The sequence below is a fragment of the Urtica dioica genome, chromosome 2 (genome assembly GCF_054948205.1).
Source record: "Urtica dioica subsp. dioica isolate 48M chromosome 2, U.dioica_male_clone48M_v1_H2, whole genome shotgun sequence".
Taxonomy (NCBI): Eukaryota; Viridiplantae; Streptophyta; class Magnoliopsida; order Rosales; family Urticaceae; genus Urtica; species Urtica dioica.
This window is the reverse complement of record NC_142757.1, coordinates 31,792,038-31,917,638: the sequence shown is the minus strand read 5'-3', so window position 1 is coordinate 31,917,638 and position 125,601 is coordinate 31,792,038. Positions and strand designations below refer to the sequence as shown.

At 39.0% G+C, this 125,601-nt stretch overlaps 7 protein-coding genes and 2 pseudogenes across 8 annotated transcripts; 4 read left to right on the top strand and 5 right to left on the bottom strand.

Annotated features, from left to right (window-relative positions):
• Nucleotides 1–6,635: 6,635 nt before the first annotated feature.
• Nucleotides 6,636–13,685, top strand: LOC149404371 (protein RETICULATA, chloroplastic-like; annotated as a pseudogene). Its single transcript, XR_016295542.1, has 5 exons — nucleotides 6,636–6,985; nucleotides 7,081–7,149; nucleotides 7,231–7,310; nucleotides 13,079–13,143; nucleotides 13,269–13,685. The product of XR_016295542.1 is annotated as a protein RETICULATA, chloroplastic-like (transcript).
• A 128-nt stretch (nucleotides 13,686–13,813) lies between these two features.
• Nucleotides 13,814–16,432, bottom strand: LOC149404370 (putative receptor protein kinase ZmPK1). The gene has a single exon (XM_089606941.1). The coding sequence runs from the start codon at nucleotides 16,249–16,251 to the stop codon at nucleotides 13,831–13,833; it is 2,421 nt and encodes an 806-aa protein (XP_089463067.1). The 5' UTR covers nucleotides 16,252–16,432; the 3' UTR covers nucleotides 13,814–13,830.
• A 13,273-nt stretch (nucleotides 16,433–29,705) lies between these two features.
• Nucleotides 29,706–30,484, top strand: LOC149404369 (protein MIZU-KUSSEI 1-like). Its single transcript, XM_089607144.1, has one exon. It carries the CDS (start codon nucleotides 29,729–29,731, stop codon nucleotides 30,353–30,355), a length of 627 nt encoding a protein of 208 aa, XP_089463270.1. The 5' UTR covers nucleotides 29,706–29,728; the 3' UTR covers nucleotides 30,356–30,484.
• A 615-nt stretch (nucleotides 30,485–31,099) lies between these two features.
• LOC149404368 (uncharacterized) lies at nucleotides 31,100–31,499 on the top strand (annotated as a pseudogene).
• Nucleotides 31,500–45,681: 14,182 nt separating this feature from the next.
• On the bottom strand, nucleotides 45,682–49,516 carry LOC149404367 (uncharacterized). Its single transcript, XM_089606993.1, has 7 exons — nucleotides 49,033–49,516; nucleotides 48,427–48,603; nucleotides 48,152–48,298; nucleotides 47,743–47,844; nucleotides 47,558–47,628; nucleotides 47,355–47,422; nucleotides 45,682–46,228 (listed from the first exon to the last, which is right to left on the bottom strand). The coding sequence occupies exons 1-7, from the start codon at nucleotides 49,219–49,221 to the stop codon at nucleotides 45,987–45,989; spliced, it is 996 nt and encodes a 331-aa protein (XP_089463119.1). The 5' UTR covers nucleotides 49,222–49,516; the 3' UTR covers nucleotides 45,682–45,986.
• An 18,605-nt stretch (nucleotides 49,517–68,121) lies between these two features.
• On the bottom strand, nucleotides 68,122–70,092 carry LOC149404366 (uncharacterized). The gene is made up of 4 exons (XM_089607501.1): nucleotides 69,987–70,092; nucleotides 68,923–69,402; nucleotides 68,322–68,408; nucleotides 68,122–68,225 (listed from the first exon to the last, which is right to left on the bottom strand). Exons 1-4 carry the CDS (start codon nucleotides 70,090–70,092, stop codon nucleotides 68,122–68,124), a joined length of 777 nt encoding a protein of 258 aa, XP_089463627.1.
• Nucleotides 70,093–74,399: 4,307 nt separating this feature from the next.
• On the top strand, nucleotides 74,400–77,055 carry FLN1 (fructokinase-like 1). The gene is made up of 2 exons (XM_089607069.1): nucleotides 74,400–75,282; nucleotides 76,104–77,055. The coding sequence occupies exons 1-2, from the start codon at nucleotides 74,506–74,508 to the stop codon at nucleotides 76,794–76,796; spliced, it is 1,470 nt and encodes a 489-aa protein (XP_089463195.1). The 5' UTR covers nucleotides 74,400–74,505; the 3' UTR covers nucleotides 76,797–77,055.
• Nucleotides 77,056–78,651: 1,596 nt separating this feature from the next.
• Nucleotides 78,652–82,230, bottom strand: LOC149404364 (O-fucosyltransferase family protein). Its single transcript, XM_089605571.1, has 8 exons — nucleotides 81,293–82,230; nucleotides 80,790–80,862; nucleotides 80,601–80,674; nucleotides 80,410–80,498; nucleotides 80,169–80,301; nucleotides 79,839–80,071; nucleotides 79,302–79,778; nucleotides 78,652–79,211 (listed from the first exon to the last, which is right to left on the bottom strand). The coding sequence occupies exons 1-8, from the start codon at nucleotides 81,821–81,823 to the stop codon at nucleotides 78,956–78,958; spliced, it is 1,866 nt and encodes a 621-aa protein (XP_089461697.1). The 5' UTR covers nucleotides 81,824–82,230; the 3' UTR covers nucleotides 78,652–78,955.
• A 20,011-nt stretch (nucleotides 82,231–102,241) lies between these two features.
• On the bottom strand, nucleotides 102,242–105,381 carry LOC149404363 (chaperone protein dnaJ-like protein). The gene is made up of 7 exons (XM_089607070.1): nucleotides 105,135–105,381; nucleotides 104,840–105,046; nucleotides 104,350–104,422; nucleotides 103,642–103,973; nucleotides 103,423–103,564; nucleotides 102,997–103,122; nucleotides 102,242–102,734 (listed from the first exon to the last, which is right to left on the bottom strand). The coding sequence occupies exons 1-7, from the start codon at nucleotides 105,160–105,162 to the stop codon at nucleotides 102,350–102,352; spliced, it is 1,293 nt and encodes a 430-aa protein (XP_089463196.1). The 5' UTR covers nucleotides 105,163–105,381; the 3' UTR covers nucleotides 102,242–102,349.
• Nucleotides 105,382–125,601: the final 20,220 nt, after the last annotated feature.

Genomic DNA, 125,601 nt, shown 5'->3' with positions numbered 1-125,601 from the left:
CTAACGAGGATGGACTATGCAGACGCGCGATGAGGGAACTGTGAAATTCTGATTAGTCACAAGGACAAGATGTCGCACACAATGTATTGACAATGTGTCCAACAACTTGCTTGCACACAAATAATGGATAAACAACAAACAGTGTGATAAAGAAAATACACACGATATGGTTACCCAGTTCGGTGCAATACACCTACGTCTGGGGGCACTCTGCCAGTGGAAAAGATTTCACTATCTTGTAGTCAATAGTACACACAAGGTTTATATATATTACAATCACCAAATCAATAAAACCTAGAGACTATTACCACAAGTGAATACCTAGCCAGGGACTCCCCTGGATTTGAGCTCCGTCTCAATTCCACCCTTCGAGCCACCGCCTGTGCTCGGATGACTTTCAGTCTTCAACCGTTCGTGAGCCTTCAATCACGAGAACACAAAACCCAACTCTCACAGACACTCAATTTTTGTGGAATAGTGTTTGAGAGAATACACCGCGATTAACAAAACACAAAGCCTCCCAGTCCGCCGGTCTTGCACGTCTAAGAGCTCTAAGTATTTTATCAAAAAGCGTCGAGGCTACTAAGGGGGAGAGCATGGCTTTTATAGCAGCTGTACAGGCCTGGAAGTGTATCTAGGGTTTCCTTACCCAGCCTCATACGAATATCTCATAATGAAGTCACCAGCGAGGCAATATCTCATAATGAAGTCACCAGCGAGGCAATCTGTCAATACTGGAAACTTGCCTGAAATAAAGTCAGCACACATGAGGAAAGATGTCTCACCAGAAGTAGAAACATGACGACCGACATCTTTCCAAACAACTTGCACTAAAAAATAAAGCCAACAAATAACGTAACAACAATCTCCCCCTTTGGCTATTTTTTAGGCAAGCACTTCCAGGAACGACTCTCATACAAGCGTCATGACCAGAAGAAAATAGTCAAAATAAATGACCTCATGACGCCTCTCCCCCTGATTTCCTCAAAAGAATACCAAAGGCATGGATCGACCAAGAGAGAGGGAGGAACAAATACAGCCTGAAAAGGATGAGAACTCAAGCAAACAGCAGTACATTAACCATCAAGAGTATGAGAAAGAGGTTTTACATACCAACAAAATAACTCATTCTGAAACACAAGATAAACTGTAGCACAAACCAAGCAGAAAGATGTCTGAAAATGAGTTTGATTATACAGACCAGTTCTTAAAAAAAAAGAGTAGAACTAAGAAGAGCCACCATCGTCCTTATCACCAGCATCATCCCGGGCACTGTTATTATTTCCTTCATCGTTCTCAGACTCCTCAGCATCTTCAGAATCAGCAGCATTAGCTTGGCCTGGCTGAGAAGAGGTAGCATCACTAGGAGGAGCAGAAAGATCTCGAACAAGGGCTTCACACTTGGACTTCCTGTTGGAGAGAGTCTCAATAGTCCTTTTGAGAACTTCAATCTCCTCAAGAAGTTCTTTCAGCACATTCCTCTGAACCTCATCAGTCATTGAACTCAAATTCAGTTTGCTCCCAGAGATGTCAGATGTCGCGACTGAAGGTCTGACAAGGTCACAAGCATGTTTCCCCTCAAATAGTTTGTGACTAAAGTTGAGAACACCAGGTCTTTTGCCCGCCACATCTGTACTTCGCAAAATATTCTTGTTTTGCTTGAGCAAAATACCAGTGATGAGGGAAGGGAAACCTATGGGGAGCTTCACTGCAAACGACTTGGCATGTTTTGCTAAGTGATCAAGCAAAAATTCACCAAAATCAAAGGAGGAACGGGTACCTATCTGGTAGATTAGGCGTGCCAGATCCGCCTTGATACTCGACCCATGAGAAGAGGGGGCCCAGTTGGCGATGCCGATGCGATACAGAATGAAGTATTTGGCAGTGAGATCAGAGGATGGCAGCGTTCCCTTGGATGGCCAGACTTTGGTTTCGTCACCTATAATCTCTTGAGCAATGATGTCCAGAGAGGGTACACGATCAGCCGTAATGATTTTCCCTCAACCAAGGAACTCGTTGATAACACCAGGAGAGATCTCAAAACAGTGTCCTCTGACGAAGACCTTTCTGAATTCTGCATCATCTGGAACATCGAAGGATGATGAGAGGTTGACAATGAATTCCTTCACCAAGGCCAGGTAGTATACCCCTATGCTGGTAACAGTCCTGAGAATCTCAGCATTGTGCAAGAGCTCTATGACAACATCGATCTTCAGAGCCTCAGCAGACAGTTCCTTTTCAGGAAAGATGGCCCTGTGATACACATACCTCCATTTCAAGACACCGTCTTCCTAATGGAACGAGACATTGTCTAGGGGAGCAGCATGAACATTCTTTGGGAGCTTTTGCCCTCCCACAGATCTCTTGTTCCTTATTCCAAGAGAGATCACCGGTTCCTCTTCTTCAACATCAGGGACCTCGTCGATAGGAGACATATGAGTCTCAGCAGACTTCTTTCCACGCTTCTTTATCATGCCCACCTTTTCTTTCTTCTTCTTCTTCTTCTTCTTCGCTGGGATGGGAGCAACATGAGCACTTTCTTCCAACAGTTTTCTCTTCTTCTTTCTCTTCTCCGACAGAAGAGTGGCAATACAGACGTCGTCATCTTTCTGGACTTTCTCTTTGAGAGAGGCAAGAATATCTTCCCCAGCATCCTGACCTTGATCAGTCTCCTTCTCATGCCTCATAGAAGAAGATGTTGGAACATCTTTCGAGGCATCTCCACTTAATCCCAGAATACCACCAATCGCATCAACGGGATGAGGATCTTGTTCATCGAGGAGAGAGTTCAAAGTTTCACTGTCCCTAGTATTTTCATCAGAGGGAAAAGAGGTTTCAGGGTTACCTTGCACAACCTCGTGAGGGCTTTCAATGGGAGACCCACCGGTGAGGGTTTCTTCTTCGGGAGCAGCGTCATTCTTTCTTCTTTCTTCAGAAGAACTACTGGAGCTTACTTCTCCAGTAATATCATTGATCGAGAGAGAGGCTTTCTTGAGCATGGCATTTCTTGCGGCAGAGAGTGAGGGGTTCTCAGGAGGAATTGACGACCCAGTGATTGCACCTCCGGCCTGACCATCGGCGCGTTCATTGGATCGCAAACCTCGTACCCGGACACCGTGCTTGTTACTCTCCTGCCCAGGTTTCTTTGTCTTGACATTTTTCCCCCTCATTGTGGTTTTCTCTTTCTTAGAAGGAATGGTTGTGTTGATGCCGCTTCTGGTACCAACCATTTTGAAGAGAATCTCAAGAAAACTGCCACACAAATAACTGTCGAGAGGGGTGAAAGCGCAAATTAGAGAAATAATGCACAAGAAAAGCGAAGAAATGCGAGAAATTTCAAAGATTGAACAAAGAGATAACTTCCCAATCTTTCTCGAGAATGGAACCGTCTACATGTATGAGAAACTGGCAAGGATCAATACGACGTCGTGACATGGAATGGGCCTCTATCCTTCTCAAGCCCAAAGAAATAACAAGTGGCATTTTAGCCCAGCAATACAGTCGAATGGGCCAACCAGAAAAATGGGCCCATGAGAAAACTTTCACCAAACACACACGAACAAAAATCAGAGAAGTACTAGCTTTGACAACACAGAGGATAAAACCAAAATTCCCTCTGAAACTCAGTAATTGCTATTGTTCAATCACACACAATCCTAGGGAGGATCTGAGATTTTCAAACCGGTTAGCATCCAAAGCCTTCGTGAAAATGTCTGCGAGCTATTTTTCGGTGTGAATATATTCGAGTTTGATCTTTTTATCTTCCACAAGATCTCGAATGAAATGATGTCTGATCTCAATATGCTTGGTCTTACTGTGTTGAACTGGATTCTTGAGATGTTGATGGCACTAATATTGTCGCAGAATAATGTCATGACATCTTGTCCAACATCATATTCAACAAGCATCTGTTTCATCCAGAGGAGCTGAGTGCAACTGCTCCCTGCAGCGATGTATTCAACCTCAGCTGTGGACACGGAAATGCAGTTTTGCTTCTTGCTGAACCAGGAGATGAGATTGTTTCCAAGGTAGTAACATCCACCAGAGGTACTTCTTCTATCAACCGTGTTACCTGCCCAATCAGCATCACAGTATCCCACAAGCGTAGATGAGGTATCATAAGTATATAAAAAGGCCAAAATCAGCAGTTCATGAGATGTACCTTATAATTCGCTTGGCTTGAGCCAGATGGCTAGCTTTGGGATTAGCTTGATATCGTGCACACACACCTACAGAGTGGACTATGTTAGGTCGGCTGGCAGTGAGGTAGAGGAGACTACCAATGATACTTCTGTAGAGGCTTTGATCAACAAATTCACCATGCTCATCTGCAGTAAGTTTCACATGAGTAGCGGCGGGGGTCCGCTTGTGAGAAGATTTTTCCAAGACAAACTTCTTCACTAAGTTTTTAGCATACTTACTTTGGGAGATAAAGATACCATCATTAGCCTGATCTGAAAGCCCAGAAAATAATTAAGTTCACCAACCATACTCATTTCAAATTCAGACTGCATTTGTCGTACAAAAAGGTCCACCATCTTGTTCGACATTCCTCCAAAGACGATATCATCAACATAGATTTGGGCTATCATGAGGTTGCCATCCTCCTTCTTTATGAACAAGGTTTTATCAATTCCACCTCTGGTATAACCATTCTGCACAAGGAGCTGAGTTAGTCATTCATACCATGCCCGAGGAGCCTGCTTAAGGCCGTAGAGAGATTTTATGAGTTTGTAGACATGTTGTGGTAAGCTGGGATCTACAAAGCCTTTAGGTTGAGCCACATAAACTTCCTCATTCAAGTACCTATTGAGGAAAGCACTTTTAACATCCATCTGGAAAAGTTTGAAGTGCAGATGACAGGAGATGCCAAGAAGGAGTGATGAGAACCTCGCCGCCTTTGCGATGAACGAAGCTCAAATCGTTGCGGAATTACGTGGGTTGCCTCAATAAGTCTTTGCTTCAATTTGGATGAAGGTTTGCTGTTTTGTTGTTGTAGGGAATTTTTTGGTGGTTTTTGGATAGGTTGAAAGGAAGGGTCGGTTTGGTGTTTTGGGTGGAGTGATAATCGCCACAATAGTTTGTAATTTGAACTATTGATAAGATTGAGGGGGGAATGAAAGACGCCACAATAGTCTATGGAATGAAACTATTGATATGTCTAGAACTCGAAGAACGCCACAAAGTTATTTGCCTTGATAAGTTCGACGATTTAGAACCTAAGAATTTAGAGAGTATTTTCTCACAAAAGTGTTTTCAGAAATGTTCATTGATTTTCATTCAGATCGAGTTGCCTATAAATACAACTTCAAATGATGGTTACAAGTATACCAAAAGACATAATTAAAACTCTAAACACTAACATAAATTCAAATGAAAACGAAAAGACTTAGGAAAAGAAAAGTCTTTTGGAAATGAAAAGTTTTGTAAATGAAAAGTCTTTGAAAATGAAAGGAGTTGTGGAAAATGAAAAGTCTTCTATAGTGGACGTCCAAATGAAGAAGTGGGCTGATTGTGTTGATTTGTGGACCTGGATGAACTTCAAATTGGGCTATCAAAGACTTCATTTTGGGCCGAAATGATGTTGAGTATTTTCGGCTCATCAAAGTCAATGTCTTGGGCTTGGAACTTGCTGAGTAGAATGGATACGTCCTCTTTGACTCTCTTGGCTCGGGCTCGCGTCAATGGGCCATCCGAAGTATCAATGTTTGTTCGAGGCTGATTGTTATTGGTGATGTCCTCATCAAGGAGTCTGATGGCTTCAAGTCTCGCAACAGGGGCAAAGGTTTCATCAAAGTCTACACCTTCCACCTGTGTATAACCCTGCACCACAAGTCTAGCTTTTCGAGTTATATTGCCATGCTCATCAGATTTATTTTTAAAAATCCACTTAGTTCCAATGACATTCACATTGTCAAGTCTAGGAACTAGCTCCCAGACTTTATTTCTTTCGAGCTGAACAAGTTCCTCTTGCATAGCATTAACCCAGTATTCATCATCAATAGCCTCATTCACATTCTTAGGTTCAATCTTAGAAACAAAGCAGAAATTACCAATCATCTCCCGATAGTTTACAGAAGGTTTTGGGCGAGTCCTCATTCCTTCACTAATCTCGCCAATCACCTCATGAACAGGATGATTTTTCTGAATTCTTCTGGAAGAGATTCTTCGTTCAGTCACAGGAAGAGACTCCTTATCCGGAACAATGTCATCCACTTTGTCATCAGCATCAGTCCTGACATTAGGGCTCCCAGGGGAGATGTCGTCCAAAGAGTTCTCAGTAATATCTGTCCTGACATCTGTGTTACTAGGTAAAACTTCATCTTCATCATTAGTACTGTTAGAAATAGCATGATCATCATTAACCACCACATTTATGGATTCCATCATGGACTTAGTGCATTTGTTAAAAACACGATAGACCCGACTATTTCTAGAGTACCCAAGAAAGATACCTTCATCACTTTTAGGATCAAATTTTCGTCGAGGATCCCTGTCAGCAAGGATATAACAAACAGAACCAAAGACATGGAAGTATTTCACATTTGGCTTTCTCCCCCTCCATATTTCATAGTGAGTGATAGAAGTACCTGGACGAATAGTAACTCTATTATTTCTTTAGTCCAATTATGGAAATGAAGCTCATCAATAACTACTTACTATTTGCATGCTTTGCTAACACAAATGCAAGGGAAATAAGGAATTTTTTCCTTTACCGTTCTTGTGACGGACTAATTTTTATCATCGGCTTCAATCTATTCCCGATAGTCATTGACACATGTTGTGCGACATTTGCGGAAGTACAAAAGAGAGGTGAGGATTTCTGGTCAGAATTCGAGCTGTACGTGGCTGATATGTTGGTGGGACTAGTGGTCAACGTTGCTCTGGTTGGTATGTTGGCACCGTATGTTCGTATTGGACAACCATCTGTATCAAAAAGCTTTCTCGGACGATTGCAACATGCTTATGGAGCTCTACCGAGCAGGTATCATCTATCAGCTCTTGTTGAGGCCCATAAATGTATCTATTAGCTAAGAGATCTTGTGATTCGACTTTGAGTTTCATGATGTTCTTATGCAGCGTTTTTGAAGCGGAAAGACAGGATGTAGATTTTCAGTGCAACAGAGACTCGCTACGTATTTCTACAAGGTATAAAGTCAGTGAAGACGGCCTTCTTTGGCTGTAATTCTCGTTTTGTTCTTGATGACTAGTGTGTGCTTCTCTTAATAGGGTATCTTGTATGGCGGCGTTGGATTTGGTTGCGGTATCATTGGCCAAGGCATTGCCAATTTGATTATGACTGCCAAGCGGTATACCCATATTTTAATCTTTAGCCGGAGATGTTATATAAAGGATAAATTACAGTATTGCCCCCTCAACTCTATGGTGAGTAACGATTTGCCCCCTGATAAATGAAAACGTACATCAGTGGACTTGAAATCCTACAATGTAACGATTAGATCCTTCTGTTAACTCTTATCGACGGAACTCGTCTCTTGAAAAATATGTCATGGGTAGTTTTGTAATTTTACTGAATAATGAGTAATTAAGGATATAATAATGAATGAAATAATACCCCCAAAAACTTCTTAATTTTATCAGAACAAAAATTCAAATCGTGGAGATGAAATCCCCGGCGAAGAAGAAAACCCGAGCCCCGAAATCCAAGGCGAAAACGAAGCTTAAAACAGCGGTGAAGAAAAAAGTGCAGAGCGCGTCGGCTGAAGAGAATGAAAGGAGAAGAATCGATTATGGTAAGGTTTTATATGTAATGGTGGTCCCATGCTTATTGCTTTTGCCGATTTTGTATTTTATAATAGTTGTTGGTGGTCCCAAACTTTATGTTTTGTCTGGGTTTTGTCTGGGTTTTGTCTGGGTTATGTGGTGGTTGTGGTCCCGAGTTAGGGTTTTTTTGGTGGTGGTAGTGGTCCCCGGTCGTAATCAATCTCTGAATGGAACATTAAATTATTATTCTCGAGACTATTAAATGGTTGTTCTTAAATGATTCTTGGAATCTTTGTCTTTCAGATCCTTCCTCGACCCTATTTACTTTTAAAGTTCATCACGGTGGCACTATGGATTCAGAGATGGTATATGTTGATGGGGAAGTCTCGTACTTTGAATATTGTGACTTGGATAGGATGTCAATTGTGATAATAAATGGTATGTTGAAGAAATACTTAGGATACGATGCTGAAGCATTTTATTTCTTACCTGCAGAAGGTGAAAAAAAGATGGAGTACGTTGACACAGATGATGATTTGCTTAGAAGTATTGGGGTGTTAATGGAGACAACAAGAGTAATTGACCTCTACTGCGAGCACCCGGTACCAAACCTATAGAAAATGAGGATGTTCAAGCAATCCAGGGTGAAAATGAGCATGTAACTTCTCAAGAAGACCGTGAAGAGCAGGCCCATGCTCAAGAAGCCCGTGAAGAGCAGGCCCATGCTCAAGAAGCCCGTGAAGAGCAGGCCCATGCTCAAGAAGACCGTGTAGAGCTGGCCCATGCTCAAGAAGATCGTGAAGAGCAAGTGAATGCTCAAGAAGACGATGAAGAGCAGGTTGATTCTCAAGAAGACGATGAAGAGCAAGTTGATTCTCAAGAAGATGATGAAGACCAGGTTGATGATGATGAAGGCCGTGAGCAAGAAAGTGGATACGAACGGAGTGACGATGATGTTGTTGTAGATGCTATTGACCTTGGCCTTGATGTATTGAAGCAGAATAAAGGGAAAGCTAAAGAAGTTGAGGACGATGAAGACAGTGAGTATGAAGACGAGTTTGGTGGGGGTAACGTTTCATCAAGTGACGACGACGAACAAAAGATGCCACGTGACTTTGTGAAGAAGAAGTTGCCAAAATTTCCTGAATTCAGACCCGACACTGACATGCAAAAACCATAATTCAAGCTTGGTTTAGTGTTCCCGAATGGTAAGGTATTTAAGGAAGCAATTAAAGAGTACTCAATTAGGAGTGGGAAAGAAGTGTTCTTCAAAAAGAATGACCCTAACAGAGTACGTGCAGAGTGTAGGGACCCTAAATGTAAGTGGGTTTGTTTTGCATATGTGGTTGGGAAGTCATCAACATGGATGATCAAGACGTACCAAGGTGAGCATACATGTGCCCGGACAAATAAGAACAGGTTTGCAACATCGGCTTGGTTGGCGAAGAAATACTGTCAAGAGTTTCAAGATAATGAGACCTGGTCAGCCGCTAATTTCATGAGTCGCGTACAAAAAGATTTTGTATTGGAGTGCTCGAGAATGAAGGCGTATAGAACAAGAAAAGCTGCTGAGCTAGCTATTCAAGGGACTTACGAGTAGCAATACGCGGTTTTGTGGGATTATGGTGCAGAGATTAAGAGGTCAAACCCCGGATCCACAGTTGAATTGAGACAGAAGTTGACTCTGAAGGTAAATTCTTGTTCAAGAGATTGTATATATGCTATGAGGCGTGCAAAGCTGGTTTAAGATCGTGTAGACCTATCATTGGTCTGGATGGGTGCCACATCAAAGGGCATCATACAGGCCAACTACTGAATGCCTTAAGGGTTGATGCTAATAATGGCATGTTCCTAATTGCATTCGCAGTTGTGGAATCCGAAGGGAAGGCAACATGGAATTGGTTTTTAAACTGGCTACAGATTGACCTGAGCATAGAAAATGGGTACCACTGGACTTTTATTACCGACAAGCAGAAAGGTCTAAAAGAGGCTTTGACTGGAATGTGAGAAGAAGGTTCAGTAATGGCAGAACATCGACATTGTGCCAGACATCTCCAAAGTAACTTCACCAAGGTATACTAAATAATTTCATCTGATTTAAAGACTTTATATTGTGTTTATGTGATACTAAAATGCCGGTTGTATATTCTATTTGTCATAGGTGTTCAAGGGTCAGTATTTGAAGACAAAGATGATGGCAGCGGCTATGGCTTACTCAGTAGACAGATTTAATGCCGAGATGGAGTTCATAAAAGCCGAGGATGTCAAGGCTTTTGAGTGGCTGGTTGATAAAGGTACAAGTCACTGGGCCAGAAGCGGGTTCAGAACAACACTCATATGTGACATGTTACTGAATAACATGTGTGAATGCTTCAATGGGACAAGGTAAGATTGAATTTTATACCTTGAATTTATTACCAATACATAAGAATGATTGACCAAGTCTCTGTTAATTATTGACATTTATGTGATTTAGGGCTATTTTGATGGCAAGACAAAAACCAATACTATCAATGCTTGAAATCATAAGAATGTATCTCCTACAACGATTCACAAAGCAAAGACTGGCTGTGGCAAATTGGCATGGTTGTATAGGTCCCAAAATTTCTAAAATATTGGAAAAAAAATAAAGAGAATTCATCTTCATACATTGCACAATGGTCCGGTGGACATGACTACCAAGTTAAAAACATGTATGGTGGGATGCACGCGGTTAACTTGAGAAACAAGACTTGTTCTTGTAAACGGTGGGATCTATCAGGTATTTGATCATTTACTTGTTCTTGTTGAGACTTCACGTATATGTTCATGTTTTTGTTCATGTGTGTACTATGTCATACAGGTATACCTTGCGGCCATGCAATTGCTTGCATATGGCATAAGCACGATGACCCTGTTGACTATGTCACAGAATGTTACAAGAAGGAGACATTTGTGGCCACCTACAAGTACCAAATATTTCCAATGAATCCAATAGAGCAATGGCCAAAGACATGTAAAACACCCTTGTCAAGACCACCTGACAGAGCCGAGCCAGGAAGGCCAAAAAAGTTGAGGCGTGTGGAACATGATGAGGTTATCCCACGTGGTGCAACTAGAATTTCCAGAAAATACGTGACAACAACATGTTCACAGTGCGGCAAGGGGGGGCATAATACCTTAACTTGTTTCAGAAGAAAACAGGAAGAACTGGTGAGATTTATACCGTAACTTGTTTAATAAATGGTCCCTAATCCAAATGTTTATTACATGTTTTCACAGAGACGTCAAAAGAGTCAATCAAACAACCCAAGCCAAAGTCAGAGTCAACCACACCACCCTAGCCAAAGTCAAAGTCAACCCACACAGGCTCCAAGTCAACCGAGTCAGCCCTCCCAAACCCTTAGGGTAAGTTAACATTATGTTTGTGCAGAGGAGCCCGAGAATTCGCATGACAATGGGGCCAAGACAAGGATCAGGACTGCTGCCAAGAGTCTTATTCTAAAAGTCTGTTTTGGTGTGTTAATTTTGTGGTCTAGTACACTGTTGATGACTATTTTGTGGTCTAGTACACTTTTGATGAGTATTTTATGTATGGTATATTTTGATACTTAATAGACCTTTTGAATATGTGTGAAAGGCTATTATGTTAATTTAATTAGGTACACTTAATGTCAATGTTTTCTCTAATTTGATCTTGTACTTCCCGTTTCAAATTGACTGACTGATATCTTAATTACTTGCCATTTCAGTATATTACACTTCAACAAACAAACCTATTACGTATGTAAACATATCTGCTTCAAATTGCCATTTCTGATTCATTCAGCACCAAAAAAAAAAAAAAAAAAAAACCATACAATATAAAACAGTTGTACAATTCCTAGGGGCAACATAGCCTTACTTAAACAGAATGACATACACCAGTAGTGCAACTATGATGAGTAACATAACTTTCATGTTCTTGACTTCAGCTTCTATTTTGCCCCAATTCACTATTGATTCCCTCACATTGTTAAGTCCATCAGCAACATCAAATTCTTTCCCATTCCCGAGTTCCTGCTCTAATTTGTTTCTCTTCCTCAGTAATCCGGGAATCACTTGAACTGATCTCTTACACATCCGGGGATCGATCCACTCGAAAAACCCACACCCATTACATATCCCTTTCTGCGAAATTTAAAACTCCATGAATTGAGAAGATAAACACACACCAATCCATGAATTGAGAAGATAAACACATTCATTCAACATAAATAACATACCTTATATCGAGAACACCCAAAAAATCGACGCTCGGGATTCTCATCGGTCCACGAAGTGCGTTGGATGCTTGGCAGTCCGCACTGACAACTAGGTCGTCGACGATCTTCGCCAGAGGACTGAGCTTCATCGTTTGTACCGGGCTGAGAACGATTCAACGTTTCGCTGCTCCAAGACTGACTCCCATCCATTTTCCTCGATTGCAATCGCGCCTCTTGATTGATTTTGGGAACCCTAGCACGCGAATTTATTTTGTCTGTTCTTTCCCTAATTTTGTTTCCCCAATTTTATATAAATCATTCGAATAAGGGTATTCTAATAAATTCACACGTCACGTGCTTAAAACACGAGAAAAGTAACGATTTCCGTCGATAAGAGTTAACAGAAGTAGCTAATCGTTACATTGTAGGATTTCAAGTCCACTGATGTACGTTTTCATTTATCAGGTGGTCAATCGTTACTCACCATAGAGTTGAGGGGGCAATATTGTAATTTATCCTTATATAAATTAATCTCATGATTGCATTTTAGCGAGTCATGGTAGTAAGACAATAGGATCCGCATCCTTTTTGTATCTGACTGTGAGAGATCTTCCTTATGATACATTTTTAGCATGTCATGATTTGTAAAGAACGGATACCCAATTTATATCATGTTTGGTATTCATCTCAAAAACAGTTTTTTAGTGGAAAAAATTGAAAACAAAAAGTGAAAGTTATGTTTGGTTTAAGTTTTTGGAAAAAATTTTCAAAAAATTTTGAAATTGTTTTGTAAAAGACTAAAAAAAACTGAAAACAAATAAAATGGGTTTTTGGAAAAAAAAATTCTTCTCTTCTCTCCTCCTTCTCCTCATCTTCTCTTTTCATTTTTTCAAAAACAAAAATGAAAGCTGTACCAAACACTTTTTTCAGTTTTTTCAATTTCTCAAAACCAAAAATGAAAACTGTACCAAACAGCTTTTTGAAAACAACTGCAAAATAATTTTTCAGTACAACTACAAAAGTTAGAAAATAGAAAACAAAATTTTTTTGAGTTAACTACTTCTTTGCTGTGTATTTTTTTTTTTTTTTTTTTTTATAAACATTGTTTTTTTTTTTTTTTTTTTCATCAGGAGCATAAAGAAATCAGAAAAGGATGTACCTGTGCCGCCACTACTTAAGAGTGCTGCTTTGTGGGGTATGTCAAGTTTTGTTCTTAGCTCTACTTCTCTGAAATTTTTATTTTTATTTATTTTTTTATTTCCGAGTTCATTATTACAGATGGTATTAGTGTTTTCAATGGGCTTTCTTTGTTCCTTTCAGGTTTTTTCCTGGCAGTGTCTTCGAACACCCGGTATCAAATCATCAACGGGCTTGAACGTGTCGTAGAAGGATCGGTGGTGGGGAAGCAATTTCCTCCAATGGCTTTGGCTTTCACCGTCGGAGTGCGATTTGCCAACAACGTTTACGGTGGAATGCAGTTTGTGGATTGGGCTAGATGGAGCGGTGTGCAATAGATTTACTCTCTTTCTTATTGTTTATTATCTTTAAAGAGCATCATAGGACTACGGTAGTTTATGAAAAACCTAGTTGGTGTTGAAATGCTGAGTTTGGTTTATAAATGTTTGTCATTGACTTGTCGATCATCGGATAAAATCTGAAATCCGTACTAGGGCAAAGGGTGTTCTTTCTGGATTCTACAACCAATTTTGAAGTATAATAAAATAAACTCCTTTTGAAGTATAATCTTGAATTCTAGCTGCTAATAAACAAGGAAAAAAGTATGCTAGTCATATTTAATAACGAAATCACATTGCGTTCATTACAATTCAAAATATACAAATAAATAAGAGATTCATGTAGTTTATTAACATTATTATTATTATTATTCTTCCTTGTCAGTTTCTAGCAGAAGCTCCACAACCTTACTCATGGCAGGTCTCAAATTCCTATCGTCTTGCACACACAACAATGCGACACCCAGCAACCTCTCAACCTTTTGCTTGTCAAACTCCTCTTCGAGCAATCTAGGATCGATGACTCCCTCGAACCCGTGATGTTGGGTCTTCTCGGTAACCCACTGAACCAAGTGGTCGAACTCGCCGTCCTGCAATGCGAGAAAATTGGACACGCATTTCCCGGTCAGAAGCTCCAACACCACAATTCCATAGCTGTACACATCGGCTTTTGCATCGATCCTCAGGTTCATCGTCCACTCGGGTGCCAAGTACCCTCTCGTCCCCCTGACTTGGGAGAACCCACCGGTATCTCCGTCGCCGCCGGCGTCTCTGAAGAGCTTCGACATCTCAAAATCGGACACTTTGGGTTCTAATTGATCGTCGAGAAGTATGTTCTGAGGCTTCACGTCGCAGTGAAGAACCCACTCGAGGCACTCTTCGTGCAGATACGACAACCCTTTCGCGGTGCCGAGCGCGACGTTGTATCGTTGCTCCAACCCGAATAGTGTCGACGTGTTGTGGAACAAGATCTTGTCCAAAGAACTGTTCTCGACGTACTCGTAGACGAGAAGTTTGTACTTGTTTTCAGCGCAGAAACCCCACATTTTCACCAGATTCCTGTGGTTGATGTTTCCTATGACGCTCACCTCGGCCCAAAACTCCGATTCCCCCTGCAAAACTCCTTCGAGCCTCTTCACTGCCACAACCCTCCCGTCGCCGAGAACCCCTTTGTAGACAGACCCGAAACCGCCCTTTCCGATCTCTTCTCTAAAGTTCTCGGTCGCCCTTTTGAGCTCTGCGTACCCAAACCTCTTGAAGCCCATCGCCAGTGCAATGTAGCCCATGTTGACAACCTCCTCGCTCACCCGTTTCCGGTAGATGAACCACCACCACAGCCCAAGACAAATTGCTTCGATGACTCCGATGGAGCCCACGAAAGCCATCAAGTACTTCACGTACCCGTCTCTGTCGCTCTTCTTCCCTCCGGAGTCATCCCCGCTAGAGAGAACTATGTCCGCTTCCAAGCACCTGAGACTATCATCGTCGCTCCCCGTCACTTGATCGGTCAGTATTGATTTCGGAACCTTTATGTACATAACGCTCTGAGAGCTTGGCGTGTGGTAGCCGTTGATGAGAAAACTCTTGGGGAAGCACTGCCCGAGACCGTCCGAAGAGTATCCGAACCCTCGGCATAACGTGTTGTTGAGGCATATGTTTTTACACTCCCGCAGCGAAATCCCGAAGTGAATTGGGGGCAAGTCATAGCCGTAGTAATCCGTGTTGAGAAGCTTCAAGAGACCAAACCCGCCGGAGCTCCGCCGCGTGAGATCAAAGACGGGCTTACAGCCTTTAGACCAGTCGGACATGTCAACTCTTCGGAAACCGGTGCGAGGACATTTACAAGCCGGTCTCACGCTCTCAAAATAACCGCAAATCCCGTACTCCCCGCAAATCCCATCGACCAGGCAGGAGTCTAATCGGCTTGGAAGCCACGTGACATCCCATTCCCCGGAGGAGTCGTCCAAGCTGTAGAGCCTCAGAACCCCGTCGTGGTCCAGCGTCAATCTCCGCTTCTTCTCCGAGTGGGTCTCGTAATCAAAGGCCTTGAACTGCAGGAGATCGCTCGACAGAAACTCCCCGAACTGGTCCAGAACCGCCACTCTGGAGCTGTTGTACGGCATTCTTCCGGTTCTGAACACGCTAGCCCCGGTATGCCTCGGCCAGTACAAGCTGGATATCTCGGGCCCATCGTACACGAGGTTCAGCACATTGTCGTCGCCGAACTTCAAGTTGTAGAGCCCGGTGGAGAACGATCCTGGACCCCGGACCGAGACCAGAGTCGTGTTCTTCACGAGCCGCTGCGTTGGCAATAGCGTGTCCGTTGGGAAACCAAAGCTCTCCCAGATTATGGCCTCTCCCTGAAGGAGGACGAGATTTCCGGTCTCCAAAAGACGTGCTTCCACGACGGAATTCGAGGCTGAGGAAGTGCCAGTTGACCACACAGTTGTCCCCGAGGGATCGGTCAACGCCATGTTTCCGTCACCGCGGAGTGTCAGCCTCGACCCACTCGAGCTCACCGGGGCGTCCCGATTCGCCATCCAGACCACAGACTTGCCATTGGACTTCGAAAACCAGACCGAGAAACACACGGCATTTGTTCCAACGGTGTAGAACCCAGCGGAGAACGTTCCCTCTGGCGAGACCAAGAACGTATCATTCCCTCTCTCGCCCACCAGCGAATCGCCTTCTCTCAGCCTTGCCAACCGTCTTTCTCCGCTGGCAAGAGCTCGGGTTGTCGCTGTTCCATAGCAAAGTGTGAGAATAATCAAAAGCAGAAACACTTTCATGGTTGTCTCTATGAGTTTGTTTTGCAAGTCTTCCCTCTTTTCTGGTGTGCAAACCTCTTATAAGACAATATATATATTTGCCACTTGCAATCAGAGTCAACTATGAAATTTCAATGCATTTGCAGACGAGGTACAAAACAATAAGCGCCATCATTGTTGCCAATGAAACAGTAATGTTGAAACTCGGTCAAATTTTGATAATTCTGTTAAATTTTTCATTTTCGTGCTTGATTTTATAAAATTTTATATCTGAAATTCTGAATATGATAGCGTGACACCTTCTAACTTCTAAGTGTAAATTTGACAATTACAATGCTACACTAATTATTTCTTGGCGTTGTTAAAATTACAAATGAGGTTATTTTATGTATGTTTTACCTAATTTGTTGCTAGTTCTGACTCTTTTTATGGCTTTTACATATTCGACTTTCATGTCTATGTTTATACCAAGGATTGAAATCTCGCATCTCGCGGTCGTACCGCAGTTCTGATTTTGAGGATATCTCGTCTCGTACCAGGATATTCCGCGATATTTGATGAACGTTGAGGGTATCTCGTACCGTGTGATATACCGCATTCCGCGAGATATACCGCAAAAAAGAGGGTATCTCGAGAGGTATTTGAACAATAAATAATTTTTTTTAAAAAATATCTTTGAATTTTCATGATACATAGAGATTCAAAGATAAATTTAAATATAGAATTTTCACACGTATAGTTTCGAACACATAAATGATAAAAATCTTTTAAGAAAATATTTTACTTGTAATAATTTATGCTTTAAAAAAATTAAATTTTTATATTAATTTATAATTTGTAAAAAAAAAAAAAAATTAGACTATTTACTAGTGAAAAGATATATGTTTATATATATAATAGTATAACAAAAAAATACTAATATATCAATAAAGCAACCTATATATATATAGCTAGTATATATAAGATATACGAGATAACATTGAAAAACTTAAAGCAGGTATATTATTTGTTTTATAATAATTAAAAAGGAAAATAATAAAGAAAGAATAAATTCATTTGGTCCGGACTCACGTGTTTCAATTTGAAACTTTCCCAAGCATAATTTTCAAAACAATTATTATATATATATATAAAGAAGAACCCCGTTTTTACAGTTCATTCTACAGTACCAAATTATTATTATTATTCACAAAAATGCCACTCCTAAGACTATTCTGGAATAAAAAAAAAACGACGCAAAAATGACAAAGACCTAGACTATTCTCAGAGATCCAAATTCTTCTGTAAAATAACTTTTCAAATTCCAAAACTCCCTGCCATTGAATGATTCTCTAGACTTTTCCAGAAAAGTCATTTATTTTCCAGAGGCCGTCTGATGAACCGATATATATATATAACATACCATTCTCTTCGAACCTGCAAAGAAACCCATCATCCTTAATAACCAGACTCCACATAATAATCATTCCTTCGCTTACATATTAAATTTTTTGGATTTTTCAGTTTAAAATCAATAAAAATTTCCACACACACCAGACTCCACATAATAATCCTTCCTTTGCTTCCTTATTAAAATTTTCGGATTTTTCAGTTTAAAATCAGTAAAAATTTCCACACACATATACGATCATGAGTAATTAGAAACAAAAACACAAAAGCCAATGGAAAAATCTATGCTACCTGAGATATAAGTGCGAAGCTATCTATTCATGTTCGAAGAGTGTTATTCAAATGTTAACATTAATCGGTATAAAAAATAGTCGACCGCTGTATCCATAACCAAACAGAGATTTTTTTTTTTTTTTTTTTCTGAAACTCTTCAAATAACCAAACATTAAATCTTAACATTTTATTTTCCTCTGATCTTTCTCAAGATAAAAATAGAAAACTCATGAATAAATCAATTACAAAATGAAAAAAAAGTACTTCGATCATTCATAAAAAAACGGACTGTATTGTTCAATTCCTACACAATCCAAACAAAAACCCTAAATTTGACCCACCAAAACTCAATCAGAAAAGAAGAGAAATCAAGTATTTATTTACACACACAAGCACAAATGGACACACGTATACACACATGAACAAACTGTAGAAATAATAAAGAAAGATAGAGAATCGGAGAAGAGAGAGAGTGTTCCGAGACTTTGAATATTTCCTTATGTTTGATATGAACTTGTATCACCTATTTATACATATGGTGGATACAAGAGAGAGTGTAATAAATACATGTAATAATTCTATCTAGGGAATAGAAAGTAATAAATGTTACACAGAAAATAAGACATAGAAAATAGATGACAAATAAATGTAACACATTTTCCCATGTGATATGAGTTCCAAGGAGTGAGGACTTCCGAGGCACGCTTGTCAGGAGGAAGGGAGAACTGGCGAGCTGACGAACTGGCGAGCTGACAAAGTGACGAGCTGACGAAAGGGCGAACTGACGAGCTGACGAAGTGACACGGGAGGGCGAACTGACGAGCTTGATTTCAACACTCCCCCTCAAGCTTGACTGTATATGTTGAGGAGATCAAGCTTGCTACATAGCTCGGAGAAGGTTGCTCGAGGAAGGGCTTTGGTGAGAATGTCGGCGAGCTGACGACTCGATGGAACGTATTCCATATCGATTATTTTTTCTTCAATCTTTTCACTGATGAAGTATCGGTCGATCTCGATATGTTTTGTTCTGTCATGATGGACTGGATTTTTGGCTATGCTGAGAGCAGCTTGATTATCGCAAAAGAGCTTGATTGGACCTTCGATGATGATCTTGAGGTCGTCGAGAACTCTCTTCAGCCAGATGCCTTCACATACTCCGCTTGCTAAAGACCTGAGCTCGGCGTCAGCACTACTTCTTGAGACAACGGACTGCTTCTTGCTTCGCCAGGTAACAAGATTTCCCCAGACGTATGTGCACATGCCTGATGTTGATCGTCTGTCTGGAACATATCCGGCCCAGTCCGCATCTGTGAACACTTCGACACCTTGACTTCGTCTTTTCTTGAAGGAGAGACCAGTCCCTGGGGCAGCTTTGAGGTATTGGAGAATCCTCATAACTGCGTCCATGTGAGTTGTCGAAGGATTACTCATGAATCGACTTACCATACTCACTGCGAATCCAATATCCGGTCTAGTGTGAGTTAGGTAGATGAGTTTTCCCACGAGCTGTTGAAACCTTTCTTTGTTGGTGGCGGCCTCGGTGGTACGAGCTAGAAGTTTCACATTGGCATCCATTGGAGTGTCAACTGGTTTACAGCCAAGCATGCCAGTTTCTTTGAGGAGATCCAAAGTGTACTTGTGCTGGGAAACAGAGATGCCCTTTTCAGATCGAGCTACCTCCATGCCGAGGAAATATCGTAGGCTGCCGAGGTCCTTGACTTCGAACTCAGATGACAGAATTTGCTTTAGTCTCCTGATCTCTTCTAGGTCGTCTCCGGTGATGACTATGTCGTCAACATACACACTCAGGATGGTGTGCTTGCCTTGTGTTGAGATCTTTGAGAAGAGTGTTGGATCGGCTTGACTTTGTTCGTAGTCGCAACGCTTGAGTACATTGGAGAATTTCCCAAACCATGCTCGTGGGGATTGTTTTAGACCGTATAGAGACTTCTTGAGTTTACAGACTTTGTTGGCCCCTTGATCATTGTCGAATCCTGGTGGGAGTTGCATGTAGACTTCCTCTTCCAGTTCGCCATTTAGAAAAGCATTCTTGACGTCGAGCTGACTGAGAGGCCAATCTAAGTTGGCTGCTAATGAAAGGAGGATTCTGATGGTATTGAACTTTGTGACTGGAGCGAACGTTTCTTGGTAGTCGATGCCATAAGCCTGAGTGTACCCTTTAGCGACAAGACGGGCTTTGTATCTCTCCACTGTGCCATCTGGATTATGTTTGATGGTGAAGAGCCATCTACATCCAACAGTTCGCTTTCCTGGTGGTAGTTCGACGATATCCCACGTATCATTCTGTTCGAGGGCTTGGATCTCGGCATGACTTGTGTCTCGCCACTCGGGACTTTGAAGGGCTTCCTCGATGGAGTTCGGCACTTTTCCTTCATCTAACCTTGCCACATAGGCTTGGTAGCCCGTAGATAAGTTCACATAGTACACGTAATCCTCCATCCTGTATTGACCACACGACCGAGCAGGTTTTCTCAATGCAATTGGTAAGTCCGGAGATGAGGTGTTACCTTGTTCAGTAGTGTCGTGGTTCAGGTTCGAAGAGACATCTAATTCGCGAGCTTGTACCGGACTCTGGGTGATGATCAGTTCGCATGGAGAGGGTTCAGAGGCTTGCGAGCTGGGAGTCGGTGACGAACTGGACGGACTGGAAGGACTGGACGAACTGGACGGACTGGAAGGACTGGACGAACTGGGAATATCTTGAACAGGTGAGGTTGGACTTTGAGGCGAGGTAAATTCTGGGTTTATGATGAGCCAATTTGGGAAGTCATTTTCATCATTCTCCCCCTGACGAGCTGAATTGGCGAAGTAAGGACTGAACTCATGAAAAGATACATCCATTGAGACTATGAATTTTCGTGATCGGGGTTCATAGCATTTGTAGCCTTTTTGGGTTGCTGAATAGCCAAGGAAAATGCACTTGAGCGTATTTTGGTTCAAGTTTACCTTGGCCATAAGAATGGGTGAAGACTGAACAGCCGAAAACTTTCGCAGGTAGGGTTGAGATGAGTCGAGAGTGAGGGTATGTCTCTAGAAGGACTTGAGATGGGATTTTATAGCCAAGGACACGAGATGGCATTCTGTTTATGAGGTAGGTGGCTGTGAGGACTGCTTCTCCCCAAAAATGAGATGGGACGTTTGAGGAGAACATGATGGCTCGGGCGACCTCGAGTATATGTCGATTTTTCCTTTCGGCTACCCCATTTTGTTGTGGGGTGTAAACGCATGAGCTGGAGTGAATTATGCCATGTGTTTTGAAGAAATCGCTGAGCTCGGAATTAAAGTAATCTCGAGCGTTGTCTGTGTGGACAATTTGGATGGAGGTGTCGAACTGTGTTTGGACCATTTTGTGAAAGATTTTGAAGAGGTTGGATGTTTCAGATTTTTGTTTCATCATGTATATCCAACTGAGTCTAGTGTAGTCGTCACCAAAGAGAAGAAACCATCGCACTCCAGTGATATTGGGAACTTTTGAGGGTCCCCATATATCACTGTGAATTGTGGCAAATGGGCGAGATGGTTTGTACGAGGTGGGGTGATACGAGCTTCGAGAATGTTTGGCGAACTCACACATGTCACACTGAATGGAATTGATATTTTTATTGATAAACAAAGAAGGAAACATTCTTTTGAGATACATGAAATTTGGATGCCCTAGTCTAAGGTGATTGAGTATGATCTCTTTGTATTGGGGTGAATGTTGGGCGAGCTGACACATGGCGGGCTGATCTGACTTGATGACATAGAGTCCGGTACTCAGCTCGGCATTACCAATCTGTCTCCCCGTGACCTGTTCCTGAAACACACATGAACTTTCATAAAAAATAGTTCGGCACTTCGAGTCTTGGTTGAACTTATGCACAGATAAGAGATTGCACTGTAGTTGAGGAACAAAGAACACCGAGTCTAGCCTCATAGACTTTGTCAAGACCACGGTGCCAATACCAGTGACTTGAGTCTTGGCTCCGTTGGCGATGGTGACTGATATGCTTCTATTACAAGCGGAGTAAGTTGTGAATAGGCTTCGATTACCAGTCATGTGATCAGAGGCACCGGAGTCGACAATCCATGCTGTGAGATTCTCTGAGCTTACATGGAGGGCTCTAGGAGAGTTACCTAGAGGACCAATGCTCGAGCGTTCTCCACTGAGTTGGACTTATTGGATAAGCTTCTAGAGAATAGCGAGTTGGTCGTTGCTGAAGGGAGAGGAGTCCGAGGTCGAGGTCGAGGCAGCGGACGAGGTGGATACTAAGTTTCCGGCTGAGTTTGGATCCTTAGAGTCTCGGGTTGACTTCGAGCTCGATGGTTTCCCATGCAGCTTCCAGCAGGTTTCTCGGAGGTGTCCAGGTCGTCTGCAATGATCACAGTAGGAGCGAGGTCTCTCTGTTACGACGCGAGCTGCAAGTGCTTCATCTCCATGCGTGGTGAGGGCAGACGAGTCTGAGGATGAGCTCGGAATTGAGCTCGATTGGATGACTCCAAGCATGATTTTCCTCCTACTTTCCTCGTGTCTGACCGCGGAGAAGGCTTCACGGAGTGATGGTAGTGATTTTGTATTAAGTATCCGACCTCTGACCTCGTCGAGGTCTTTGTTGAGTCTGGATAATAGTTTAAACACACGTTTGGTCTCCACTATCCTACGGTAGAGTTTTGAGTCTTCGGGGTAGGTCCACTGGTGATGTTCGTAGAGGTCGATCTTCTGCCATAGATGCGTGAGCGAGCTGAAGAACTGAGTAACAGACATCTCTCCTTGACGTAGGTCGTGGAGAGTGTTCTCAGTTTCAAACAGCTCGGACACATCTTCTGAGTTGGAGAAGATTTCTCTAGCTGTTTGCCAGATTTCTGCTACCGTACGTTGGGTAAAGGAGGAAGGTTTCCCCGATTTCGGGATGCATAGAGTTTATGAGCCAGGACATCACCATGTTGTTTTCTGTCTTCCAACTCTTGAACGCCGGATCTTCGATCTTTGGAGATTTTGCCGCGCCTGTGAGGTAGTCATCTTTACCTCGTCCCGATATGAACATGACCACGGATTGTGACAACTGTAGGAAGTTGTGACCATTGAGTTTGTGGCTCGTGATATGTTGGGAGAATGATTCAGATTGAGACTGAGTGGGCGAGGTCTGAAAGGTGGTCGGAGTAGTGTTCATGGTGATTTATTTTCTGGGCTCTGATACCATGTAGAAATGATAAAGAAAGATAGAGAATCAGAGAAGAGAGAGAGTGTTCCGAGACTTTGAATATTTCCTTATGTTTGATATGAACTTGTATCACCTATTTATACATATGGTGGATACAAGAGAGAGTGTAATAAATACATGTAATAATTCTATCTAGGAAATAGAAAGTAATAAATGTTACACAGAAATAAGACATAGAAAATAGATGACAAATAAATGTAACACATTTTCCCATGTGATATGAGTTCCAAGGAGTGAGGACTTCCGAGGCACGCTTGTCAGGAGGAAGAGCGAACTGGCGAGCTGACGAAGTGACGAGCTGACGAACTGGCGAGCTGACGAGCTGGCGAGCTGACGAAGTGACGAGCTGACGAAAGGGCGAACTGACGAGCTGACGAAGTGACACGGGAGGGCGAACTGACGAACTTGATTTCAACACAAAAGTGTACATACATATTGTGATTTATGACCTGTGTATATGAAGTCATGATAAATCGGAGATTTCATATCTCAGTGTACCTATGAACACACATACAAGGCTATTAACATTACACATCATAGGAACGTACCTTCGAGGATGAACCTCCGTCAAGGAACAAAAGGGTTGTCGCCCTAACCCTAAATCACAATCACAAGTGATTCCGAATCGATGCCGAAAGAATCACGGAATCGCATGTGAGCTTGATTGAGAGCTTTGACAAAAACGACGCCGTGGAGAAAGAGAGAGAAACGATCGTCGTTGTAAAAGAGAAAGAGCAAGTGAAGTTGAAGAAACAAAAACGAGCAATGTGACGAAAGATTTAGAAGAACTTATCATCGATCGATGGGAGAAAGTGAAAATAAAGAGAGAGAGAGAGAGAGAGAGAGAGAGAGAGAGAGAGAGAGAGAGAGAGAGAGAGAGAGATTATGGCAAAACTGCAAAAGAACAAAGAAGATAGACCGACATAAATGATTGTGGTTAAAGTAAGTGTGTTTGTTTATACTCTTAAAATCTGAAACATTTGTAAGCAGTAGGATTATATTTATTCAAGGGTCAAAAATAGAAATAGAAAAAAGGTGAGGATTGCCGTTTGATTTTTAATTTTTTTTCTTTAAAAAATTGTTTGTTTTAAATAATTTGGGCCAATGTTTTATAACTGGGATAAAAATAGGAATTGTGTTGTGTATATGTCCTTTTTTATAAAGGTAAAATAAAAATTGACGTTACGAAATAATATTTTTACAGAAAATGGGAATGGTTTGTTTTAAATAATTTGGGCTGAATGTTTTTATTTGAGTATAGATTAACAGAGTATATAATATGATTCTAATACTTACAAAATAATTAAAATAATGAATTATCATCAACTTATACGTAGATCAAGTAACCCGCAGCATCGCGCGGGTATTTTACTTGTATTAAAATAAAAAAGAAAGTTAGGTGGGCCCAAATTTATTGCTCTCACCCCCTCTCTCTTCTTTCTCTTTCTTTGCGTCTTCTTCCTCGAAAGTAAACAGCTAAAATACTCTTAAACCACCATTGTTATCTCTGTGAAGATCTGATTTTTTTTTAATGCTTTTTTCCCGTTTTTTAGAAGATTTCAACATGCAATGCCGGAAGCTTGATAGAATCGGCGAGATTCGGCGGTATGGAGTAAGGATTCAAGAGCACAGTGACGAGATTTTTTCAATTTTTTCCCGAGTATTTATATTATCTTCCGCGAGATTCAGCATTTACTCGCGCGAGAAGTGCGAGATTTTGCCCAACTCGCGAGAGATATGTAACTCGCTACCGCAATTGTGCGGATTGCGAGATCTCGCGCGAGATTTCAATCCTTGGTTTATACTTGCTTATTTGGGAGTAGACGTTTCGAACATTTTAAACAAATAGTCAATTTTATTGATGTGATAATGAATGCGAATTTGTATTTCGATTTTTAACACACATATATATGTATACATATATATATATATATGTATATATATTTATAAACTATTATTAACATTTAACTTTCGAAAACAGGGGTTTGATATTTTAAAGGAATTTTTGTATAAAATAGCCATTTCAAACTTAGTGTTTAGGAAAATAACTAAGGTTTCATAAATTGATGCAAAATAGCCACTTATAATGTAAAAGTACTAATACACCCTTAATCATTAAAAAAAAAATAATCCTGCTTTCAAAATATGTAATCTACTTTTCGATAAACCAAAAGTAGAAAAGGAAGAAGAAGATGTTAAAAAATTTAATCATGCTTTCAAAAAATGTAATTCACCGTGCGATAAATCAGAAGAAGAATAAGATGTCAAGAAATTTAATCATGCTTTAAAAAAATTTAATCCACTGTGCGATAAATAAGAAGAAGAAGATGCAGCAAAACTCGACGACGATCTCCGATTTTCGATCTCTGACGGCGATCGAACACGAACAGCCTTGATTCGCGACTGATACAAAGAGATCGATAATGATGATGATGACGACGACGAGACGGAACGAGATCCTGAGCTGTTGACGATGAGTACGTCAATATTTACTCATCGACGAAGACAGAACTGCGAAGACGGGGACGGCGATGGCGATGATGATCGACGAAGACGAGGACATCGATGACAACAGCGACCGACAAAGATGACGACGACGATGAAGGCGTCGATCTCCAATATCGATCGAGAGCTATTTTTAGGGTTTTTTTTTCATCGATTGTATTGTTTGGGTAAACCTGAGTATTTGGTGTATTCTTATATTTTGGGAGTTTTTTCAATTTTTGGATATTTTATCTCAATTTTGAAAAGTTGGGCTATTTTGCTAAACTCAAACTTTAAAATGGTTAGATAGTCACATCGCGCTATTATAAATTGGCAAATTTTTTTAGTTGATTTGATTTATTTTTGTGTAGCATTGATTTTCCTCGATTTATGTGGTCTTTTAAGATTTTAGAAGTCAAATAACCAATATACATATATTAATTATTGATTGATAGTCATCGTTCCCAAATTCTCTTATTTCGCTACACTTTTTCATTAATATTAATCAATATATACTTTTTATAAACTGTAATTAATAGATATAACTAATATTAACCTAAAAACTTTAGGTTTGAAAATTTGAATGATTTTTTTTTCTTAAGTTGATTTGATTTGTTTTTATATGTACCATAGGTTGCGAAATTTTGAAATTTAAAAGGTAAAATTGGGTTTTCAATTTTTTATTTTTATTGTAATTCATAGATTAATAAAGATAATTCTCTCAAATCTATCCATTATTTTAGTTAATAATTATTTTACAGTATGTATCAAAAGCGACTCAATTTAAATTTAAATTTGAGTAGTTGACTGGAATATGTCTTCAATAATTTATCCAATCTTATATCTAACACATCACATCACTAAGAATATTTTGCATTCACACAGGAAGATTATAAATAATATTACTCTAGTGGCGATATTGAGGTTTATGCATGTTCTTCATGATTGATCTTGCTTCTTCCTGAGGTGTAAAAGCTTTGTAGATATTTATTTTAATAACGTCATAGTATACTTACATATGAAAATGTAGTGTTGATCCAAGTGATGTAGATAATGACCCCATTATATGTCATCATTGTGGGCTTATTTCTCATTATTATTAAAAGAAATACATCATTCATGCGAGTTTTGCAAATTTTGCATTCATATAATACATGTTAATGCCATTCAGAATCTCACTTAAAGTACACATTGTAAAGATGGTTTAGTCTTAAGTACTATGCACAATGTTGACTGTGGTTTATTTTTTTTTTTTTTCTAAAAATAATTTTCAAGATCGTTCATACGTTAAGTTACATTTTTTGTGGAAGATGCGTGAGAATACATGAATCATTCAAAGATCAGATCCAAAACGTCACAGGAACTATTGGAGGAGAGATTTTTTTTGGATGATCACTGTTTTTCATAAAAAAAAAAAAGTTTCTAGTCATGCGCATCTATTATGCATGAACGTGACTTAGATGCGACTTTAAATGCGAGATGTCGCTTCTAAATTTTAGAAGCGACAGACTTTTAGAAGTCGCTTCTAAAAGTCAATTATAAGCGATTTTTTTACCTTGTCGCTTCTAAAAGCCTTTTTTTTCTTTTTTTTTGTAGTAGTGCGGCGAAAATGAATTTCACTCGACGCGTGCTCCGATACTCAATATTAGTCATTTGTGCTAAGTAAAGTGATGGTATAAGACCTCATCTTTGTTGAGAGAGAGAGAGAGAGAGAGAGAGAGAGTCACCTTGCGACTTTTAAAGGACAATGTATTACCTTGGAGGTCATGGGCCATGCCTGGGGCGGGGTCAATGACAAAAAGGGTACTCAGGTCCTTGAGGACTCAACATTAAGGGACGAAGCTGGTGGCCGGCAAGGAAGGATTATGCACCCTAGGAGGAGGGACTAGACATGCGTCTAACGAGGATGGACTATGCAGATGCGCGACGAGGGAACTGATCGAGGAGCCATACGCCATAGGCGGCTGAGATGTCTGTAGTTTGTTTCCCTTGCCGCGTATCCGTGGACGTGTTGCGAACCCCTTTATCGTGGGCTTAGTGTCGCGAACTAGTTGTTGTCATTCAGTAATGTCTTTTGGTAATGAGCAAGGACTTGTGATGTTGCTCTTGGACCCGAGCTATAATTTTATGGGCCCAAATTAATCTTCTCATGACTCGTGACTATAGTTTTTTTTTAGTTAAGTCTATCACAATCATTCATTCCATTATTTATTTATTTTCTAATTAAGTATTTTCCATAGTGTTTTATAAGTTAATTAAAAATTATCCATTAGCAGGGCCGGCCCAAACTCACCCGAATTCATTAAGGGTTATAGGCGAATTAATATTTTGGGGTCCTTCGATAATAGAAAAAATTTAAATATAAAAAAATTTAAATATTTAAATATTTTTGACATATAAGGGCCCCAAAAATATTTAAATGATAAGCGAATTAATATTTTGGGGCCCTTCGATAACAGCTGAATTTTGTTTTCTTAAAACTATTTTTTGTTATTTTTATAAAATGTCAAATAATAGTTGGTATTACTAAAGGTATCATGGGCAGTTCCAATTTCTTTTCTTTTTTTTTTTTTTTTTTTTGAGGGAAGCAGTTCCAATTTCTAATCAGCAAAATTTCGAGCAAAAAATTAAAAAAATTCTAATAACCAAAATGTCTTATGGGTACATAAATAAAGGAAAAATGGTATGAAGTGGTCAATTCAAACTATGACTTTTGCAAAATAGCCATAGTTTCATCAGGTATAGCAAAATAGCCAATTGAGAGTACTATGATTTTTAATTCTGCCTCGAATAATTTTAATTCAGCCTTTATAAAGCTTATATTCTGTCTTTATAGTTCGTTGGATTAAATTTAATTCAGCCTAGATTAATCTTACTTGGGCTAGTTTGCTTATAGTTGACAAACTATGACTATTTTGCAAAAGTTTAAGTTCTATTGGGCTATATAGCTGCTTGAGAAATTAAATAAACATCTTCTAACGTATAATTAAATAATAAACACTAGACCAATATTACAACTGGTATATGATATTGAATAAAAAAAAGGAATGCGCTTTGATTAAAGTTCATAAATAAAGTAACATCTTCTAACGTATAATTAAATAATAAACACTAGACCAATATTACAACTGGTATATGATATTGAATAAAAATAGGAATGCGCTTTGATTAAAGTTCATAAATAAAGTTCCCTAATTATTATCATTAAACGTACATTTTTAAGGGAAAATATCAATAATATCCCTTGTGTTTAATCGAAATGCGAGATTTATCCCTTCGATTTTTAGAAATAACAGATATATCCCTTCAGTTTAATATAAATGATATATATCTCCCCTAAAAAAATATTATATTACAAATTTCACCCTTTTCGTTTATTTTTTACAAAAAATAATTTGAACTCCCCAAAATACCCTTGATAAAATAAATATTTATTTATTATTTTATTAAAAAAAAATTAAAATCTCTCTATATAAAAAAAATCTTTATCTTTTAAAAAAAAAATTTAATTTAATTTTTTCATATATAGAATAGAAAATAAAAAAATATTTCATTAAGGGTATTTTGGGGAGTTCAAATTATTTTTTTGTAAAAAATAAACGAAAATGGTGAAATTTGTAATATAACATTTTTTTAGGGGAGGTATATGTCATTTATGTTAAACCGAAGGGATATGTCTAATATTTCTATAATACAAGAGATACTGTTGATATTTTCCCCATTTTTAACGTATGAAGGATGATATTTTTTAGTATTCGAAACAAAACCAAATCATACTATTATATTATGTAATTAATTGGCGTGCAAAAAAAAAAAAAAAAAAAAAAAAAAAAGACTTTGGATTTGGAAGGACGAAAATAAAACTTCACTGAGCACATCAATTTTTTTTTTTTGGTAAGAACAGTTAATATTTAATTAGTTCGAGCTATCCAACAATCCCGGAGTCAGAGCGAAGTTGAATTCTGGATACCCAGATCCACCATCATACAATCTAGCTTATCTATATAAATGCTGGGATGATCACACCGTCTAAGAACTTCCGTTACCCACTTTATCTTGCAAGAAAGAAAGAAAGAAAGAAAGAGCAGAGCTTGATTTTCCAAACCCAACGGATCGCACCTCTCTCTCCGATGAGAAAAGGCAAGAAATCCCTCCGCGAGCTCCTCCTCCCCTGCTTTTCCGGGGGCAAGAGAATCCGCGACTCCGAGGAAGAAGAAGAAGAAGAAAGGAGAAGCGTGTACAAAGCGCCGCGGGCGTCGCGGGCGATGGTGACGGGGACGCTATTCGGGCACCGGCGAGGCCGCGTGTGGTTCTGCGTTCAGTCGTCGTGCCGGCGGCGGCCGATGCTGCTGGTGGAGCTGCCGGTGGTGACGGCGGCCCTGGCAGCGGAGATCGACCGGACCCCGACGGTGCGGCTGGCCCTCGAGTCCCAGTCGCTGAGCGACGGCCCCCTCCGCTCCGCCCCCCTCTGGACGGCGTTCCTCAACGGCCGCCGCCTCGGCACCGCCGCCGCCCGCCGCCGACCCTCCGACGCCGTCCGATCCCTCCTGGCCGCCATGGGCGCCACCACGGTCGGCGCCGGCGTCCTCCCCCCCTCTGCCGCAGGCCTCGAGGAAGTGATGTACATCCGCGCCAACTTCGAGCACGTCGTCGGCGGCGCCCACTCCGAGTCCTTCCACCTCATCAACCCCGGGCCCCACTCCGCCCCCTCTCACGACCTCAGCGTCTTCTTGCTCCGCCCTCTCCCTCAAAACTAGCCGTTTTCTTTCTCCCCTTTCTTGACCTCCAAGAAACAGATTCTTTCTTCTTCCAGACCAACCTCTTTTTCTCTCTTGAATCTTTGAGCTTCGGTTTGTAGATAATTTTTTTTTTAATTATTATAGATTTTCTTGGTTAAGTTTGAAGAAATGATGATGGTGGTTGTCGTTACCAAATTTGAAGTATAAGATATGGTCTTCGTTTGGAATAATTTCACCCAACGAAACAGGGGAGATTCGAATCTTCTTAAGCCGCAACTATTTATTTATTTATTTATTTATTTCTAAGGGTCCTTTTTTATGTTATTGATTTATGTCCAACCTAACCAATATGATACAAATTTATGTAATGTATGTATGTGAACTGCTCACGCATGTGGTACATATCAAAAGCATATATGCACACATGAAAATCTAGGCCATCAATATATACACACTGATGATACACACACACACACACACCGACACACGTATATATGTGTGTGTATGTTTTGGGTGTGAGATCTGTGACTGCAAGTTCTGATGCAGACAAAGCTATACACACGTATCTGCAAAAGTAATAAATGGTTTAATTCTGAGTAAAATCTCTACCACTTCAAAGAAGTCCTACGCATGGGTGTGTGTGTGTGTGTGTGTGTGTGTAGTGTCTCTCAATTTTATTTCTGAGTCACAAACTCAACAGCTAAAGCATTTACTTTGTAAATAAGTGAATTTCTTCTTCTTCGCTGGCTTTTGAAATCTACGATGTTGGAGGGAAAAGTGGTCATGTGAACAAGCAATATGTCAGAGTCAATGCAAAGCCACGCCATGAATTTGGCTTACAAGGCACTTGGTTTGCATGAAGCCTCTGATTATCCTCCTCACAGCATATATTATCTTCTATATGCCCATGGCACTTGGTTTGCATGAAGCCTCTGATTACAATGCCTACTTTAGTTTTTAGTTTGATTTCATGAAAAGGTGAAGATGATTTTGTTTTTTTTTTTTGCCAGCATGGCATTGCGGGGTTGGGAAGGACTTTGAGTCTTGCATAAATCATCTATGTGGAAGCTTCATTCTCTTTCATGTACACATGGAGTTTTCATCTTCATATCTTTCTGCTAGTAAATTTGGTCTCATCATCAGTATGACTCAATTTTCATGACATTTATACATTCTCTCTTGTTTTAATCACAATTGCTTTTGAGAAAGAAAACATACTAAATGAAGGAAAGTGATTTCTTTCATGTATTGGTATAGCGGGCTATAATGAACAAATTTCAAATCGAAAGCACACATATTATAGAATGCAATTATAAGCTGTAGCTAAGATTTTATAAACAGAGCAGAGAATTCAATAACAAAGGCACCTTGAGATTTTGTGATAACTTACCTAGCATATTATTCGAAAGTTGTAGAAGAAAGAAAGGAGCATATTGTTGATGTTGGAATCCGAGTCTTCAACAACCACAAAGAAAACTATGATAAAGTGTTTATTTGATTTTTTTTAATTAGGTGGATCTCAAAAGACTTCGTAATTGAAACGGGTTGCTAAACGTAAAGAACAAACATAAACTTAAACAGAAAAGAATTGCTTCATTGACTTCGGGACTTTGATTACAGAGCAAGGTCGATGATTATGAAGATAATCGACGAATTCAAGGTTAATTATAAGTAAATGGCGAGCTGATAATCTAGATGCGTAAGAAGGTAACATGCAAATTCTCTTGTAAGAAGAGAATTTATAGTATGTCGAGGTGCGGAATCATCGGAGACACGTATTTGATGACTTCGACTCCTGTCTGACATGTCACCTGGTTATTTAAGTCGTCTTCGATCCGATATCTGTGGCGAGATTTATGTGTTGACTATGACTTCGTCAGGAGTTGGTTGAAATCAGAATGAGCTCGTTGAGGTGAGATAGCTTTACTTGGGCCGAGTCCAAATAATGTATTAATATGTGTTGGGTCGAAAAATTGAGGGCGGCTTTTCACGAATATTGGGCTTCGAGAGGCCCAATATATAATTTTTCTAATAAAAAGGGTAATTTTAACCCCCACACATATTATCCGACCATCATGCAAATTTGAAAAAAAAAACCCCACACCATTTGGTGGTGATGTTTCTTGGTGTGGATAAACTCTACAGAGCTAGAAAACGAGAATAACATAGTAATTCTAAAATAAGAAGAAACGAGCCAAGCAAAGAACTTGAGAGAGAGAGAGAGAGAGAGAGAGAAAGAGAGAGGGCAAACTGCATATTAGAAGGTATTTATAATGGAATTGGATATCTGCACTCATTTTTGTTAGCCAATGATATGACTTAGTAGGGACGTCGAGGAAATCAATCGTTCTCCTCGACAAAGTAGAAAAACCAAAATTTTTGAAATCTTATAGAAAATGGATGAAAATCATTAAGTAAAATCGGTTGAGTAAGCCTCAAGCTATCGTCAATGGATTCTCTAGCTCAACACCATGGAAAGAACTTGAGAGAGAGAGAGAGAGAGAGAGAGAGGGCAAACTGCATATTAGAAGGTATTTATAATGGAATTGGATATTTGCACTCATTTTTGTTAGCCAATGATATGACTTAGTAGAGACGTCGAGGAAATCAATCGTTCTCCTCGACAAAAAAGAAAAACCAAAATTTTCAAAATCTTATAGAAAATGGATGAAAATCATTAAGTAAAATTGGTTGAGTAAGCGTCAAGCTATCGTCAATGGATTCTCTAGCTCAACACCATGGAAACTTCAGCAATAAATCTAGTATTTCTATATATATATATATATATATATATATATATATATATATATATAAACTGTAGCAATTTTGTTATTCTATTCCTCGGTTATGTATTGAACTTGAAAATGAAAGACATTTAAATACCAGTTCATAGAAGCTTGTTTGTCGCATTACATTTATTAAAATACTTGCACATATGTATTTTGAAATTAGAATGAATTTGGTGGGACGAATTCAAGTCTAAATAAATGATGTAAATCAAAACGAAAAAATCTTTTACGGAAGATAATAAAAAACAAGCTGGGTATACATATCTCGATTTGTCCATCATTAATGTTGTTTGTTATTCAATGATTCCATTGTTGAAAGTATGGTGTTCGGTTTGGAATCCAGTCCGAAAAGTGCTAGTTCTGTCTTCCTACTAACCTTGGAGCCTGATACAAGCAGGTCTGTGGAGTGTTGGTGCAATTCTTTTTCAGCTCGTAACTGGAAAAACCCCATTCACCGGAAACAATCAAATACAGGTCAATACCCATTGTCTATTATACAGTGTTGGTGCAATTTCCCTTCATATAATAATGACTTGAGTTCTGAGTGCAAAGACGTGCCGAAAATTGCTGCGTCGCAATCCGGGCATATTATGCAATCTGAACATGATCATTGTTATGAAAGTTCTGAGTGCAAAGACTTGTGCCGAAAATTGTTGCGTTGCAATCAGGGCATATTATGCAATTTGACCTCAAGTTATCAGCTAAACATGATCATTGTTACGAGGAATTTTCTCTTATCCGAAAAATATTAAAGCCCAACTCAAAAATGAAGAAGCAAGACGAGCCCGGTCCAAGAAACATAGTGGAAAGCCCAAAGACTTGATCAAAAGGTTGAAGGATAGAGAGAGGCATGCATTTACCTCAGCAAATGGCGGCCCCTTTTTTCATATTGAAATTCTGATTAGTTGCAAAGGCAAGATGTCGCACACAATGTGTTGACAATGTGTCCGACAACTTGCTTGAACACAGATATGGATAAACAACAAAACAATGCAGTAAACAAAGTACACAAGATATGGTTACCCAGTTCGGTGAAACACACCTACATCTGGGGGCACGCTGCCAGTGGAAAGGATTTTCACTATCATGTAGTCAATAGTACACACAAGGTTTATATCTGATTACAATCAACAAATCAATAAAACCTAGAGACTATTACTACCAGTGATCACCTAGACAGGGACTCCCCCTGAATTTGAGCTCCGTCTCAATTCCACTCTTCGAGCAACCTCCTGGCTCGGATGACCTTCAGTCTTCAGCAGTACGTGAACCTTCAATCACGAGAACACAAGAGCCCAACTCTCACATACACTCAATCTGTGGAACAGTGTTTGAGAGAATACACCACTTAAAACCAAAACACACAGCCTCCCAGTCCGCCGGTCTTGCACGTCTAAGAGCTCTGAGTGTTTGATCAAAAGTGTCGAAGCTGCTAAGGGAGAGCGCATGGCTTTTATAGCAGCGGACAATCCTTGAAGATATCTCGGGTTTCCTTACCCGGCCTCAAGCGAATATCTCATAATAAAGCGTCCATCAAAGCGAATATCATGCAATGAAAAGCAGCAGCGAAGGATATCTTGTAATGAAGGCTCCAGCGAGGCAGATATCATGTAATGAAGACAGCAGCGAGGCAATAACTCAGCAATAAGTCACCAGCAAAGCAATCTTTCAATACTGGAAACTTGCCAGAAATATTGTCTGCACACAGGAGGAAAGATGTCAAACCAGAAGTGAAAACATAACAACCGACATCTTTCCATACCACTTGCACTAAAAAATAAAGCCAACAAAACAACGTATCAACAATCTCCCCCTTTGGCTATTTTTTAGGCAAGCACTTCCAGGACCAGTTCTCATACAAGCGTCATGACCAGAGCGAGAGTCAAAATAAATGACCTTATGACGCCTCTCCCCCTGATTGCCTCAAAAAGATACCAAAGGCAAGGAACACTCAACACAGAGGAAGGAACAACAGCCTGTAAAAGGAATGAGAACTAGAGAAACAGCATATCATTCATCAAACAGTACGAGAGAGCTGTCTTACAAACCAAACGAAACACATTAGTCTGAATCACACAGGAGCAGTAGCAAGAGAAGTCTTGAAAAGAGAATATTACAGACCAGGATTTTTAAAGAGAGAAAAAAAAACACGAATCAACCAACGATATCGTGATCACTCTCAGAGACATACTCATCATCTTCAGTTTCAGACTCTTCAGCGGCTTCAGAAACATGAGACCCAGCGGCTTGACCTGGCTGAGCAGAGCTTGGGGCAGTAAGGTCCTTGATAAGAGCTTCGCACTTGATTTTTCTGGAGGAGAGATTCTCGATTGTCTTTCTCAGATTCTCGACCTCTTCAAGAAGTTCCTTCACTACCTTTCTCTGAACTTCTTCTGTCATGGATTTCAAGTGAACATTGCTCGCAGGGGCATCAGATGTCTCGTCAGAAGGTCTGACAAGATCTTCGGTATGTTTCCCTTCAAACAACTTGGGACTGAAGGTGAGGGCACTGGGATGTTTACCCACCACATCTGAACCTCTTAAGATGTTCTTGTTTTGATCAAGCAGGATCCCGGTGATAAGAGAGGGGAAGCCAATGGGAAGCTTTACAGCAAAAGACTTGGCGTGCTTTGCCAAATGATCAAAAACAAAATCACCAAAGTCAAACGAGGAGCGAATACCTATTTGGAAAATGAGACGAGCGAGATCTGCCGTGATGCTTGACCCATGAGAGGAGGGAGCCCAATTGGCGATGCCAATGCGATACAGCACGGAGTATTTGACAGTAAGCTCGGCAGATGGCAATGTTCCCTTTGAAGGCCAGACCCTGGTCTCGTTTCCAGTGATTTCTTGCGCGATGATGTCCAGAGAAGGTACCCGATCAGTTGTGATGATCTTCCCACGACCCAAGAACTTGTTGATCACATCAGGAGAGATCTCAAAGCAGTGACCTCTGACAAAGACCTTCCTGAACTCTGGGTCTTCTGGAGAATCAAAGGAAGGGGAGAGATTAACAATGAATTCCTTTACCAGCGCCGGATAGAACACCCCAATGCCAGTGACCGTCCTCAGCATCTCGGCGTCGTGAAGGAGCTCCATAATGGCATCAATCTTCAGCGCCTCAGAGGATAATTCCTTTTCAGGAAAAATGGCGCGATGGTACACATATCTCCACTTGAGAACACCATCTTCTTTGTGGAAGGAGACATTATCCATGGGAGCAGCGAGGATATTCTTCGGCAGCTTTTGCCCTCCTACAGACCTCTTGTTTCCCAAACCAAGAGGGATAACAGATTCTTCTTCTTCAACCACCTGTTCCTCAACAACAGGAGACAAGGGAGTCTTAGCCGACTTCTTAACCCGTTTCTTAATCATGCCCATCTTTTCCTTTTTCTTTTTCTGGACAGGGATGGGGACAGCAGAAGTGCTTTCTTCTGGAGACTTCTTCTTCTTCCTCTTCTTTGACAGAAAAGTGGCTAAGGAAACATCATCATCTCTCTGAATCTTCTTCTTCAGAGAAGCGAGAATGTCCTCTGCATCATCCTGAACATGATCTCCCTTCCTCTTTTGCCCCAGAGAAGATGTGGGCACAACTTTCGTGACATCTTTATTCAAGCCCATCATGCCTCCAATGGCATCCTCAGGAGTAGCCTCATGAACATGGGGAAGAGAATTCTTGTCCTTAGAACTATCAACCTGATTATTAGGAGCTTTAGGGTTACCTCGAACAATCTTGTGAGGACTCTCGATAGGGGATCCTCCAGACCGAACTTCTTCTTCGAGATCAGCTTTATCTTGTCTCTTTTCTGAGGAGGAACTGCTGGAGCTTGCTTTTCCTGTGATGTCAGCGATGGAGAGAGCAGCTTTCTTGAGAATTGCGCTTCGGGCGGCGGAAAGAGATGGGTTCTCAGGAGGCACCGATGACCCAGCGATCGCACCTCCGGCCTGACCATCGGCGCGTATGCTGGGTCTCAGACCTCGAAACCTAACTCCATGCATGTTGCTCTCAGCACCAGGCTTTCTTGTCCCGACATTTTTCTTCTTCATTGTGGCTTTCACTTTTCCGGAGGGAGTAGTGGTACTGATCCCGCTTCTTGTACCCACCATTTTGAAAATAAAAATAAGGAAACTGCCACACAGGTAACTGTCAAAAGAGGTAAGAAAGGAAATATGGGAAACAAATATTAAGAGCGCCGAAGAAGAATGGGAAATTTCGAAATTCAAGCAAGAAATAACTTCCCCTTCTTTCTTGGGAGAGTAACCGTCTGCATGAGTGAGAACATGGCATGGAGAAATACGACGTCGTGACATGTAGTGGGCCTTGATAGTTCTTAGGCCCAGAGAGACAACAATTGGCATTTTAGCCCGGCAAACCAGTCGAATGGGCCAACCAGATACATGGGCCCATGAGAGAAAAAACACAACAGTAAAGTGAACACGAATCAGCGAAGGATTAGCACATAAGTTAAGACCAAAAAATCCTCCGAAAAACAGTGATTGCTATTGATCAATAACGCATAACCCAAGAGAAGATCTGAGATTTTCAAACCGGTTAGCATCCAAAGCCTTGGTGAAAATATCTGCAAGCTGTTTCTCGGTGTGAATGTATTCGAGTTTGATCTTCTTTTCTTCTACAAGATCTCGAATGAAATGATGTCTGATCTCAATGTGCTTGGTCTTACTGTGTTGAACTGGATTCTTAGAGATGTTGATCGCGCTAATGTTGTCGCAGAACAATGTCATGACATCTTGTCCAACATCATATTCAGCGAACATCTGCTTCATCCAGAGGAGTTGAGTGCAACTACTCCCAGCAGCGATGTATTCAGCCTCAGCTGTGGACAAAGAAACACAGTTTTGCTTTTTGCTGAACCAGGAGATGAGATTGTTTCCAAGATAGAAACATCCACCAGAAGTACTCTTTCGATCAACCGTGCTACCTGCCCAGTCAGCATCACAGTATCCCACAAGCGTAGAAGAAGTATCATAGGTATACAGTAAGCCAAAGTTAGCAGTTCCTGAGATGTACCTTATGATTCGCTTAGCTTGAGCCAGATGACTAGCTTTGGGATTGGCTTGATAGCGCGCGCATACACCTACTGAGTAGGCTATGTCTGGTCGGCTGGCAGTGAGGTAAAGAAGGCTGCCAATAATATTCCTGTAGAGGCTTTGATCAACAGATTCTCCATGCTCATCCTTAGTGAGTTTGATGTGAGTAGCGGCAGGGGTCCGCTTGTGAGAAGATTTTTCCAGGCCAAACTTCTTCACTAAGTTTTTGGCATACTTACTTTGGGAAATGAAGATACCCTCACTCATTTGTTTGATCTGAAAGCCCAGAAAGTAGTTTAATTCGCCGACCATACTCATCTCAAACTCTGACTGCATTTGTCGAACAAAAAGATCCACCATCTTGTTTGACATTCCTCCAAAGACGACGTCGTCAACATAGATCTGAGCTATCATGAGATTGCCATTCTCCTTTTTCACGAACAAAGTCTTGTCAACGCCACCACGGGTATAACCATTCTGCACAAGAAATTGGGTCAGTCTCTCATACCACGCACGAGGAGCCTGTTTAAGGCCATAGAGAGCTTTTCTGAGTTTGTAGACATGCTGTGGAGAGCTGGGATCTGTAAACCCTTTTGGTTGTGCAACATAGACTTCCTCATTCAGGTACCCATTGAGGAAGGCACTCTTAACATCCATCTGATAGAGCTTGAATTGCAGGTGACACGAGATGCCAAGCAGAAGTCTAATAGCTTCAAGTCTCGCAACCGGGGCAAAGGTTTCATCAAAGTCTACGCCTTCCACCTGTGAATAGCCCTGCGCCACAAGTCTAGCTTTGTTCCGAGTTATATTACCATGTTCATCAGATTTATTCTTAAAAATCCACTTAGTTCCTATGACATTCACATTGTCAGGTTTAGGAACCAGCTCCCAGACTTCGTTTCTTTCAAACTGACCAAGTTCTTCTTGCATAGCATTAACCCAGTATTCATCATCAATAGCCTCATTAACCATCTTAGGTTCAATCTTAGAGACAAAGCAGAGATTACCAATCATCTCTCGGTAGTTAACAGGAGGTTTTGGACGAGTCTTTATTCCTTCACTGATTTCGCCAATCACCTCATGAGCCGGATGATTTTTCTGAACTCTTCGGGAAGGAATTCTCTGTTCAGTCTCAGGAGAGGATCCTTCATCTGGAACAATGTCGCTTACTTTGTCATCAGCATCAGTCCTGACATTTGGATTACCAGTGGAGATGTCGTCCAAAGAGATTTCAGCGTCTGTCCTGGCATCTGTGTTACTAGGAAAAACTTCATCCTCATCATTAGGACTGTTAGTAACATTATGGTCATCATTTACCACCACATTTATGGATTCCATCATAGTCTTAGTGCGTTTGTTAAAAACACGGTATGCACGACTATTTCTAGAATATCCAAGAAATATACCTTCATCACTTTTCGGGTCAAATTTACGCCGAGGATCTCTGTCAGCAAGAATATAACAAACAGAACCAAAGACATGAAAGTATTTCACATTCGGCTTTCTCCCCCTCCATATTTCATAAAGAGTGCTGGAAGTACCTGGACGAATAGTAACTCTATTGTGAATATGGCAGGCAGTATTGAGAGCTTCAGCCCAGAAATGTGGTGGAATATCCTTGGCCAACATCATCACTCTAGCCATCTCTTGGAGGGTTCGATTTGTCCTTTCAACAATTCCATTTTGTTGTGGTGTGATTGGAGCAGAGAACTCATGAGCTATCCCTTCTTCAGTACAAAACTTAGCAAAACTCATGTTCTCAAATTCCCTCCCATGATCACTCCGGATTCTGATCACTTTGCCTATGCTCTCTCCTTTTTCTCTCTGAACCTTCTTACATAGAGCTTCAAAAACAGCAAAAGTGTCAGATTTCTCACGAATAAAATCAACCCAAGTGTACCTGGAGTAGTCATCCACACAAACGAACACGTATCTCTTCCCTCCAAGGCTCTCGACCTGCATCGGTCCCATCAGGTCCATGTGAAGAAGTTCCAGAACACGAGATGTGGTAAGATGTTGCACCATCTTGTGAGACGTCTTGACCTGTTTCCCAATCTGGCACTCACCACAAATTTTTCCTTCTACAATTTTCAAGTTTGGGACACCGATGATGGCTTTCTCAGAGACAATTTTCTGCATGCTTCTGAGATTTAGGTGACCAAGCTTTTGGTGCCACAGCTTGGTTTCGTCAACTTTGGTCAAGAGACAATTGATGTTTGGTACGGGAGACCACAAATAGCAGTTGTCACGAGATCTGTTTCCTCGCATAAGTTCATCTTGTTCTTCATTAATCACTACACACTTATCACGAGTAAAGTTGACATGCAAATTCAGATCACAAAGCTGACTAATACTAATGAGATTAGCAGTAAGTCCTTCTACCAACAAAGCCTCAGTCAGACAAGACATACCAGGATAATTTAATTTACCTTTACCCACAATTTTGGCTTTTACTCCATCTCCAAAGGTAACATGGCAGTTGGAATAAGGTTTCACGTTGGTCAGGAAGGTGTGATCACCAGTCATGTGGCGAGAGCAACCACTGTCGAAATACCAGTCATTCCTGGTGGATGCACTCAGAGATGTGTAGGCAATATTGGCACGATAGGAGGCATTTTTCACTCTCCATTCCAGCCGAGTAGCAAATTGTTGATGAGATGGGGCATTTCTGTGGATGGACCTTTGCTGACGGATATTCCTCCCATACAACTGATAGCAAAAAGGACGGATATGTCCCTTCCTACCACAATAATGGCATACCCAACGAGGTCTGTTGACAGGAGACCTGGTTGATCCAAATTGATGATGTCGAGAAAGGTCACGAGACTTGTTGTTACCAGATGGTTGAGGCATGTTTCGCGACATCTGGCTAGTCTGCTTTTGAGGCACGATCGTAGTCTGGGAAGATGAAGCTCCATGAGTATATCCAAGCCCCTTCATGTTCTTCGCAGGCTTGCCGATGGTGAGGATTTTGTCAAGGCTGTCAGTCCCAGAGTTCAGCATCCTGACAGTTTTAGTCATGTGCTCGAGTTCTCCATTTAGCCTACTGACTTCCTTCTTCAGATCCACAATCGTCTCCAGGAGCCTTGCCTTATCTTCAGTCAGGGTAAGGATAAGAGCACTCTGTTTGTCTAGAATCTGGGATTCCTCAACCCATTTGGTGTGCAAGGTATTGTATGCTTCATTCATAGCATCATCAGATAATTCTTCATCTAGAACATATTTCTGAGAGCATTCACCGAATTCATTAGTAGACTCATGAGTATGGACAGAGGCAGTAAAGGCTACAAAGTTACTTATCTGATCTGAGTCGCTTTCTTCATCTTCTTCTTCCGAAAGAGTAGCGTTGTATCCCTTTTTCTGTTTCTTGAGGAAGTTGGGATACTCCTTTTGAATATGACCAAAACCTTCACATTCGTGGCACTGAATGCATTTGCCTTTCCCAGATCGTTCACCACTTTTACTATTCCTGTGAGGATAAGTGTTCTTCTGGAATCGTTGTTGGAAATTGTCCTTGACATCTTGTGGGACATTTTTCCCATTCATCTGGTTGAGTCTTTTCATGACCCTGCCATAGTTTTTTGCAAGCATAGCTATAGTATCGTCAATATCATTGTCAGAGTCTGAATATACCTGATCCCTTTGTTCATGAACGGAACTTTTGAGGGCCATTCCTCTTTGTTTCTTTTCCACCTTAGGAAGTGAGAGCTCAAACGTCATGAGAGATCCCATTAGTTCGTCGAACTTCAACGTCTTTAGGTCATGAACTTCCTCAATGGCCGTGATTTTCATTTTGAATCTAGAGCTCAAAGCTCTCAGGGTTTTTCGAACAAGATCTTCATCAGTCATTGGTTTTCTGAGAGAATATGATTCATTGGCGAGGTCACGAATGCGAACGTTGAACTCAGCGACTGTTTCATCCTCGAGCATCGTGAGGACTTCAAAATTGGTTGTGAGATATTGAAGCTTTTGTTCACGGACCTTTGTAGTTCCCTCATAGGCAACAGCGAGGATTTCCCAGGCCTCTTTGGCAGTAGTGCAAGTATTTATCAACCTGAAGACATCTTTATCGACATCGTTAAATATAGCATTTAGAGCACGGGAGTTACCAAGGGCCGCCTCATCTTCAGTGGGGGTCCAGTCCTTTTCGGGTTTTGTGCCAGTACGAGCTCCTTTGTCATCAGTCGTCATAGGAGCTTCCCACCCGTGTATCACAGCTTTCCATGTTCGGCTATCAAGGGACTTCAAGAAAGCGGTCATGCGTGCCTTCCAATATCCATAGTTGGTTCCGTCGAGTACTGGAGGGCGATTGACAGAACCTCCTTCTCGGGAACTATCCATAATAGGCAATCAGAAAGAAATACAGGAAACCACCTAAGAGATCAAGGTGCCTGCTCTGATACCAATTGAAATTCTGATTAGTTGCAAAGGCAAGATGTCGCACACAATGTGTTGACAATGTGTCCGACAACTTGCTTGAACACAGATATGGATAAACAACAAAACAGTGCAGTAAACAAAGTACACAAGATATGGTTACCCAGTTCGGTGAAACACACCTACATCTGGGGGCACGCTGCCAGTGGAAAGGATTTTCACTATCTTGTAGTCAATAGTACACACAAGGTTTATATCTGATTACAATCAACAAATCAATAAAACCTAGAGACTATTACTACCAGTGATCACCTAGACAGGGACTCCCCCTGAATTTAAGCTTCGTCTCAATTCCACTCTTCGAGCAACCTCCTGGCTCGGATGACCTTCAGTCTTCAGCAGTACGTGAACCTTCAATCACGAGAACACAAGAACCCAACTCTCACATACACTCAATCTGTGGAACAGTGTTTGAGAGAATACACCACTTAAAACCAAAACACACAGCCTCCCAGTCCGCCGGTCTTGCACGTCTAAGAGCTCTGAGTGTTTGATCAAAAGTGTCGAAGCTGCTAAGGGAGAGCGCATGGCTTTTATAGCAGCGGACAATCCTGGAAGATATCTCGGGTTTCCTTACCCGGCCTCAAGCGAATATCTCATAATAAAGCCTCCATCAAAGCGAATATCATGCAATGAAAAGCAGCAGCGAAGGATATCTTGTAATGAAGGCTCCAGCGAGGCAGATATCATGTAATGAAGATAGCAGCGAGGCAATAACTCAGCAATAAGTCACCAGCAAAGCAATCTGTCAATACTGGAAACTTGCCAGAAATACTGTCTGTACACAGGAGGAAAGATGTCAAACCAGAAGTGAAAACATAACAACTGACATCTTTCCATACCACTTGCACTAAAAAATAAAGCCAACAAAACAACGTATCAACACATCTCAACAAAGGAGGCTTGCCTTTACCTCAGCAGAAGACGACCCTATTTTCCATCTCAACAAAGGAGGTTTGCCTTTACCCCAACAAAAAGCGACCACCCTACCATCGCAACAAAGGAGGCTTGTCTTTACATGCAAATGACAATCCCTTTTTCCATCTCAACAAAGGGAGGATTGCCCTTACCTCAACAAAATGAAATCCTTTTTTCTATCTCAACAAGGGAGGCTTGCCTTTACGTCAGCAAAATGAAACCCTCTTTTCATCTCAGCAAGTGAGGCCTGCCTTTATATCGGCAAAGGGCGACCCCCCTCCATCTCAACAGAAGGTTACCTCCCTTTCATCTCGGCAAAGGGTGACCCTCCCCGATCTCAACAAGAGGGAAGCCCGCCTTGACCTCAATAAGGAAGGCATACCTTGACGACAGCGAGGGAAGGCCTGTCTTGACCAACTAGACAGTGCTGGCCTCGACCATGGACACGGAAGGAGGACCCTGATAGATGATGAATTTACCCCAACTCTCATTATCTCACTACACATATATACCTAAGACAAACATATGTCAAAGGCTCTCTCTCTCTCTCTCTCTAATTAGAGTACGCCAAATTTTCTATTCAACTATTTGTCTCACAAAAAAAATTTTAAAACTAAAATTTCGAGAACCAAGAGAAATTAAAGTCACTCCACTCATACAACAATATCATAAAAATGGAACAATCTACTTCCATTTTTTCTAGAGTGGGAGAAAAAAATTCGCTCTCTCTCACAAACAAAAACTAGCAAACCAAATTATATTCTCTCTACAAAAGTGTCAAATAGTTTGAAAAATCGATTATCATGTTCTTCAATTGATAAGAGGTATATTTCACCACCACACTTTCAATCCCACGGATTCAAAATCACGTGGTCAAGTCCGCTCACGTTACGTGTCCACAAGTGTCAATCCATAAAACAGCTTAACAATCATTGAGTTTGATCTCTCTTTTTTTTATTTATTTTATTCTTGAAACTAGACCATCTGCATACAAAAGTACTAACAAGTTACCACTAGATCTTAAGTTGAATGGATATTTAAGATCAACCAGTTTTAGAAATATCACATTCCGGCTAACTTATAGATTTGGGATAAACTCATTGCAATGTAACCGACCTCTTCAAAACTTCACATTCTAAGTCGATAATCTTTCTGGCACTTTGTAGAAGGTTATTTTCTGAAGGAAAAAAAAAATCATATATAAATATTAAGAAATGAAGTTATCTATATATAGAGAGGATTAGATATCCTCTGCATTTTTTTTTTTCACAACTACAATAACACATCAAAGTATCCTTAATCCCAAAAAACTGTGAATGGAAAGCAATCTGGGGAGACTGTTACATAATTCTGCTTATGAATACGACCAGAGGTCTAGAAGACTACATTTTTTTTTAATATTTATAAATTGTTTTCGGGAATTCAATTTTAAACCTCTTGGCATAGGGTCATGGGTGAATAGTTTTGGATTAGCTCATATGAAACCAGATATAGTTACTTGAACAAAGAAATGAGATTTGTAACTATATAGAATACGTGACCTACAAAGAAAGTGGAAAAAATCTCATTAAAACATAGGAAAATTGCCAAAAGTAAGACTAAATTAAGGCAAAATTCTATTTTCCTATTTTTTTCAAAAATTTACCAAACTAGGACCGGTCAAACAAAAGTCAAATAAGAGATACACAAAAATCTACCTATTATACCATCATACTAATTACCAACATACAATCTTCCCCAATAAAATCTCTTATTTTTTCTCTTTCTTTCTATTTTCCCGCTCATCCCATCGAAAAAACGAATTTTTTTTTTATTAGTCCTAGTTTGGTAAATTTTTGAAAAAAATAGGAAAATGGAATTTTGCCTTAATTTAGTCCTAGTTACTTAATTTAGTCCTAGTTAAGGAAATGTCTCTTAAACATATTATACTTTCTTCAGATTACTGGAGTGCCGCAAGTAAGCTTTGGAATCAATCTCGACCCAAATGCGTTCAGACGTTCCTTTTGTTGGACCAACAATGACAGCCCTTATACTTATTTCTTTTATGTTTTTTTTGCTACAGCGACTCGATCTGACAAATGCGTTCATATCAATCAAATGACTCAAAGTGTATATAGAAACTCGGATGGAAAAAGTATCCGAGCTCAAGCCTGTTTATAACAAACAAGGATCAATAAAATGGTGATGCCGACATACTCAGCCAATAAATACTACATGATTTCCATCCATGAAGCAAAATTTCCATATACATGAGAAACATAATAAAAAAATAATAATTTGATCATGGATGCTCAGGCAGTAACTGGAAAAACTTACCACCGTAGGAAAAATATTGAGTAATAAACTACCAGAAAATATTTTCTCCTAGCTACTTTTTTTTTTTTGTTATTTAATACGCGTCTTCTTTTCGAAAGTGGAGGAACCTTTTTGACAAGCACATGAGAGGACAAAAGCGCCTAATAATTGGTCTGGATTCTGAGCAAGAAGGTCTTGAGCGTCTCGTATGTCATGAACACGATACCTACGCCAGGGACGACCTTGTAATATTCGGGTAAAATGCCTCTGTACAAGCCTCTGATGCCTTCGGCCTTGAATATGTGCTTGAACGTCCCAAACAAGCCGGTGTTGTAGACACGCGCCCGACCCCCCGCCCCTTCCAGCTGCATCCTCCGCCTCACCAGATCTAGAGGGTACGTTGCTGCAGAACATAGGAAAACAATAAGTGACAAAGGATATTCAGCAAGATATTCACTAATAAGTGAAGGAAAATCAGAGAAAAAGCTTCATCTAGAACGAAGCAAATATTGGGATAAATCGGAGAGGCTAAAACTAGAAAAATCAGAATTAAGAGTCGAAATCCAAAGACTGATACTCCTGAAAAATACTGTCCCAGAGGTCTACGGGGTGAACAACAGCGTCTTCAAAAATGAGCATATTCCTTTGATTGAAAATTCCCTTGCAGGTCGCCAGAAAAACTGTTCTAGCCACCTGTTGCCATTTGATGGGTCTCCTTTCTTAGCTACGGAAAGATTGGGATTGCTCACATCTCAATTTATAATGTTTCAATAGTATTAGTGATTTGTATTCTTACTCATCCCGGATCCCCTATCAATTATCATTTCATGTCCTATGCGTCTTTTTCTCGCTCGCTTCACTTGGTGTTTGAATTCTCAGGTGTGTGTGTGTGAGAGAGAGAGAGAGAGATTTTGCAACTCATTTCTCACAGAATTCACCAAAAGCGAAGGGAAATCAGAGCGAAAATTGATGGCAATAGCACATCATCAAGTACACAACGTTCAACCCTTATGTCTAAAAGTAAAAACTTCCTATAAATATGGAAATATAAATAAAGAAAAATGATGTTGGCCCCTGTGGTAATGAAGCTTAAAAAGGTACCGCAAGAAATTGAGGTTCCAAGAACTCCATGTCACAAAACTGATTATATGTGGAGATCCACAAGATACACCATGGAAAGACAGAACTTTGACAGCTCAGTAGTCATCCGGATAAAGAGATAAATGGAGAGATAAAAATTCAAGAAAACAGTTACATCTCATAAAATAGAGGCCTTTTCTGGGCAGTTCTAGGTTTGGTAATGTTTCATTGTGCATAAAATAGATTTGAAGTAACTCACAAACATTCAAACACTATGACCAAGACTTCGAAAGAAAGCATCGTACTGGAGCTTATATATCTGAAGCATAATTAACCATGACAAATGCATAACATGGTTGGGGACAGGACATGCAATATAAAAAAAAACACATGCATACATATATATATATATATATATACATATATATATATATATATATATATATTACCTGTAGATGATGCAATGCCAGAAAGACTGCCACAAGCAAGACTGACCATCACAGTTGAATCGTCGGGCCTGAAGAAAAGTATGAAATTTTAGAATATTACAGACAGAAAAAATGGTTTGTCAAATAAATGCAGAACAACCCATTCAGTTCTTTTAGGAAAATTCCATGGCTTATTCAGATAGCCTAAAAGAAGCAGCACTCACCTTTTATATTGCCAATGAGACCTCAAAGTCTCGTAAACCGAAAAGCTGATTGCTATACTTGGCCCCACACCCTGCTCCAATAAAATGTCATTCCAGAGGAAGTCCACGTATATATCTTAAAGCATCAAAACATATATATATATATATATATATATATATATATATGAGCACAGAAGGAAATATACCAGCAGTGTAGGTCCAAGTCCTTTGTATAACCCCAAAACACCTTCATCTTGGCAAATTGTGCGAAATGTATGCCAAATACCTCTGTAGTAAGCAGAGTTTCTCTGCAATGATTTAGATAGTAATGAAAATCAGACGTATAACTGCGACTATGCATATAATATAACTACAGACTGGATCAATCTGGTGTAAGACTACTTTCCTTAATTTTATTTTCTATAGTTTGGCAATCTGGCAATGTGTATATGTATCAGAGAATTGTCAACCAATTGACTGCATGTTTGATTATCACAATAGGCACTGTTGGATCCCACAATCTTTAACCCAGATTTTCAAAAAGATATCTAAACAAAAGCTCACAAACAACAAATATTTAAGAGCAATGTGAAGTAAGTACGTTCCTAAACTTACCTGCGCTGCAAGTCGTGTTCTCACAAGATCTAGCGGGTACGTTGTCGTGGCAGCTGTAATTCCTGCCATTCCACCACCAACAAAGTGCACAAAAAGATTCGCACTTGCATTGCCACTGTTATTTTCTCCAAGCATGGAGCGCAGAAACTACACAGCAAGAAATCCCACATATAGCCACACCAAAAAAACAAACAAATTCAAAAAGACCCATTTATTATTACTACAAGATCGCAATGGTAAAATAAAACAAAATAAAAAGAGAAGCGCGCACCCACATTCTTGTAGCGTTCATAAGCGTAGAAGTTAACAGAAGAGTAGGGAAGACGATGAGCGATGGTGACGAGATTTCCTTTCCAAAACGCTCTAAACCCTTCTTCGTTGAGGATTCGAGAAGCTTCATGCCATATGCTCGCTTTACGCAGCGTTGCAACATCAGTGTGCATTCCTTGCAGCTAAACCACGCAAATCAAACAACACAATTCCAACCTTTAAACATCTATCCCAAGAAACCTATCTTATACTTTTGCCAACAGTTCAAAAAATAAAATAAATTTTTAATGTTCTCCTTAACAGTAACAAAACTGAGCAAAACATAATGCCGAATACAAACCCGATAGTGCATAGATTGAAAAGAAGAAGAAAAAACTCTTCAAGCTTGAAAAAGGAAATGGGTAAAAATATAGGGGAAACGTCGGTCGCACCGATGGACAAGTGATATAAATCCTCAAATTCAATTCACCCCAGAAATAAAGCTAGACCTAAACGAAAAATCCTTCTCACAAAGTCATACAGCCTTAACCGGAATAGAAAAAGAGATGAAAGCTTTTATGCGTAAAATCAGAGTCGCGGAAGAGAATTCTTTTTAGTTACATAAAAAAAACCTGAAAAAGGATTGTGAGGCGAGCCAGAGGAGCCGTACAGGTCTTGCTAAAAGCTCCGGCGAGACCTCCAGCGAGAAAGTGAACCGTCCCCATTTGGGTTTGTTGATCCAGACTCTGGTTTTGTGGCTGTTGTTGTTGCAGTCTTTTGCTGTTTGAGTTCAGACTTGTTTGCCCAACTCGAGCTTCCATGTTATGTATACGGAATTAAAGTTCAAAAGAAAGGAAAAAAAAACAAGTCTCTCACTCTCAGAACGGCTTCACTTCTTCTGGAAGTTCTCGCATCACCGGTTACTGTTGAAGCCGAAATCGGAAAGAGGAAAATTTGAATATAAAACAGAGAAGAAACCTATTTCGGAGTTGAGAATCTCAAATTGAGATAAAGAAAAGAAAGAGAGAGAGAGAGAGAGAGAGAGAGAGAGACAGAGAGAAATTCCTTGGTGGAAATTGGAATTGAAAGCCTAATGTGAACCCAAATACTTTTCTTCGGGATAATTGGCTCCGTGACCCTGCGCTATTTTATTATAATTTGAATGGAAAATAATTATTTGACTAATTGATATAGTTTTACCGTAAAAGAAAGGTTATTTTGAAGCTCCAAGGCTCGTTCAATAAGTGACTTTTAGAGTTACTAGTTTCAACAAATAAGGGAAACTCTCTCTCTCTAAAAAAGTTGCAGAGAAACTCTCTCTCTAAAAAACCCAGATCTAGTAAATTACTAGGGTTAGGGTTTACTTTGAGCTCGGCCGCCGCTTCCCCCGGGTTGCCGGCGTCGTCAGCGGCGCCACTCCAACCTGGGGGGAGCCTCGTCCGTCTCCGGTGCTTCTCGGACTCGGAGCTTTTCCGGCGAAACAAAAGCTCACACGCCTCTCACGCGCCTCCACCGTTCTAGATCCGCCGGTGAGTCCTCACGCCGCCTCGTTTCTCGACCCCGGCTCTCGCCCCGCAAGATCAGCTTCTCGAACGACATGGAAGGAAGCCACTCAACCCGAGACCCGGCGAGGTTCAGGCTCCGGATCCGAGTCGTCTTCTCGGAAAAACCGTCGGGGAATCTACTCAGGCGCGTCGCTCCGGAGACTTCTAGAACGGTCAACGAGTCGAGCTCAGCCACGGTGTCGATGTTCTCGAGCACGTCACCGCAGCCGCGAAGGACCAAGATCCGGAGCTCATCCGCTCCGGCGAGGAAGTCGAGACTCTTCAGCCTCGGATTCGTCACAACGAGCGTCTCGAGTGACTCCTTAACCTCCCGCCTGAAGAATGTATCGAGCACCTCTCGCCGGGTCTCGGGACGACCCTGCCATCTCGTCGACGCTGCGCGGCGGCGGGCTCCTGCTCTGCGACCGCTGACTGCGTCTGGCTCACGGAAGCGGCGGCTCTTGGCGCCAGGCTGTTTCCACCGGCGTTGGTTCTCTCTCTCGGGTGGTCCTCGCCTTCTGAGGCTTCGTGGGAAGCCTGGATTGCGTGTGGTAGCAGATCTGAGTTGGATCTTTTTTGTGGATGGCTTCCTCGGTTTAGGCGTTTGTTTTTGTTATTTGCTTTTTCATTGTCTTGCTTATCCTTTCTTTACTAGTAGGAAGTTAAATTGGTACTGTTGTGTTATGTTTTGCTTTGGAGTCGGGGTAGCCGCATCTCCTTTTCCCGTAGTGGATTTCCTGTTAGGTTTTGATCTATGCAGGTTGAAGAGCCATCTTGTTCGTGGCTATCGGACCGAGGTTGGTTGGATTTTTCCATCGCCAATCTTTGGGTTTTTGAACGAGCCTCTTGTGTGCTCTATTCGTGCTTGTAATCCTTCCTGTTGTCGGAAGTTTGCACATACGTGCTTTTACCGGAACTTAGTGTTAGATCCACTTCGACTTAGGTCTTGGTGATCCATGGACTAAGGTGTCTTTATCCTGTATTTATGGGTTTTTTACCCAATTTTAATGGAAAATCCGTTCTATTCAAAAAAAAAAAAAAAAGAGTTACTAGTTTCAACAAAGCACAACAAAATTATTATTATTTTTAAATAAAAAGTAGAAAATAAAAATAAGAAAAATAGAGTAAGTTGAAGATTTTTAATTGTATTAAATTAAATTTAGCAAAATCATTGTCAATGATTTTTAAAAACTAACAAAAGGTAGAAAAAAAAACTTTTTAATGATTCAAGTTTTTTAAAATATTGCACGTTTTCATATCTGTCAGATTTCTTAGAAGTATTATGGACAAAAAAAATTTAGGCAAATAAAAATTGAAGTTAAATTTTGATTAAAAAAAAATAATAAAATATAGAGAAATAGAAAGTAAGAAAAGTTTCTTATATTTATATTAATAATAAATATTGTTATGTTAAATTGCAAAAGTGTATTATAAATAAAACAATAACATATAAAATCTAAATGTAATATTAATACCACATAGTTTTTCCAAGAATATATATATATATATATATATATATATATAAATATATATATAATAACATATACTCAAAATAATGTATATTATTGATATAGTATAATATAGTATTAGTAATTATGGTTATAATATACATAAAAAAAATTATACAAAATATATTGATGAGAGAGGGAGAAAATGAAAATATACTTAAAAAAAATTATACAAAATATATTGATGAGAGAGGGAGAAAAAAAATAATATACATAAAAAAAATTATACAAAATATATTGATGAGAAAAAAAATTAAAGACCAAAAAAAAAAATAATAATAATTTTAAGGCCGTCACGTGTCGCCGCCTGACGACGCCACGTGACGGCCTCAGGATGAAAGTGGGAGACGAGGTGCTCTTTATTATCCTATGTTATATATATACAAGTTTACATTTTTTTTTTACCTAGCTAGCTAAATAAATCCAATAACACTTAAAAAATATATTGCTATCACGTTATATTGAAAGAAATAAAATAATAGCGGTACTTTTTTTTTTTTGAAAAATTGTACAAAATACCATTTGAAATCTATTGATTAGGAAAATAGCCAAAATTTTAATTTTTCAGCAAAGTAGCCAAATTTACGTTTTCAAAATTTTTTGACAACCAAGATTAAATTTGTTTATGATTATTTTAAACAATTTGTTACTTTCAAAAAAATTAATCTTGGGGTTAAAAAAAATTTGAAACCAGATTATTATACATTTTGGCTATTTCACTAAATTAAGACAAATCTTGATTATTTTGCAAATTCATAACTTTAAATTGACTATTTAGCTACATCACTTTTTTTTATCGAAAATAATAGTTTAGTTGGTAATTCAACGCCACATTTAAGGTCGTGAGTTCAATCTCCATTGACAACAACATTATCTTATAAAAAAATAGTGACTATTAATTCACCTAAAGAGTAATACCTAATTTGCTCAATAACAAAAAAAAAAAAAAAAAGTAATACTTAATTATTGAACATTACTTTTTTTTTTTTTTTTGTGCAAACACAAAGTTGAAAAATTCAATATTCAAAAGTTTACAAAGCTTGCCACATCCGGCCTCATCCCACACGTCGAGATTTACTGTGTTATGATGCTTTGCTAGGAAGTACCCATTAAAATAAAAAGTGGCTTTAGACGTGATGCGAGCGCAACAAATCGGATAGATTTCTTTATTGCATAAAAAAACAAAAGAATAAAATGATAAATTGCATCAATAAAAATTGTTTAAGTTAATTATGAGAATGGTTAATTATTAAAAACTCAAGAAAAATGAGCTATTTATTAATTGTAATACTTTTAATTAGTTGTATGATTTCTCTATATATTGTTTATATAAATTTGTCACTAAATTTCCCTATCTTTTATTTATTACATATATTTGCGCTAGTATTTTTTGTGTGTATATCATTTGAAACAAACGAAAATATATAGACCCGTTTAATTCTCTTAAATTATTAAGCTGCGTATACATGATGCAATTGGTTGAACCCGGTTCTATACCCAATCCATATCAAGTATATTTCAACTTAATTCCAACGAAATTATAAATAATACTTCGTTAAACCTGATCTTAACACACTCAAAATAAAACCATTTGAAAATAGAGAGAGAGGCAAAGGAATTCGTGTCATCTTCTTTGTTCGCAATGTGCAAACACTTGAAGAAGGGGTGCAAGAAGGACTAGGGATGGCAATTTCGTGTTCGTGTCGTAATCGTGTCGTGTTAATCGTGTTTGCATAAATAATTGCTAGAACCAAATCCGACCATTTATTAATCGTGTTTGAAATCTAGATCCAAATCCGACCGTTTATTTTTTTTACAGATCCATAACCGTTTAAATTAAACCGTTTAATAATCGTGTTAAATGGGTATTTAATCGTGTTTTAACCGTGTTTAGACATTCGGACTCAATTAATTGCGATATAATTATCAAAGACAAAATATTCATAAGATAAGAATTGTCGTCTTTCTTTTTGCACTAACTTCCGATACATCGACACTGAGTCACGTGACTAACTAATACTTTTGTTTTTCCTTTATTCTTTTCTTTATTTTTTCACACACACAAATTTGGCAAAATATGAAAAAAAAAAAAAAAAAGGAGGGAAAATAATGAAGGGTAAAAGTAAACAAAATATTAAACTGAAATTTTATGGAGAATATGGAGGGAATGTTATGGAGGGATATCAAATCTAAATATTAGTCTAATTATTTATAATTTCATGAAATAATAATAGAAATTTATAATTATATGAATGTTTTATTTGGATAAAAATTAGATATTGAATTTGAAAAAAAATGGAGGTAATAAGTCATTTTACTATAATTGAAATCAAATAAAATTGAATAGGATACAAATAAAATTGAATACGATACGCTATTATGAGACTATAGTTATTGTGATAGTCAAATTGAAATTGTGATTGTTCGATATGAATTGAATTAAATTAAAATAAAATAATATTGAATATGATACGTTATTATGAGACTATAGTTATTGTGATTGTGAGTTGAATTGAATTGAAATCAAATAAATTGAATATGATACGTTATTGTGATATGATAGTTATTGTGATTGTGAATTGAATTGAATTAAAATCAAATAAAATTGAATATGGTACGTTATTATGAGATGATAGTTATTGTGATTGTTAATTGTCAATTGTGATTGTTCGATATGAATTGAATTGAAGTAAAACAAAATTTGAATATGATACGTTATTATGAGACTATAGTTATTGTGACTGTCAATTTTAAATTGTGATTTTTCAATATGAATTTAATTGAATTGAAATAAAACAAAATTGAATATGATATGTTATTATGATATGATAGTTATTGAATTGAATTAAAATAAAATAAAATTGAATATGATACATTATTATAATATGATAGTTATTGTGATTGTGAATTGAATTGAATTAAAATCAAATAAAATTGAATATGATACGTTATGATGAGATGATAGTTATTGTGATTGTGAATTGTAATTGTCCGATATGAATTGAAATAAAACAAAATTAAATATGATATGTTATTATGAGACTATAGTTATTGTGGCTGTCAATTTTAAATTGTGATTTTTCAATATGAATTGAATTGAAATCCAATACAATTTAATATGATACATTATTATAAGATGACAGTTATTGTGATTGTGAATTGAAATTATTCGATATGAATTGAATTGAAATAAAATAAAATTGAATATGATACGTTATTATGATATAATAGTTATTGTGATTGTCAATTTTAAATTGTGATTTTTCAATATGAATTGAATTGAATTGATATTCAATAAAATTGAATATGATACATTATTATGAAACTATTGTTATTGTGAATCGTGATTGTTTGATATGAATTGAATTAAAATTGAAATAAAATAAAATTGAATTTAATATCTTATCATGATACTATAGTAATTGTGATCGTTCGATATGAATTGTGATTCTTATTGCTCCGGTTAAGTCAATTGGTATACTATTGACTATATGTTATCTTACGTGAATTGATATTTATACTACTTTATTTTATTACATCATATTTTCTAATATCAATTTTATGTTTATAATTATAATTATATATATATATAATTATAAATTTATAATTTTACATATATAATATTAATCGTGTTTAAATGGATCGTAATCGTGCTATTATTCGTAATCGTGTTAATTGGATTATATTCGTGCGGGTCGTAATCGTGTTTCGTGTCGACCATTTAATAATCGTGTTAATCGGCTTTTTATCGTGTTACCGTAATCGTGTCGTTTTAAACCATTATTTAATCGTGTTAGCGTGTTCGATCCAATTAAGAACCGATCCATTTATTGAGATCCAAATCCGCTTTAAATCGTGTCGTAACCGTTTCGTGTTTCGTGTCCGGACCAAATTGCCACCCCTAAGAAGGACTGCATCTTCTAACGATATTTTTCGGTAAACGAGTCGAAGAAGTTTGCGGTAGTTCACAAGCTACATGACGTAAGAAAAATTGTAAATTTCGTCGAGAAGAAGGTATGAGAAGAGCTACGCAATGAAGCAATGACGTCGATAGTATAAGAGTCAAAGATGCGCGCCAAATTCCCGGTCACCGGAACCCACAGGATCATCAAGAATCTTCAAATCGAGCTCGCTCAGAAGAAGACAGACCTCAAGACGAACAACCCAAAAAACCAAGAAAGCAGTCGTGTCCCTCAGGACCCACAATCGGTGGTCCAATCTTACTAAGAAAATCCCAGCCAACAACAACTTGATCATTCACGGTACGTTTGTTTGTATCAACACACACTTAATATACATATAATATTTAATTCATTTTCTTGTTGTAGCCAATAATCGATGTTCAAGAACGTCTTTGATAGCAACAAAGCTATTATTTATGGTCCGTCCAGCGTCGATTTCCTTCCCCAAGATACCAAATGGATATTGGAAAAGGTTGGGTGTTTAGGAAAAGTGTTTGGAAATTTGAGGCCCGGGTAAAAACTAGAGAGGTAAGAGAATACTTTGTTGAAAATGATAACTTTTTACTTTGGGTTGATACAAAAGTGTAGGATTACATCTTTTTTTATATTAGTCTATGAAAATCTCTAAATACAACTATTCTAGAGATTTTTTTTAGTTAATGACATTTAGGAAAACATAAGATTATTCTAGAATTTCTAGAATTTCTTATGCCCTAAATACAATTAAGTTTAATACTTCAACATCCCCCCTTTAAAATTGATTTGCACCTCCAAGTATACTCGTTAACTTCACAAAAGTTTCCAACTTGAGAGGCTTGTGAATACGCATGTGATATGGTCTTTATACTTCATCTTGACTTTCTTTTTGTTTAGAAAACCGTTAGTAATCGTTAACTTTTCATCCATATCTTAAATCCTCCATCTATTTTGGTCTACCAAAGAATAATTAGTCTAGTAGTTTTAAATTGAGCAACGAGAACAGATACCTCTTTGTAGTCAATGCATTGTCTATGACTATAGGCTTTCACCACTAGTCCATCTTGTATCTCTCCAAGTATCTTTTAGCATTCTTCTACGCCTTGTACATGCATCTCAATCCGAGTGCTTTGTGTCATTGTGAAAGTGTAGTAAGTTCCCATGTTTCATTCTTCATGATTAAGCTGATTTTTTCGTCCATGGCGTCTCTCCAATTCACATTTTTCGGCCGCTTTTTGATAGCTTAGAGGCTCACAATCACCAAAAAGACATAAGAAGTTAATGTAATTTTGGTTTTCGGTTATCTCATAAAGCTCTTCAATACTCTTTAATTGCGCGTCCTCTCACTTGACATTTCTTTGTCCAACCTCGGTGTCGGTGATATAGGTCGAGTAGTATGATCTTGAAGCTCCTCTATCTTTGGTGGTTCAATTTCATCTACTTTTCAAAAGTGAGGAAGTGATATTTCTTTGTCCAACCTCAGTGTCGGTGATATAGGTCGAGTAGTATGATCTTAATGCTTATCTATCTTTGGTGGTTCAATTTCATCTACTTTTCAAAAGTGAGGAAGAAAATCATACATGTCTTCTAGAATCTTCCAACCCCATAAATCTTTTGTTGGTATCTCTGCGTCATCTCCAAATGCAATATTGTCATCTCTTTTTTTCATTTAAATTACACAAACATGCTTCAATTTCCACACATAGCGAAACGACTAGCCGATTTTTTCGTCGCTTGTAATCAACATCCGAAAAAGATTTAGAAGTGAGTTGTCACTTTTAATAGTGTGTTCACCATATAGGGGGAGACCAATTAGAAGCGACATGTCAGTTCTAGAACTTATCGCGCCATTTGTGGGAAGAAATTTAGAAACCATCACTAGTCATTCCCATAAACGAAACTTTAATTATTATTTAGTCATACTAGAAACTTATGACCGAATAATACAGTAAAATATTCCATTGATTCACATAAACGAAGCTGATACACATAATAATTTCATATGATCACATACTAATAAAATTAGGGTACATTAGGAAAATAGACAATTTAAACGTTTGACATTCCTAAATAGCAAACGTTTGGTAAATCTTAGGTAAATAGTCATTTTCATATATTTACAGGTGTAAATCTTAAATAAATATTCACCTCCATATATTAGGCCACGTCATTATTTATGGGTATTTACCTAAGATTTATCAAACGTTGGCTATTTAGCTATGTCAAACGTTTAAGTTGGCTATTTTTCTAATTTTCTGATAAAATTATTAATAAAAAATTGGAGCGTTTTACGTACAAACATATTCATAAACTAGTGTAGTACAAAGTCAGTGCTTCAAAGATTGATCAGGAAATAACTTGTCTAGTCTTTCACCCCTACACTCGAGCCATATTCCTATTTAATGGCTACTTTGGTTTCGTTGGTGTGAGGCTGATGCGTACGTAGTTGTCTCGAGTCGTGATTGTGCCTCAGGTTTGTGATCTGAAATGATAGTCATTGCTGATCGCAAGTTCAAGCCTCGTCCACCGAAGATAAGAAACACCTCAACCAGGTCTCGCCACACCACAGCGAGACCATGGTCATCCATGCGACCCCTCAACAAGGTGTCGCCACGCCATGGTGTGAGGCTGATGCTTACATAGTTGTCTCGAGTCGTGATTACGCCTCAGGTTTTTTGTGCTTTGAAGTGACATTCGGTGTTGATCCCAAGTGTAAGCCCTCGCCCACCAAAGATACGGGACACCTCAACCAGGTCTCGCCACACCAGGGCGAAACCAAGATCATCCACACGACCCCTCAACAAGGTGTCGCACGCTATGGCGAGACTAAAGGTCGTCTACGCGACCCCTTGATAATGTATCGCCACCCAAGTATGAAACCAAGGGCACTAGGGCGAGAGCTCTAGCTCGAGGATCATATCCGTCTGCCTTATGACTTGTGTAGAAAGTAGTCACTCTTAGGTCATATAAATAGGGACCCTTACCTCATGCAATGCAAGTCAATATCTATGGGCAAACCTCTGTATAGCGAAACACACAATCTAAAGTTCTTAGTTAAAGACTCTAATTCTCTATTATCTCGACATACACCAATACTAATGTTGAGTGCCGGAGAGAGCGCTAGGGAAAAACCCTTTGCGTCCCTCTAAGTTCATTGATTATTTCATTTCCATGACTTGAACCAGTGTAACCTTACCTACAAGGTTGGAGTATCCAGACATTGATGACACCTAAGCTTACGAAAACGACTTCAAGGTTGGGCCTTGGGACGAACCGCGGACGCTCTTAAGTGTTTGCCCAAAATCAAGTGTTAACATATCTAATACCCACTTGTCCCATGATGAAATAAATCCTCTTTATAAATGCACACTTAAAGTTCTCGAGAGCGCATTAACTTTGGTGATAAATATATTGAGATGTATGAGGTCTTGAAAGCTTGTAGAGGGATTTGTAATGTTGAGCTCCTCACTGACAGTAGGAGGTCAGCTTGGCGAGACCACTAGCTTAGTGGTCAGTGCAATGTTAGGAAGAGGTGGCACAATGGTTGTGCGTGACTCGGGCGTCGCTCGGTCCTTCTCTTTAGTATCACGACTTGGCTCAAGGTTAGATAGGGAAGTGGTAGTGCTCCACGCGCCGCTGTGGCCCTCAAGTTCTGCTTAGCATCATCGATGGAAATTTTAGAGACAACACCAAATTTATAATATAAGATTTGAAAGTCGTTGAATTTTTTTATAATCTAAAATTTGTACCCTACCTTATCTTTAACCATCAAAATCCACTCTCAATCCTTGAAAGTCGTTGAATTTTTTTATAATATAAGATGAAGTCCCTATATTACCTTACGCTTTAATCCCTCATGGTTACTACTTCAAATAAATATAAAACCTCCAGACTTCGAACAAACCTAACTATTAACATCATTTTTGGGTTAACACTTAAAACCGTCAATGGTTCGATCTAAGGCCGGACCCTGTGACCGAACATAGGTTAAGTGTGGTCAAAACTCTCATTTCTCGTCTTTCCGGTTGTGTTCTTCGGGTTTTTGAGTCTCTAGATCTTTGAATCTTCCAAGTTCTTTGTCGAGCCCTTGAGTCTTTGGATCTTTCATGTTCTTCGTCGAGTCCTTGAGTCTTTGCTTTCTTCAACCATTTTAATCTTTTTATGAGACTTTGCGTTTAACTCGTGGAATATCTCTCGGAAGCCTTGCCTTAAGCTTATAAAACCTCTCTTGAACCCTCACCTTCGATCCTCGATCTTCTCTTCAAGTCTACATGTCTTAGCGTTATGCGCGTTCCTTATCAAGCCTTTGAATCCTCGCACCTTCACCTAAAGCATGAGAAAATGTGAATCTAGAGAGATGCGAAGGGTTTTCCCTTGTCACACGCTCCGACGCTCAACATTAGCTTTGTTGCATTGTGGTCTTTGTGAACGATTTGTGCTCGTCTTTATGTTTTCTAGAGTGGGAGAGATTTGTGCAGAGTTTCGACAAGTCAAGAGAACTTACCTTGAGATAGGGTTGAGATGGGTATTTATAGTAGTCTTGGAAGTTATCAGGAGCTTTGTGTGTGCCTTGGAGACACATGGACTAAGACATGACTGGTATTTTAAGGTTGGCGTCATGCTTGAGTTGGCGGCATGCAAGAGTTGATGTCTCCATGGGGTTAGCGCATAAATTTGGCGTCAAGGAGGGAGAGGCAGGTTGGCGGCAAGGAGGAGTTTGCATTGTCAACAGATTGGCGGCACCATTAGGTTGGTGGCGTCATCAGGTTGGCGGCAAGGCTTGTTTTGTGGCCAAAATGAGTTGGCGACAAGGATTGTTTTATGGCTAAAATGGGTTTAAGGCAAGGCTTATTTGGTGGCAAAAATGGGTTGAAGACAAGACATGTTTTGTAGCTAAAATGAGTTGGCGGGAAGGCTCAGTTTTTTGCCAAAATGAGTTGGCGGTAAGGCTCATTTGGTGGGCAAAAAGAGTTGAAGGAAAAGCTTATTTAGTGGTCAAATTGGGTTGGCGGCAATACATATTTTGTGGTCAATATGGGTTAGCGACAAGACATGCCTACTGGGCAAATGAGTTGAAGACAAGGTTTATTTTATGGCCAAAATTGGTTGACAGCAAGACATGTTTTGTGGCAAATATGTATTGGCAGTAAGACATATTTGGTGGCCAAAATGAGTTGAAGGCAAAGCTTATTTTATGGCCAAGAAGGGTTGCGACAAGATATGTTTTGTGACCAATATGTGTTGGTGGCAAGACATGTTTGGGAGCCGAAATGAATTGAATGTAAGGCTTAGGTTGAAGACAGAACTCGGGTGGAAGGCAAGAGTTAGGTTGAAGGCAAGCGTTAGGTTGAAGGCAAAACTCGGGTTAAAGGCAAGAGTGAAGTTGACTCTTAAACTTGATTCGAGATTTGACCAAAGGATTTTGCTTGTGGGCTTGGGCTTTTCGCATGGGTTTGCCCTATTATTTTTGTCCTCGGGGTGTCATTTTTACCTTGTGAAAATGACGACATAACAATAACTACCCTTAAAACCCATATTTAAATAATTCAAACCCAAATTACCGCATGGTTACTTGTTCGAATTAAACCTAACCTTAACTCTCAAATCCCATATTCCAATCAAACAAATATTAATTACCTCGTGCTTACATGTTCGAAAGAAATCGTTATTCCATTCATACTCGACGTTCTTTGCTCAGTGTCTTTCACTTGAAATCGTTTGCCAAACACCTCATTTACTTCGTCCTTCTCTGTTCGGGTTCACGTTTGAATAATTTTTTTCAAATACTCGTATGTATCAGAGTAAAAAAAAAGAAAATGATCCATTAATGATAAAATGGAGACCTCATATTATAATTACAAAAAGTCAATAACTTGAGGAGTTAATAGTGAATTTTGATCGCTAAAAGTAATTTAGGGTACAAAATTGATTTTAATAATTAGTTCGAAATGCCATTTCGACGCCGTTTCGAGCTTTCTGATTCACGGAAAATTGACAAGACGATGGAAAACTAAACAGAAAAAATATGAAAAATGACAAATGTCGTTTTCGATGGAAAACTGACATGCCGGTGGAAAACCGAATGAAAATAATGTTACCTAATATGTTATATGTATGTATGTATGTATGTATGTATGTATGTATTTTTTCAATATTTAGTTGAGATTTATGCCAACTATATTTTATAGTCTTCAATATCTAATTATTTTTTTTCCACAAATATCATATCAAATACTCTCATTAATTTCAATAGCTGTGTATTTATCTCTAACACATATATCTAGGTGTATAAATATGTATTTTATAAGTGGACATTTTTAATAACTTAATTTATAATAATTATAGATTTATTATTTTATTTTTCTTTTTATATGATTTTATATTAAAATTATCGATTTATATATTTATATTCAATTTGTATAAATTATAACAATATTGTAATTAAACACTTGTGCACCCAAACGTAGGTCATGATTTGAATCTCATTTGTGTAAATTTTCTCCAACTTTTAATAAAACGACGACGAAACGAAAAACATGCTCTTCGTCGGCCGTTTTTGCTCCGGCAGCGGTGCTGCAGCCGATTTTTGCCGGAATTTGCCGAAATTTAAAACACTAATTTTAAGAACAGGTATTAACATTTTTAAAACAGAAAATATCATATATATCCCCTGTGTTTTATCGACATCCCACGTTTATTCCCACCGTTTTTAAAAATACCAAAAGCATCCCTTAAGATTTCTTTTACCATCAATTATGTACCTTAATACGAATTTACCTATCAAAATTCACCCTTTATGTAACATTTGGTCTATTTTTCAGGAATTAATTTTTTGAAATAGGCCGTGCCCTCACTTTAAATGTTTATTTATATATTTTATATCCTATTTTTTATTTTTTATTGATATTGATATTAACATTTAAAGTGTGGACATTTTGGCCTTTTAAAAAAATTAAAAAAAAAAATAGACAAAATTTTATATAAAAAAGGGAGTATTTTGATAGATAAATTCGTTTTAAGGTATATGATTGATATTAATAGGAATCTTAAGGGATACTTTTGATATTCCTAAAAACGGTGGGAATAAACACGGCATTTCGATAAAACACAAAGGATGAATATGATATTTTTCGTTTTCAAAATTAAGGGATTTTTTTTTAAAATGGTACGGAATTTCCATTAGCAATTTGGTAATATACTCATAGATACATGAGAAATCATCTTAGTACAATCAATGCTATAGACCTAAGTCAAAGTGAATCTAAAACTATGTTCAAATAATCGCATATTTTGTGCATGCTTTCTACAAAAGAAAGAAACGACGAGCACAATGAAATTTGAGCAAATATATAACTTTTTCACAATACTAATAATGATTGATGGATGAATCTAGTCAACCTCGGTCCGATAATCAAGAAGAAAATGATTCTTCATCATGCATAGATAAATTAAGGAATTAGACGCTCCTCATGGCAGCTATTAGAAGGTAATGGAAATGCCACTTCCAATAAAGAGCCTTTCATTGCTTAATGGAAGTGGTATTTTCGTTAGAAAATTTATTGTCTTCCATTGCTTAACGGAAGTTGAATTTTCGTTAGACAAAACGGAAATTAGCATATCCATTAATTTCCATTAAGTAAAAAAAAATAAACAATCATATTTAAATAATAAACGAAAGGGACTCAAATGTTAAAAGTTTAAAAGAATGTACTAATATGTAAAATGAATTTCATCTTTATTAATAACTTAAAAAAAAGGTAAAAACATTACAATAAGATTATGAGTAAAAAGTTACAATAAGACTACAAGTCATTAATAGTAATGTTTTAAAAGTTCATATCAAAATTATCAACAAGATCAATGTTCACAAATTTTTCTTGGGAACGTTGTTCGTGTTGACATCAATCTTTGTAAACGGTGAGTGTCTCGACCATTTCGGGTTTCAAACTCTGCCTTCGATCGTCAATGATGCGAACCGAGCTACTAAATACGGACTCGGTCGACACCGTTGAAACTAGGATCGAATGTACATCACAGACCATATTGGATAATATTGGAAATATGTTTTCGTGTTTATGCCATCATGACAGTAAGTTGAGGTCGTCTTGACTCATGAAGTCAAATTGTTGAGAGGTGTATAGCACGATATCGTCTTATTTAGACGTCTCTTGAGTGGTTTGGAGATGTGATGACGATCTTGGAGATGAAGTTTCGCCTCGGGAAAAACAAGCTATATCTAGGAACATTCCTTTACTTCTTGATGAGTTTCAGGGTGGACTCGGCTCGAGACACGTTGGAATTTATCATTGGTAAAACCTGAACAATGAGTAAAACTCTTCCACGACCCTAGTATGATCATGTGCCACGTAATCTAGTCCAGTATGACGTTTTAAATACTGTGAAAATGTAAGATAACCCCCAAATTTTATTCGGGGGTCTAGAATGCAAGCAAAACCATACAAGTAAGGAATTGTTGAGGTTCCCCAATATTTAAATTTTTTTGCTCTCATAGCTGCGACAAATGGTTGAAAATTTTCAAAATGGTTGCAATCGTGAAGATGCTAGGCGACTTTTGTAATACTATGTATCGCTAAATAAGATGTGGATGTGTAAACGGCGGACAAGTACTGTTTCATCGTAAAAAAAGGTGAAGAAAATGAGTAAAGCACTTAGCCAATGCGATGTCTTCTTCAGTTATGTCATGACCACCGATTATGTTCACGAATTCACGTGTATCTTCTATTTATGTATTGGCCAAGATGGGATTCAACATTAAAAATGTTGAGTTCCACCTAATCCTGTTATCGGTGTAGAAGACCTTCTCGTCAAGATCGTTAAATAAAAAAAAGCCTCTTGAGTTCGTCTACTCTCTGGGTTGAACTGTTTATCCAAGCTATGGCTTCTCTAATCTTACTAATACACTCGTCAAATGCCTAAACCCAGCTTTCATTATAAGATTTATGATATGGGTAGCACACCTTTGGTGTAAAAGAGGGATTGGTTATCTTAAAGTGTAAAGCTCTCACCATGGAGTCGTTGTTGGTGGAATTATCAATAATTATTGAAATGATTCTCTCACGAATGTTCCACTCTTCTATAACATTTAGAAGGATTCCTAGTATGGCATCTGCTGTATGACTACCCTCTATTCTTTTAAAGGCTATGATCTTCTTGTTTAGATTCCAAGCCTCGTCTATGTTATGAACTACAACAGATATGCAGGCCATTTTGGCATTTCCCGACCATATATCATAAGTGAGCGCTACACTAAACCGAGCAGACATGAAGCGGACTCTAAGTGTGTCTTTTTCTCCTATTTTTTTCATAATTTCTTTACTGAGAGTTTTTCTTTATATAATATTATGCGCAAAACTACCAAAGCCTTCACTTTCTACGTGAGAAAAAGATTGTCGGTATAAAACTATGTATTTAACGAGTTCTTTTCTAAATTTAACGGGATCGTGGATACTGACATGAGATGAAGAAGATCCGGCATTGATGCACATCGTGTAGTGGTGGCGCAACAAGGAAGTACCGTGAGTAGAAGAGTCGGCTTTGATGAGCTTCCCTCATTTTCTACATAGATCATTCTTTCCTTCGTCATTGTGGATCTCCTGGAAGTATTTCCACATTTCAAAACGTGATTTTCTTTTCTTCTTTAGTTGTTAAGCTTGTGGGTTTTCTTGTTCTTTGGGATCTTCTTGTGTAGGAGGTGATTCGTGTTGAGGCGGTGGATGAGGTGACTCGTGTTGATGTGGTGGAGGAGGTGACTCGTGTTGAGGTGGTGAAGGAAGTGATTGGTGTTGAAATCTACGAAGTTGTTGTTGATATACGAGATAAGAGTCTTCGTGTGGATGTTGGTGGGAGTTAGAAGGTTGGTCATGAACAGGACGAGGATAAGGATGTTGTGTATAATATTGTTCTTGAATCAGACGATGAGGAGGTGGAGGTTGTTGTGAAAAAAATTGTGGTAGATATTCTGGTTGATAAGGAGAGATCGAAGCGAATCGGGCTAATTTTAGATGGACATTTGGAGGATGCCATTGTGGTGGTTGGTATTCGGTGTTTTCGTATTTGAGAAGTTGAGAAATGTTTAGCCAATTTTGTGGAAATTGGTATGGTGGAGAGGGTTGTTGAACTTCTTCTTGTTGCTCTTGTTGTCGTAATTGTGACAGCGTGACAGTGCGACTAGAACTTTGACGCGATTCACGTGAATCTCGAGAGAATCTCGATAGGTGAGATGATGACTCATCATACGTGATATGTATTAATAAACTATATTGAGTAATATTCATTTAAGTATATAATATAAATGATAATTAAAACTATAACATATATTTGTATGACATAATTATAGAATGAAAAATTTATAAACTGAACTGTATGATACAAATTACATAAACTAAACTATATCAAAAAAATTAGAATATAAACTTAATTATATAATAAAAATTTATATAGTCAACTATAAAATATATATCAAGAGATTGTTGTAGAGAAGTATCTGTAGAGAATTTGAGAGGATTTGAGAGTTTGAGAAAGATGAAAGTTTGATTTGTGAATGAAATGGTAAGAAATGAGATGTATCTATAGGAGAAATAAATGAATGAGTTAAAATTTATTTATTTTTGTGTAAAATCAGAGGACCCAACATTCAAATAACAGTAAGTTATTTTTCAACCATTGATTTTCCAATCGTTGCTCATCTAATGGATTAGATTAATTAAAAAAAGGAAAAATTGTACAAAATAGTCATTTGAAACTTATTGACAGAACAAAGTTTCAACTTTTCAGCAAAGTAGTCAAATTTACATTTTCAAAATTTTTTTGACAGCCAAGATTAAATTTTTTGACGATTATTATAGGCAATTCATCACTTAAAAAAAATTACTCTTGGGATCAAATTTTTTTAAATCAGATTACAACACATTTTGGCTATTTCACTAAATTAAGACAAATCTTGGCTATTTTGCAAATTTATAACTTTAAATTAGCTATTTAGCTACATCACCCTTACAAAAATAAGAAAAAACAAAAACTTTCCATCGTCTCTCTGCCATCTACACATTCGGTCCAACAGTACAAATTCGGTTTGCTATTTCAGACCTACCCACTACTATTTCCGTGGATTGTCAGAAATTCTTTTCCTATTTCCGTGCCACATGGAACACGACACTTTCGTGAGGCAGAGAAGTGCACTTAGAAGTCCTTTCTTCCGTGACTACCATTGCCTAATGTCAAGATGAGACACTCCGTTTCGATTAAAGTACAGAGAACCAAGGTTCACCCTACCATTACCGTTACCATACCGGGACTTTAATTTTTGGGGTAAACCGCTTACTGGAGGGGAAATCAAGGGGTATTCAGACAAAAAAAAGGAAATTGGTACCGGCAGGAAACCGCTTACCGTAGAGAAAACCGACAAAAACTGTAGAAAACCAAGGGGTATTCATACAAATATTTTACAAAAATAAACATATTTTTCATAGTTCAAACATCAAATGTTCATACGAATCATAAATTGAGTTGTAAAACAAAAAGTACCATAAGTAGAGTATAAATTTATTACAACACGTACGATAAAATACACTAATTATAAGTGGAGTATCTCGGGGGTTGAGATCTGCGCGGCCTAGATGTGCGCCGTGGTTGATCATCCACCATCATATTATACTGGTACCACGTAATAGAACTAGAATATGTGCTCATCCACGTACGGAAGTGATAATTGTAGGACTCCTAGCTAAGACTAATGGGCTGCGAGTACGGACAATATCCGACCTCCCAACATATGAAAGAGGTTTGATTGTAGTCACTGTACGACTCCTGTGTGTCCTCCACTGGGATAACGGGTATTACGGGGACGAGGACGGGGATGTAGACGTAAGGGTAGGATGAGTAAGACTGGTTCTCGTAAGGGTCGTATGACGCCATTGGCAGTGGATAACCAGTCTCAGAATCGTCGGGTGTAAGAGAGAACAATCCAAATTCATAAGTCAACATATCAACTTCATATACTACCCGACATTGACATCGCATCGCTCACACCTCTTTGGTTCCTGTCTTGATTCCCTCCACTTACCGAATAAAAAAGAAACATATTGAAGGGCTCATCCCCGTTTGTTCCCCGCCGCCCCCGTATTGAGACTCACCGCCCTTGTATTGAGATTCTCTGGCCCTGGATTGCTCCCCGCCGCTGCCGCCCGCGTATTAAAACTCGCCGCCCCTGTATAGTGACCCACTGCCCCCGTGTGACGACCCACCACTTCTATATTGATGGTCTCCATGACCACCTGCCTCTGCGACACATAATCATTCGAACCATAAGCTTTGAAACAATAAAGTCGAGAGTAAATGCAGTCATTACCGCTATTACCGGAATCATGATCACGGGTATCAACTCCGACCTCCTTACTCAAAACTTGTTTGACGTTTATTCCTTCTACCCGAGCATGAGATTCCGCCAAAGGATTGAGCAAGTTGTCAGCACCATCCATGTGGACCAGATCGATCCAACGATAAAGCTCATCGTCGCCCTCATCATCCACGCCTGACTTATTGAAAGCCCTTTCAATGATATCAAGAGGATCAAGAGATTCCATTTCGTCCGCATACCTTGTTCTTTTGTCTCTCAAGCTCAACTTCATGTTGTAGCTTGCAAAGACAAGCTTGTCGAGCGATGAGTGCACTAAGCGGTTCCTTTGCTTTGTGTGGATCAAAGCGAACGTACTCTAGTTCCTCTCACAAGCAGATGAGGAAGCTGTTTGCGATAGGATTCGCCTTGGCAGCTTCTGCAACGTAGGTGTATGATTCCCGTATAGTTCCCACCACGTAGCTGCAATCAATACGAATGTAGTTAATAAGTGAATAAAACATGAATAACTTTTATGTCCAAAGTTATCTCGCATGTCTCGAAATGACAACAACTCACTTGCCAACGTCGATGAATCTCCGTCGGGGTGTAGATTGTCGAACACCTTGGTCACTAACCATATGGGTACTATCCTTATGGATTTCCCTGTTGTATTACAAGTTTGGATTAAGGAAGAAAGTTGCACATAATTTAACATAATGTTAGGGACATAATTATAATATTAAAATTTAAAAAAAGATGTTATCTGCTTCATGTAACGGGTGGCCTAATTGGTTGTTCCACCGGTTGTCGATGATGTCTACGATCCAGCGACGTTCGTGAAGTGATTCTAACCGTTTCCGCATCTCATTGAACACATAGTACAACAACCACATGGTCGGATGCACTTTCGAGTTCATTAGTCGTAAACACGTGTACATGGGCTCAAATATGGCACACACGTCGTCGACTCCTTTGCCAAAAACGGGTTTGTAAAGCGTTCTCAGAAACCCATTTCCCATCTCGAGAGGACGACAACCTCAAATCCTCCCACCATTGAGAGGTGAAGAGGTTTCTGAGAGGTGATCTTTTGGCTCAGAGACTTCTTAGAGCCAAGTAGTTGGTAGTGAACCTTGTTGCCCCAGGTCTCATAATTTCACCTGTATTAGTCTCTCTCAACTTGACAACATGGAGTCGTGATTGTAGATGAATTTCACCACGTTGTCGTCACTTGGCCTCTTCCCAATATCTTCGAACATCAGATCTAGGCAATATGCATCGCATGGCATCCAATGTACTTTCTCATCAGTTTCTTCCCTAGTAAACTTGTAGTTGGACCCGTTATCGGTGACGATCTGTACGACGTTAGTAGGTCCCACTTGTTCAATCACCTCAAAGAGTATCCCGATTAGGTACTCCGTACTCTTGATCTTGTCGGACGCGTCAATTGACTTCAGGAAGACGGCCAATCCACCATAATAAACCATAAGATTTATGATGCTTAATCTCGTGGGTTCGGTCCAACCATCTGCCATGATGGTGCATTCGTACATCTGCCACTTGACCTTTTGTTCTTCGACATAAGCTCGCATGTCTTCTACCTCCTCGTCGAAGATCCAGCCGTGAGTGTCTTTCGGGCTGGGCACCGGGACATTCGGTCCTACATTTAAACAAGATCAATATAGCAAATATACAAGATTGCAATTTATACTTGTAAAAGCGAGAATAAATATTTTTACTTACCGATTTCACCGGAAACATGAAAATGTTCATGAAGTGATGGTCAAGCGTCTTATTTACGGCAGCTTGCGAGTGAATGAAGAATCGGCCGATGGCTTTGGCCAACATCTTCTTGATATCGGGGTGCGATTCATCCACCCTCCTCTGGCGCGCACTATCGCTTTGGTACAACGACGGTGCGCTGTAGCATATCTTCTTAGCTCGGGAGACCCAGAAGATCCATCGGGAACTTCATGTTCTTTCCCCCATTGTTCAGCTGCTTGTGCTTCTCGGGACCTCCTCTTTACCCGACAGAGTTCATTCTCTTCGTCTACATCTTCGTCAGAGTCTCGTCTTCCCTTAGACTTTTTCGGAGGTCGTCTCGTATCGACTCACCCAAACTCTTACATTACTTCTTCTTTTGAGAGTTCCCATAGAGTAACTCTCGCATTTGTCTAGGGGGAACCTTGTCGCACAACTTCACGCCTTTTGTCTTGTCCACGTTCGTCTAGTGGTTCTTCACACGAGTGATTCCACCACCGCCCATGATGTGCCCGCAAAACTTGCATTTGCTTGCACTTGCTCGTCCTTCGACGAGGTCGCAATACTTCCGTGCCGGATTGGACGCCATACTTCATCATCACAATCATTTCAATTCCACATATTCACAAATCACCATCACAATCATCAAATAATCATCAAATTAATTAAAATTCAACATAATCATGACAATAATCATTAAATTAATTTAAATTTAACATAATCATGATCACAATCATCAATTCATCATCAAATTAATTTTAATTCAACATAATCACCATCACAATCATCAATTCATCCCCAAAGTAATTTGAATTCAACATAATCATGAGAATAATCATCAAATTAATTTTAATTCAACACAATCCTGATCACAATCATCAATTTATCATCAAATTAATTTTAATTCAGCATAATCACCATCACAATCATCAAATCATCGCCAAATTAATTTAAATTCAACATAATCATGAGAATAATCATCAATTCATCATCATATTCTAGAATTAAAACACAAAATTTTGAAAAAAAAAATCCCCAAATCTAAGAAACCCTCGTCACTTACCTCTCGGAAACCCTGAAAAATGGACAAACTCAGGCTGCGAAGAACGGGATCCGTCGGGAAGCGCAGTGACGATGACGTAAATTGCGAGATGATGGTGGGATTTGAGAAAACTCAGGCTAAAGAAAATGAAAATCGAAAGGAGATGGTTTCGTCAATTTTTTACTTGGGAAGCTAGGTTTCCCCGAAATCAAGCCCAAATTATTTATAGAATAAATCCCATTTTTGCCCCCTGGACTCGTACCTCGGTTACATTTCACCCCCTGGACTCGGAAATGTTGCAGAACACAACTCAGAACTTAGACACGTGTTACAACTAGCCACTTCCGTCAGTATTTGGACGTTAAATTATAACGTTTTGATGATGTGGCATGATTTTAAAGGCTTTATTGATGGAATTATGATTTTACCCCTAACTTAGTTTATTTGAAGTGAAAAAGAAATTGAAAACTAAAATCTAAATGAAATAAGCTCGAATAATAAATAGAAGAAAGAACTTAAATCGAAAATACCAAAGCGAAACTCAATCGCGATTTGGTTGAACCCTAGATCGCGAAAAAAACCTTGTTCCCGAAACAAAACCCTAATCTAATCCGCTGTTCGTCAATGGCGTCGTCTTCCAAGAGTAATCTCTCTGACGGAGCGACGCCATTCCGATGACAAGCAGAGGCCGCGGTGTCGATGCAAGATGGCGTGTGTTCTACAGACGGCGTGGAAAGGTGATCATCCTGGTCGGCGTTTTTATGGGTGTTCAAGATACAAGGTAATTGGTATTTTCCCTATTATCGTGTTCGTTGTTGTTTTGTGTTACTGATTTCGTGTCCTTGTTTTTATGGGTGTTTTGGGTTAATCCTGAGATGTGTAAAATGTCAGTTCAAATAATTCCTGGTTTACTTAAAAGGATTAACAATCTTGAAATGGCTTTGAAACAAGTTGAAGTGTCAAAGAATTATGGTTATGGCGGAGACGAAGACGAGCTGAATAGACTGAGGGAGAAGATAACTACAGAAGCACAAAAGATCAAGTTTTATATGGTTCTCATCATTCTTGCTCTTGTTTATGTCATCTGTTTCAAATAAGTATATGTTTTGAATTGATTGTGGTTGTTTATTAAGTGTGTTAAGTGAGACTGATGTAATTGTGAAGTTATGTTGTAATGTTTTGGGGATTATGATAGTTGAAGTTTGGTCTAAAGTTTGTAATTGGTATTTTGTAATGTAAATTGGTATTTTGTAATGGAATGTGGTATTTTCTAGCTTGGTCTGAAGTTTGGTTTTAGTTTAACATTGACAAAAAATCTGATACCTTAGTAATGAATAAAAAGGCATAAAAATTGTCAAAGCCACAAATCTGATACATTGCCAATAAAAGCCATAACAACTTGTCGATCATTCACTTTGAACTTCAGCTCTTTGCCTGCCTTGATAGAATACTCCCTTATGGCATTTTTGAAGACTGCCCCACTTGAAAATACCATGCCCAACTTAAACTTGGGGTCTGCCATGTCAATGTCTTCACGGAATTCTTGAAACTTGGGGAGAATTTTCCTGGACAATTTAGTAGGCTTAGGCTCAGGCTCATCTTCACTAGACGACTCATCTTCCAGCATAATGTTTTCCTCCTCGTTATAGTCACTGTCCTCGTTAGAACTGGCTTCATCATCAGTAAGAGGTAGCTTTCCTTTGCCCTTTAATCCTAGACCACGGTCCATAGCAACGCCATTGACTTCAACTTCGTCTTCACTGTTCTCAAACCCACTGTCTTGCTCAAGGTCATCAAGATGGTCTTGACACTCCTCAATCTCTTGATTACGTCCCAAGTCATGTGCTTGACTCTGGCCCAACTCATGTGCTTCACTCTGGCCCAAGTCATCTCATTGACTCTGGCCCAACTCCTCTGCTTGACTCTGGCCCAAGTCATCTGCTTGACTCTGGACCAACTCCTCTGCTTGACTCTGGCCCAAGTCATCTTCTTGACTCTGGCCCAACTCCTCTGCTTCACTCTGGCCCAAGTCATCTGCTTGACTCTGGCCCAAGTCATCTTGTTCACTCCCTGCTTCAGGCTGGCCCAAATCCACTTCAGTCTGGCCCAACTCATCTTCATTTTGGCCCAACTCAGTTTGAGTCTGAGTCAATTCTAGTTCAGGGTAAGTCAGGTCTACATTGTGAATAAGGTCTTCAGGTTGAGTCTGACTCAATTCAGGTTGAGCTTCAGTCAGGTCTTCGATAAGAACTTCAACGTCTCCATCATGCTCAGGGTCTTCAACTTGACTCTGTGCCTCATCCACGACTTGACTCTGTCCAGGCTCTTCCTCTTCAACTTCTTCAGGCTCTTCCACTTCAAAGTCTTGAACTTGTTCTTCCTCTTCAGCTTCAAACTCTTCAATTGCAGGCATTGGGGGCAATAGTCCAGGCTCTTCTACAACAGATACATCTTGTACGGGGTGATCAACATACAAATTCAATTCTTCAGACTCCTCATACAGCTTTGACACTGCTATAAACAGGCTCATATCACAGTCCAGGGCAAAGAACTCCCCATAAGTTCTAGATAGTACATGGGAATCGCTGAGTATCCAAGATTTTTCTCTACAATCTTGTCTAGCTCCAACAAGGACAGTCTGTCCACGTCTACGTGGTCTACGTAGTCAATCCGGCCACCAACGTAGGTCAAACACTCATTCACCACTTCCCCTCTACCCTCATGGTGAACTTTGAACGTGAACATACCAGACCCTTTAACTGAAACAATAATCAAACAATTTTTAATTAAAATCAACCAAAGTAGTATTAAAATACAACTACTAAACAAATTCAAAAGCACACAAAACCAATAACAGACAACAACCACCATTGGTCCCCCCATTATTTTGTATTTAAAGCTTCTAACGCTCAAAACTAAGGAAACAACAAAACAATGGTGGCCCCTACTTAGATTCTTTACGAAATCGAAACATAACTCCAACCAAAACCACAATGTGGTCCCTACACTTTTCAAACCCTAAAAACAGATCCAAACATACATAAAAAAGGTTTCTCTCCATATACTGGTCTATTATTGATCGACGCGCTCTCTGAGGAATTTGTCTTTCGACCAGCTCTTCTTTTCGTCGGAGACTTGGGTTTTTTTTCTCCGAGCCTGAGATTTTTTCTTCGAGTATGCCGTCGGAGACTTCGCTGGCACGGTTTTTTTCTTTTTTCTGCGCCGGAGACTTCATTCTAAAACCTCCTCCAGTGCTGCTAGGGTTCGATTTCGCCGGAGATTTGGATGTCGAAGGTTTCACCATTTTCGCGATGATAGAACAAACCCCCCTAGATTTGTGTGTGCGCGGGATTTGTTCTTTCATTTTTGAATAAAGTATTTATATTTTTGAAACAATTGTAATATTTAATAATTATTCTAATAATTAATATATCTGATAATATTTAAACATTAAAAGTATTCATTATATGTAAAAATACGCTTATACCCTTTCAGAACAGTATGTAACCGAGTTCTGAGTTGGAAAGTGGCTAGTTGTAACACGTGTCTAAGTTTTGAATTGAGTTCTGCAACATTTTCGATTCTAGGGGGTAAAATGTAACCGAGGTACGAGTTCAGGGGGAAAAAATGAGATTTATTCTTATTTATACTCACAACGGGATCCAGTCTGAAGGAATTTGGTCCGGTTTGACCGGGTTTCGACCGGGTTCTAGACACGAAAATGGTGTTTGCACATACTTTTTCGGTCCTCTCCAGTTTCTCTAAAATTTGAATAATAATAAAAAAATAAAAAAATAAACTTTTGTTGGACCATGCTGGCTGAAATCTCTTTCATCCTTTCCCTCAAAAAAAAAAAAAAATAAATAAAAAACACTCTTTCATCCTTAGCTAGGGATAGAACAAAGGGTAAAAGAACTAGGATATGGATAAACCCTGAAGTAATACTCCAAAACCCTATCCATGGCTTCCCTCCACCTTCTACCGCCACTTTTTCCCTTTGCCCACCTTAAATTATCAAGGGAATCGTGTCCCACAGCCTCGGAACCGTCAAATGCCGAAAGAAATTGCAAACCATTGGCGCTACGACAGCCCTCGCACAACGTCCGGACCAGAGCTTCCGTCAGTGGAGTCGCGAACGGAGCCGTGGAGACGAAGAAACCCGCTCGACGTGGTAGAAAGAAGGGGTCGACGACGACGACGACAACGAAGACGAAGACGAAGACAAAGAGTTCGAGAAAAGTCCCGGAGGATACGGGTTCGGATTCGGAGCTAGAGGATTACGACGACGGAATGGGATCGACGCCGTACGAGGAGCCACCGCTGGTGTGCTGCTTCGGGGCGGCGCAGAGGGAGTTCGTGCCGACGGTGAGGGTCCACGATAACCCGATGCACCAGGACATCTACTCGCAGTGGAAGATGCTCCAGTGGGACCCGCCGGAGTTCGCGCGTGCCCCGGGGGGCCCACCGTCGAACGTGGCGATCTCGCACGTGCGGCTGGGCGGCCGCGCGGCGTTCATGGGCAAGGTCGGGGACGACGACTTCGCCGACGACCTCGTTCTGGCCATGAACCACGAGAGGGTCCAGACCCGTGCCGTGCGCTTCCAGCCCGACAGCAGGACGGCTTGCTCTCGCGTGCGCTTCCGCTTCGACGGCGGCCGCCTGCTCGCCGACGTCCTCCACCCCGCCCCCGAGGACTCCCTCCGCCGCTCCGAATTGGATCTCGCCGTCCTCAAAGAGGTAATGCTTTTTTTTTATTGCATGGATCAAAAAATCAAGCGCAACATTGTCTGTCTTACCCTCGACTTCTTCCGCCCTGTTTTGCTCACAACAGTGGCAGATGAGATTTTTGGGATACCACTAAGTTGGTGACCTGGTTTCTCTTCACTGATTCCGTTAAGGAACCGGTACACATTCTCGATTTGGTTAGAGCATCACTACTTTGCTGTGCGAACAAGAAGCTACCGATTTGACCAAGACACAGTCGGTGATGAGCTCGAGCCAGTTATGCTCTCAGCCACGACTCTTGACGATTCTGGAATCAGAATCCAGACACAAGTGGTCCATGACTCTTGACGTGAAATTCAAAGATGGGGTTTCTGGTGATCCCACAATTAAATGTCCACGATGCGCTCTTTCGAAACCTCGTAGCCCTTGAGCTCTACAGCTCCAACAACGATGCCATTGTCACTTCTTACGCGAAGCTCCTCGACGGCCTTGGTCAGATCACCGCAGACATGAAACTGTTGTGCGACAAAAAGGTCGTACGCAATCTGTTTCGCCTCGACCTTGGCGCTAAGATCTTCAACTAAACCTCCGAACACAATTACTATTTTACACTCTATCAGGATATAAACAAGTATTGTCAGCACAAAAAACAGTTATGGCTTATCTCATCTGCCAATGTTGTGAGCAAAACAGGGCGGAAGAAGTCGAGGGTAAGACAGACAAGATGCTCTTCAACGTTGCGCTTGATTTTTTCCATGCAATCCCGGAAGCTGATTTTAGATCGCACTTGTTTCTGATTTTAGATCGCACTTGTTTTTGATGTGACAATGCAGGCTAGAATTTTCCATTTTACTTCCGAGGTGCTAACATCACAGCCGATGGAAAAAACCCTCTACAAAGCAATTGCGTACTCCAAAAAATTTGGTGGCCGCGTGTTCTTCGACCCGAATCTCCCTCTGCCTCTCTGGAAATCGCGCGAGGAGACGTGGGAGGCAATCAAGAGAGCCTGGAACGAGGCGGACATCATCGAGGTCACTAAGCAAGAGCTCGAGTTTCTCCTCGACGAAGACCACTACGAGAGGAAGAGGAACTACAGGCCACAATACTACTCGGAAAATTATGAGCAGACCAAGAATCGGAGGGACTATTACCACTACAGCCGTGAAGAAATATCTCCATTGTGGCACGATGGCCTTAAGTTTCTGTTCGTGACCGATGGGACTCTGAGGATCCATTTCTACACCCCGTCCTTTGATGGGGTCGTGGTCGGGACCGAGGACGTTCTCATAACACCGTTCACATGCGATCGGACCGGCTCTGGCGACGCCGTTGTGGCTGCCATCATGAGGAAGCTCACCACATGCCCTGAGATGTACGAGGACCTTGATGTTACTGAGCGGAATCTCCGGTTCGCGGTCGCAGCGGGGATTATAGCTCAGTGGACAATCGGGGGTGTGAGAGGGTTTCCGACTGAAAGTGCTACGCAGAATCTCAAAGAGCAGGTTTATGTTCCTTCCATGTGGTAAAAAAAAAAAATATATACTTGACAACTTTGTGTACATTTTGGCGATTTCAAAATGCAAATCTCCTGTGTTGCTTATTTGTTGCTGGGTTGCTATTAGGACACCATAAATCTTACTTCTCGTTTGGTTGTTATTAGGACCCCATAAAGTATATTAGGACTGGGGTCGAGCCACATTTCACGTTTTTATCCTTTCTATATAGATTTATGTACACCCGTGGCTTACATCAATATATCAATGAAAGTTCAATTTTTCTTCCGTATTAGTCATAAACCAAAGTCACTTGAACATTTAATAATGTGTGTGTATATATATATATATATAGAGAGAGAGAGAGAGAGAGAGAGAGAGAGAGAGAGAATATCAGGTATCTTTGTCACTCAGGGGAATGACGTTGATGACCTGCTCTCTCACCCGGATTTACGGTTGTCCTCAAGTATAAGTTTTATATATGGTACACAGACGCCAAAACAGGGTGTACTTAGATAAAAACAGTCCTTAATTTACTCGTGTTTGTTGTGTAGATAAAGATTGTAGCTTCTACATTTTGATAATTTTTTGATGTAGTACAATGGACCCTAAATCTTTTAAGCTATCTTCCGTTATCCACTTCCGTCAAGTGCAAAAGTGGTGTACTCAAAGTAGATTGCTATTTGTACCGGGCATTCGTGAGCTTGCTAAAATTTTCTATTTAGTTCCATATAGAGAAGTTACGACTTGTTGAGGATCCCCTCAAAGGAAGAAAAGAAAGTATGAGGCCGGTCCAATCGTTGCCGAGGCATTAAGCGAAACAGAAAAATGAGACTTTACAAAAATAAATAAATATAAAATTCAAAGTAGTAATATAAATTTTTAACAGCTATTTTTAACATTGTCGTCTTCTTCAATTTCAATTTCATTACAATCACCAATGTTTTTTTCATTTTGTATCTTTAGATTTTTCTACCATCGTTTTACCATTTTCATACCCATGCACTTCTTCATTCGTTACTTGATCTTTTTTCATTATAAATTTTTCAAGAAATACTTTTTGAGCGTTAATCAATTCTTCATATATTTTTGTAGTTTTTTTTATAACCGGAAATATATTTTCGAAAAGACATAATTTTTGTATGTTCTAAAAAGTAAATCACACAAAACAAGTAAAAAAAAAAAGCTAAACTAAATGCAATAACCTAAAACATCAACACTTGAAATAATAAAGGTAGAGAGATAACAGTTGCTTGAAGACAAGATTGTCTTTTTCTTCTTTGCTTTTCCCATCTTGGTGATTCAATGTATTTCTCACTAATTATGAGAGAAAAACAATTTGGTGATTATGAAAATGACATAAATAAATAAAACTCTATTAATCAATGTTTACATTAAAGATTAATCTTTTGAAGCTCCTCTCCTTTGAATTAATCGTTGTAGCAAGAGAAAAGAAAAAAAAAAGAAAAAAAAAAAGAAAGAATTTCGTTCAGGGTGGTGGAAAGTCCATGTGTAACGGCATTGGAAAGAAGAGCAAAAGTCGCTCGCCCAAATAAGAGAATGGGAATAATAGAATCATCAGATTTGCCACAATATGGAAGCCCCTATTAAATGAAAAAATTTAGGCATTTTTTTCTTGCAATTTTTTTGGGCCTCAAGTCTTAGCTTACTTTGCTTACCATGTGGGCGGCCCTGCCTATTTAGTTCCATTTTATAACTCAAATGAGGAACATTTCTTCATTACAAAATGTAGAGAGATGAAAAATTAGTGAAGAGATAAACAAGTCTCAATTGAAGAGGATAAAGAAAGAGGATTTCTATTAGGAATCAGTTGGTGAATATTATACGAGGACCAGGAGTGGTGATTAGGCTTTGACAAATGAATTGTATAGAAAAGAATTAATTGAATCAATGAATCAACCTTCAGAATCTGAAAATAGAAGGCTCGTCTCTCTCTACTGCTAAAAACTATACTGATCTTCACAAAATGTAAAATCAACTTTTCCCTCCTTTTTCCTAAATGCCTATCCATTGCTCAACTTCCCTCTTTGGTTAGCTCAGGATGAAACCTTGAGCTCTTTCTGCCTCACAAGGGGGCTGCAATTATTCCATTACAGCAAGAGAGCAAAGGCCCGCCTTGGTTGCCACTAGAAAGCAATCTGCTTTTTAACCGCTAATCCAAAACAAAATCTCTACCTTTGCAACGAAGTCCTCAAAACCCGCCTCTGCTCAAATTTCAACCCCGTCGAAATCCCCCGAGACTTGTTACAGATACAACCAGGAAAAGGATTCGCGTAAAAGTTCTCCTCCATCCTCGGCGTCTCTCCAAGCAGCCTGGGATACGGCGCTCCAAGCCGGTCCGAATGTAGGCCCTTAACCTCCGCCGAAAACTCGCCCCACGAGAGCGCATCCTCATCCAGCTGGTCAATCAATTTCACAAAGCTCTGCCTGAAGTAAAAAAAAAAAAGCCCATAAGAATCGGGTAACCAAAACGATAAAATATATTCAAGCGTGAGTGAGTATGATTTATATAGGAACCTGTCGGGGTTGATAGTCTTCTTGAATCCGTCGAACCTCCTGTGGCCGTGAACGGCCTTGGCCATGTTTCCGTCGTAGGTGTAGACGAAGACGTCGCTGTGGAGGGCCAAGATGTAGTCCAAGGCGGCGAGGCGGTTCTGGTAGTGGATGAAGGGGCCCAACTCGTGGTCGGTGGCGAGTGTGGAATGAGTGTAGACGTTGGGGAACTCGGCGCGGAAGGCGGCCTTGCTGTTGGAGCCGTAAATCTCTCCGGCGACAATGTAGATTGTGGTGGTCGAAGGGTACCCCATGGCCTTGAGGAACATGGCCGCCTCCCTCGGCGACATGGGACACCCTCCTTGCAACCTCCGCTCCTTGCTCTCGATATCCTTCTCCTTCCAGTGCTTCACCTTGTATCGCATCTCCCGAAGCTCCTCCGACTCCTCCGCCGTCAGGTTGTGGCTGCAACCCGTGAACGCTAGCATGTCCTTCTCGTACCTGCGTTGTTGCCGTTAAGACACCGTTGCGAAATTCCACTCACTGGGTACTATATTATACCTCAAATGCAAAGCAACGTATTGCTCGCTGTGGTTCCTCAGACGACCCACCAAAACCTTGCCGAGGTCTTCAATCTCCTTCGAGTAACGCAGAGCTTCGTAGTTGGCGCGGCACCTGAGCTTTTGAATCGACGATGCGAGGTTGTTGTTCGCGAGGCGAGAATCGGTGTGAGTGAACTTTATCACTTTGTGCTTCCTTAACAATGGAAGCATCTCGCCTCTGTAATAGCTAGCCTGCATTTCGGACCATATATGAGTCGGAATGGTAGAAAAAAATAAAGATGACGCGAGAACTAAAATGGATACAATAGACTCTGTTTGGTTCTCTCACCTTTGACCATGAAACCGGAGCCTTCAGAAGAGGCCTCGTCGATGCGTAGCGAAGAGGCAAATACTCTACTATGTCAATGTCCTCTCTCAAAGTTTCCATGAAATGCCTCCAGTCAAATATGTCTTTGAATTCGCTGCAGGTTTATAAGAGATTGTAGTGAGTTTTATACGAGATAAAAAAAAAAAAAAAAAAAAAAAATCTGAAAATATCTAACCACCTCAAAAGCTTTAAAATATCATACCTGGGATCTGTCCAAAATGAGTCATGGTCAAGCGAAGGAAGTACTAACGTGGCATTCATAATCTTTGCAACCGCAACCATATCACAAATCTACATTATACATTAAAAATGTATTAGGAAATTTGAAATTAGGTAACGGTTTATTTCCCATATTATAATATACCCAACCCACTAAATAAATAAATAACTTACCCCTGTTCTCATCTGATTTAGTCCACCATTGGCGTGAACTAGAAGATAACCATTTGTTTTGGAGCCTGGTTTTCCTGATTATGGCAATACAAGGTCCAAAAGGAATATTCAATATCAAGATATTTAACATTCATGTTGAAATATTTTTTTTTTCTTCCTCTCAAGCTTTGTGACAGAATATGTACGTACGTATTCGATTCCTAGGTCGGCCAATGCACTGGGTAAAAGTCTCGCTGTTCGGTTTCATCCATATGTCAGGCGACTTTAGACAAAAAGGAAACGAAAAAGACAAATATTAATACCCAACCCAGTCTTATTGAAAGATCGACTTTTAAAAATCAAGACCATTCAAAGTCTAACAAATATGTTCAACACGGCCAAAAACGAAAAAGGAGTTGTACCCTTGAATGTAATATCACAATACAATAGAAATATCTAATCATTCTATTGGTACAAGCGCCGTCCCAGAAACTTCTTTTATATGCACATATATTCCCTTTACGCGTCAAAAATAGCAACAAAACAAAAGTCAACCATAATTAAAAAAAAAAAATAACAATCCCCGATATATAGCACTAAAAAAGGCATTTAAATATTTTAAAAACCAAATTCAATGAATAATCATAGATTAGCGAGTTAAAACTTCAAAGATGATTAGAATGTAATTTTTTTTTTTTGGTAAATTGACTTACGGAACTCTCAAGAACTCGCTTGGGCATGGAAGTCTGAGGCTCGGAGTCAGCTCGCTGAGCGAGGAGGGCAGAATCGTCTTTAAACGTCTGGAGAATCAAGAGGCCGTTACGAGCGTCCTCTCTCTCGCCGTCGTTCGCGACGACCTCGACGTGTCTGCCGACGAGCGAAACCTTGAGGAAAAGCGACATGACTGCCATTAGCATCAGCGCGGCGAGGACGCGGCGACCGAGGTTCTTCCGGGAGACGGCGTCCTCGATCCCGGCGAGCCAGGCGTCGGGGACGAGCGAGAACACCCTCCGCCGGAGCGCCGGGTAGTACCGCCCCGCCGGCCGGACGAGATGGTGATGGTGGTGGTGGAGCGGGGAGAAGTGGTGGTGGTGATGGTGGTGGTGGAGACTCACCGTCGCCGCCGCCGCCGTCTCGTCCGACGACGACAGGAAAGAAAGCTCTTCTTCGACGACGCGCCTCCTCGCCGCCAACCTCGGGCTTCCCCCGCCCCCTGCGGACGCCGCTCCGCTGCCGGAAGACATTTTCCGGTCCGGAAAGAAAAAAAGAATCGACAAAGAAACAATCTGTATTTCGTTTGTATATTTATTTATTGAGGGAAAGAAAAGAAAAAGGTTTTTTTTTTAAGAGAGAGAGATAGAACGAGCGAGGACGAACGGTTTCGGTAGAAAATTGAGGTTTTTGGCTTAATTTGGTTTATATGGTTTTCTTTTAAGCAGATGAAAACTTCCCCGTAATCTAAGGCCACCGAGAGGAGGAGTCAAAATTATTTTCTCTCGCAGTTGTTATTTTATGTGTGCATATAATATATATATAAGTATGAATATCTGTCTTTTGCCCTGTTTTCCTCTCTCTCTCTCTCTCTCTCAAACTCTTAACGAACACGGAGAAGGTCGTGGCGACAAATTTTGTATTTATAATGTATATGTTTCCTTTTCTATTTTATTGTTGTGTAAAAAATAGTTGATTTGAAATACGGGTTTCTATCTTACGAATACATAGTGACGATATTACCCTTGATGATTTTATTCGAGAGATGTGATGCGAGTGAACATTTTATTTGTTTCCTTTACGTGAGGAAAAGTGATGGGGCTTTTGGAGGTGAAAAAGAAAAAGGAAAGTTAGATATTGAAAATTGGGAACAAATTTGGAGCGGAATCATTAGATGGATTTTATGCATCATTGTTCATGTACATCGATTAGCAAAATAAATGTACGGTAAAAACGTAATAACTTCTTGATTTTACAATATTTGTTGCGCATTAATTGGGTTACTACGTATTATTAGCGACGGTCTGGTATTCATGTAACCAACTTTAATATGGTGATATATATATATATATACATATATATATATATATATATGTATATATATATATATGTATATATATATATATGTATTATTAGCGACGGTCTGGTATTCATGTAACCAAATATATATATATTTTTTTTGAGGAATAATATGGTGATATATACATTGTGAGAAAAATCTCGGAAGGAAGTAATTCCTATATGGCCAAAGAAATCTTTTTTTAGTAATGTTCTGTTTTAAAGAAACGTTAATATTTTTCTAGCACTATTTTTCAAAATGTAAATTTTACAAAATTGAATATAAAAAAAAAAAATTGAATAGAAAGATACATTTTTATTAAATTGTTTCTTTTTTTTTTTTTCTAATTTTTAATGATTTAGATTATACGGGTGTGTGTTAATTGAAATTGAACATTAAAATAATATTTCAACCTAGTATATCAAACCCAAAATAATTTGCTTCAAACTTTTTTATTGTGGCCATTTTCTCCTGATTTGTTGTGGAATTTTCTTTTAACTAGTTCAGTTTCATGCAATTATATATTTTTTCAAGCAATTAAAATGATTATAAAGAGATAAACTACATGGGAAACAATTTGTCTTTTTTTTATTATATATAAAAGACTCCTCAAAAGAATATATTGATAAAATCCAAAGGTTTTAATTATAAGAATAACGCAAAAGAAATTCAAAAACTTCTATATGAAGAAGATGAAATGTGAACCACAGACATTCATAAATAAATAAATAAAAATCTTTGACTTAACCGTCTATGCAAGTAGCCAATCATTATACAAATCACGAGTGAAAACGGCTGTCTTCGCCTGTTGCATATTGCGATTTTATGATTGTTGTCCGATTAAGATTCACGCCCAAAAGAAACCATATCTTAGATCTGAGATTAAATTCAAACTCACTCCGGTTTAAGATCGAGCGGTACAAACATCAGATCTAATAAGTCTGAATTATTGAAACTTAATCAAAAGCAAAAACAAAACAAAAAAAATATGAAAAATAAAATAAAGATAAATAGTACATTTCTTTAAGTCGAGAGTACTTCATTGATCGAGACCATTGAAGTATAATTCTTTCGGAAGAAGCGATGATACCAAAAATTAAAAATTCAAGTCTTGATTTTATTTAAGAGACAGAATGACGACTATGATTTGGGAGAAGAGAAACTTATTATGGAAGCATTTTATCTTAGAACAATGTATTCCCTGTCATTATTGATCAATGTATTCCCAAATGAATCTCGAGGTTTTTTTATTCATATTTATAATTACAATGATGCATGTCTAAAAGTATCCGCATATTCAAGCCTTTCGGATGCTATGCCTTTTTCTTACTTTAGTGTCTTACATTGTTTAATAAATGATTTGATTGTTGGATCATTTACTTTCCAAAATATTTTTATGTTCTTTTCATCTTTTCTTCTCCATAAATATGTCACGGTCTAAAAGGGTAATTATAAAAAAAATATTTGATAAAATAATGTGTATGGTTTTGAAAGATAAATGTCACGAAATTTGTTTAAGAAGACTTATCATAGCGAGTTGATTTATGCCGGGTACAATGAAAGTTACAAGTGAAAGGGAAGTTGTTTTTAAACACTACGAATCTCCAAAGAAAAAAAAAGAAAGAAAAAAAAAATTATTGATTAGGTCACTTGAAACGTTGAATTTACAATTTAGTCAACTATAAAAAAAAGCTTTTAGAAGCGACATATATCGTTTTAAAAGATAAAATGTCACTTCTATATGTCGCTTTTAAAAGATAAAATGTCGCTTCTATTCTACTTTAAGAAGTGACATTAAAAACGACAATGTCGCTTCTAAAGTTTCGCTTTTAATGGTTAATCGCTTCTAAAAATAAAAGGAACACAATTAGATGCGACTTATCGCCTCTAGTATCACTTTTAGGCTATGAATTTTTTACGCTAAATGGCTCCCGCGAAAATAGCGAGAACGGTTTTTTGACTCAATCAAGGCACATCAGCACCATACGAAGAACGAACCTCGCTTGGCTAACCTTGGCGGTCAAAGTGTGTTGCGATTTTTACGCTCGCAAGTGCACGTGTCGCTCAAGTAATATAGTGGATCAAGTACGAGTGTCGATCCCACGAGAACAAAGCTTAATTAACAAACAAATCAACTAGCACGAATTGAACTTATAGAGGAGATGGAAAGATGTCATAAATTGTTGACAAGTTCTAAAAAATGAAATAACAAAACACTAAAATAACGGTTATAAGCAGAAAGAGAGGCTAAGGACCAAGGCTTCACGGGTTCTTTCAACGGTTTGGATACACGAGTTTCACGCACAATCAATAACCAACTCTCTAACTCTTTGCTAATCATACTCACAAAAAAATATTGCTAAATCTCTCTCGAGCATCTAACAACCTATGTCAAAATTAGGAAAATCTTCTCTCGATCTCAATTCCTAACAAAAACATGCATTGATATTAAGAGCATTCACACGATTCTATTACAACCTAGCTATCTCTAGCCTAGGAGTGCATCATAGTAATTCAAACCAAAACACTAACAACCTAATCTTTCTCAAGCATCAAGTTGAAGTACAAAATCATGAACAAGGTAGCTAATCTCGATCAAGCATTAAAACGGATTTGAATTAAGCAAAGTAATAGAGAATGAAAATTGAATTTCAATATATTAAATCATATCCGTCATCGAATCCTAAACCCGCTACGCCATAGTCCTTAATGGAATTAGTTCGTGGCGTAGCGAGAAAAAAAAAAGATAACAAGAGAAGAAGAAGAAGAAGAAGAAGAAGAAGAAGAAGAAGAAGAAGAAGAAGAAGAAGAAACTATAATTAAAAACTCAATTGTAAATTAAAATACGGGACTTCAAGAGTAAAGGAGAAGATGAAAACTGTAATTGACTCGAATTGATGAAGAACGACCCTCATGTTTTTCTCTATCTCTCCCAAACACTAAGTAAAAGCAATAAAACAAAGACTAAGATCCTTAAACAAGAGGTTAAAAGGTGTATTTATAGGCCTACGACAAAATTCTGGGATTTTTCCCTACTTTTCGGAACAGTCTGGGTAATTAAATATGATCAACGGCTCAGATCGACTCAAAATCCGTGTTTCCTATTTTTGCCTCGGCGCACCTCGCGGCGCGCGGTGGTAGGGTCGCAGTGCGAGGTAGACATTTTTGGGACTTAGCGTTCCGCGCAACACGCTCGGGGATTTTCGGCGTCCAAATTTCTTTACCTTGTGGTGCGAAGTAGAAATTTCCACAATCTCGCGGAACGCACAAGACACTCGGAAATCAACTGGGGATGGATCCGCAAACCTCGCGGCGCGCGATATCGACCACGCGGCGCGAGGTTTCCCTGTCCTTTTACTCCTTCGTTTTTTTACTCGTTTTCGTTCCCTGCCTCGTTTTGTACAGATTTGCCCAGAGTATGATAAGAATCCCATCTTGACTTGAAAGCCCTCAAAACACACAAAAAACCTTAAAGCTACTCAAGAACAAGCTTGGATTTAGTCGGGATGATATGAGTTTTCTACGTACGATACGCACCTATCAAATACCCCCAAACTTAAACTGTTGCTTGTCCTCAAGTGACAAAACAATAAACACAACATAAAACACACAAAAGAAGTTACCCGCACTAAAATGGTAAATCTCAATGCTTTAAGTAGAATAACTGACTCATATTTGCCTCAACTTCAACCTCTAGACTTACATCGACACATAAATTCATGGTTTTAAACTCTAAGTCAACTACCAAGTGTAAAAGAATCCATACAAGTTCGTGTTAGCTCAAGCCGTTTGCAAGTTCTTTTGCCTCGATTAGCTTTCAATTCCCAAGTCTTGTAGCCCTTCCTATCCTGTTAAGCAACCACACAATCGATTCATTTGTATGAGAATTTATTCGATTTGACACACCATAAGCCCTCTCTTCACCCTTGATCTCCACTAATGCGCGCACGTCATTCCTAGCTCATCAATAGGTCTTAAAGGCTTGTAATGTTTAGGCTTAGGTTCGGGTACGGAAAATAATTTTTAGTGGCTTTGACATTAACCTTAGCGACTCCATCCTCACCAAAACACCGCCCTCTCATTCCTTCTCTCACTCATTTTCCAATGTTCTCGGCCTTGGATTATGCCTTTTGAGAACATCTCACTTCCTTAGTCTTTCTTTCCCATATCCTCCCAAACTTCGACTCAACTACAACCAATCTCTCCAAATAAACATAGAACACCACACCATAACTAAAAATACCTCAAGACGCTCGGAGATCAACTAGGGATGGATTTGCAAACCTCGCGGCGCGAGGTTTCCCTGTCCCTTTACTCCTCCTTCGTTTTTTTGACTCGTTTTCGTTCCCGAATGCCTCGTTTTGTACAGATTTGCTCAGAGTATGATAAGAATCCCATCTTGACCTGAAAGCCATCAAAACACACAAAAAACCTTAAAACTACTCAAGTACAAGCTCGAATTTAGTCGGGATGGTAGGAGTTTTCTACGTACGACATGCACCTATCAAAGTGACACTTCGATCACCTTCTTATAAAGTGAAGCGAGAAACGTAATCGGACCTCACGATGATTCCCTAACGTATCAAATTTCGTGGCTAGGATCCTGATCGATAATGACAGTTCGGCCGATGTCATATTCAAGAGCACTTTAAGAAGAATGAACCCTCTAACATGAGATTTTGTTAACTTCGTTCATGATAAAAATTTGAAATGGTCCATGTCGATGCCAAAATCCGGCCTCAACAATTACGAGCAATTAATGGATTATGCCTTATTTTTATTTAATATATATGTGGAACTAAAGAATTCTTCGTATAAGAATATAAGATAAGCTTGAGATTTAATTAAATATGTGAATCGAAATCGTGATAGAAATAGAAGAAATAATTCGAAAATAATAACAGTTTTAATTGTTGGGTGATCTCGATAACCAAGGTCGTAATCAACAATTTTATAAGTAAGAAAAGTAAAACTCATAGAATACATTTGAGAGAATGTATGAAAAAGTGCGTGCAGCTGAGAAAATATGAGCTTATAGAGGGTCGAGTTGAGCATTCTTCGGGGACACTTGTCATTCACTTTGTCGGTGATCTCTTGTTGTCATGACACGTCTTACATGTTGGTTGAACGGTGAGTGAAGACTTGTTAAGCGAGTTCGGGTCTTGTGGCGGACGGCATGGTCTCTTTGTGATGTGGCATTCCTTGCTGCTTCGAAAGAATCAAGTAGGCTGAACTCATCCGAAGACATGGGGCAAGCCCATAATAAGTTTCTATGGTTTTACTGGTTTGCTATTCTATTATTTCTTAGGGAAATTGCCCTAAATAGGAGTAAAAAAAAGTGTTTTGACTTTTTTGGACTTTTTTTTCAAAAGGTCACAAATATGACCTCTGACACTTTTTTCATTTATGTAATTACCATTATATCCTTATTTATTTACTTTTTGTAAATGTCAATATCTCATGGACCCCACTCTCACCCACCCCTCTCTCTCTCTCTATTCTTTGTCCTCATATGTTATAATAAAATACACATAAATAATTAATAAAATAGACACTTTTTTTTTATTTTTATGAAATTAGTTTGATTTAACTTCCATGAAAATAATAAAGTACACACATAAATAATTAATAAATTAAACACATTTTTTATTTTTATGAAATTAGTTTTTAATAAATAATAACACGAAACAATAAAATTTTGTGACTTTACTGTCACTAAACAAATGGATTCGTGACTTTCCTGTCACGGAAAATGGGGATTTTGTGACTTTTCTGTCACGAAAAATGGGGATTTCATGAATTTCCTGTTACAAAAGTAAGCACTTTCGTGACTATATAGTCACAAAAGTAAGAACGTTCGTGACTATATACTCACGAAATTTAGCACGTTCGTGACAAAATTGTCACTAAATTTTGAATTTTTTTTTAAAATTCATCCAAAATTAATGGATACTTTGATGTATTATTCTATTGAAAGTTAATCCAACCTTCAATGGACTACTAGTCCATAAGCAAATATATGTCAAAGGAACAGATTATTTCAAACGAAAATGTATTATATTTGTGACCAAGTGGTCACGAAATACATTATTTTCGTGATCAAGTGGTCATGAAAGTTCAATCTTTCGTGACCAAAAAGTCACCGAAGTCCAATTTTTGTGATATGTTTATCACGAAACAAATGTATTTCGTGACATTTTTGTCAAATTTTTATGACTTCTTTGTACTTTAAATATTTAAGTACAAATTTACCCGAAAATAGTTGTTTTCAAAGTGGTAGAAGAGTGGCGTTGGGAATTAAAATAATAAAATAACAAAGAAACTTTTGAACTAATAATCCATGAATACACATGGATGATGAGATAATGTTTTCATTTTAAAATTTAAAGAATATCATATAGTCTAAACACATGTATTTACGTCACAAATGAAATAAAAGCAGCGAAAGTGAGCTTGTTTATCAAAATTGGGGTCGTTTTCGTGACTTATGTGTCACGAAATTTTGGACTTTCGTGACAGTTGTGTCACAAAATTCTAGACATTCGTCACGAAATTTGGGAATTTTGTGACTTTTGTGTCACGAAATTTGAGACTTTCATGGCAACTTTGGTCACGAAACGCGAGAACTCTGTCACGAAACAAGTCTATTATAGTCACGAAATAGAATTGTTTCGTGACTTCAGAGTCACGAAATGGGGCTCCTTTAGGGAATTTAGGAAAAAAAATCATTTGTTTATTCATTAAGTACTTTATAGGAGACCAGTGGTTGTTATAAAAAAAATTAAAACAAAAATAAAAACATTGTAAGTCAGCTTCTACATAGAAGATCATGATCTTATGTCTTACAAAGTTTTGTTCAAACATTTATTCGTCTAATGTTATCATTTTAAAATTTACATAATAAGATATAGTCTAAACTCACAAACTTTGTAATTTAGGTATTTAAAACGTTATAAAAATTACTACATGTCGTTGTCTCGTGATCCAAGCGAATCATTTAAATGCATCAAACTTCTCTTTAATCTTAAGTTCGATTAATATCATATATTATAGGGTTGATTATTCTAAAATTCACACATTGAACAGTCTGGAAGCATGTATTTACGTCACAAATGAAATAAAAACAGCGAAAGAAAGATTATTTCACAAAATTGGGGTCGTTTTCGTGACTTATGTACGAAATGTCATGAAAACGTACTGTTTCGTGACTTGAAGGGTTTTTTTCGTGACAGCTACGTCACGAAATCCCAATGTTTCGTGACAGAAAGGTCACGAAATCCCAATTTTTTGTGACAAATAAGTCATGACATCCCAATATTTCGTGATATAGAAGTCACAAAATTCTAATTTTTCATGACATAGAAGTCACGAATTTCCATTTTTTCGTGACAAATACGTCCCGAATTCCCAGTCAATTACGTGAAACGTGCTCTCTTTTGCTCCTTTGAACTCGTTCGGTCCTCATAAACTTTCTTCTACATTGTTAAATGAGTTGATTTGGAGGACTAACAACGCTAATACATTAATTATCAATAAATTCTCACATTAAAGATAAGTTAGAGGAGAAACGATATGTCGGACGACATGACGTTAAACTCATTAACTTATAATCATATGTTTAGATTACTTGACATTCTTTTCCCATTTGAAATAATGAAATTGTACAAATTAATGTATGTCAACAACACTTCACAATATACAAGATACATTCTTTCCTCACGAATCCCAATGTTTCGTGACAGAAAATTCATGAAATCCCCATTTTTCGTTACTCGAAAGAGAGATTTCTCATTAAATTCCATTAATGTATCCAATTTCGTGACAGATACATCACGAATCTCAGAATTTCGTGACCGAGAAGTCAAAAAATCCGAGCCAATTACGTGGAACATGCTCTTTTTCGATCCTTTGATCTCGTTTGGTCCTCATAGACTTGCTTTTAAACTGTTAAATGAGTGGATTTGGGAGGACTAACAATCCCAATACATGTGTTATCAATAAATCCCCACATTAAGGAGAAGTTAGAGGGGAAAACGACATGCCGGACGACATGACAGTAAATCTCATTCACCTATGTTCATTTGTTCTAGACTACTTAACACTCTGTCCCATCAATTTGAAATGATGAAATGGGACAAATGAGTGTATGTCAACAACAATTCACAATACAAGACACATTACACTACTACAAATTAACATATTGGTTGCGGAAGGGTATTAGGTGCGACATGTCGCACCTAAATGTCGCACCTAAGCTCATATTAGGTGCGACATGTCGCACCTGATACTCCGCCAGATGACTTAAAATTTCGTCGATGTTTAGTGGTATCCGGTGCGACACTGTAGCACCTACTATGATAATGTCGCACCTAATGCCATTCGGTGCGACTTTGTCGCACCCAATAGTTTTAAAATTTAAAGTTGTCAGCCATATTCCCCCGAAATTTTTTGGGTTTCGGATTTCATATCCGGTGCGACACTAGGTGCGGCATGTCGCACCTAATACGACTATTAGGTGCGACAATGTCGCACCCAATAGTTTTAGGGTAATATAAGTACCCGAGACTCCTTCTTCTTTACCCGAGTTTTCAAAACTATCTCTCTCAATCTCACTCTTTCTCTCTCTCCGACCAGCCTCCACTCGGCCGTGAACCTCCGGCGACTTGCGTCTCCTCCGCCGTGAATCTCGCCGTCCTCCAAGGTACGCCTCTCTCTCTCTCTCTCTCTCTCTCTCTCTCTCTCTCTCTTTGTCTCACCCTCTCTCTCTCAATCTCATTCTCTCCGACCAGACCCGCGCTGACCATGACCACCTCGGCTCAGCCCGGTCGTCCCTCGCCGCCCGTGACCTCCCCGCGCCGCCCGTGACCTCCCCGCCACCCGTGCGCCTCTCTGCCGCCGTGACCTCCCCGGCACCGTGACGTACGTCTCTCTCTCTCTCTCTCTCTCTCTCTCTCTCTCTCTCTTATTTCTGTCTTTCTCCCGCCGACGTGACCACCTCGGCTCAGCCCTGCAGATCGTCCCCCGCCGCCGTGACCACCTCGGCTCAGCTCTGCAGATCGTCCCCCGCCGTCGTGACCACCTCGGCTCAGCCCGGTCGTCCCCCCGTACCCGCTGCCACCCTAACAGCCCTCGGCCCACCCGCTGCTGCCCAAATAGCCCCGGCCTCGCGTTTAGCTCGTCGCCTCGTCGTCGCCTCGGAAAAGGTTAGATTAGAAATGGATTGAAATTATGTGTTTGAAATGGATAAATGTTTAGTTAATTAGTAATTTTGAAATGGATTGAAATTAATTAGTAATATATATGAAAATAGTAATATGTTAGATTAGAAATGGATTGAAATTATGTGTTTGAAGTGGATAAATGTTTAGTTAATTAATAATTTTGAAATGGATTGAAATTAATTAGTAATATATATGAAAATAGTAATATGTTTAGTTAATTAATTAATTAGTATTGAAATTGAATTTGAAATGGATATATGTTTAAATTAGAATATTGAGTTAAATGGTTGAAATTAAAATGAATAAATGTTGAAATTGGAATGTTGAATTAAATTGTTATATGTTGAAATTAGAAAGTTGAATTGGAATATTGAAATGGATATTCGTTTGTTAATTAGTTAATAAGTATCATATGTAGTTAGATTAATTACTAATATATTTTAAAATGATTAGTAACATGTTACATTTAATGTAATTATTGAAAATTTATTGCGACCGAGCCACAGAGGCTCGGTTTAGTATTTAGTATGTTAATAGGATAGACCTGGTTGGTTATATATGTGTTTTTTTTTTAAATTGCAGATTTTGGTTAGTCAATATTTTAGGGGAAACTCTGCCGAATTTTCGGTAGAATAATAACTATATGTAATATAACGAATTCTAACCATTTTTTCAAATTAATATATATTTTTCACAATTTCTCTTTCACTCTAACTAATTCGATCTCGAATCTTTCAAATGTTAACGAGTCACTCTCAATTTCCTAACAATTCATCACTCTCAATTTCATAACAATTCACTTTAAATTTCAAATATTCACTCTCAATTTTACCTCTCAGTTTTACCTCTCAAGTTCCTAATAATTCACTCTTACAAAATGAATTCTAACGATTCATTTTTATCTCCCAATTTCCCGTCTCATTCAGAAGAATGTCAAATCCAAGTAGGGACTGGATTACCGAGAACAATCGTTTGAGTTTGCAATATAAAACAGGGGTTAACGAGTTTATCCGCGTTGCAAGCAAACTCCCGAACGAAAACGGTCATTATCGTTGTCCTTGTAAGTCTTGCAATAACGTGAGATGTCTGGACATCGGGGTCGTAAAGAATCACCTTTTGAACAAGGGGTTTACCCCGGGATACACCGAATGGTATCATCACGGCGAACGTCGAATGGTAGAAGATGCCAGCGAGACTAACCAAAGAGGAGTCGGTGGATTGCACGATGCTCTCCATGATATAATGGATCACGAGGACTTTGACGATTTTACGGATCCGACTCCGAGTGAAGTGCGTGCAGATGAGCAAGTGGAAGATTTGTTCGCTGAGTTGGAAGCATAATTGTACCCTGGGTGCAAAGAGTTTTCGTCTTTGTCGTTCTTGGTTTCGTTGATGCACATCAAAGTCACGAACCATTGGACGAGGAAGTTGTTTACAGAATTGTTGCAGCTCTTAAGGAAGTCTCACCCAATTGGTAACCGCATTTCGGAAAAACACTACGAGGCAAAGGCGAAGCTGAAGCGTTTCGGCATGGGATACGATATGATCGACGCGTGCATCAACAATTGTGTGTTATTTCGAAAAGATCTCGAGAAAGCTGAAGTGTGCCAAATTTGCAATGAGAGCAGATGGAAGCCAACCGGGAAGAATGTATCACAAAAGATATTACGATACTTTCCCTTGAAAGATCGATTGAAGCGATTGTACGCTTCTCGACACACGTCGCTTGAGATGCAGTGGCATGAACGAGATCGCGTCAAAGAAGAAGGCGTTTTGCGACATCCTGCAGATGGTTCGACGTGGAAGAATCTAGATGAGAGATACCCAAATTTCGCTGCAGAGCCTCGCAACGTACGTCTGAGACTAGCTTCTGATGGGTTCAACCCGTTTGGGGAAATGAGTCTAGCGTATAGTATGTGGCTCGTGGTACTAACTGCATACAACTTGCCACCTTGGTTGTGCATGAAAAAAGAGTACTTGATGCTAACGCTTTTGATACCTGGACCGAGCTCACCTGGAAAAGACATGGACGTGTTTTTAGAACCACTAGTTGAAGAGCTGAAAGAATTATGGGATAATGGATTCCAAGTGCGAGACGGGGCAAACGATGAAGTGTTTCGGTTGCGTGCCGCGCTTCTATGGACGATAAACGACTTTCCGGCTCGATCGTATTTGTCTGGATGGAGTGGCCAAGGGTATCTTGCTTGCCCCACGTGCAACATTGAGACGCCATCTATGAAAATTAGAAACAGGATTGTGTACTATGACCATCGTCGATTCTTGCCTACGCCTCACCGATTGAGGAAAAGCACTGATCACTACGTAAATCGTCACGAGAAGCGCCTGAAACCTGTCAAGTTGACTGCGCAAGACATACTCGATCAGTTGACTAGTTTGTCTTCCAGGACAACCGGCAAGAATATCGGTAAACGAAAACGTGCTGAGTGCGAATTGAATTGGACCAAAAAGAGCATCTTCTATAAGTTGTCTTACTGGTCAGAATTGGAGTTGAAACACAACATGGACGTCATGCATATAGAGAAGAACGTGTGCGAGAATCTTCTCGGGACGATGCTCAGCTTGGAAAAGAAGAACTACGATACGGAGAAGTCAAGATTTGACTTGATGGACTTGAAAATCAAGTCTTCTCTGCACTTGAGACAACAAAGGAATGGGTGGTACAAACCTCCAGCAGCGTACACGTTAACGCTTGAGCAGAGACACCGGTTTACCGAGTTCCTCCAATCTGTTAAATTCCCAGACGCGCTCGCTGGAAATTTGAAGAAAAATGTAACTGCTGACGGGAAGCTCACAGGTTTGAAGTCGCACGATTGTCACGTGATCATGCAGAGGCTGTTGGGTGATGGTATTCCCCCTTTTGTGCCAAAACCGATACAAGAGACGATCTCAGAGCTCTGCAACTTTTTGAAGTTGATCAGTTCTAGAACCCTAAGAGTGGACGATTTCGAAAAAGCGCAAGATTCAATCATTGAGATATTGTGCAAGCTTGAGATGATATTTCCGCCAGCTTTTTTCACGATCATGGTTCACGTGGCAATTCATCTACCAGATGAAGCGTTGTGTGGCGGTCCGGTGCATATGCGATGGATGTACCCAATTGAGAGATACCTTGGAACGTTAAAACAATTTGTCAGAAATAGAGCTAGATCCGAAGGCTCCATTGCGGAAGCGTACGTTGTAGAAGAGGCATTGACATTTGTTGCAAGGTATCTCGAAGATAAGAAAACTGTCGATGAAGTTCAAGTGCGGGAACTTAGTGTTTTCCGATCTGAAAACTGTGTGCCTTACGGGATGATGAAGCCGATAGTTTTAGACGACGACCAAAAAGAGAAGGCGGAGTGGTACATTTTTACCAATTGTCCAGAAATCGATCTGTATTTGCTGTAAGGGAATCTTTCATTTAAATATGTACATAATCTAGCTCATTGATTTACATCTAATTACGTAATGTTAACAGTGAGCATTTGGAACTTATACAAAATAACTCTGAAGCGGGAACTACAGATTCTGATCTCGAAGCAATGCACAGAAAAGAATTCAAAATTTGGTTTGCGAAAAAGGTAAACTGAAAGGATTCATTTGCTGAAAGCATACTAAAACTGCTACTAAAATTGCAAATGACATCATCTTCATTTGCATATTCCAGATTTATGACATGAAAGTTAGTGGTTCCGACGTGTCTGAAGAACTTTACGCATTGTCTACGGGATCTATGCAAATTGCTCATCACTATCCGAGTTGCTTTGTGAATGGCGTGAAGTTCATCACTCGTCGTCGTGATAACCAACGAATCACCCAGAATAGCGGTGTTTGTGTGCCCGTGAACGACTTCAACTTTTACGGTCGAATGGAAGACGTAATCGTGCTGAACTATACACATAACTGTCGTGTCGTACTGTTCAAATGCATATGGTATGGTGACAAGTACAATGCAGGACGTATAGTGCATGTTGATAAGACCACCGGATCAACGAGTTCGTATACCGCCAAAGAGTGGTTTACAGAAGAGCCGTTTATACTCGCGACTCAAGCGAAGCAAGTGTTTTACATCCAAGATCTCGTTAAGGGTCGCGAATGGGAAATCGTTCAGGAATGCAATCAACGTGGGATATGGGACATTCCTGAAGTTGATCCGCCCACTTCAGCATCGATTCCATTGACAATAGAATTGTCAAATATCGACCGTCTTAATCATCGACACGAAACTGCTACGGCCGAGCTTGTTACTGTCGTTGAAGATGATGAAGAAGTAGATGAAGAAGATGAGGCGCTTGCCGTTTTTGAGGGAGATGATGTTGATGTCGATACTAACATTACATCGAGTGACAACGATGAATGACTAACACCATGTAATAACCGTAGTCGTCGAATACTAATTACATAGTAATTAAAAATACTAACTACAATTCATTTTGCAGGATGTCTACTTCAGGTCAGGACACATCAGGAGGAGAGCGTGACCCCCCGCAGATGCCGAGGATGAAACGAGGACCAACGACCGGCGTCGTTTCTGCGAGAGCTGGTCTCGGGACCCATGGAGCGAACACAGTTCGCTACGATCAGAATGCGCATGCGTTCTACCAAGACGTCAGGGAGAGAAATATGTTGATCGGGACGTTCCAAAACCGATTAGGAAACCTGATCAAGAGTACCATTCCAGTCGACCTCCCAGACTGGAACCATGTGCCTGCGCAGAGTGTGGCGGCTCTTATGAACTCGATTCATAACGAGTATAACTTCGTTTATGAACATCTCGAGAGTGGCGAGCTTGTGCCTGCAGATCCTATTCGCAACGAGATTGATATGGCTATCATTCGAGAAGCGAAGAGGATGCGCCGTGGCCAGAAGTCGAGGTTGTCGCAGCTCTTCTTCAAGACATTTTGCGGGAGTAAGGAACTCGCTAAAAACGAAACTCCCGAAGGCTATAACTAGGAAGCCTGGTTGAAAGCAATAGAGACGTTTGACTCGCCGGAGCATAAGGTATGAGTTGAACTTCCGATGATTATTCGAATTTCTTAAAATTAAACTTAACGTATTTATGTCTTGCAGGCAAAATCTCTCCGCAACCGGGAAAATTCGAAGATGAAGAAGACGAAGACGAGACAAGGGTCGCTTAGTTTTTTTGGTCATCGCTCGAGGAACGTAAGTCTCTTAATATTAATATGCAATATAAATGTGATTCATATTTTAATGTTGAAAAATTACAGCGAAGAGAAGATGGGAGTATTGGCTCGGCTTTAGCGATATGGTTAGAAAAACACCAGGACGCTAAGGGATCGTGGACGACGGATTTCGTGAAGACGCAATACGTAAGTTAATTTTTTTTTATTTACTATATTTAATTACTTTATTTCTGCTTATCTGATAAGTTTTTTGTGGTTTTATTTTGAAGGATCAAATCACCGCCCAGACGATAGACATTTTGCGGCAAGCGGCGGAGCAAAACGTCGTGATCTCCCAAGAAGATGCGGAGACGTACGCGATGCGCGATGTTTTGGGAGTACGCAGAGACTGGGAAGTCGGTTTAGGACCTTCGATCCCAAGGTCATCGTTGGGTGTTGCCCAAACGCAAGATGGAGGCTCGTCAAGTTCGTCATCTGAGACCGATCCACTGGTTGCCGAGATGCGAGCTCAGATGGATGCCCAACAAGCCGAGCTGGAAGTGATGCGGCAACAGATCGCCTTCCTCAGCCAGCAGCACAACCAGCCTCCCACGACTCCTCAACCTCCGCCTGCATCGCAACCAGGTGGGACGGATCAGCAGACGCCAGGTTCCACGCCGGGTTCTATGGATTACTTGCGAGACCGTCCTTACGGAAGCGGCGGAACGAGCGGCAGCACGTCAGGCAGCGGTGGACGAGGACGCGGAAGCGGTTCTCGAAGTTCTGGCAACTTATTCGGTAGAGGGAATTCTACTATCGATAAGTTTTATAAGAAAAAGAATTAGGAATTCATTTTTTTCGCTTTTTTTGGAAAGAATTTGTATTTTTAATTAAGAATTCTATTTTCAGAATATTATTTCTAATTCATTTAGAATTTTTTTAATTAATTTTTATTTAATTTTAAATGAATTTTAATTTACTTTTTTTATTTTGTATTTTTTTTTTAATTTAAAAAACATATTCGGTGCGACAATGTCGCACCGAATATCATGGCGCGAATGGCAATAGGTGCGACGCTGTCGCACCCGATATGAATTTACCCGCGAATTTTATAAAATTTGGTAAGAAAATAACTTGGGCATTAGGTGCGTTAAGTCGCACCTGAAAGTGTCGCACCTAAAGGGGTACTTATTAGGTGCGACATGTCGCACCCAATAACTTCTGCGACGGGTTATCCGGTGCGACGCTGTCGCACCTAATAAACTTTTAGGTGCGACATTATGAGCATTGGGTGCGACATTCGTCGCACCGGATAACATATTTTGTCCTAGTGTTAGTTCCTCAAGATCTTCTAGGTAAGTAGAGCTTGACTTACCATGTATTTTTTCAATTTTATTTTTATTTTTTATATTTATAACAAATAATGGTCACCTAAGACGTATTTAATAAAATAAAAGAGATATTTGTCATTAAATTCCATGAAAGTATCTCATTTCGTGACTGGTATGTCACGAAAACGTACTGTTTCGTGACCTAAAGAACTTTGTTTCGTGACAGATAAGTCACGAAATCCCCATTTTTCGTGACAAATAAGTCACGAAATCCCAATATTTTGTGACATCGACGTCACGAAATTCCATTTTTTCGTGACATAGAAGTCACGAATTTCCATTTTTTCGTAACAAAAACGTCACGAATTCCCAGTCAATTACATGAAACATGCTCTCTTTTACTCATTTGAGCTCGTTTGGTCCTAATCAACTTGTTTCTACACTGTTAAATGAGTTGATTTGGAGGACTAACAACGCTAATACATGAATTATCAATAAATTCCCACATTATAGATAAGTTAAAGGGGAAAACGACATAACGGACAACATGACGTTAAACATCATCACATATGTTCATATGTTTAGACTATTAACATTCTTTTCCCATTTGAAATGATGAAATTGTAAAAAGGTAACGAATTCCCATTTTTCGTGGAAGAGAAGTCACGAAATCCGAGCCAATTATGTGAAACATGCTCTCTTTTGATCCTTTGATCTCATTTGATCCTCATAAACTTGCTTCTAAACTGTTAAATGAATGGATTTGGGAGGACTAACAATCCTAATACATGCATTATTAATAAAATCCACACATTAAGGATAAGTTAGAGGGGAAAACCACATGCCGGACGGCATGACGTTAAACCTCATTAACCTATGTTCATATGTTTAGACTACTTGACATTCTTTTCCCATTTGAAATGATGAAATTGTACAATTAATATATGTTAACAACACTTCAGAATACAAGACACATTCATTCCTCAAGATCTTCTACGTAAGTAGAGCTTGGCTTACAATGTATTTTTTCAATTTTTTAATTTTTATATTTATAACAACATTGATCCTCTAAGACGTATTTAATGAAATAAAAGAGAGATTTCTCTTTAAATTCCATAAAAGTATCCAATTTCATGACTGAAATGTCATGAAAACGTACTGTTTCGTGACTTTAAGAGTTTTTTTTCGTGACAGTTACGTCACGAAATCCCAATGTTTCGTGACAGGAAGGTCACATAATCCCTATTTTTCGTGACAAATAAGTCACAACATCCTAATATTTCGTGATATAAAAGTCACGAAATTCTAATTCGTGACTGGTATGTCACGAAAACGTACTGTTTCGTGACTTGAAGATTTTTGTTTCGTGACAGGAAAGTCACGAAATCGTGACTTGAAGATTTTTGTTTCGTGACAGGAAAGTCACGAAATCCCAATTTTTCGTGACAAATAAGTCACAAAATCCCCATTTTTCGTGACAAATAAGTCACGAAATTTCAATTTTTCGTGACATAGAAGTCATGAGTTCCCATTTTTTCGTGACAAAGATGTCACGAATTCCCGAAATTGCGTGACAAAGAAGTCACAAAGTCCGAGTCAATTACGTGAAACATGCTCTATTTCGCTCCTTTGATCTCGTTTGGTCCTCCTAAACTTGCTTCTAACAACGCTAATACATGAGTTATCAATAAATCCTCACATTAACGAGAAGTTGAAGGGGAAAACGACATGCCAGACGACATGACAGTAAATCTCATTTACCTATGTTCATTTGTTTTAGACTACTTGACACTTTGTCCCATTAATTTGAAATGATGAAATTGGACAAATAAATGTATGTCAACGACACTTCACAATACAAGACACATTAGTTCCTCAATATCTTCTAGGTAAGTAGAGCTTGACTAACTATGTATTTTTTCAAATTTTTATTTTTATAACAAATATTGGTCACCTAAGACTTATTTAATGAAATAAAAGAGAAATTTCTCATTAAATTCCATCAAAGTATCCCATTTCGTGACTGAAATGTCACGAAAACGTACTATTTTGTGACTTGAATAGTTTTTTTCGTGACATCTACGTCACAAAATCTCAATGTTTCATGAGAGGAAAGTCACGAAATCCCAATTTTTCGTGATAGAAAAGTCACGAAATCCCCATTTTTCGTGACAGAAAAGTCACGAATCCGTGTGTTTCGTTACATGAAAGTCACAAAATCTTATTGTTTCGTGTTATTATTTCATATAAATAAATAAATAATTTGTCTGTTTTATTAATAATTTATTTGTGCACTTTATTATTTTCATGGAAATTAAATCGAACTAATTTCATAAAAATAAAAAAATTTGTCTGTTTTATTAATCATTTATTTGTGCACTTTATTATTTTCATGGAAATTAAATCGAACTAATTTCATAAAAATAAAAAATGTGTCTATTTTATTAATTATTTATGTGTGTACTTTATTATTTTCATGAAAATTAACACAAAATTATTTTAAAAAATAAAAAATGTGTGTATTTTATTAATTATTTATTAAAAACTAATTTTATAAAAATAAAAATAAATGTATCTATTTTATTAATTATTTATGTGTGTAATTTATTATTTTCAAATTTTTTTTTTTTTTTTTATAATAACCATTGGTCCTCTACGCCATATTTAATGAAATAAACAAGAGTTTTATCATTAAATTTCATCAAAGTGTAACGAAATTCTAATTTTTTCGTGACATAAAGGTCACGAATTCCCATTTTTCGTGATAGATACGTCACGAATTCTCAGAATTTCGTGATAAAAAAATGTGTCTATTTTATTAATTATTTATGTGTACTTTATTATAACATATAAGGACAAATAATAGAGAGAGAGGGGGGTAGGTGAGAGTGGGGTCCATGAGACATTGGCATTTACAAAAAGTAAATAAATAAGGATATAATGGTAATTACATAAATGAAAAAAGTGTCAAAGGTCCTATTTGTGACCTTTTGAAAAAAAAGTCCAAAAAAGTCATTTGCATTTTTTTTACTCATAGTTTTGGAAAACTCCATATTTCTTAAGCGATGTTGACTTCGTCGCTTTTGAGGGGTCTGATCATGTTTGGCTTAACCGTCTTCGTCTCCATATTGGGCTTACGGTTCGATACCAAAGATTTGAGAATCAAAATTTGCGTAGGAGCAAGGTATCAAAGTGATTGAATAAATCCACAATGATAATTATTCAGGGTGAGTCGAACTTTACACCCAGTCATAATACCAACACAAACAATGTCACGTAGTCAGACTCAAGGCCAGGACCTTGTGGCCTCACACGAGCTTAAAGTGGTAGCTTTCTTGGACTCGTCGTTGTCACCCTATCGGATAGATAAAGAAAGAGAAGTTGGCGCGGAGGGTTCTCTTTCGACTCGATCTCGGACGTTCAACAATTACGATTTTTAAAGTTAAGGGTTGTTAATAATTGTTGCAAAAGAAAAATTATGTAATCGTTTTCAAAAGACAAATTATGTAATCATTTATTGTCGAAATGAATAAAAGATGTAGACATTTTATCAAATGGTAAGAGAGAATTGATTTCATTTCACTAAAATAACATTTGGCTGTTTCATATAGCTTCTATGACAGGTCACAGCATAACCTTCTTACTCAAGGTTTAGGTAAAACTATAAGAAAGTAATAAAAGGTTAACTAAAAATAAAAAAAATAATTTCCAAACCAACAATCAACTTGTAATATTCGTAATGTTAATTTTGAAATGAAAACTCAATCAAGCAACCCGACTATATATATATATATATATATATATATATATATATATATATATATATATATATATATATATATATATATATATATATATATATATATATATATACACACATATGTTATTTGAATCGACGAAGAATCAAAGACGAAGGAATAAGTAACGTACAAATACGTAACACACAATAGTTCTAACGTTTTTTATAACTTTAAATCTTGATATCAACCTTAACATTTATGAAGCCTTTAAACGCAAACAAGCATAATCAACTCAAAGGTGATAATTATAGCTTCAACCATTCAAAGCAAGGACAGAGACCCCAGCAATACCTGGAAGGATAATAGTCCTTCAAGTAAACCTCCTTGCTGTTGCCGATGATGTAGAAACTGAAGGAGTGAGCGCGGTGAGACATCGTGACCCGACTCACCGGCACAACGGAGATAGTGTGCCTCTCGCAGACGACCCTCGCCGTGGGAGGGACTGAGGCTCTCTCCGCAATGACTTCTGAGGAGAACTTGTTGAGGAAGAACGAGTCGGCAAAAAAGGCCGGTGTGCATTGGTACGCCTGGGTGTTGCACAGCTGGACACCCTTGGCGCGGTGGAACACTTCATCGGGGACCGAGGCTGCCCCGCTCGTTCCGCTCACCTTCCGGGTCGAAAGTGTCTTCCTGTGACACCGGGAACAATGGACTATTATATTTTTTTTTTTATATAGGATATCCGGATAATCAAGAACACATATTACTTATTGACGATAAACTTCATGAGGTTGCTTTCACAGCTACACTTAACCCCTTGGGGCTTAATTAACTAACTTCTTTTTAGCTTTTAAATCCCAAAACTTGTTCGGTCAATATTTGAGAAATACGAGCAGGTTTGATTAAAGAAAGACACACGATCATGAAATTGGATCTTATTCATCAGGTGTACCATTTAACTATGGCGATTCGACTTGTCAGAAGAGAACCACTTCCATGGCATGTCTCGCACTTTATAAGCCCACGAGATCCACACGTTGCGCAGCGCATCTTACCGTCGCCATTGCATTTCACACATCTGCAAAGGACATAAAAAGTAAGACCTCCAGAAATACATGTCAACTCCCAAAATGACTACATTTCCTGATAAAAGAAATAAAACAAAAAAACATTTCCTGACTACATTTTGTGTTTTTTGTAACCGTGGTGTCTCGGTTAAACTCGAGGATCTATTCTGATTTAAACATCTTAAGTGTTGGTGTTTGGATAGAAACCACTACACTGATTATAACATAACTACAATACAATCATGGAAATTCATATCTTTGTTATTCACGTAATAGCTGTTTCATGTCCATCGTTGTGTGGAGGCTCTTACATTGTGTCTGATCCATCTCTGTGAGCGATTAAACCCCTTCCATAACAAGATGGACACTGGATCATCTGGTTTTCCTTGTAAAATCCATCTTCTTTATTTGCATTACACGTACTACACACTACATCACCACGTCCAGTGCAATCTGAAAATAATACAAGAGTTTCATGGAAATTCCATCTAAAGATGATAATAAAATGAATTCCAATTAGATCCAGTTACCTGAGCATTTTACAATGGTTTCAGAATGGGGTATTTTAATTCTAGACTCATGCAAAGGAACAAACAACACTGGGAATTGAGATCGTAGATCCAATTCCCATATTCCCAGTTCATGACCTTTGTCTTTTCCATCAACATTGCCGCCCAGATATGGTTCTGTTTCTTTCATGGTTTCCCTTTCCTCAATGAATGTATCAAGAGTTCCTACATAGACGTTGCAATCTTCCACTGCGTGAATCTTCCAGTTTCGAGCTGGAAAACTTCCCCAACAGCAGCGATGCCCAACATGATCGATGAGCAGCTCTCGAATTTCCACCTCATCCAAGATCTCCCTACACAAACAATATCATCACTTTAGAAAATGGAGATTCTGGATGCTTCACTTTTTCTTTTGAAATGAGATTGATTAGATCATAAATAGATTTTAGATTAATAAACTACAAACTAATCTGTTAGGAATAAAAGACAACATTTATTCTTTCTAATTCAATGTGAAATCAAGTTCCCTAGCCAGATGAATTATATCCCAAAGTCATTTTTTCTTATTAAATCATAATCTCAACTTGTGAATGATTGAGAATAAGAGGGTAAGTGGTTGTGATAGAAAAAACGTATATGAGTTTGCTTGTAAAAAAGGTTTAAATGGTAAAAAAAAAAAAAAAATTCATTTTCTTAAATAAAATATGCTTTTTTTTTTCCGGTGCATACCTGCGATATTCATTCGATGTTGCACCACCAAGAAAACCTTCTCCATGTCCACCGTGATAAACGCTAGCTTGGTCTGCAACAAGATGCTCATTACTTTCTTACATATATTATACTAGTATGCTTCAAAGTAACGACCAAGGGCAGAAAAAAAAAAAGGTTCAGATATTTTCTTGGGTTTGAACCTAAAGGTGTGGGAAAAGAAGTTAGTCATTTGCCAAAAAAATAATGAAAATCAGACACATTAAACTTTTTTTTTTGTATAGCAGCAAAAACAGCGTAGTACAAAAATAACGAATTAAAAAAGGGAAAGGTAGTTCTCTTTATCTTAATGCCAATCACAAATCCTAGTTATAAAAATGAATATACACAAAAGGTTCTTCGTATACGGTGAACCTTGATTTGTTAAACAAATAAAGTTATCTCACCAATCAAGTCACCGAAAAACAGCTAATCAGATCAAATCTCAGCAAACAAATGTCAAATCACGAACCATTAGCGTACGGCTCCGGAGAGCCGACAAGAGCGCTGTGAATAGACTGCGGATAGACGTCGGAGAGCCCGGCGGATGATCGAAGCTCGTCAACGCTGACGTCGATTTCCGGCGGCGAAGCAGTCGGAATGGCCGAGTCGGCTCTTCCGACGTTCGGGTACGACCTCCATTGATCGCTCTCCTTCTCTATCGACTCGCTCCTTCGCGCTACAACCACAGACACAAAGAAAGAAGATCGTCGCTGAAGTGAAATGGCGAGACCGAACTGAAATAGAGACGCTGGAGAATCAATTACCTGATGAAGAGATAAGAGGCTCTTCCATGGTTTTTTAACCATTAATTTTTAGTAATTTGATTTGAGCTATTATTAGTGAGAAAATAATAGAGAGAAGCATACGAAAATTGCTTAACGAAGAAGGAAACATAAAACGTGGGACGGTATTGTCAATTGCTTGCTGAATGTCTTGATCCTATTGCAAGACGAGGCTAAGTAAACATGTTCTTATCTGTCAATTATAACTCATTGGACAGTCAGTCAACCTTTATTATATTTTTTTTAAAACATAATAAATAATGTTTTCCTATCGGAGTTTGGTTCAGAACTCGAACTTATCTGTCAATTTGATCTCATTGTATCAAACATCTTTTGCTATTGTCTATTACTAACAAAATCACATAATTCAACATTTCAACCACAATTTGCCTCTGATTTTTCTAGGTAAAAAATTTACCTCAAATTCCCTTTTTTAATCAAAATTACTCATGCCACCTTTTTATTTTTTAATTTTTTTTATTAGCAGAATTAGACACGTGTATAGTAAGTTTAAAAATGAATTTATTAATATATCTTTAAATATATTGTTTTTGTAAAAATAATTAATTATGTATAAATAATAGTTCATCAAAGCAAATGCTAAACAAAAAGAGAAATTGTCCCATTTGCCACCAATTTCATTTAATTTGATCAAATTTACATTTTCAAAACCAACTCTCTTTATACACTCTATCTCGGATACAATGAATAAGGGCCAGTGAGAAGCACTAGCGATAGATGAGGAGAATCTAATGGCGGGGAGACTAGAGTTCATTCGCTATGCTTAAGATTCGACGAGAAGATCATCGTGGAAACAAAGCTGAATGGATTCAGCAGATTTAAAGGAGTTCTATACGCGATGAGGAACGTGACTCTATGCTAATCACGATCCTCTTCCGCAACGTGCTGTATTCGTGGTGGACGGAGGCGATGAGGCTTCAATCGCCGTCGATGAAAGATGGGAGATGTACGGGTTCATAGTGGCGACGACAAGGATTCAACGGAGAGTGCGAAAATCGGAAGAGGTGTCGAGGGAAGAAGGCCGGGGATAGTGCTTATGAGTTTCAACGAGAGGGTTTGCAACGGTGGGAGAGGGTTTTCTCGGCGGTGAAGGAGGAATATGATGTTAGGGTTGTGGTGAAGAGTGTTAGGATTTAGTTCATCGCGTTGAGCTCTGGTGCGAAGGGAATCATTGATCAGCTAGGTGACTTCTTCGATGAAATTGACGGGGGGAAGAGGCAGTTGGATTTTTGCAGGCCATATATAGGGGAAAAAAGAGAGAGAGTAATTCAAGAAGATACAGAGGTTCAGAGAATGTTAGTGCTGTATAAAGCCGAACCAAAAATCGGATAAAACCTATAATCGAATAAATCCAAACGTCATATAACTAAAATCCGGATTCAGATAACCGATACAGTTCAAAAAAATTTGATCAGAGATCGGATTTAAAATATAATAATCATGCTAAGATTGAATGATTCATTTTTTCTTGATTTTTTTTATCATCGTATAATTTTATAACCGAGCATGGATTTAAAAAGTAGTTTTAAAGTGATTATGGATTTTAATAACCGGATAAATAGTTTCTTTCAACCGATTTTAAAACTGCATCTGAATTTTAAAAAACCGGATATCCGAATTTTGAAAATCAGATAATTTCTTTATACATAAAAAATCGGATTCAGATATGAAAAATGGCCCAAACCGAACCGTACCGATTCAGTTTCAACCCTAAATAATTATTATCATAAAAATTACAACAGATGTATTGTAGTAATATAAAAAAAGGGTCTTTTAGCTATATAGACATTTGAGTTATAACGTTTTGTATAATAGCCAACATTTTGTTAATTTTTTGTAATTAGTCACCTCAACTTATTTACGGCATTCAAAAAGAAAAAAAACCCAAAATATGAGGGAATGTTTTTGGGTATTTTTTTCTTTTTGAGTGCCGTAAATAAATTGAAGTGTCTATTTACAAAATAATTACAAAATGTTGGCTATCTAGCAATTCTTAGACTTTTAGTGGCTTATTTGGCTAATTTTTTATATAAAAAATTGTGTCCATGAAAATTACGGCAGACGACGAGATTCAAGGTCGGACCCTTAGGTCGCACGAAGGCTGGTGTCATCAAACGCTTGTGATCATCGACCTTATTAGGTGGGAGTTCTTCGGTTCAAGTCTTGAGAAGGTTATACACAATGAACCTAGAGGGGGGCAGAGGGTCGCGCATTCCGACACTCAACATTAATGTGATTATAATGTTAAACGAAAAGGAGAAAACGTCATATAGCTTGGAAGGGTTGAGAGAATTAGAGAGTAAGCATGCGTCTTCCCAAATAGTGAATGACTTACAAAATTTGGAGGAAGGAGTCCGTATTTATAACCATATGCACCTGAGTTTGTAGCTGGTACGATTTCCAAGGCTATTTCCGAGAACTGTGTGCGAGGTCTCGCCCTTGGTCTATTTGGTTTCGCCATTAGTTGGAAGACCTTGGGATGGTGCCTATGGAAAGTGGGTCGCTGTTAGGTGGCGAGACTTAACGTAGCGAGGCTGCAGGTCTTGTCACTGGGAAGCTCAAGGCCTTGTGGATGGACGGCGTGTATGTTCTTAGTCTCACCATGTGTAGCAAGACCTTGGTTGGTGAGGCTTGGCCTCGAACCCTTTGGTGGGACCTCCGTGTCTGTTTTGATATTTTTGTACGCAAGTGCACTTAGTCGCTCCAGTAGTAAATCGTAAGTATGAATCGATCCCACGAGAACTAAGTTAACCAAGAATTAACCAAACTAGCAACAAATTGAACTCAAGACTAAAAATGATGACTGTAACTAAAACACACAAAATAAATACGAGTAAACGGATATGAGAGAATGCAAGTGAGCTTCACTAACTCTCCTATGGCTGGGATTCCTAGAACTACGCACGATTTTTTGGTCATATATTTGCTAATCATGTTTACATTTTAGTATCGCAAAATCTCTTTCGAGCATCTAACAACTTATGTCAATATTCGAAAAATTATCTCTTGATCTCAAATCCTAAAAACACGACAAGCATTATGATTGGGAGCGTACACTTGACTCTGTAGCAGTCAAGCTATCTCTAGTCATAGGGATGTACTACGTGTTGGAATCGATCTAGAGTTTAAGAAAATAATTAACGCTTCGGTAAGCGGCGGAATTTTAAAAATTTTCTTTTACAAGTAAAAACAGTTTTTACTAACCTAGACAAGTGCAAGTACATGTAATTAAAAACTAATATGAGCTAAGGAGTTTACTAACCTTTCTTGAAGCTTGATCTTTGAGAAGCTCTTAGAAAGTTGCAACGCTCGTCTCCCCTCGCAGCACGTCCCTCTTCCTTTCCTCGGCACCTCGAGCAACCACGAAAGTTTCTATCACTAAATCACTCGAAATAAAGGAATTAGTGAGTGGGCACTTTTAAACACTACGACTTAAGAACGAGTCTTGAAGTCGCAGAGCTAAACACTAGGTCAAATGAGGACCTAGGTGCCAAAACAAAAACCGAAAATAACTAGAGAGAGAGAGAGAGAGAGGATCGGCCACCACAAGGTCTAGAGAGAGAAGCTCTCAATCTCTAACTTATGTGGAATGAATAAAATGAGAGGAATGAGGCTCCTATTTATAGGAGAGGCTTTACCTTCAATAAGGTAGTTTCCTCTTCTATATTGAATATCACATATTCATGAACAAATCCCTTGTTTCCCTTTTTCACTTTGGGTGTGCAAGGCATTACCTATGCCACATGGATTTGTTTCCTCATTTATCTTCTCCCTATTTGGCTTAGTTGGCCGAATTTCCTTATGGCATGCATAGGAAATTTGTTTCCTCTTTTTCTTTTGGCAAGTATCTTGATACATTTATGCACAAAATAATCTCTCTTTCTATCTTAGGGTTGGACGCCCATTTCATCTCTAGAAGGAGCTTCTAGAAGCTTCTTCATTTGTTTATGACAACATGAGAAAGGCCCATTAAGAATTTTCAATAAAATTTTTATGAAATGAAATTAATCCACAAGGCCCAATTAATCATATTATGGCCGAGTGACATTAAGTCATCAAATGAACTTGTCAAAATTTATTGACATCCATTTCATCCTATGTCTCAAAAGACAAGAATACTCTTTTGACAATTTTCGTTCTCGTTTTGACTTAGCTTCCAGTTTAACTATTCCTATCGGTGTGATTCGTGACAGTGACCTCATGGACCCAAATGAACAAAGCTTGAGCTAAACACTTGGACTCAAAAGTTCACAAACCTTTTCCAAGTTTAGCTTAATGCCAACTGACTCCACTAAAGAGCTGACACTGAAAATCTCTCGATTCAAATGAATTTATTTTCTACTCAAGAATTCACCTAATTATAATGAGCGGATCCACTGAATATTATCTATGCTACCCTTCATGAATGTCATCAGCTAGTCGGGATTTACTAAATTACCATTTTACCCTTCTAGCTGTTATTTCCTCAACTCCTTTGTCGCTTGTGAATAAGTTAGAAACAATGTATTGACGAGGAGCTAACAAGTCACATTGTTTCATCCAAAAGAGTCAGGACTCAATTTGGACACTGGCCAGTTCATTTATTCACACTCCAAGGAACAAAGCATGAGGTGACATGCATTGCATTTCAGCAATCTTGTACATGAATTCCATATCTATGAGAACTTCACAAAGTTACTCATGACATACTCACAACTTAGTACTTCACCAATAGGCCCTGTTCGGAATCACATAGTGAGTCCGAACTCTGACTTTCTCAAATGAGAATACTAAGGTGTGAATTGGCATGTCTCATTTCAGGATTAAGGTAAGCATGATGCAATTCATACATAGTGACTTCGAGACATAAGAGGTTAAATGGTTTGTTCTTATCTTGTCTCTAGAAGTGCACTGGTCAATTCAGTACCTTCGGAAGATACCTAGAAGAACTATAGAGTCCCCAACTCTCAATGCCTCATAACCAGACATCATAGATTCTTCTAACAATCATACTGAGGTCAATAGTCCTTTGACCCTTAGATTGCGAATGTATCGTTTTAAGCAAACTACGAAGAGTTTGTTCATGGAAATCTACATTTGTCTCTTCGTAAGTTGTTTAGTTTGTTTATGGACTAAAGACTAAGGTTTTATCATAAAGCTTCAAACAAGGAAGATTGAATGAATGTTTCAACTTTTTATTGATGAATAAGCAATTACAAGAAACAGTCTTCGTAAGACTATATTACATCAAATGTACACAAATAGACACTACTACTCTTCTTGTGGGCACCATTGACAACAAACTCCCACTTGACTCAAAGAAGATGTGAGTAGTCCTTTATGCCTAATCCCTCTCGATGTTGGTCGAAGACCATGTTCGCTAGGGCCTTGGTGAATGGATCTGCCAGAGATCTACTTCACCTCCACGTCTCCGCGTTGCGCGATCTCTCGAATCAAATGGTATTTCCTCTCAATATGCTTAGAGCGCTTATGGCTTCTAGGTTCCTTTGAGTTAGCGACAGCCCCACTTTTATCACAATAAAGGGTCATGGGTTCGTCGACGTTTGGAACAACTTCCAAATACTTAAGGAATTTTCTAAGCCATACAGCCTCTTTGGATGCTTCACAAGCAGCCACATATTCTGCTTCCATCGTGGAGTCAGCAATGCAAGATTGCTTAATACTTCTCCACACAACAGCTCCACCATCAAGGATGAACACATATCCCGAAGTGGATTTCCTGGAATCCTTATCCGCTTGAAAATCGGAGTCGGTATATCCCGTCATAGTCAGTTCAGTACCTGAGTATGTAAGCATCAAGTTCCTAGTTCTTCGAAGATACTTAAGAACATGCTTAACAGCAATCCAGTGCTCGGGTCCAGGGTTGGATTGGAAACGGCTAACTACGCCAACGGCGAAACAAATGTCAGGTCTAGTGCAAAGCATAGCATACATGAGGCTTGCTACGGCAGAGGCGTAAGGAATTTTCATCATGTCTTCAATCTCTTGTGCAGTCTTGGGAGACTGGTCCTTAGAGAGTGAAACTCCATGCCTAAAGGGTGTTTGACCCTTCTTGGAGTCTTGCATCGAGAAGCGATCCATCACCTTATCAATATAAGATGCTTGAGAGAGTGACAGGGTCCGGTTTTTCCTATCTCGAAAGATTTGGATCCCCAGAATGTACGCGGCTTCTCCTAGATCCTTCATATCGAATTGCTTTGCCAGCCAGACCTTAACCTCAGATAACTTACCCACGTCATTACCAATGAGTAGTATATCATCGACATATAGTACCAGAAACACAACTTTGCCTTCGTGTATTAACTTGTAAACCCAAGGCTCATCTATTGCTTGTTCAAAGCCAAAGCTTTTTACAGTTTCATCGAATCTAATATTCCATGACCTAGATGCTTGCTTTAATCCATAAATGGACTTAAGCAACTCACAAACCTTGGTCTCTTGACCTTTATCCACGAAACCGTCTGGTTGAGCCATGTAAATGCGCTCGTCAAGATTGCCATTCAGAAAGGCTGTCTTGACATCCATTTGCCAGATCTCATAGTCGAGAGCTGCTGCTATGGATAGGAGTATGCGGATGGATTTAAGCATCGCGACTGGCGAGAAGGTTTCTTCATAGTCAATCCCTTCTTGTTGGGTATAACCCTTCGCCACAAGTCGTGCTTTGAACGTCTCGACGTTCCCATCAGGACCCCTTTTCTTCTTGTATATCCACTTACACCCTACGGGTTTAATCCCTTCAGGAAGGTCTACAAGTTTCCAGACATTGTTGACATATATCGAGTGCATTTCAACTTTCATGGCGTCAAGCCAAAGGTTTGATTCAGAACAAGCCATCGCTTGGCTATAGGAAACATGATCATCCATGTCAGAGACGGCTACAAGAGAGTCTCCATAAGACATGTACCTGTCAGGCTTTTGAGTAGCCCTCCCACTACGTCGAAGTACTGCTTGATGAGATTCTGATGAGTTAGGTTGTGTTTCAGTTGGGGTAAGAACAGTTCTTACAGATGAGGTAGAAGCTTCCTCACCCAACTTTTCTTCAAGCACAATTTTGCTTCTAGGTTTTGCATCCTTCATAAAGTCCTCCTCAAGGAAACGAGCATTCGTGCTAACGAAAGTCTTATCGTCCTCGGGACTATAGAAAATGAAACCTTTGGTTTGCTTTGGATATCCCACAAACAGGCACAATTCTGACCTACTAGCCAACTTGCTAGTCTTTTGCCTTAGCACATGCGCAGGGCAACCCCAAATTTGGATGTGGCCCAAACTTACTTTACGGCCAGTCCATCTTTCATAAGGAGTACCAGGAACCGTCTTGGACGGAACTTGGTTCAGAATATAAGCGGCTGTTTCGAGGGCATATCCCCGAAAGGAAGGAGGGAGTGATGAGTAACTCATCATTGATCTAACCATCTCCATTAGAGTTCGGTTCCTTCTCTCTGACATTCTGTTTTGTTGAGGTGTGCCAGGTGCGGTAAGCTGAGAAGCGATACCTTCTTCTTTAAGAAAGTCATCAAACTCTCCAGACATATACTCACCACCTCGATCGGATCGAAGGGTTTTGATCACTTTGCCAGTTTGCTTTTCCACTAAAGCCCTAAAGACCTTAAATACGTTAAAGGTCTCGGATTTGTGTTTGAGCAAATAGACAAACCCATATCGTGAGTAATCATTGGTGAAGGTAACGAAGTATTCGTATCCTCCACGTGCCTGTTGGCTGAGCGGACCACATACATCAGAATGTATCAGTTCCAGCAACTCAGTGGCTCTTCGACCCTTATCGGAGAAAGGTCGCTTAGTCATTTTTCCTTCTATGCAGGATTCACAAGTAGGTAGTGAACCTATTGCAGAGGCTTGGAGCGGACCGTCCCTCACAAGTCTCTTAATCCTATCTAGACTGATATGACCAAGTCTCAAGTGCCAGAGGTATGTTGATTTTGTTATATCGGAGGATTTAGAAAGTTTGATCCTCTTTGGCTCCCTAATTAGATCATTATCTATTTCGGTGTCTAAAAGGGAAGGTTGAGTGGGATAGATGTAAAAAGAGCATTCTTCATACACGCATCAGTGACAAAAGAATTATCAGGAAACGAAATACGAATTCCATTCTTAATGAACTTTAAACAATAATCTTGCTCACGAAGACGAGCAACGGATATTAAGTTCTTCCCAAAGGTAGGAACAAAATAAACATTATTCAAGTTTAAAGTGCGGTCTTCAAAAGACAGCCTCACGGATCCCACAGCCTTTGCAGACACCAGGCTCCCATCACCCCATTTGAAACAGAACTCGCCTTCCTCTAAGCTTTTGGTTTTCTTGAAACCATTCAAGGAACAACAAATATGTTTAGTAGCAGCGGAGTCAAGAATCCACGTTGATACATTATCAGCTACTAAGCATGCTTCGGTAACTAGTACAATACTATGTTCCTTTCCTTTGAGATTGGCAGGACAGTTCTTTTTATCGGCCTTGTGAGGTCTCTTCTTAGTTCCAGAGGCGGAGGCTCTTTGCTCAGTAGCATGTGCCTCTCCTTGATTCCTCTTTCTCTTAGTGAGACCTACAGCAGTGTGAAGTTCCTCCATAAGCTTGGTAACAGTGTACTCTAGCTTGTTAATGGAGTAGTTCATCTTGGAGGTATCAAGAGATGCGGGGAGAGTTTCTAAGATCATATCTATGACATTCTTCCCATTAATCTCAGATCCTTGGATTTCCATTTTATTCAGAAAACTAATGATCAATATCATAAAGTCTCCAACAGGAGTCCTAGCCTTCATGTGACAGTTCATAAACCGTCGGACTGCTTGTTGCCTTGCTTGACGCCTTTGCCCTTCAAACATCTCAGGGAGATTGTAGAGCATGTTGGCGGCAGTCTCGATGTCACAATGTTGTTGTTGCAACACATTGTTCATTGATGCTAAGTTATAGCACCTCACAATCTCATCGGAGCAGAGCCAGGCCGCCAAGGCGTATTTGTCCTCTTGAGTTGAATCATTATTCGTCAGAGGGGGACACGGGGTGGTGAGTACCCATTTGTGCTTGGTAAGGATTATGTCGAGGTTATGTTTCGAATGTAACGTAGTTCATGGTTTCGAGTTTGTTCGAGGAAAGGATGAGAGATGTTTGCGAGACATGTTGCTTATTTAAGTTGAAACAAGTTTATGATTAGTATTTGGTTTAGGATTTAAGTTTTATTAAGACTTTTATAAAATCCAAAGGTGTTATAAACCAAACGATAATTTACTCCCTCAAGAGAAGGCCGCAAAAAATCTCCTTTTATAAGTAAATGACACATCATTAATGCTAAGCCAAGATGTCAATACATCAATTTTGACTAGCCACCTTGTAAATTGGTTTGATCACTAACGTCCTTTTGCAGGGCCTCGAGGGAGGATTACTAGGGATTGAGTCTAAGTGTGTAACCAACCACTTAGTCCAAAAGGTCAACTTTGAAAAACAATCCTCCAAGGGGAGGCCTTGCCATCATCGTCTCACTCTCGGACGTAGCTCATTGAGCAATGATCAGTGCAAAGCGCCCTTGAGTACTCTCGTTTAAGATAGGGCCACGAGGGTGACTCTTAGTCCGGCGACACTTGCACTTTTCATTAGTGTTGGGGATCGTGGGTTACAAACAACAAGTATAACCCTCCCACTTAGTTTTTGGAGTTGGTTCATCTACTCTTATAAGTTCGGAAACAAATTTCCTAGTTAGAGAGCGATAGAGCGGACAACTAGAAGAGAATCCTAGATCGACATGTTCAGAGCAGTATTAGTGCATAAAGGCACAAGGTACATACTCGATCTTTTCCTATTTTCTATTTCGGGAAAGTGCATGAGGGAAGTGTGAACTTCAACTCACTCGAACACTTGAAAGTTTGAGATTACACATCTTTTTATTTTTCGGCTTGTTTACAAAGAGACCTCCCACTCAAATTTTCAAGAGCATATAGATTTTGAACATATGTGATATAGATATAGTTTTGAAAACATTTTGAAAACTTATTTGATTTGGATGACAAAATATTTTCAAGTTTGAAAGTGAAAACGGTTTTTCAAAATTCAAACTAGTTTTGTAAAAACTCAATTTCAATTAATCTTTCAAAAATCAAAACTTTTAATCTTACACATCATGTTTATAATCATATGAAAAACATTTTTGCTCAAGAAAATTTTCTCATTAGAGTTCTATAACTCATGGTAGTGGGGTTTGAAAATCCGGATTTCTAAAAACTGGAGTTTCAGACAGCCACGCACCTCGGAGTAAAATCGCCATATCTGGCGGCTCCGATGTCCTTTTAAGCCGAAACCGGTGGCATTGGACAGAGGATAGACAGAGCTTTAATTTGAATCAAGAATCATTAAATTTAGATTTCTGAGCAGAGAGTTATGCCACTTTTAATGCGGGTTTACTCCAGCTCGAAGAAAAAAAAATAATTAAAGCTTGGTCCTTTTTAGGTGCGAAAAAGAATCGAGTGTAACGGAACGTTTTATGAAGGTTGTTAAAGCTTTTATTTGTGTTTTATTAGCAAGGTAATAACAAGGCATAAAAGAAATAACAACAAGCATAAAACGATTCAAGTAAAAATAAGAAACTAGCAAGACAGTATAACTAGTCACAAAATTTTACTCGAAATTTCTCAAACCTTTAAAACACGTTTTTCAATATAAAAAAATTAAAAACTTTTAGAACTGATTCTAATGTGTTTTAACAACATCCTAAACTCATAGAAAATCAACATGATTTTTAATTTAAAGGCAAGAGCAATAAATTAAAAAAAAATCTAAGATAACAATTTTAACTTGTCACAAAATTAGTAAACTTTCGAAAACGATTTTCAAGCTCATATTTTTAAATACATGTACATGCTAATCTTTGACCATAGCTTTGATACCATTTGTTGGAATCGATCTAGGGTTTAAGAAAATAATTAACGCTTCGGTAAGCGGCGGAATTTTAAAAATTTTCTTTTACAAGTAAAAACAGTTTTTACTAACCTAGACAAGTGCAAGTACATGTAATTAAAAACTAATATGAGCTAAGGAGTTTACTAACCTTTCTTGAAGCTTGATCTTTGAGAAGCTCTTAGAAAGTTGCAACGCTCATCTCCCCTCGCACCACGTCCCTCTTCCTTTCCTCGGCACCTCGAGCAACCACGAAAGTTTCTATCACTAAATCACTCGAAATAAAGGAATTGGTGAGTGGGCACTTTTAAACACTACGACTTAAGAACGAGTCTTGAAGTCGCAGAGCTAAACACTAGGTCAAATGAGGACCTAGGTGCCAAAACAAAAACCGAAAATAACTAGAGAGAGAGAGAGAGAGAGAGGATCGGCCACCACAAGGTCTAGAGAGAGAAGCTCTCAATCTCTAACTTATGTGGAATGAATAAAATGAGAGGAATGAGGCTCCTATTTATAGGAGAGGCTTTACCTTCAATAAGGTAGTTTCCTCTTCTATATTGAATATCACATATTCATGAACAAATCCCTTGTTTCCCTTTTTCACTTTGGGCGTGCAAGGCATTACCTATGCCACATGGATTTGTTTCCTCATTTATCTTCTCCCTCTTTGGCTTAGTTGGCCGAATTTCCTTATGGCATGCATAGGAAATTTGTTTCCTCTTTTTCTTTTGGCAAGTATCTTGATACATTTATGCACAAAATAATCTCTCTTTCTATCTTAGGGTTGGGCGCCCATTTCATCTCTAGAAGGAGCTTCTAGAAGCTTCTTCATTTGTTCATGACAACATGAGAAAGACCCATTAAGAATTTTCAATAAAATTCTTATGAAATGAAATTAATCCACAAGGCCCAATTAATCATATTATGGCCGAGTGACATTAAGTCATCAAATGAACTTGTCAAAATTTATTGACATCCATTTCATCCTATGTCTCAAAAGAGAAGAATACCCTTTTGACAATTTTCGTTCTCGTTTTGACTTAGCTTCCAGTTTAACTATTCCTATCGGTGTGATTCATGACAGTGACCTCATGGACCCAAATGAACAAAGCTTGAGCTAAACACTTGGACTCAAAAGTTCACAAACCTTTTCCAAGTTTAGCTTAATGCCAACTGACTCCACTAAAGAGCTGACACTGAAAATCTCTCGGTTCAAATGAATTTATTTTCTACTCAAGAATTCACCTAATTATAATGAGCGGATCCACTGAATATTATCTATGCTACCCTTCATGAATGTCATCAGCTAGTCGGGATTTACTAAATTACCATTTTAACCTTCTAGCTGTTATTTCCTCAACTCCTTTGTCGCTTGTGAATAAGTTAGAAACAATGTATTGACGATGAGCTAACAAGTCACATTGTTTCATCCAAAAGAGTCAGGACTCAATTTGGACACTGGCCAGTTCATTTATTCACACTCCAAGGAACAAAGCATGAGGTGACATGCATTGCATTTCAGCAATCTTGTACATGAATTCCATATCTATGAGAACTTCACAAAGTTACTCATGACATACTCACAACTTAGTACTTCACCAATAGGCCCTGTTCGGAATCACATAGTGAGTCCGAACTCTGACTTTCTCAAATGAGAATACTAAGGTGTGAAATGGCATGTCTCATTTCAGGATTAAGGTAAGCATGATGCAATTCATACATAGTGACTTCGAGACATAAGAGGTTAAATGGTTTGTTCTTATCTTGTCTCTAGAAGTGCACTGGTCAATTCAGTACCTTCGGAAGATACCTAGAAGAACTATAGAGTCCCCAACTCTCAATACCTCATAACCAGACATCATAGATTCTTCTAACAATCATACTGAGGTCAATAGTCCTTTGACCCTTAGATTGCGAATGTATCGTTTTAAGCAAACTACGAAGAGTTTGTTCATGCAAATCTACATTTGTCTCTTCGTAAGTTGTTTAGTTTTTTTATGGACTAAAGACTAAGGTTTTATCATAAAGCTTCAAACAAGGAAGATTGAATGAATGTTTCAACTTTTTATTGATGAATAAGCAATTACAAGCAACAGTCTTCGTAAGACTATATTACATCAAATGTACACAAATAGACACTACTACTCTTCTTGTGGGCACCATTGACAACACTACGGTGAAATAATTTTTATGCACGAGCAACTTAATCTTTCTCAAGCATCCAATCAATCCTAACAAAACATGAACGAGGTAGACAATCCCATTCAAGCATTAAACATGGAATTAAATCAAGAAAAATGCATGATAATAAACATAAACGGGAGTTTCAAGGAATAAAGATTAAAAAAATGCTGAATGGCGGTGAACAGTGGTCTTCGTTTTCAACTTCCTCTTCTCTCTCAAAGAGTCAAACAAGAACTCTAAACTTTAAATGAAACCTAACTTGTGTTTTTGGGGACTCTAACTCGTATATGTGGATTTCCAAGGTGTTTTTCGGACATGTATAGGCCCTTGGAGGGGAGTCGACGACTCAAAACGAGCTAAAATTGTGAATTTCAACTTTGCTATATGGGCATGTGCGCGACGCATGGATAGTTTTGAGAACACGTACTCGTAATTGAAATGGCCATAACTCCTTGCTCCAATGTCTGATTTTCGTAAATAAATATGAGTTGGAAAGCTAAGAGAAAACTATATCCAATGGTGGTATGATCCAACATCTTCAATGGAAAATCCTAAAATCGCGCAAAACAAGATGTCGTGTATCTTGTTTTGCTCTAAGTTGCCAAAAAGTATATGAATCGTCTAGAATTGTTCAGAAACTTCGCACCATTACCCAATAATGTCTTTAATACCAAAATACTCCCTCAAACTTGTATCTCACCCTAAGCACACTAAAACTATAAAAAAAAACACTAGAAAACGCGTGAAATCCAAGCTCGAGAATAAGTTATTATCACATTTAAAATGCTCTTCTTAGTGACCTTCGCTTATGGGCCGAGTCTCGATTGTTTGAAATATTGCTCACTCAAGATAATAAAATAAAGAAGAATGATTAGTGAATATAATAGAAAATTTACTTTATTAGTGTTTTGGTCAGTGGGTTGTTTTTATAGTTAATAACAATTATCACCCATAGCCTCCATGTTAAACTAAATATATGCTAGGCATCTAAGTTTGGATGGTGAGCTAAAATATGGTCGGTGATTAATCTAAACTTGGGTAGCTGGATTGAAAATCATATATGTGGAATACTGGTGAAAGGTTGATCACTTAATGGGAGCATTCTACACAATTGATCTATGTACGGCCTGGACAAACTTTGGTTGTTGATGTGTCGTTGAAACAAGCGTTAACGTATGTTCTCATCAGCTTATTCTTCTTCGATATTGTGACCTAGTTCAGCTCAAGATGATCTATCTTCTGTCGGTAAAGTGTCTTGATTCAGCTCGGTCGTCGAGAAGTATGTCATATCTATCGTCGACTTTCTCGCCTTCATGAGCCTCGCTTGTCGAACTCCCTTGCAACTCGTCCTTGTACATCGCCTGCTTGTTGAAGACGAAGTTCTTTCTTTAAACAATCTTCCTAGCTTTGACATCCCAAAAACAATAGTCAAGCTCAATGTCCCCATAACTAATGAAATTATACTTCTTGGATTTCGGACCGAGTGCCCAACTTACTCTGAACAGAGTCATCAATATGAACGTATGATTGACAACCAAATACTTTCAGATAGAAAAGATTTACCTTCTTGCCACTCCATGCCTCTTCTTGAATTTTGAAATCCAAGGAGATAGGTGGTCCTAGTTTTATCAAGATGGCTGTCGTGTTGATCGCATCTGCCTAGAACGTCTTGGGCAGCCCAGAGTGAATTCGCATACTCCGAGCTCGCTCATTCACAGTTTGGTTCATCATCTCCGCTATTTCATTAGGTAGGGGAGTTCCTTGGATTGTACTCACCATATTTATCCCATTCTCATAGCAATACTGCTTGAAGTTGGAGTTGACGTACTCTCCCCATTGTCCGACCTCAAGCTCTTCACTTTCAAGCTCGTCTCCAGCTTGGCCATCGCCTTCCACTTCTTGAAGGTCGTGAATGTTGTCGGTCGTTCTCAAAAAACCCAAAACATCAAATTCAACGTTACTTGCGTCGGATTCTGAATTCAAAAGTCCAACGGGCCAGGTCACTGAAAAGCCCATCAAAGCTAAAAATAGAGCCAAAGCGCACTCAGGATGGGCCAAAAATCCAAGCCCAGGTTCAACCACGAAGTAGAGCGCATACGCGCATGGTGCATACGAGCACACGACGCATAAGGGGCTTCGCACGCCGCATCTCCCCGTTAGCATGGCATGCTAGCACGCCAAGGAAGGCTCCTTGTGTGCCCACCTGAAAAGTGACCGCATGCGCCTACCTCGATGCATCGCGCACAACTCTTGAATGCGTGCACGTAAACCTCCGGCGCTCGCGCATGCCATTCCACGTTGTGTGCTCTATGCGAACGACTAGAGGCTAATCCTCAACCTCCCAAGCACTATAAATACCCATCTTCAGATAGGGTATGTACATACATAGTTTCTCTCAATATTACTCGATTCTATAGTTGTGAAACGCTGTGGAGGACTCTCTGCACTCCGTTTCCTCTAGCGAGCCCATAATCTTTCAAAAGATTCAGTCACGAATATCGGCCCTTTACCTCTCATAGCAATCTGACTAATGTTGAGAGTCAAAGCACCAGATGCATTACCTATGCGCCCATTGAAGCTTAATTTCTCTTCTTCTTACTCATTGATCTCCGCGACGAACGAAGAATGTCTTTGAGCTAGAGGAGCGATAACGCGTGTGTTGGAATAGATCTAGGATTAAGAAAAGTTTAACGCTTCTTCAAGCGGCGGAATTTAAAAATTTCTTTAAACAAGTAAAAACGATTTTTACTAACCTAGACAAAGAGCAAGCACTATTATTTTAAATTAAAACTATTGAAGAGCAATTACTCGTTTACTAACCTTTACGAAGCTTGATCGTCGATAAGCTTGTGGAGGTTGAATCGCTCGTCTCCCCACGTAGCTCGCCTTTCTTCATTCTTCGGGAATTTGAGTAACCACGAAAGTTTCTATCACATGAATCACTCGAAAGAAGAAGGATTTAGTGTGTGGGCACTTTTAAACACGACGACTCAAGAACAAGTCTTAGAGTCAAAGAACTAAAACAAAACGCTAGGTCAAATGTGGACCTAGGTGCCAAAAACAAAAACGAGAAGGGTTAGAGAGAGAGAGAGAGAGAGAGAGAGAGAGAGAGAGAGAGAGAGAGAGAGAGGGGGGGGGGAATTCTAGAAAGAGAAGCTCTCAATTTCTAAAATTGTGTTTTGTGAGTTATGAATGAGGTGGGGTATTTATAGGAGGAGGATTACCTTCAAAAGGTAGTTTTCTCTTTTCCATAGAATATCACATATTGATGAACAAATATTTGCTTCCTCTTTCCTCATCTCACACGTCCAAGCTTCCTTCTAGAAGGCCTTGGATTTGTTTCCTCTTTTGTTTGCTCCCTCCTTGGCCGCCCACTTGCTTTCCATGTAGAGGAAATTTGTTTCATCTTTTTCTTTTGGCAAGTATCTTCATACATCAATGCACAAAATTAATCTCTTATTCTCTCTATGTTGGACGGTTTCTTAGGGCTTCTAGAACATGTTTCTAGATGTCTTACTTGTTCATGACAACACAAGAAAAGCCCATTAAGAATTTTCACATAAAATCCATGAAATGAAATTCAAACCTCAATGCCCAATATTTCTCAATGTGGCCAAGTGTTTTAATTCAATTGTCATCATATGACAATGTCAAAAAACTTATTTATTGACATTCATACCATCCCATGTCCAAAAGGACAAAAATACCATTTAGACAATTTTCGTAAAACTTGTCTAGTTCTTGTTTTGACTTAGCTTCTAGTCTAACTAATCCTACTCGAAATGACTTGTGACAGTGACCTCATGGATCCAAATGAACAAAGCTTGAGCTAACATACTTGGACTCAAAATTTCACAAACTTTTTCCAAGTTTATTTTAATGTCAACTGACTCCACTAAAGAGTTGACACTGAGAATCTCTCGGTTCAAATGAATTTATTTTCTACTCAAGAATTCAACTTAATTGTGATGAGTGGATCCATTGAATATTATCTATGTTTACCCTTCATGAATATCATCAGCTAGATGGGATTTACAAAATTACCATTTTACCCTTCTAGCTGTTATTTCCTCAACTCCTTTGTCGCTTGTGAATAAGTTAGAAACAATGTTTTGACGAGGAGCTAACAAGTCACATTGATTCATCGAAAAGAGTCATGTCTCAATTTGGACACTGGCCAGTTCATTTATTCACATTCCAAGGAACAAAGCATGAGGTGATATACATTGCATTTCAGCATGAAGTGATATACATTGCATTTCAGCAATCTTGTACATGAATTCCATATATATGAGATCTTCACAAAGTTACTCATGACATCTTCATAACTTAGTACTTCACCAATAGGTCCTGTCTATATCACATAGTGAATCTAGAACTCTGACTTTCTCAATTGAGAATACGTATGCTATGAAATGACATGTCTCATTTCAGGATTGAGGTAAGCATGATGAAATGACTTCGAAACATAAGAGGTTAAATGGTTTGTTCTTATTCTGTCTCTAGAAGTGCACTTGTCAATTCAGTACCTTCAGAAGATGCCTAGAAGAAATATAGAGTCTCCAACTCTCAATGTCCCATAACCAGACATCATAGATTCTCCTAACAATCATACTGGGATCAATAGCCTTTTGACCCTTAGATTGCGAATATACTGTTTTAAGCAAACCATGAAGAGTTTGTTCATGCAAATCTACATTTGACTCTTCATTTGTTGTTAGGTTTGTTTAAGGACTAAAGACTATAGTTTATCATAAAGCTTCAAACAGACAAAGGAAGAATGAAAGAACGTTTCAACTTTTATTAATAATTCAGCAGTTACAAGCAAGAGTCTTCGTGAGACTTTATTACATCAAATGTACATAAGTAAAGACTACTACTCTTCTTGTGGGCACCATTGACAACAACGTGACTTTTCAGTTTCTCTTAGTTGGTTGGGGTACGGCCAGTTGGTAAGGCCTTGGGCCGAACTGCCCGAAGTATTTAATAGTTGTTCATCTTCGTGCGACAACATTTTTGCGCTAGAAGGATGGGACTTCCCGACTTAAACAACTTGAAATCTCTTCTAATCATCTTCTTCTTTTCTTCTGAAAACTTGATTTTCTTAGACTAAAGAAAAATATGAGAAATCAACAACCCGTGTGTTTTGAGGGAGTTCGAAACCCTGATAACACTCTTGGAGGTTCAAAATATTTCTTGCGCTCCCGAGCGTATTAGAGATATCATAAACTCTAGCACTGTATTCTTCTATGGTCTCCTCATCCTTCATAGAGATATTCTCAAGCAGAGTAGTAAGTTGACAAATGTGTTCTTCTCTAACCTTTTTGGTACCTTGGTTAACAATAGTGAGAATGTCCCATTCATCCTTAGCGATCTCACAGTTAGAGATCAGTTTGAAGACGTTTTCATCAACAGCAGAGAAAATAGCATTCATTGCCTTAGAGTTCCCATTGGAGTCTCTGCGATACACATCTGTCCACTTATCAAGAGGCAGAGCAACAATTTCATTAATGGTAATGATCGTAAAGGGCTTCTATCCCTGTTCAACATCCTGCAAGGAACTCTCCTCAGTGGCCTTCAGAAATGCCTTCGTCCTCGCTTTCCAATAGGCATATCCATGCAAAGAAAATACGGCTTCATGAATAGCCAAACAGTCGAAGAACCTTGTTGACCAAAGTTACAAACGCTAGGTTGATTTATATATGGTCAAGTTCTGAAATCCAACGCGGAAATAATATCAACCGAATTCCTAAAGATCCAAGATTACATCTCCAAGTAAATCGGGTAATTAACTATCGTGATAGTCACATGATTTCCGCGTAAGGAAAAAGATGCAACTGACAGACTGCATGTTGCATAAGTTGCTTGAACAACTTGTAGACGCTCTGGCTTGAACAACTCTGTTACAATTTAATTTTGCCAAATAAACTATGCCATACAAAAATAACAACAACTTCCCCCTTGGCATTTTATGGAAAAACAAACCTGATCACTACGCAGAGTATTTCTTGCACAAAAGAATATCTTCATGTTCAAGCAACGTACGGAAGTAAAAGCATATTTAGCAATGTTAAAGCCTATCTATTACAACCCAAAAAAAATCTGATCAACCCAAAATATTCCCCCTTTGTGCCATAAAAAGGCAAGCCAAGGAAATAAACACAGTCTAGGTTGACGAAAAAAAAACATAAAATTAAAGAAACAAATAATAAAAATATATAAAAAAAATTACAAACTCTTTAGATGTGTAAGGAAAGAGCTTGTCTTCTTGATCTCCTTTTTCTCGTTCCTTTGGATTAAGAGGGAATGGGTCTTCTTCATCTTCTTCTTCGTCGTGGTGGTTAGGATATTCTTTAACATCTTTAACCAGGTACCTGAGGTCGATGATTAGGTTCGTGAGGAGCCTTTTTTGGTTCATTAGCTGAGTGATAGACGCAATCTGAAACTTGACCTCTGTGTCGAGTTGGCAGAGGATCTTTGCTCTCACGGATGAAGAGAGAGATACAATGGGGTTTTTGAAATCTGAAGCGACTTGAGAATAATAGCGAGTTAAAGAGGAACCCGCATTCCAATATCTAGGGTGATCCTAAGGAAGCGGAATGGTTGCAAACCACATTCCCCTTTTAAAGACCACGTATCCCACTAACAAACCAACTCAAAGCATGATAAAAAAAACCCATTGCTCGAACCAAAACTAGTAACAAGTGAAAATGATCATTAATCCACGTTGTTACTCCCCCTCAATTCCACGTCAACCAAAAAAATAGTCAAGTGAACACCTGGTTGGCGAACATGCTTCATGAGAAAATTAATTCTCAACAACACAAAGACTCAATGAGGATCTAAGTGTATCAAACTGAGCACAATCAAGGGGTTTGGTGAAAATATCTGCCAGTTGATCTTTTGTAGGCATGTGCTTCAACATAATCACCTTTTTCTCAACCAGCTCTCTGATGAAATAATGCATGATATCAATATGCTTCGTTCTCGAATTTTGTACTGGATTCTTCAAGATGGCAATGGCACTCATGTTGTCGTAGTATAGAGGCATAACATCTTGTTGAACACCATACTCGCACAACATCTGTTTCATCCATAACATATGAGCATAATTGCTTCCAGCAGCAATGTACTATGCCTTAGTAGTAGATAGAGATATGTTGTTCTGTTTTTTTGAACCAAGATACAAGATTGTTACCAAAAAAGAAGCATGCACCAGATGTACTCTTCCTGTCTTCAGCACTTCCAGCCCAATCAGCTTCACAGTAACCTACAATACATGCACTGGCATCATTGGTATACCAAATACCATAATCAATTGTACCGCACACATACTTGATTATTC

What these genes read in the sequence shown, in the direction of transcription:
- LOC149404370 (XM_089606941.1), bottom strand. Translation starts at nt 16,251, where the DNA reads ATGAAAGTGTTTCTGCTTTTGATTATTCTCACACTTTGCTATGGAACA.
- FLN1 (XM_089607069.1), top strand. Translation starts at nt 74,506, where the DNA reads ATGGCTTCCCTCCACCTTCTACCGCCACTTTTTCCCTTTGCCCACCTT. An exon ending in ATCTCGCCGTCCTCAAAGAG is followed by an intron (nt 75,283 to 76,103) that starts GTAATGCTTTTT and finishes GTGACAATGCAG; the next exon opens with GCTAGAATTTTCCATTTTAC.
- LOC149404366 (XM_089607501.1), bottom strand. Translation starts at nt 70,092, where the DNA reads ATGGCGTCCAATCCGGCACGGAAGTATTGCGACCTCGTCGAAGGACGA. An exon ending in GGGCGGTGGTGGAATCACTC is followed by an intron (nt 69,403 to 69,986) that starts GTGTGAAGAACC and finishes GTTTAAATGTAG; the next exon opens with GACCGAATGTCCCGGTGCCC. An exon ending in TCACGACTCCATGTTGTCAA is followed by an intron (nt 68,409 to 68,922) that starts GTTGAGAGAGAC and finishes GTAATACAACAG; the next exon opens with GGAAATCCATAAGGATAGTA.
- LOC149404364 (XM_089605571.1), bottom strand. Translation starts at nt 81,823, where the DNA reads ATGTCTTCCGGCAGCGGAGCGGCGTCCGCAGGGGGCGGGGGAAGCCCG. An exon ending in TCATTTTGGACAGATCCCAG is followed by an intron (nt 80,302 to 80,409) that starts GTATGATATTTT and finishes ATAAACCTGCAG; the next exon opens with CGAATTCAAAGACATATTTG. An exon ending in TACGTTGCTTTGCATTTGAG is followed by an intron (nt 79,779 to 79,838) that starts GTATAATATAGT and finishes GCAACAACGCAG; the next exon opens with GTACGAGAAGGACATGCTAG.
- LOC149404369 (XM_089607144.1), top strand. Translation starts at nt 29,729, where the DNA reads ATGAGAAAAGGCAAGAAATCCCTCCGCGAGCTCCTCCTCCCCTGCTTT.
- LOC149404367 (XM_089606993.1), bottom strand. Translation starts at nt 49,221, where the DNA reads ATGGAAGCTCGAGTTGGGCAAACAAGTCTGAACTCAAACAGCAAAAGA. An exon ending in GAACACGACTTGCAGCGCAG is followed by an intron (nt 47,845 to 48,151) that starts GTAAGTTTAGGA and finishes AAATCATTGCAG; the next exon opens with AGAAACTCTGCTTACTACAG. An exon ending in TGGCATTGCATCATCTACAG is followed by an intron (nt 46,229 to 47,354) that starts GTAATATATATA and finishes TATGTTCTGCAG; the next exon opens with CAACGTACCCTCTAGATCTG.
- LOC149404363 (XM_089607070.1), bottom strand. Translation starts at nt 105,162, where the DNA reads ATGGAAGAGCCTCTTATCTCTTCATCAG. An exon ending in GCCTCTTATCTCTTCATCAG is followed by an intron (nt 105,047 to 105,134) that starts GTAATTGATTCT and finishes CTGTGGTTGTAG; the next exon opens with CGCGAAGGAGCGAGTCGATA. An exon ending in AACCATTGTAAAATGCTCAG is followed by an intron (nt 103,565 to 103,641) that starts GTAACTGGATCT and finishes TATTATTTTCAG; the next exon opens with ATTGCACTGGACGTGGTGAT.